The 130,135-nt window shown below is 37.7% G+C and overlaps 14 protein-coding genes and 3 pseudogenes across 15 annotated transcripts; 8 read left to right on the top strand and 9 right to left on the bottom strand.

Annotated features, from left to right (window-relative positions):
* Window positions 1-10,083: 10,083 nt before the first annotated feature.
* On the top strand, window positions 10,084-13,504 carry LOC137717709 (probable magnesium transporter NIPA9). Its single transcript, XM_068457160.1, has 9 exons — window positions 10,084-10,355; window positions 10,552-10,650; window positions 10,803-10,932; window positions 11,055-11,143; window positions 11,246-11,302; window positions 11,388-11,446; window positions 11,728-11,848; window positions 11,983-12,131; window positions 12,937-13,504. The coding sequence occupies exons 1-9, from the start codon at window positions 10,245-10,247 to the stop codon at window positions 13,142-13,144; spliced, it is 1,023 nt and encodes a 340-aa protein (XP_068313261.1). The 5' UTR covers window positions 10,084-10,244; the 3' UTR covers window positions 13,145-13,504.
* A 2,197-nt stretch (window positions 13,505-15,701) lies between these two features.
* On the bottom strand, window positions 15,702-18,030 carry LOC137717574 (cytokinin riboside 5'-monophosphate phosphoribohydrolase LOG8-like). Its single transcript, XM_068456983.1, has 8 exons — window positions 17,902-18,030; window positions 17,602-17,780; window positions 16,931-17,028; window positions 16,795-16,825; window positions 16,456-16,555; window positions 16,309-16,379; window positions 16,080-16,223; window positions 15,702-15,950 (listed from the first exon to the last, which is right to left on the bottom strand). Exons 2-8 carry the CDS (start codon window positions 17,710-17,712, stop codon window positions 15,828-15,830), a joined length of 678 nt encoding a protein of 225 aa, XP_068313084.1. The 5' UTR covers window positions 17,713-17,780; window positions 17,902-18,030; the 3' UTR covers window positions 15,702-15,827.
* A 4,646-nt stretch (window positions 18,031-22,676) lies between these two features.
* On the top strand, window positions 22,677-26,126 carry LOC137717573 (mitochondrial carrier protein CoAc1-like). Its single transcript, XM_068456982.1, has 8 exons — window positions 22,677-23,675; window positions 23,860-23,942; window positions 24,041-24,248; window positions 24,359-24,491; window positions 24,667-24,851; window positions 25,029-25,157; window positions 25,502-25,623; window positions 25,874-26,126. Exons 1-7 carry the CDS (start codon window positions 23,481-23,483, stop codon window positions 25,604-25,606), a joined length of 1,038 nt encoding a protein of 345 aa, XP_068313083.1. The 5' UTR covers window positions 22,677-23,480; the 3' UTR covers window positions 25,607-25,623; window positions 25,874-26,126.
* A 6,844-nt stretch (window positions 26,127-32,970) lies between these two features.
* On the bottom strand, window positions 32,971-35,061 carry LOC137718130 (IQ domain-containing protein IQM4-like; annotated as a pseudogene).
* Window positions 35,062-40,195: 5,134 nt separating this feature from the next.
* LOC137718553 (protein IQ-DOMAIN 6-like) lies at window positions 40,196-42,580 on the top strand. The gene is made up of 5 exons (XM_068458106.1): window positions 40,196-40,462; window positions 40,566-40,805; window positions 41,081-41,308; window positions 41,446-41,559; window positions 41,680-42,580. Exons 1-5 carry the CDS (start codon window positions 40,397-40,399, stop codon window positions 42,373-42,375), a joined length of 1,344 nt encoding a protein of 447 aa, XP_068314207.1. The 5' UTR covers window positions 40,196-40,396; the 3' UTR covers window positions 42,376-42,580.
* A 108-nt stretch (window positions 42,581-42,688) lies between these two features.
* Window positions 42,689-46,835, bottom strand: LOC137718552 (cytochrome P450 711A1-like). Its single transcript, XM_068458105.1, has 5 exons — window positions 45,972-46,835; window positions 44,515-44,667; window positions 43,518-44,310; window positions 43,342-43,437; window positions 42,689-43,231 (listed from the first exon to the last, which is right to left on the bottom strand). The coding sequence occupies exons 1-5, from the start codon at window positions 46,178-46,180 to the stop codon at window positions 42,902-42,904; spliced, it is 1,581 nt and encodes a 526-aa protein (XP_068314206.1). The 5' UTR covers window positions 46,181-46,835; the 3' UTR covers window positions 42,689-42,901.
* A 4,319-nt stretch (window positions 46,836-51,154) lies between these two features.
* On the bottom strand, window positions 51,155-53,162 carry LOC137718758 (heat shock factor protein HSF30-like). Its single transcript, XM_068458296.1, has 2 exons — window positions 52,740-53,162; window positions 51,155-52,457 (listed from the first exon to the last, which is right to left on the bottom strand). The coding sequence occupies exons 1-2, from the start codon at window positions 52,998-53,000 to the stop codon at window positions 51,618-51,620; spliced, it is 1,101 nt and encodes a 366-aa protein (XP_068314397.1). The 5' UTR covers window positions 53,001-53,162; the 3' UTR covers window positions 51,155-51,617.
* Window positions 53,163-65,025: 11,863 nt separating this feature from the next.
* LOC137718659 (glutaredoxin-C6-like) lies at window positions 65,026-66,125 on the top strand. Its single transcript, XM_068458211.1, has one exon. The coding sequence runs from the start codon at window positions 65,139-65,141 to the stop codon at window positions 65,574-65,576; it is 438 nt and encodes a 145-aa protein (XP_068314312.1). The 5' UTR covers window positions 65,026-65,138; the 3' UTR covers window positions 65,577-66,125.
* A 3,332-nt stretch (window positions 66,126-69,457) lies between these two features.
* On the bottom strand, window positions 69,458-72,359 carry LOC137718294 (probable ADP,ATP carrier protein At5g56450). The gene is made up of 2 exons (XM_068457812.1): window positions 71,892-72,359; window positions 69,458-70,348 (listed from the first exon to the last, which is right to left on the bottom strand). Exons 1-2 carry the CDS (start codon window positions 72,219-72,221, stop codon window positions 69,716-69,718), a joined length of 963 nt encoding a protein of 320 aa, XP_068313913.1. The 5' UTR covers window positions 72,222-72,359; the 3' UTR covers window positions 69,458-69,715.
* Window positions 72,360-80,478: 8,119 nt separating this feature from the next.
* Window positions 80,479-83,789, top strand: LOC137718403 (protein indeterminate-domain 7-like). Of its 2 annotated transcripts, none has more exons than XM_068457943.1 (4): window positions 80,479-80,757; window positions 80,891-81,412; window positions 81,668-82,064; window positions 82,547-83,789. In XM_068457943.1, the coding sequence occupies exons 2-4, from the start codon at window positions 81,199-81,201 to the stop codon at window positions 83,544-83,546; spliced, it is 1,611 nt and encodes a 536-aa protein (XP_068314044.1). In that variant the 5' UTR covers window positions 80,479-80,757; window positions 80,891-81,198; the 3' UTR covers window positions 83,547-83,789. The 2 variants fall into 2 exon arrangements, with proteins under 2 accessions (XP_068314044.1, XP_068314045.1); XM_068457944.1 differs by having other exon boundaries at window positions 80,480-80,757; window positions 80,891-81,388.
* Window positions 83,790-93,378: 9,589 nt separating this feature from the next.
* Window positions 93,379-94,292, bottom strand: LOC137718128 (UDP-sulfoquinovose synthase, chloroplastic-like; annotated as a pseudogene).
* A 3,751-nt stretch (window positions 94,293-98,043) lies between these two features.
* On the top strand, window positions 98,044-100,000 carry LOC137717266 (acyl-lipid (9-3)-desaturase-like). Its single transcript, XM_068456572.1, has one exon. It carries the CDS (start codon window positions 98,309-98,311, stop codon window positions 99,656-99,658), a length of 1,350 nt encoding a protein of 449 aa, XP_068312673.1. The 5' UTR covers window positions 98,044-98,308; the 3' UTR covers window positions 99,659-100,000.
* Window positions 100,001-101,588: 1,588 nt separating this feature from the next.
* On the top strand, window positions 101,589-102,110 carry LOC137718127 (LOB domain-containing protein 24-like). Its single transcript, XM_068457631.1, has one exon. The coding sequence runs from the start codon at window positions 101,589-101,591 to the stop codon at window positions 102,108-102,110; it is 522 nt and encodes a 173-aa protein (XP_068313732.1).
* Window positions 102,111-105,768: 3,658 nt separating this feature from the next.
* LOC137717265 (ATP-dependent zinc metalloprotease FTSH 4, mitochondrial-like) lies at window positions 105,769-110,641 on the top strand. The gene is made up of 7 exons (XM_068456571.1): window positions 105,769-105,994; window positions 106,788-106,878; window positions 107,081-107,344; window positions 107,667-107,903; window positions 108,006-108,130; window positions 108,504-108,980; window positions 109,363-110,641. The coding sequence occupies exons 1-7, from the start codon at window positions 105,968-105,970 to the stop codon at window positions 110,296-110,298; spliced, it is 2,157 nt and encodes a 718-aa protein (XP_068312672.1). The 5' UTR covers window positions 105,769-105,967; the 3' UTR covers window positions 110,299-110,641.
* Window positions 110,642-112,166: 1,525 nt separating this feature from the next.
* On the bottom strand, window positions 112,167-114,695 carry LOC137716817 (probable leucine-rich repeat receptor-like protein kinase At1g68400). Its single transcript, XM_068456189.1, has 2 exons — window positions 112,736-114,695; window positions 112,167-112,405 (listed from the first exon to the last, which is right to left on the bottom strand). Exons 1-2 carry the CDS (start codon window positions 114,618-114,620, stop codon window positions 112,323-112,325), a joined length of 1,968 nt encoding a protein of 655 aa, XP_068312290.1. The 5' UTR covers window positions 114,621-114,695; the 3' UTR covers window positions 112,167-112,322.
* A 5,722-nt stretch (window positions 114,696-120,417) lies between these two features.
* On the bottom strand, window positions 120,418-121,598 carry LOC137718627 (NDR1/HIN1-like protein 13). Its single transcript, XM_068458176.1, has one exon. It carries the CDS (start codon window positions 121,462-121,464, stop codon window positions 120,646-120,648), a length of 819 nt encoding a protein of 272 aa, XP_068314277.1. The 5' UTR covers window positions 121,465-121,598; the 3' UTR covers window positions 120,418-120,645.
* A 2,479-nt stretch (window positions 121,599-124,077) lies between these two features.
* Window positions 124,078-126,861, bottom strand: LOC137718283 (uncharacterized; annotated as a pseudogene).
* Between the last annotated feature and the right edge of the window lie 3,274 nt (window positions 126,862-130,135).

Below are 130,135 nucleotides of genomic sequence, written 5' to 3'. Positions count from 1 at the left end.
GAAATTGCTGCGGTACTTCGTTCCCGCGACACCTCAATCTCTTTTGAAAACCTGCATGACAAACTGGTTGAACATGAAGCTGCTCTCAAGCGTGATGATACAGTTGTTGCAGCCCCAGTGATCACTGCCAATGTCACTCAGATATCTCGTTTCCACACCTCAAACCGTGGCTACCGCTCTCACAACTCCAACTCCAACCGTGGGTCCTTTCTCTCTCGCAATCCTTCTCGTGGTTCCTTTGAGCACCCCTACACATCTTCCATTGCCGCCAATTCTCGTAGTTCCTACAAGCCCATCCAACAATCTTTCACCGACAATGGTCGCCGCTCTACCAACATGAATAACACCGGTTATCGTGGTTTCTGTCAATGGTGTGGCACTCAAGGTCATAGTGCCAAACGTTGCCCTCAACTCCAATCTGGACCTCCCAGTCCGCTCGTGGCCAATCCTACCACCCATGGCCGGTCCACCTCTTCTCCAACATGGTTGCTTGATTTTGGTGCCTCTCACCATGTTACCTCCAATGTCAACACTCTCTCTGGTGCCGCTATATATGATGGTCCTGATGAAATAATTATTGGTAATGGTTCAGGTTTGGGTATCACACATGTCGGTTCAACCACTTTACCCTCCTCATCCTCCCAATCTTTCAGCTTATCAAACGTTCTATGTGTTCCTTCTATGAAAAAAGACATTATTTCTATCTCTAAATTTAATAAACAAAATAATACCTCTATTGAACTTTTTCCTAATTTCTTTCATGTCAAGGATCTGAGCACGGGGGCGGTTCTTCTTCGAGGCCCGAATAAGGATGATGTGTACGAGTGGTCTCCCAAATCGTTTTATCAACCACAAGCTATGGTGGGTGTGGTGGTCTCTCCCAACCTCTGGCATTGTCATCTTGGTCACCTCAGCCATCAAACTCTCCAACAAGTCATTCGTATGTCTTCCATTAATGTGTCTTCCAAGTTGTTCAAGTCTGTTTGTCATTCATGTCTATGTAATAAAAGCCATCGTCTCCCGTTTGGTACTTCGTCTCTCACCAGTCATGGTGCATTAGACCTCCTTTATAGTGATGTTTGGGGCCCAGCTCCATATTCTTCTATTGATGGTTTTTCTTACTATGTTATCTTTGTTGACCATTTTACAAAATATATATGGCTCTACCCTCTCAAAAAGAAATCTGATGTGTTTTCCACTTTTGTCACCTTCAAAGCACTTGTCGAAAATTACTTCAAAAGAAAAATCACTAGATTATACACTGATGGTGGGGGCGAATTTATCAAACTCCAACATTTTCTCTCATCCAATGGCATCACCTATCTTCTTACACCACCTCACACTCCTCAACACAATGGAGTCGCCAAACGACGACATCATCATATTGTTGAAACTGGTCTCACACTTCTTCATCAAGCTTCTTTACCTCTCACCTATTGGTCTTATGCCTTTAAAATAGCTGCCTATCTTATCAACCGCATGCCCACTCCGATTCTTCATAATTTCTCCCCATTCACTCAACTCTTTGATGAACAACCCAACTACTCCCGTCTTCGTACATTTGGGTGCTTGTGTTTTCCTTGGTTACGTCCTTACAATTCTAATAAATTACTCCCTCGTTCCCGCCCATGTCTCTTCCTTGGTTACTCATCTAATCAAAGTTCTTTTCAGTGTCTTGATCTTTCCTCCAACAAACTTTTTATCTCTCGGCATGTTCAATTCGATGAGTCCACTTTTCCTCTTGCTAACCTCCCTTCCTCCACTCCCCATGTCACTACTGATAACTCTCACACTTGGGTCTCATCTCTTTCTCCAGTTACTCATGTTCCTGTACACTTACCCACCAGGCCTGTTGAGTCGGTTGTTTCTTCTTCGCTGCCACCGCACGTCACATCATCATCATCATCAAAATCTGCCCCTGTCTCAGAACCGTCACTATCCGTTACCCCGGCCCCTATTGCTGCTGCTATCACTCCTCTCTTACCGTCACCCAATCACCACGCATTGGCCCCTACCTCTACCGTACCTATATTCACCCCACCACATTCTCCAGCCCAAACTGATCAAGTCCAGCCACCTCCTCCCAACAACCTCGTTCGTACATACACTAGAAACCCTCATAGGACTGTTGTCACCTTTCCATCCTCTAACCCACACTCCCCCAACCCCCCCCCCCCCCCGTACCTCCTGTGCTCCCCGATCATTCCATGATCACCCGTGCCAAAGCAAGTATCCACAAACCCAATCCTCGGTATGCTATGACTGCTACTAAACATCCTATTCTCTCCTCAGTTGAACCGACATGTGTTTCCCAGGCCGTTAAGGATCCCCTTTGGCGACAAACAATGTCCAATGAGTTCAATGCGTTAATTCGCAATGGTACATGGGAGCTCGTTCCTTCCCTTCCCTCTCAAAATCTTATTGGTTGTAAGTGGGTGTTTCGTATCAAACGGCATCCTGATGGCAATATTGACAGGTACAAGGCACGTTTAGTTGCCAAGGGTTTTCACCAACATCCTGGTGTTAATTTTTCAGATACTTTCAGTCCGGTGATCAAACCTACTACCATACGCATTGTTTTGCATCTTGCCGTGACTCATGGGTGGCCAATTCGTCAGTTGGACGTTAACAATGCTTTCCTTCATGGCACATTCCGTGAAAATGTCTATATGGTCCAACCACCTGGTTTTGTTGACTCTAATCATCCATCTCATGTGTGTAAATTGAGGAAAGCCCTCTATGGCCTCAAACAGGCTCCCCGGGCATGGTACAAGGAATTACACTCATTTCTACTCTCCCATGGCTTTGTCAATGCCATCTCTGATGCCTCACTCTTTCTCTTGAAAAATGGGACTGCTGTAATTTATTTTTTGGTTTATGTTGATGATCTTCTTATTACAGGAAACGATTCCTCACTTGTAGCAAAGTTCATCCACCTGTTGGCAACTCGGTTCTCCGTCAAGGACCTAGGCTCCTTACATTACTTTCTTGGTGTTGAAGTCCTTCCCACAGCCACTGGCCTATTCCTCTCTCAACACAAGTACATTCATGATCTTCTTGTCAATGCCAAGATGAATGGTGCAAAGGCTATCAGTACGCCTCTCTCCACCACTAACTCACTCATGCTCCATGATGGCTCCTCCCCAACGGATGCCACTCCCTACCGTCGTCTTGTTGGTGGTCTTCAATACCTAAGCCTTACATGCCCTGACATCTCCTTCACAGTCAATAAGCTCTCTCAATTCATGCATTCTCCTTCCGAGACTCACTGGCAGGCACTCAAGCGTCTTCTTCGCTACTTGAAGGGTACCATTTCCTTTGGCCTTCATCTTTGTCGTCGCCCCTCTCATCGTCTCTATGCCTTTTCCGACGCTGACTGGGCTGGTGATCGTGATGATCGCAAATCTACGACTGGCTATGTTGTCTATCTCGGTGGAAATCTCATCTCTTGGAGCTCCCGAAAGCAGCGGTCTGTCTCACGCTCCTCCACCGAAGCCGAATATCGGGCCATTGCTGCCACCACTGCTGAACTCATATGGATTCAGTCCTTACTGCGTAAACTTGGCATTTCTCTCCCCACAACACCGGTTGTTTCTTGTGATAACATTGGAGCCATGTTTTATTGTGCTAATCCTGTCCTACATTCCCGTATGAAACATATCGATATTGATTTTCAGTTTGTACGGGATCGTGTCACTCGTGGTCTTCTTCAAGTATCTCATGTCTCCACTACTGATCAGCTTGCTGACGCTCTCACCAAATCCTTGCCACGTCCACGTTTCCATCTCCTTCATTCCAAGATCGGTGTCTCCGATGGTGCCACCATCTTGTGGGGGCGTGTTAAGGAATCTCCTACATCAAAGGAGATCAGTTCGTCAACAACACAATCTGCTCCATCAACTGCACAATTGGCTCCTTCGTATGAAAGTCAACTATGATATATGTTATGCTGTCTTTCCTATTCTATTTGATCAGGATTGATTCAGTCATTCAAGTATGATTGTATTTACCATATTAGGATTGTATTCAAAGTGTATATAATCACAGACCTGTACCTATAAAGAATTCAAGGAAATATATCAATTCTATACTTTGAATGTTTAGTCCTAGACTGCAAAATTTCTTTTCGTTTCGAAGCAACTAATATCAACGAAGATTGCAAAGTGCAAACAAGGCTTCTGCGATCATTTTCGTGTGTTGTGTTTCTAGGTTCTTTTCTGCTAATAGTTTCTATGAAAAATGACGTTTGTACTTTACAGAAAATTGACTGCATTGGATTTTAATTTCCTCAAGAAGCGCTGGAGTTGAAAGAGATCAGCGGAGATTATTTTGGGAACTTCTTTGAAACATATTTACCTTTTATTTTGTTAAATTTAATAGATTTTTGTTAGTATATGAGAAAAAATGTTGGGCCAGCACATGACACGTCATCACTTAACGAACTCAACTCAATCATCATAATTTTGTAACATAAGCCTTAACGGTACCAAATAGTTGATTGAGAACTAAGGTTGAATTTTAGATGGATCGGATCAAAAACAAGGCTTCTAGTTTCCATTTCAAAATTTACAGTTGCAAATTTTCGAACTTCCGAATTTACGGATTATTCAGAATCAGAACAATCTCAAATATTTTCGAAACATAATTTTCAGAATTCATATTATCTATTTCAAATACTGCACATCTGGCAGACTAGTTCATTTCACTAAGCTTAATTTGACAATGGCGCCCCAATAAAAAATAAATTATTGAACATGATTTTTTAATAAGATTTTGGAATCATTTGACCTTATTTGCGTGGGATGCAAGTTTGGCTTAATATTAAAAGGACAGCCGATGCCAGTATTACCAGCATCTCCTTCCTAAGTCAGACTAAAGTTTCTAGCACTATGGAGGAACTGGAAGCTAATTCTACACAAACAGCGCTGGTACTTGAAAGCGAACGAGACAAAGAGAACTTGTATGAAAATCGGAATCAGGGTTCACAAGTTGATGGACTTATAAATGATGCTGCTGATGAAGAGCCAAATTTAAAAGGCAGAATTCAAGAGGCTGAGAAGCTGGCTGCAAAGATCAGTCAAGAAAAACTTGAACTGATTGAAGATATCGCGCAAAGGAAGGTATGTTAAATGGTCTGCTAAATCTGCATAAATGTATGTGACTGTATTTCCTAACTGAATCATCAAACATGATCATGATTGAAAAATGTGTAACATCGTATACAAAACTATGTGGACAGTGTGATCGGAGCTGCGCCCTCTCTCGGTTGAAAAACCTGAATGATATTGAAATGGGACTCGCCTCCTCTTTGTCCTCGGAGAGGGAGATAATCAATATACTGCAACTATTTCTGCTTCGTTGTGCAAAAAAAGCACACCAAGGAAAACCAATGAAGCCCGTCTTGCCACGAGAAGAGATAGCTAAAAATGTAAGAGTTACTCATCACATATATGCACATGTGGCGGTATGTAAATGTTTCTTGACTATATTTTTTCCACCATGTCTTGAATTTTATGGAAATGTGGACATGGATTCTGCAGAAAATGAATTTCCGAATGGGACATGGAACAAACAGTCTGGCGGAGGAAAATAAGCTTTTAAAGGAGATGAATGCTAGACAGGAGGAGGGTGCTGGTTTATTTCCCTCATTGGGAAGGGATTTTTATACTCCGCGTTATGTGGATGTAAGATTAAACAAGAAATATTTTTCTCTTAGAATACCCTCTGTTTTTCTTTTATTTTTCGATTTGGTCTTACTTTTGGTTTTGGACTATCGAAACAGGTATGGTGGTTGCCCTTCAATGAGTGTATGTATGAGATGAATCAGAGTAGTATAATTCAACACCGACTAAGACAAATCGAGGAAATAAAATGGCAAAGCGCAAGACCTGGAATTCTGTTTCAAAGCCAATGGGATGAACCAGTTGGTCATGCAAGTGATAATGCTAATGCTGCTGCCAATGCTGTTGCTAATCCCAAGGGAAGGATTTGGGATTCTTTGCGTTCGAAAAAAGCGTTACAAAAACAAATCAAAGTAACATACATAATTCCAACTCATCAAATTTGTAGTTAAAATTTTGACTTTTGTTTCGTTTAACTTGCTGATTTAATTTCTTGACACAATATTGCAGGTAAGCCGTGAGAAGGTTGATGAATTAACGAAATCACTATTGGCCTTCCGGCGCAGGCCAATTTTTAAGGAAGTCGAGAGAGAATTGAAGGTCATTGAAAGAGATATAGAACGTTTGAAGGGGAAGTTGCCATTGATGGAACAGAGGAAATATGAAGCACAACAATGCATTCTTACATTGAGAAAACAACAGAGTGATGAGGTATGATGACTTTAAGTGGTCTGGTGTTTTAGCCTACTCTCAAGACGAGGAACTCCACGATGTACTAAACCAAGACAATGAGATGACAAGGTGTCTAAACTTTGTTGCTTATGCCAAGTCTCAAATAAGCATTTTCGTCAAAGATAAGCGGATAATGAATCTGTCTTAACATATAGTTCACCGAAACAACAAAATCTGGTTCCCTGGACACGCTCAACATATAAACGGATGATGTTATAGTTCTTCTGTTATTCATCAATTTCTTGCAATGTTTTTGCATTCATTGGTAATAACCTCTATGTATTAATTGGATCCTTTTATTATTACACTTGTGGTCACCCATTTCGAATACCTTAATCAAATTTCATCTTCCTCAGCACTGTAAGCAATAATCTTTCATGGTTACTAGTGTCATCGATTGCTGCAAATTGATTGGCTCAAACAAAGAAAATTATAACATGTTCGGTTTCTAATATTCACTCCCCTAAAGGGAAAAACTGCAAAAACCGTATTGGATCTTGTAATAAGGAAAACTTATTCTAAACGCCCGTTTCGATTGAAAGACTATGGTGTCACCATTGGATATCCCATCGTGCTACTCTCTCTCCTCACTTCATAAGTCACGTGAGGAGAGAGAGTAACATAATGGGGATATGCAACGGGAATAGGGAAGTTTGCCTTGTTTTTATTACGACTTTTACTTGCAAGTTGGAATTGAGACTCAATTCGTATTGCTTTGTTTATGTTTTTCAAATCCTGCTGATCTGCTACACACCATCTCCATCCCATTAGAAAAATAAATTATTGAAGAGGAATTGTTTGATAAGGTTTTGGAATCAGTTGACTAATTACTTTGCTTGGGGTTCAAGTGAAATTGTTTAATAAGGTGTTATGCATCCCATTAGTGTATACCAGTATTTATCAACATCTCCTTGCTAAGCCATCAAGAAAAGCCAACACTATGGAAAAACTGGAAGATAATTCGACACAAATACCGCCGGTGCTTGAAAGCGAAGGAGATGACATTCGCTTGCAAGAGAGCTTGTATGAGAATCGGAATCAGTGTCCAGAAGGTGATGAAGAGACAAATTTAAAAGCCAGAATTGAAGAGGCTGAGAAGGTGGTTGTAAAGACAAGTCGAGATAAACTTGAGCTGATCAAAAATATAAGCCGAAGGAAGGTATGTTAAAATGGTCCATCTGCAACTTGCATGAACGTATGCGACTCTGCATTTTCTTATGTAATGAAATGTGTGATGTGATATTATTGAAACTTCTTCAACAGTATGATCGGTATTGTGCCTGTTCACTGTTGGACTACTATCGGAATAGGCACAAAGCGAGGATCAGAGAGTGTCTGAACCTGGAGAGGGAGAAAATGAATATACTGCAACTATTTCTGCTACGTTGCGCAAATAAATCTCACCCCGGCTTGTCAGCAGAAGGCATAGCTAAGCATGTAAGAGTTACTCATTATATATAATATACGTACATTGTTTTCCAGTTGTTTCTTAGTTAAGCCTTTTGAGTTTGTTGGATTTATGGACATGGATTCAGAAACTGAGTTTCCGGATGGTACATGGAACAAACAACTTGGCCGAGGAAAAGCGGCTCTTGAAAGAGATCAATGTGAGCCAGAAGGAGGTATCTGCGGGTTCATTGTCCTCATTGGAAAACGACTATCGTATGCTTCCTGAAAATGTAAGAATAAACATTACATATTAATTGTATTAGAACTTGTCAATTCAATTATACCTGTGTTCTTTCTTATAATTTGGATTTGGATTTTTCTTTTGGACTATTGAAACAGACTTGGTGGTCGGATCACCAATTGCGGTATGCGCTTAATCAGAGAAAAATAGTTCATTACCGCCTAAGACAGATCCAAGAATTTAAATGCCAAATAGCATCGAGAACGGCAATTCTATTGCAACGAAAATGGGATGGAGCCATTTCTAATGCAAAAGGTAATGCTAATGTTGCTGCTGCTGCTATTTTCGAGGGGAAGTTTTGGGATGCTTTGCGTTCGAAAAAGTCCTTGCGGGAACAAATCAGAGTAACATACATATAATTCTAACACATCACAAAAAAAGTTGAAAAATATTAACTTTGTTTCTTTGCTGATTTATAGTTTCATTCATGCCATAATATTGTATGCTCGCAGCCTCGCACCCTTAAAGTTGAGTTCAAATTCCCCTTGATGTGGATTATACTAGTTTATAATACAATATCTTCTTGTCAAAGAAACCCGGTGAATCAATGCATTCTCAAACACGTCAAATAAAATGCAAAAGTGAGTTAAGTTAGTTAGCTAAAACAGTGTGCTCGCACCCTTAAAGTCGAGTTCAAATTCCCTTCCATGTGAGTTATACTAGTTTATAATACAATACTTCGAAACCTAGTGAATCAAATTACTGTGAAGTGAAAAGTAACAATAACAAATGGGTAATTGGAGGATTGAAGTTTGTGACTTCTTCATGGTTGGTTGAAGTGTCAAAAGCCAAACTCTTGTTGCTGACAATGACTGCAACAAGTAGAAGAAAGCTTTTATGAGAAAAAGACTTTGCTAGTTGGTGGGTGGGTTTGGGTTTAGTCCTTTTCTTAAGGAACTCCACCAAATACCAAACCAGAGATTCAGTCTCATGAAGAACATGATATGGCCAGAAAGTGCCTGTAATTAGCTGCTGCTTTTATCGTTGTCTCAAATAATTTGCTTAATTTGCAAAGGACTTGTAGTCATTTGAGGTTCCGCATTCCATTCCTTAGATGTACATAAAAAGGATTTTACTTAATGTAGTTTTCCGCTTAGTAATTATGATATACTGAATTATGCAGTTGCAAGTCGAACTCAAGACATGTTGACCTTTCGTTAGATCACACAAACATTAAATTACAAAGGGACCAACACTTTAATGTAATTTTAAATATGAACTAACTTTTAATTTAATGGTATTTCTATTACAACTAGTAAATGAAATCTCAAGTTTGAACCACTTGTCTCTATTAGTTTATTTTATTAAACCTCTACTAATTAATAAAACACTCATTGTCAACCAAAATCTTCTGAAATTACCAGTTTAACCCTTTAATTAAAACAGAATATGAATAAGAAATATAGGCATAAATGTAATTTCACAAAACCAAATTTTGCTTTTATGTTTTTTTTCAAAAGCATCACCCTACATGTAATTCTAACATATCTCTAACTAAAAACAAAAAACTTCCCACATTCTCTATCACTATCTTCCTCTCTCCTTCTATTTCAAAAACAAAAACAAAAAATTTTCTTCACACTTTGTGTGTGCCCCTATGCTAGTTTTATTAAAAAAAAAAAAAAAAACAAAATTGAATTCTACATATAACTCTTTATTTTTAACCATCAAATTAAATAAATCAAATAAAAATAACGTAACTAAAAAATTGTATGTACGAGAAAAATAATGTGTTTTTCGCATCCCTTTAAAAAAACGAAGGATTGTTGACTTGGGGTTTGGGTTTTCTATATGACAATTCATCCTAGGTTCTTTACTGAAAATATCCGAATCGTTCTAATTTTTTTTTATGAATGGCGCTATTCATACACTGCTTTTACTTTTTCACATACTTCTTTAATCTATGTTATTTAATCTCTTCAATTCATCCTATGTGATACGGTAACAAATACAAATTATTTACCCAATTAATTGTAAAACAGATAATTAGATAAAAATCTCCCTCTCTCCAGCGCACATGTTCAGTAATTTAATTCTTATTTCTTCAATCCCCTGGCGTTTGCCAGAACTGTATTGCTGTTATGTCCCAACTAATCTTTTCTTGTTTAAATCTAAACCCAAACCCAAAACAGTAACGACACAAAATCAAAGATTCAATTTTGACTGGTTTTAGAGAGAGAGAGAGAGAGAGAAAGAGAGGGATGTGGGAGTCGATCTTCCTAACGCTGGTGGCGACGGCCGGAAATAACATCGGCAAAATTCTTCAGAAGAAGGGCACCGTCATTCTTCCTCCTCTCTCTTTCAAGCTCAAGGTAGATAATCCCTCATTTTTTGCCTGCCCAATTTGCCCTTTCCGATTCCGTGATTGCTGTTCGAATCCCAATTTGTAATCTTGGAATTGGATTCCGGGATTTAATTTCCAAATGGGAATTGGGTTCGTTTCAAATTCCCGATTTTTCAGGATTTACAACAAAATTTCAAATTTTTTTATGTGTTGTGCGTTTGCAGGTGATCAGGGCTTATGCTTTGAACAAAGCATGGCTGATAGGTTTTCTGATGGATATATTTGGAGCTTTGCTAATGTTGAGAGCATTGTCCCTAGCACCTGTAAGTGCTTCAACTCGAAAGTTCCGATTTTTCGATAATTTTTTTTAGTTTCGGTTTTTAGGGTAATTTTTATTGTATTTTGTTCATCTATTTGGTGGTTGGAGTTAATGGAATGCCACATTTTGGTGAATGTTGGATGATGTAATTTTCAGGTGTCTGTCATACAACCAGTTTCCGGGTGTGGACTTGCGATTCTCTCGATCTTTTCCCATTTTTATCTGAAGGAAATGATGAATGCTGTTGACTGGATGGGGATTACATTAGCAGGCATTGGCACTATAGGTAACGTAAGTTCTTCATAATTCTTGGAAGTTCAATTGTCTTCGATGGGAACTGTTGCATTACTAGCTTTTGACCGTGTGTTTTGTTTTAAGAATGATCAGTGTTAGATTTTGTATTTGTAGGCGTTGGTGCCGGAGGTGAGGAGCAAAAGGCTTCCGCAATATCTGTGTTTCATCTACCATGGTTGGCAATTGTAGTCGCCTTCTTGTTTGTAGGTACCTAACCTTATGCCGTGCATCATCTAATGTTTATAGTTGAACACTTGGATTTATGCAATCTAATGATTCTAACCCTGCAAGGCATCTTTAAATAGGCCCTCCTTAATGGGTGGCTACGCATCTACAGACGTCAACGCAAAAAACAGGAGTTGGTAAGCTGATTACTTCTTTTTCGTCTGTCTTTAGTGTTTGAGTTGGTGCCCACTACCAGTTCACTGATATCTGCTTGTGGTACAGATGGAATATGAAGTTGTTGAAGAGATTATATGTGGCTTGGAATCTGGCATTTTGTTCGGGTATGATTCCATCCAGCACTAGTATGCATTAATATGTTTCTTATCATATATAGATTCATCTCTCTCATCCTTCAATTCTAGGAGGGAAATTATTAAAAAGCATGTAGAGTTATAGTTGTGCATGCTATTACATGTCAATGATGTGTTGAGCATGTCAGTTGGGTGTACTTTATGTCACAAACGATAGATAGTTTAAGTATTGTTGACTTAAATCATGAAGCTGCTGTTGTTGTCAAGCCACGTTTAAAATCATAATGTAATTATCACACATCTTATTGCAGGATGGCATCTGTAATATCGAAGATGGGATTTGTATTCTTGGAGCAGGGTTTCCACAGCATACTGGTTCCGATATGTGTCATAATCAGCATATGTTGTAGTGGTACAGGGTTTTATTATCAGGTGCGTTGAATACTTTACTCAGTTCATAGTTTCATATCAATGTGTTCTCGTAAACTGAAGTCGGTCCCATGAAATGCATTTGTAGTTTCATAAGTTAGTTATTGTCGTTGTTAATGAGTTATATCTTTTGACAGACTTGGGGCTTAAAGCATGGGAGGGCAATAGTAGTGTCTACATGTGCTGCTGTGGCATCAATTGTGACTGGTGTTCTTGCTGGAATGCTTGCTTTGGGTGAAAAATTGCCTTCAGCACCAACAGCTCGTCTTTCACTGATGCTTGGATGGTAAATTAAGATAGCCATACTGACTTATTTGCTCGCTTTTTTTATATTTAAAGCTTTCAAAATCTTAGTTTTGGGCCTGAGGACTCTTTAAGAGCAGTTCCATCGTGTGCTCCAGCCCGAGGGACAGGCGCAGGAACAGGGCCATATAGCCTGAGTGATGAAGCCCAACGTGTGCTGGCAAGCGAGCATGAGCGGGCTCGAGGGAGAGGCCCGGCGATTCGTGCCGGCCTAAGCGCCCGAAGGGGATGCCTGACGTCAGCCACAATATAAAATTAATAAAAATATAAAATATTAATACAAAATTAAAACCCAGTAGGCTTCGAACTCCGGCCGGAGTTCGTCCGAGGGTGATGATACACTCACAGACAAATGGCAGAGACTAAACCCAAGGGTTTCAACTCGAAACACATCAAAAACCAAAGAATAACTCAAGCAATTGAAGTAGGGCAATAACCTCATCTGGGTTTGAGCAATGGAAGCTCGGCTTCAATGGTGGATCACCCAAATGGTGCTCTGATGATGCATGCAAGGATATATTCGAGTTCCTCTCATTCAGGGGATTGAGATTTTTGAGTTTGTTAGGAAATCTATCAATTTCCCGACACTTCTTTTTTTATTTTGGTTGAATCCCTTTACGGTGTCCAGAGTTATTATATTGTTGGCTTGCATACATATTGCGTAGAATTTATACTGATTCTCCTCCTCATTCTCATTCTCAACTTGCAAAAACTCTGTTCACGTTGTTTGAGGTGCTGAAATATGGAATTTTTCTGTGAAGCTTACTCCAAATTATTTTCTACCACAGGTTACTCATAATTGTCGGTGTGATTTTGCTTGTGAGCTCAACACGGCTGATGCGACGCCTTCCTCGACCATTACGACAACTTTTACAGAGTGGCGTTGATCAGAGGAAATCCGGGACTATCCGTGTTAGGGATGGAAGCCCGAGCACTGTTGTTCAGGCAGCAACTCTGCATCATTTGATACCAACTGCTTCGAAAGAGAAGGCTTGATGTGATGGCATCGGAGAGGTTGTATATGCATAAAGTATCTCACATCGGCGGACTTGCAAGTTACGAGAAGCAACTCCCTTTGGTTTAGGCAAAAGCTGGTGTATAGTAGGGTATGCTTACTACACATCAGAGGGCATGAGTTTTTGACATCATTCCTCTTGGGATAAATCTTTACACCGTATTTCATGAACATTTGATGTCCAACTTTTTGCTCGGTTTGGTACACATATATCTCACTGTTTATCAATCGCTGTTCGTTTTCATGAAAACGGTGTACCTTTCATCGCCATATGATTTCTTCGCCCCCAAAGTATAAACATGAAATTTATACTTTGAAATGGAGAGAGAGATTCCACTAGACTAATAGTTAGTTGGTTCGAAGATAGCTCTCTGATTTTTGTAAGTTTTCGCCTCTTTTCGCCTTTTCAATTGCAATGCCTGCTTTTCTCTTGGGAAATACTCTCAAATACCATCCAATTTGTTGTCGATATTGTCCCCGCTACCGGGGGTTACCGGTACATCTTTAGCAAATAGTCTTATGTATTCTATGATATGACATAAATAAAGTATCAACGTGTCGTCTATACAAGCAATTTGCTACATTATTTGAGAGCTTTCGCTCCTTTTTGTTTCTATAAGAACATTATTGTGATATTTCTTGGAGGTACAGGCAAACACAATGATGATGACAAGGATAATAATGCCATAAACAAGACATGTCGGATCTCTTCCACTAAGATTACTGAATCAAGTGATCTGGACTTTTGAAAATTCATATAACGATAAAAAATTATTATAGTTTTTAAGGAATCAAAATAGATGGGTTGTTAGATGAAATTTCAAAAGCCGGATCACTTGATCAGGTGATTTTGGTGGAAGAGATCCGTTGAAGAATGAGCAGAGAGAAAAGGTTGCCGTAGGACCCAAGTAAATAGTTAGTTACCTCTGCAATCACTTCAGGGGACGACCCCTTACACCCACTTTTAAGGGTTTAGGACCTCTCTTATTGGGATCTAGCTTCTCTGCCCTTCCAGTTCTCATACACTTTCATCCCCTCCTATTTGTGCGATCATGGTTAAATCACGTCAACATTTTATATCACTATTGTTTTTTGTCTTATTATCTCTATAAAAAAAATCAATATAAAATATTGACATGACTTAACCGTGACTGTACAAATAAGAGAAGATAGAAGTGTATGGGAATTGAGAGAGCAGAGAAACCAGGTCCCTCTTATTGTACGACATAACCCTACACCTCTAGGGGCCCACCATTACTTGGACTTGTGCAATCAACAACTAGTGATATGAATGCATTATGCAAAACCCCAACACAACCAGGATGAGTAGGGCACAAGTGTCATGTTACCCACCATTTCTAGATGCCCTACTTTTCTATTTGTAGGGAAACTAATCAGAGCCAATCCCACATTCAAAATGTCACTGTGCGGTATCTTAGGCTGGTAAGGCATTGTCGTGACTCGTGTTTAGGGAAGTGATTTCTCGTGTTTAGGGAAGTGATTTCTGTACGCGTTTTTTTTCTCTCAGCATCACCCTTATTTCTAGCAACTGAGTTGAATAAATCAAAAGGGGTAAAAATAAACAATGAGGTGCAGAAGGAGAAAATAAGTGTACAAAAATCAGTTCTCTGTTATTAAATTTCTCCCATACCAGAACGTTTTTAGCTTGAGAAACTATCACAATAACGTTCAAGATGTAGGTGAATCGTTCTCCTGGCGATTTCCTGAGCATTGCATGTGAGTTGCCAACTTTTACATAAAAAGTTACATGAAGGGCTCTTCTAAAGTAGTAACGTGACAGATCATATGGTTTTTGCCCCCCATGACTGTACTACTCTGTTTTCTCTCTCTACAGGGCAAAGTTCAGTACCCAAAATGGCCAAACACAACGGAAGGAACGAAGAGAAAAACAGAGACCATGGTCCCAAGATGGGAAAGGGATCCTCTCTAGATCCCTTCCACCAAATCCTCCTCATCAAACAATCCGAACCATTGAAATTTAATTCAACGGCTAAAGTTATTATAACTTTTAAAGTGAGCCCCTGTTTGTAGCTGTTGGATCAAATTTTAAGGACTCAGATTAGTTGATGGGGAGGATTTGATGAAAAGGATCCAGAGAGGATCCCTTTCCCCCAAGATGGATAGCCACCGTCCCAAAAGCAGTTGATAACTTTGCAATACTTTTATTTTCTGACAACACGATAATTTACGGGCTAAACCGCATCTTCAAAATTGACAAGACATTTTTCTAACCAACTAGCCTAACCTGCATTTTCGAAATTGACAAGACAATAACTTTGGTATACTTTCAGTATTCAAATTATGACTTGTAGACCAATTAAGTCTAGCAAGAACCTCTTTGTGGGACCTTGCAGAACTCAATGACTTAAGACAGAAGCTATGATTTCTAAACTTAACTAAAAATATAAGCTGCAGAATAAAAGTTTTGGGATGCCTAAGTTCTGCACAATTTAGAACTGTAACAACTTCCTTCCGTTTCAATCGATCATGAACGAAAGTATGCAACGAAAGACGGAATAAATTCACTTGAAATCGAATTACCGCTGCGAAAAAGCACATGGAAAGGAGAGGTCCATGGCCTCATGGAAATAGTTTCTTCCACACAACTCAAGTATTGATGAATCACAGCAGGAAATAATTAGTCTAGGTGAAAGAATTATTGCCGGTAACAGTTTCACCTTGCGTGTTCTTGGCTTGACTTTTACCGAGTTGCTCCTTTTTCCAGCTTTCATGAGAAGCAACATGGTCATGGGAAGGAATGTATTGCTGCCAAAGCACACATTGTCAACTTTATCAAGGCTTCTGTTTTGTTTTGGAATTCAAAACCATTTCTTCGATTAATAAACGAGTAAGCTCACTCATCGACAGGATAGAAAAGTCGGGTTATCACTATACCTCCATCTTCTGAACAAGTTCTTTGGCTGTTGGAGCAGAGACAACTATATGCCGAGCACCTGGCTTGATGAATCCTTCTTCGACACCATTGTCAAATAGCGCAAGCAAGGTATTATAGTACCCATCTACATTAAGCAAACCAACCTGGACAGAGTAATATCTAAGTTACACATTCAAAATTAGTAGGAGTTTATCATAACATTTTCAAGAACGGAAATTGATGCATTACCGGCTTCATGTGAATCCCAAGTTGCGCCCATGTTATTATCTCCAACAGCTCTTCCATAGTTCCATATCCTCCTGAAACCGAAATTAACAATGTACTAAGCACGAGCATTTTTTTTAACTTTTTAGTGAGAATTTGCGATGTAATTACCAGGAAGAGCAATGAAGGCATCAGCCTCTTGAGCCATCAAAGCTTTGCGTTCATGCATGTTTGCAACTGTTCTTACTTCTCCAACGGATGGACCAGATATCTGTCAAAGTTATCCGTAACATATCTTTTAAAACCGAGATAATAAAAGACCATGAGCAATTTCTTCCCCGAATCCACTAAGAACGTGTACGATGACCCCGTTTAAAATTGAAAACTTCACATCAAACATTTTCAAGAATTGAGGGGGAAAAACAGCATGAAATCAATCAAGAACAGTGGAATTTACAAAATGACTAGCGAAGACGAGGATAATATCAGTATATAGATATATAGAGATACCTCAAGAGGCATGAGAGCTTTTGGAATGACCCTGCATGTAAAAAGCAGGTAAGATTTTACTGGAGCGACATTTTTATGATCAACAGAGACATTGTTTGCATTAGTAATTCAAAGCAAAAGTTTCATTTATATATACCCAAGAACATGGCAACCTCCTTCATACACTGTGTGCGATATCAAACCCATCAACCCGACACTTCCCCCGCCATACACCAAATCTATCTTCCTTTTCACCTGCAATATCCACCAACAAAAGTAAACAAGTAATTCCCAGATCATCTTCTAGGGGAAAATTAAGCATCGAAAACAAACGCGTATAAATTCCTTAGTCAATGCATCTGCATAAAGATATACACTTTGCAAAAGTGCTTAATATTCCTGACCAGAAATCACAGCACACGAATAGTCCCAGTGGTGATTAGCAAACAGAACAAACCCGGTTCGAGGAGAGAAACTTCCATGAAACATACTGAATATATCTTCCCCCCTCCCTCTCATCCGACTAGAGAGAGATAAAGAGAAAGGGGTATACAACACGTGATAGGCAAGTTTTTCGCCGTTTCAAGGCATTACAGAATACACAGCCATTTGACAACTCTAAACTAAACAAATCAACAAGAAGCTCTTTTGTGAAACCCATTATCCGTAAAAACACCAAAAACCCATCAAAAAGCAACTCAAGGTGGATTCAAACTCATCAAAGATTACATCTTTATACCAAAAAACGCTGCACTTAAACAGCAATAAACACGATTAAACAAAGATTAAGCAAAGAGAGTGTAAAAAGTTGAACAAAAGCAGTCATACCAGTTCATTACCCAACTCCAGAGTAGCATCGCTGAACACTTTTCTGCGGCCAGAGTTGCTTCCACAGAACACACAAATCCTCCTGAACTTGCTGCTTTTGCTCTCTTCCATTCACAAAGTCTGCAACTTTTTTTTTCACACTTTTTGGGGTCAATCCAGCATCATTTGTCAAAAAAGACCTGAAGGCAAGAAAAACCGAGGCAAATGGGTAAGTTTTATGCAGATTATATGTTATTTTAACGGCAAAAGCACGAAACTTTATGCAAAATCGATGGAGGAAGAGAGAGAGGGAGAGCATACGCGAGGGGTTCTTTGAAAGGACAAATGGGTTGATCCTAAAATTGGTATAAAATCAATCAAATTGGTGCGCTTGTTGGGTTTTATGTATCCGGTGAGTGAAGCACGGATAACCCACATGCTCCATTCCCTTTCTAACCCGACGTCATTTTGTCTGGAATTACAAACCGAACACTGTATATTATCATCGTAACGTTTATTTAATAATATAATGTTACGTGACTCGTTTTATTTAAGTTGTTCTCGTATTTATGAATTAATTAAAATTATAAATCAGCAAATAAAATAAACTTACAGTGGTGAATTGTTGCTATGAATAGAAGTTTTTTATTTATTTATTTCTCTGCGTCTCGAGTTCAAACCATCTACAAAAGCTTCGGTGTGTTATTTAATATTGAAATAGTTAATTTGAAAACTTATTTTTTACGTCAAATAAAATAAAATAATTAGAATTATATTCGTGAAGATTTGGGAGAAGACAGATTAGTGTAGACTCGGCAAATAGCTGGGACTGTTAATTATACTCCAAATATTGGCGGGCTTTGACTTCTACTTAACAATATTTTTATTGTTAATTAAATTAAACCCTTTTTTAATGGAGATTAATTTTGACAGCCGCGTGTTTTGTATTTGTTGTATGCCAATATTTTTGTAGCGACGTGAATGACATGTAAGCACAGTAACTTTAGTTTTAATTTATTTCGGCTTTTTAATCAAAATAGTTTCTGAGGTTGACATAATTCTTTACCTTAGTCTCTCTTATTTAAAATTGATAGAAGTTTATTCATTTGGTGGGCTTGTTGTGCAAAGTCCCCAGAAGACCTTCACATGTATAGTTTCCGGACTCGAGTGATGATGGGACCACCTTGGTCCCTATTTCCATCCAGCGTTGCTTGAGATTGTCCACGGGCAATCATTTTGGTCATTCCGTAAAAAATCTCAGTTAAATTGAGGGTATTTTTGTCTTATCAACCCCTTCACTTGTACGGGTGGTTCCTTCATTATAACAAAGATATTTCAAAATGAGCAAAATGATTGACGATGGACTACTTCTATTGAGTTTAAATCTCAAGACCAAATTGAGAAGTTATGGCAATCTCATGGACTATTTTAATTAAAAATAAGTTTTGATTACATACCAAAAAAATAACATTATGATCACATACAATATCACGTGAATACTAACTAACTTGACTCTTTTTTTTTTTTTTTTTATATTTGGAATTCATTAACTTGACTCGTTTGAGCAATACTTTTTACATACATAAAATTTTAATTTGACACATGTACAAAAGTAACTCGTTAAAATTACAAAACGAAATTACACGCATAAAGCGTTTCCGTCTCACAGTCCATACTTCATAGCAATAAAGAATAGTGGATGCACAATTTCAATTTGTCTTTTGTTCTGTTATGAATGCATGTGTGTCGACATGAATTATAAATCAAATGGAAGACAATCAAAGTTTAAAGTTAAGTTGATTGGTTGGCCTAAAAGGAAAAGGAAAAAAAAAAGTTGATTTGCTACCTTTGTTTGGTTGGTGCTTTGATGTCAAATCTTTCATACATGGTGAGTTATTAGGGTTAGCTCAAGTGGCAACTGGACGTGAAAACAAAATGAAATAAAGCGTTTTTGAGTTTAGTACCTTTTAAAGTAACAACAAAAATATCTTCGTTTTTATTTATAGTGTTTAAATTTGGACGGATTATTAAGAAGATAAGAATGTACAATTTTATATTTTCCGCCATCGCATTAAGCTTAAGGCTCATTTGAAAAATACGATCTCAGCATTTTCAAACATGGGAACAAAAATTTCTCATCCTCCCCCACTAGAAGTGAACATCAAACATTTGCCTACAATAAATTTACTCACAAAAAGGCCCTTCGAGATGTTTGTGTTGTTACTTTTCCTCTTATTTACAATGCATGGATATGGACACGGAGATATGACATGACATGAGAATATATTAAATTTATAAGAATAATTGTTGTATGACCACAAAAGAATACAACGCGACATGACACGGGAATACGAAGGGATACCACCGTGTCCATGCATTGTAACCTCTCATTTCCTAAACTCAAGCATTCTGTTTCGTATCCTTCTAATGACTTTCTTTCGGGAACTCCATTGTTGTTTTCTCAGGAAAGAAACATCAAACCATACAACATTGTGGAAAAGAAGGGACCCCTTTTGAATTCAAACCGAAGATTCAAACCAAAAGGGGCCTAAAAGCAGAAGATCAAACCACAGAAAAACATGGAAAGAACTTAAACATTTTGCAAATTTGCAACCATATTTCCCAATTTGTTTTTGATGTTTGAGTCCTCCTCATGGGAAGAAGAATTTCCACAGATGAGACAAACCTGCTAATCCATCCGTTGCTATCTTTGTCTTTCTTTGCTGCTGCCATGGCCGCCACCTTTGCCATAATCACGGCTCTTTGTAGTTTTCGAAGAAAATCTTCTCCGCCCCCTTCTGAATCCCCTGCTTCTAAGGAAGCAGAGGAATCCGATGCTTGCAATGTGCAAACATCGGAAGCTGCATTGGCGGAGACGGGGAACAAAACACCTCAACAAGATTTGGAAAGAGATCAAGAAAATGAGGATCCAATGATGAGTAAAGAGCTGCCTTTGCCTCCAAGAATGAAGAACTCAGGACAACTTTATTCAGGACAGCTTTATTCCGGCAACCTCGACATGAAACCTAAATTGAAAAAGTCTGCTTCCGAGCGAAGGCTCTTCTCGAATTTGAGCATTAAATTGCCACGAAGCTTGTCGATGGCACGAAAAGATAAGGTTAAGGAAGAATACAACAAGCGAAAGAACGGAAAGTTGAAGCCGGAAGACTCAATCTGGATGAAGACGATCATACTAGGTGAGAAATGTAAAGTACCTGATGAGGATGAAGCTGTGATATATGATGCTAAGGGGAGGAGGATTCCGGCTTATCGCCCAAAAAGTAGGCAATCCTCCTTCATTGATCCGAACGCATTACCGGACCAAAGAATGAAAAGAGTAGAAGTAGAAAACAAAATTAATCAAGAGGCCGAGCACAAACAAGAAAACAAACACCAAGAAAGTGATCAAGAACATAACGATGAGGATAATTAAGGTCAAATGTACATTTTTTATGTTAATTATTTGTTTATCTTGGAGTGTATAGTTTCATTTGTTTGTTTTGTTTTCGATTTGATTTTTTTTTTTTTTTTTTTTTTTTTTTGGTGATGATCGGCCGATTTGATATTATGTTAAGATTTCAGGCAGACAGTAAAAGATGAACTTACATAGTTGAACTTCCCAAGCCTCATTTAGAATTGATCCCAAAATTAATTAGAAAGTCTCATTGAAGGTGTGAAATTAAAAGCCATGGTATTCTCAAATTTTCTATTAGATTTGATCCCACACATTGGGATTGGGATCTTTGATGTTTGTATTATGCAAAGTTTTGATAATTTTGTCTTGGGTTTGATTTCTAGCATTGATGAATCACATGATGATGACCAATGTAATGCTGAAATGCCTTTGTCAATATTTTCGATCTCTAGAAAGTGACTAACATGGCAAAATCACCTGCAAGTCTCTTAAAAAAAAAAAAAAAAACAGTTACAATAATCATGTTGCCTCAGTATCAAACATGTCAACAAAACAGCTTAAGCCTCAATCTGCATTTCCAATAAAATTCTCAAGGCAGACAGGAATAACTTATATGAAATAGTTCACATAATATTCTGATTTAATAATATAATATCATGTGTTAAAACTTACTCATATTATTATCCTATCAAAATGAAACGACACGATAACTGACTTTGTTGAAAATCCAATTCCATATAAGTCATTATCCAAGAAGACAAGATATTGAGCATAAAGCATCATATTAACGTAGAACCTTATTATTTGTATGGATTCCCTTCCCAATAAAAAATATTAGCTGGCTTGATACATCTGCATGTATATATAATTTGAAGTAATATTTATCATTTTATTTATGAATTTAAATTTTAAAATTTATGTCTATTTACTAAACAGATTTCGAAATTTAAATTTATTTAACGGTAATAAATATAATGATAAACATCATCATCACTTGATCATAGTGAACAAAAATATTCCCTATATGATTTTCAACTTCAATCACTCAAGTCTAACACGTGGTGAGATTAGTTTCAATGTGAGTTTATATTCATTCACATCTGCAATTTGTATGTGTCACAAATTCCAAAGACTTATTCATTTGCACAACTAGGCTTGTTTGAGACTGCTTTTGTAAAAAACATTGCTTATTATAAGTAGAAAATAATTTATAAGAACAAGGATTGTCTGTCCTTTCACTTTCAATGCTTTCTTATTTTATGTGATCACGGTTAAGCTAAGTCAATATTTTATATTGTTGTTTTTTATATAGATAATAAGACAAAAATAAATAGTAATATAAAATATTGACGTGATTTAACCGTGACCACACAAACAAGAGGACATCAAAAGTGGAAATGCAGACAATCTTTGTCCTTCTTTTAAAAGCATTTAAAAATGCTTTTCGAATAAGCATATTACACGTGAATTTTCATTTACCTAAAAAAAAGAAAACTCTATTTTCAATTCAGCAGAGGGTACACCTAAAACTCCACGTGGACAAAGACTAGGGACGGATCAGTGTAGTCACATGTACACAATTCCCACCAATCACGCACTCCCTCCATTTTTCCTTATTTTCCCTTTAAATATTTAACGCTTGTTGGGAAGAAAGAGAAAGAAACAAAGGGGGGAGAGAGAGAGAGAGAGAGAGAGAGAGAGAAGTCAGGTTACCGTCGACAGAGGATTCTGAGAAAGTCCGAGGAAACCTCTCCGTCTCCTTTCTCCTCCCGAAAGGAGACGGGCACTTGATTCATTCATTTCCAACATCATAGGACCATCAAGAAAACATCATATATTTTTGCTAAATTCCAAATCATTCGTGCCCGCTCTTCTCTCTCACCCGAATCTTCTAATTCCAATATTCCTGGTAGGTTTCCAATTCCCTCTTGGATTCCTCCTCCTCCATTTCCTGTTTCAAACAAAACCCACAAATCCGATTCCTTTTTGCAAACCAAAAGGCTGCGTCTTTCGATTGGATTAAAGGGGTTTCGGTTGTTTGGAATTTTGGGTCTCTTACCGAAGGAGAGACCTTTGATGGGTTGCGTGTGATTTTCGATTTCGTTTATGTTTCATGAGTGTTTGATCTTAGGATTTTTCGATAGTTTTCGGTTCGGGGGTTTGTGATTGATTCAATTGGGAATTGCTGTAATAATTGAAGGGGAATTTTGAGTGTTTTGGTGGTGTGGTTGCCCGGTCAGATTTATATCCTTGAATGTATCTTGTCATCACTGCGGTGGAGGATCGGTTTCTGAGTGTGCCCGACTCGATTCGGGTTGTTCTCAGGCCATTTTACCTGCCCATTGAGCAAAAGGCCGTCTCGTTTTGTTTTCCGAGAGATAGATGGGATAAGGAGTTCTTCAAGTTGCAGGGCGGATAATAACTTACTTGTCGAATTTACGAAAGGTTCTGGCTTTGGTGGTTGTTTTGTTTCGAGGAATTTGAGATGGGTTCGACGCAAAGGTCTACCTTGCCTAGTAATGTGGCGGAATTGGTTGATGCTTCCCCATCAAACGGCCAAGAGGTTTCGTACATTGGTAGTATGCCGGTTTATGTTAGGGAGTTGATTGCCGGTGGCGCTGCTGGTGGATTCGCTAAAAGTGCGGTTGCGCCGCTGGAAAGGACCAAGATACTCTTGCAGGTGAGGCATTTAACAAGCTCCATGTTTTTCGAGGCTAATTAGTTTAGTATATAGTGAATGGATGTTTGAGGAGTTTTTTCATTGTGAATAATTCTGCTCGGATATGTTTCTATTGCCTTTTCTTCATGCTAGGCATCTCGTTGTTATCTGCTCAATTTCTGCATTTGTTTTCATGTACTTATAGACAAGAACAGAGTTCCGCTCTCTCGGAGTGTGGCAATCTCTGAAGAAGATATTCCAGCACGAAGGTGTTCGAGGATTCTACAAGTAAGTTAGACTTGAACAATTACTGTTTAAGTTTCGATATCAAACTTTATACATGTCGCCAGAACAATTATTTTCGAACTTTCTTATCTGTTTTTCAGAGGAAATGGAGCAAGTGTTGCTCGAATTATTCCTTATGCAGCCTTACATTACATGACATATGAGCAGTACAGGTGTTGGATCTTGAATAACTATTCTGCTTTAGGATCAGGGCCTCATATTGATCTTTTAGCCGGTGCAGCAGCCGGAGGGACAGCAGTTTTATGCACTTATCCCTTGGACCTAGCTCGCACCAAACTTGCTTATCAGGTCAGTGTCTTGCATATGTCTTATCTGTACCTTTTTCTTTTGTGTCAAAAACGATTTTTGTAATAGTTCATTGATTCATTGTTTAATCTATTTTTGTTATGGTTTTACAGGTTGTTAATACCCGAGGAAACATTAATTATGGCATGAAAGGCACCCACCATCAAATTGTTTATAAGGGCATAAGGGACGTGCTTTCAAGTGTTTACAAGGAGGGGGGCTTCCGTGGTCTCTATCGAGGTGTAGGTATGCATTTGCTTCTCTAATTATGATGTGGCAAAACCATTTGTCACCACATTCTGTGTATCTCATAGCTGAGTGTTCTGCTAAGACTTTACTGATTGGAGGTGCCGTTTATTCATACGTGATGCAATATAATGGACAAGCTAATATTAACTTGGAGCTTCTTTTACTTGATCAGGCCCAACACTCACCGGAATACTCCCCTATGCTGGTTTAAAGTTCTACATATATGAGGAACTTAAACTGCATGTTCCTGAAGAGTATGAAAAGTCCATTGTGATGCGTCTTTCTTGTGGAGCTTTGGCTGGGTTATTTGGGCAAACTCTAACATATCCATTGGATGTTGTTAGGAGGCAAATGCAGGTATCGCTTTGTCAATGTTATTTATAATTTTGCAAGTGTAGATTCGTTTTCTCCCTTCTGCCTTTTAAATTATTAGATGTTTGTTGTGAAATGAAGTTTGTTGCAATAAGGAGCACGGAGTCATAAGGTTATAAGACATTTAATTTGGATTTTCACATATATTGTGGGATGTTACAGGTCGAGAATCTGCATTCTTCAGATCAAGGTGGTGTTAGGTACAGAAACACGATGGACGGTCTTAAATATATTATCCGTAATCAAGGATGGAAAAAGTTGTTTTCTGGCCTAAGTGTTAACTATATCAAGGTGATTTCTTATTCTCTTTGTGTCAAATCAGTATACTTTGTCAGAATTTCAGATTTGATTGAGCGTGCTTTTGTGAGGATAAATTTGTGTTTTTGGTTCTCTGTTGATACTTCAATTAGGTATTTTTCTTTATGCTTTTCTTAAGGATAGATTCAATAGAGATTTTAGGGAAATAAAACGCCTACGTTTTCATTGGATTGTGATGCATCTTTCCCGTTATTCCATTGCATTTGAAGTAGAAAGTTAATAGCTTTAAGAGTTCACAGTTCATATTATAGCTCTGCTGGTTTCGAGCTTTGGCCATGATTTGTCTTGTTTATGAAAGATTTGTACTGTGTTGTCAGATTGTTCCTTCTGTGGCAATCGGTTTTACTGCGTATGACACGATGAAGGGTTGGCTCCACATTCCACCCCATCGGAAAGCCCAATCAATGACTAGTGCGGCATAGCCAGAAATTCAGAATGTGTAAGCTTACAAACTCCACCCAATACTTGGAATCTGGTGCTAATACAAATATTGCGAATTCAGATTCAACCTCTTTGATGAGTAGAAATTGTCAAATTGTACTGAAGTTATCACGGGCTTCTTTTTCGTCAATTCTGAACCGAGAGTATGTGTGTGTGTGTGTGTGTGCGTATATTCAAGCAAATTTCTGTCTGTCCAAGCAAATTTATATCTTGCTTACATCCTTCTCTTTTAACTTCCTTCAACCCAGTGGTCAATAGTCATCTACTGCACGGGAAGTACAAGGAAGAAGAGCAAGATGAGCGTGGATTCTAAAATTCATTTGGATTATTGATTTGCATGTAAAATTTAGCTTAACCTTGGTCATAATATTAATTACCATTTAATTACTGTATTTCAATCTCTGATGCTCTTGTAGCTATGTGGCCATTATGCTTGGATGGGTTGTATTTGATTCAAGTGTTTCCATGATACCTTATTTTGATAGCCGATATTTTAAACTACTTTAATCTTAAGGGTAAGGGGGCGGGGATACAACACACTGACCTACTGACCTAATCTACGCCTGCCTGTTTCCTTGATACCTAGCCTGCACTGAATCGTATGGTACTGGATGATCAATCATTCGCGAGACAGAGACTAAAATTCTTCAGTGATTGCAACATTCATGGATTGAGATACTAAAGACACAAGCTTTTTGGTTGAATGGGCACCACAGAAACACTTAGGGTGAAATCCATGAGCTTTAAAAAACAAGGAGAGACGATTTAGAAACTAATAGCAGCTCCAATGGCTTTATAAAGTTTAGGAAGTGTTATTGGCATTTCAAAAATCTCATTCTACATCCCTCATAAGTGTATTTTTCTTTCCTAATATATAAAGTTTGGAGTGTAGAATGAAATTTTTGAAATGCTAATAACAATTCTCTAAAATTTACATAGAAAGGCCAATAAGCTTCAAAATTTGGGTATCTACAGAATCAAAAATTGAAGCATCTGATTCAATATTTGAGAATTTGCTCGACGGCTCAAAATATTTACTTCATACGGCTATAAGATAAACTGAGAATCACCGTGATGGACACAGAGATTAGGACAAAGACCTATTTGTTCTACCAAGTTTCGGTTTCCAATTTCAATTTAGTTATACAAAATGTGTTATGCTTATGCTACAAGTGTGAATGGAAATTTGTTCTTTGATTATATATAACTAACAAGTGATTTGTTTTGTTAGAACCCTACTCTACATCTTTCACAATTGCACAGAGTGAGAGTAACAGAAGAACAATACAAACAATACAATTTCATTAACTCTCTTTCTTCTCTTACAATGTACTATTTATGCTAATACCCAACTCTAATTGTCACCACAAGATGATGCCATCTGGCATCCCAACATGTTCAAGCTCTAGATTAATGCTATTGTTTAAATAATGCAAATTTTCATCAATTAATGTAGATTATATTACCTACCCAAAAGATGGAATTGACTCAAGAAAGACAGCAGAAGTCATGAGTCAAATTTATTTAATCTCACATTAAGCTTAAGCCCGCCATTGAATATAGGTGCTTTTAACTTCCTTGAAACTCTGTGCGACGAACGTTGATTTTCAAACAATTATGCTTGCAGCCAGTCGGTCTGCTAGCATATATATGGACATGAACGTCTTCTACATATGTATGTATTGTCTTCAACCTTCGATTGGTTGAGTATTTGAAAGAGATAAAGGAAGAGCTAGGGCCTCTGAAGGTTATTTTGGTTTCGAGCCCTCGAATGGATGGAAATCATGAAACATATTCGGTTAGTGAGCTCGATGCTGCAGCAACTAAGCTTCAGAAAGTGTAAAGGGTTACAGGACTAGACGTAACCTTGCAGATGCAGCTGTTGTGGATGAGGAATTATGGTTTGTGATTGCTCCTCAAAAAACCCATGCCATGCTTTGTTACACTTTTGTTCCTTGGTGTACAAGAAATCCATTGTTTATTGTGTTTGTCGAGTTGTTGCAGGTGGAAGGCGATGGACTTTGCAGCTCTGAAACAAAGCTCAATATCTTTCTTCAACTCGGAGGAAAACGAAACTGCTGTGTCACGGTGGGCACGGTCTAGGACAAGGGCTGCCAAGGTATTTTTTGGTGTGCCACACACGTATATGTGTGTGTGTATATATACTGTTACACATATATATGAATCAGATTGCTAATTAAGATGTGTTTTGTGGAGGTTAATTCAAAATTAACTGCATAAGTTTTGTGTGTTCTGTAGATAGGGAAGGGTTTGTGCAAGGACGAGAAGACTCAGATACTAGCTCCTCAGTACTGGCTTGAAGCTGTGAGTCTATATATCTACCTTTAAATTTCTTGATCTTGTTTTGAAGTTTTTGATGCAATAATTTTTTATTGCTCCATCTTTTTATCAGATTGATCCATTGCATCGGTGTGGAGACCATTTTCTGCTGAGAAACATAGGTGTATTGATATTGTCAAAAATGCATTGATAAGTGATAACATGTCACTACCTTATGCTAGAGTTAATGATAAAAGCGCATTATTGTCTATTGCCAATCCGCTCTTTCGCTTTACGGGATTTTCATAAATACTGATTTTTATTTCTTCAACACTTCAATTATTTAGCTTAATTAAATTCCTTGTCTTGCAACTCTTCAGGCTATGTGGCCGGACAATGATCACTATTTCCCAACGGTAGACAATTTCAAAGAATTCATTAGCTTCTTGAAAGATCACAAAGTAGACCTAACCAATGTCAAGGTAATTAACTCGGAATTACATTCAACTCCCTTAATATTACAATGTTTAGTAGTATACGCCCAAAATTAAACTAAAATAACTCATTCTATAAAACAAGTTTATAGCTCAACTAGTTAAAAACATTTACTCGCGAGCAATTATATTGAATCCGCTCCCCTGATATCGCTCATGGAAACAACCACCAATAGCTAATGTTGGTATTCTATAGATGTGTGCAATAGATCATCGCTATGACTCCATTAGTCCGGCTGATCATCAGCGTGAGAGTGTGGGGCCCCATGCAACCAATGGAGAAGTGCCACCTGTACTTGACTTGTCTAAACATTTGTCTCCAAGTTGAGGAGGAATCTTACATTGGCCCATCTCACTGATGAAAGATGTCGTTTCTCTTAAAAAAAAATACTCCGAGACTTGTAAATGGATATTGTTTCCTTGACAAAAAAGCTAGTAGCCGCAAGGAACGCTAAACAAATAATAAAACGTATGTAAATTAGGTTTAATGTCTTTTTGTTTTATAATTGTTTATAAAATTTGTAACCGATTCTACTGGTGCGGGGAATAAATTATATATACTAAAACCCAATTTTGGATTAGTGTGGATCTATAGTGTGTGGACGGATTTGCCCTTCAATTGTTACCTGTTTTCATCTTTTTCCCTACACGGCGCAGTAAATTTACTAATTTGCCTCTTCGGTCCGCGGGTCAGCTGAGCGCTCTTCCTCTGCTTCTCTCGAGTTTTCTTTCTCAGAAAACTAAAACGTTGTTCTCGAGTGTTCTTAGTCACAAACGGAGAAATTCCAAGGTAATCCAGTGTCCCCACCTCAGGTTATCCATCTTCCGTACCATCAATCTCTTCCCCAAGGTTCAGTAACTTGTTTGTGCGCTTGCATTTTCTGATTGCTTTATGAAGAAAGATGAGAAAATTTTAAAACAGGGATTTGTTTTGGAATTAGGATTTTAGTTTGTTTATATAATGTTTGATGCAAAAGTTTAAAAGGGTATGTTTGATTGATTGAAAGGTAGCGAATAGAATGGAAAATTTGGGGTGAGTTTGTTGTGTTTTGGTTTAGTCTTTCGGGCATGTGGTGGGGTTACTTCAAAATTGAAATTGAATGGTAGTTTATTGGTATAAATTACGTTACTCTCAGTAATTTTTCTGCTGTTTTTTACAATGCCTTTTTTTTTGTTGTAGCTCAGCTTCGATAAAGATTGAGGCATTGAATTGAGAGTAAGCTTAATTATTGTTATGTTTATTCAGTTTGGTGCATTTATGGTCTTTGTGGCTAACGGAACTCCGTCGCCTCTGAATTCGCAGGTGAGGATTGCAAGGTTTTTTTCGTTTCTCTGGTATTTTGAGTCATCAAGTTTGCATGTGGCTGAAAATGGTGTTTCAGTTGTGAGGAACAACACATTTACCAAGTATATTCAAGAATGTGTGGTCGGTTGATTCTGATGTTATTTTGTTATCAATTTAATATATATATATATATATATATATATATATATATATATAAAACTAGATTTTTAATCCTTAAATAAGATGAAGTTTAGAAAAATATCTTATACAAGATTAAAAATTTATTTTAGTGCCAGCAAATGTATTCAATGTTTCTTTTTTTATTTATAATTTTATGAATTTAAATTTTATGAAAATATTATAAATTTTAATTCTCATTATGGTAGGCATTATAAGAAAATATTTTTGTAAAGATTTTTCGGTATACTTATGTTTTTGCATATTTTCTTATCTACCACTAATTCATAAAAATATATTTAGGTACGAACATTTTGGTACAATGGGTTAGTATAATATGTTTAGGTATAGACATTTCGGTACACTAGTTTAGTATAATATATTTAGGTACCGACATTTCGGTACACTAGTTTTGTATCATATAGTTAGGTACAGAATTTTGGTACACTTATGTTTTTACATATTTTCTTATCTGTCACTAATTCACTATAATATATTTAGGTACGGGCATTTCGGTACGCTAATTTAGTAAAATATATTATGATATGGATGTTTAGGTACACTAATTGGAGAAAGTTTAATAAAATTGTATAATAATAAATTTAAAATTTAATGTAATAACATTAAATAAGTTATCTATTAAATATAAAAACTTTGACAAAAAAAAAATTCTATTAAATATAAAAACAAAAATATAATATGAATTTGAATTAAGTACGCATTAAGGGTCTAAAATCAATAATCAATCTAACACCATGTTTTTTTTTTAATTTTAATCTTCTTGAAGAGTTTAATGTATCGATTGTACTCGAATGGTGATCAGGGTTATCAAGGTGAACAGGAATCCCATAATCGATCTCAAGGCCTCATGCGAGGGAATGAAATGAGTCGGAATCAGGGCAGGGAGGAGAGTTGGTGACCACCAATGTTCCATTGAAGCTCTGGAGGCAGAGCACCCAATAGTCGAATTCAACTTCCAAATGAACACGAAGTCGTCTTCTCAGGTCAGCATCTTTGCATTGCAATAGTATACTTTATATATGTGTGTGTGTATATCTGCAACATTTTTTCTTTCTTTCGCTGTGCTAAATTTTTCAGTAGATCCAATCATCAGGTGTAAAGTCTTGAGTGTGATGTTTTTATTAGTTGTACTGGGATTTTTGGAATTTGATTGGTTAATTGTGTCTAAGAACTTTTGAGGTTTTATTGGGCTTTTAGTTTTTGGTTACTTCTTTTGAGCGATTTAGATTTTTGTTTCCCTTTTGCCAATTTATGATGCTAATTTAATTTTTGTAGAGAACTAAACTTAATTTATAAGTGTCGGACTTGAGTTCCTTTTGCACAATGTGGTTAGATCAGGTTGTATTTACATCTCTGCTTTATTATGAGCTTGCATCTATTGTGCTGCAAATGAACATTAGCATACTACAACCACAAAAATTATGCTTTCGCAATTGATATATAGATCTTTGTACAAAATTCCCATATTGACGGTTCATTGATCTCTTTGTAATGACCATATATTAACCATGTGTTCTAGAGAACTAAACATTGAACCATAAATAGTCAACATAATCAATAAACAATCAATATATACGAGGACATTATCTTATCATGCTTCTTGAAAAATTAGTGTCTAATTTGAAAAACTGAGGATGAATTTTTTCTTTTGAGCAAAGCCCATCTACTAAAATGTTTAGATTTCTCAATTGATTGAAGGAAACATATGGTAGACACTCTATACTCTAGGCCAAATACATTTTTGAATCACTTTTCTCTTCAGGGATGCAATGAAAGATGATGTGAGGACTTGTGATGATGGAGTTGTATAGCTATTTTGTTGCGTATATAGGGATGTGAGATCACAAACTATTGTATTCGGGTCAATTTTTTGAAATGTTGATTGATCAGCCAATCTAATGTACATGGAAAAATATGGATGAGCCACTATACATTATTTTGGTTGTAGCATACCAGGGTATGTGAGCCCAAATGCATTTAAGATTTTCTACATTTACACACACATTTATATTTTGTGATCTCCAAAAACACTTTAGATGACTTTTAGATTATATTGTGGATGTAAATAGATTTCAATATATTTCATACATATAACATAGTTTTACAACCCACGGCATCGTGCGGGCTCAAATGCTAGTCTAAACTATAGTGGAAAGTGACACCTTCATTATTGAGATGATGATTGATGACCATGGCATGCAGCCAAAATTTACAACATAAAATTGCTTTAGGAAACTGTTTGGACCCGATTTTGCACCTTCAGCTCGTTTAATTGAGGCAGTTCAATTTTAATACTTTTTTTTCTAAAATATTATGAGAAATGTTATTGTCATTCCAAAAATTTAATTTTGCACTTCTCACTAATGTATTTTCTTTTCAAATATAGAAAGTTGGGAATGAAAAATGATTATTTTGAAGTGCAAATAACAATCCCAGTATTATTATTGAATTATAGTAGTAATTATCTTGTGAAAATATTTTGATGAACTTGAAGATTCCAGATTGAAATCAAGGATTCACGGATCTGTTAGGGATTTTCCCTGTGGTTGAAGATTACTCTCCCTGCAATTCATGCACGTGGGGATCTCTAGAGTCCAACTTGAGAAAGACGACGTGAGTTATGGATAATTTTCAACGAGATAGGCCTGCACGTGAACAGGGCTGATCAAATCAAAATGGAGACAAAGCTGAGATGATCATCAATTGAATTTGAATTTAATTAAAGTTGGATTCAATTGGAACCTTATTGCCCGTGGTATTGGTTGCATGAAATCCACCTGGGCTTATTCTCAGCGAAGTATTTCAAATTGGATGCTAAATGTATGAGCACGTACTGTTTAAAATACAAGTACGGGTAGAAATATCAATATGCAAACTTGTGAAAATATTTACGGATATATCAAAATATCGATATTGATATTTATTGCTTTCGATAGAAATGATACAAATTTAAAATGAAACTTTAGATATTGTCGAACATTGAATTGTCTCCCCCCCCCTTTTCTTTCTCTAAATTTTTAGATATTTCCATGATAATATCGACCGTATCAAAGAAATTTTACATACATACAAGTGAATAATTGTGTGGCTAAGGATGGTGAATACTTGTCGTGCAGAGTTTGTGATAACTATTACAATTACTCATGTGCAACATGATTTCGGCTAAGGATGGTGATGAATATATATGATTATGTTTGGTCGTAGCCCCTTCAGAAACATAGCTTGAGTGCTGAAAAGTTCCTTCTTTTTATGGCCTACATATACAGATCTTGATGTGCTGAGCACAAAAATCCACTTTGACTCTTCAACTGTGTCAACAAGCATTCCACTCTGCGTGTGGGCAAGCTTCCCATTCTCCACAATCACTTCATATGCCTCCCTCTCTTTCTGCAATACAAAATTAAAAAAATTAAAAAAAGTAAAAATTTATTAGCGACGGATTTTGTAACGGTAATGTCTATGCTTCTATGAATAATATCAGTACATTTTCTATTGGTATGCTATATGTCCATGTTATCGACAAGCTGCCATTCAGTAAAGAACAAACGTCATGTTCAAAGAAGAACTGTTGCTTTAAGTATATGAGTACGCAGTTGTAAGTCCTTACTGGTCCAAGGTATTGAATGAACTGACGTTGTAAACCAGGACTTCTTGGGCACTTGTCGAGGTTTGTGCATTTGCCATCGCCAACATCCAGCCTTCATGTTGCAGGGGAGGTAAAAAGAAAAGGTTAATATAATATATAGTGTTGGTGGTAAATAGTAAAAAGGTAATATTATATAAACTGTATCATAGGAAAAGTTTTTCCTCATGAGGCAAACTAACCAGTTACCAATTAGACTACACATCGTGGTAGAAAATGCAAATTGTGTCCGTACCGATGGCGAGGATCAATCTGAGAAAATAATGATGCAAATCCATCACGGTTAGCTTGAGTGTTATCGCAAAAATGGATTAGGATTAGATTAGGTCAAATGTTCGATTCTCCTTCAAATGTAACAATTATTAGGATTGAAGTGTGATACCCACCTGCTTGTGCATGAACTGCATGAACAACCGGTTGATTTAAATATTAGTGGGCGGTTTGGTTGGGTTTTGATAGTAAAAGATTTCATACAGTCTGACTAATGACTATAATAAATTTGGATTCTTTGAACAGTGCTGATGAACAAAATTGAATAAGAAGTGGATAGATTGACACGTCCTCATCCCGACGTCGACATCGGGATCGTGGCGTGTCATAGATATACTCACAGCTTCAAGCCAGTGCTGCAGAGCTTAGTTTCTGAGCCTTCTCATCCTTGCACAAACCCTTCCCTACCTACAAACACAAATCAAACATTTTCCGTTAATTTTTATTTCTCCATAAAAACACATTTCATCAGATATCTGATTCATATGTCACTAAAATGTGTACCTATTGGCAGCCCTTGTGTCCTAGCCCGTGACCACTGCGATTGGCACTGTCATGTTTCTCAATGTTGTAGAAGGACACCGAGCTTCGTTTCAGAGCTGCAAAATCCAAAGTCCGCCACCTTCAAAGGTTAAACAAACAAGAAGAAAAAAAAAAAGATTGATTGAGCACCAAGCTACAAAGTGTACCAAAAAAAATTACAACATAGTATTTTAAGGTAGAGTTGCAAACCACAGTTCCTCAACCAAAGCAGCACAATCTGCAAGGTCTCTTCTAGTCCTGTACTCTTCTACACTTTCTGAACCTTGGTTGCCGCAGCATCGAGCTCGCTCACCGGCGGCGGAGTAAACAACACAGCCGATTCAAGAAGCAAAATAGTGGGCTTCTTTATCTGCAATGTCACATGATTATGCCCTTTGAATGATCAGATGCTTCAAGTTTTGGTTGTGTAAATTCCCAATAATTGAAGCTTAGAGTAATGCTAGGAGACTAAATTTGTAAACTAAATGATATGGAAGTTGATGATTAGATTTTACTTAAACGTTGATAAGGGTACTTATTTTCTATTGGTGACACATCATTTAGTTTGCAAATTTAATCTATAAATTTAGTCTCTCTAGCATTACTCTTGAAGCTTATTGACCTTTCTAACCCTTTTCTCAAGTCTTCTAACTCCCCTTGTTTGGTGCCCATTGAATCGAAAAACTAGTGGTTAACTACTATCACAGTCCATGCTGATAAGAGTAGAGAAAGAGAGAAAACCATCAGTTTTAATTACTCAAAAATGATCGAACCTGAAACCCAACTGGGAATTGGGAAAAGCACTTAAATTAAAATCATGCATATCCAAAATTACAAGCACAACCCCACTCAATGGGAAGTAATTTTCGCACTCGCTTTTCTTTCGCCGTTTCTTTTATGAATTAAACATATAAAAGAAAATAAAGAGACAGAAATAAGGGAAGGGATACAAAAGGAGAAATAAGGGAAACGTGAAAATGAAAAACAGGGAAGACGCTCAAGACGAGCAACGACTGCAGCCGGAAGATTAGTTGCTCAAGATGGGGTTCTTGAGGTAATTAAATATATTTAGGGTCATTTGATAACTATTTCGTTTATGGGTTCTTTTTGACTAAAAACTTGTTTGGTTAATGTTTTCAACCAAAGACTAAAACCTCAAACTCAAAACAGAAAGTTACTTTTTGAGTTTTCAAAATTTAGTTTTCAATTAAAAAAAATAAAATGGTTATAAAATGATCCTTCAATTCTTTTAAAGTACAATTTTTTAGGCAGTGAGCTAAAATCTTCATGTCCTTTAACTTGTTCAAGGTTGTTTGGCCATACAGTGGTCATTGTCTCCCAACTGTGAGGATAATTTCAAGGAATTCATTATCTTCCTGAAGGAGCACCAAGTAGACAACCAATGTCAAGATAAAATTACTGAACCGACATTCATTTTTTAATATAAAAAAAACTGACGATATAGATAATAAAGTGTAAATCTCTTTGTCGTTAACAAAACATAACAACAATTTTACCTGTACATTCTAAAATAATATTCATGAACACAAAATAAACGTCATACACAAAGAATTTCCTAAGAAAAATGGCTAATTAGTTATCTCCTCTTTTTTTGGTGGTTCTTTAAGGTATCGTTTGGTATGCAGACAGGACGGGACAGAACGGAATGGGACGGGACGGGACAGGACGGAACGGAACGGAGCGGGAGCAAAGATGCCCTCGGATGGAAACAAGGAGGCAGAAGAAGGAGACGGAGAGGTTATAATTTTGTGTTCCACGGATGTGGAACAAGTCGTTCCAGGGGGTGAGGTGGAACGAAAATTCATCCAAAACTCGTCCCGTGGAACAGCTCGTTCTACCCGTTTTAGGCGCACCAAACGTGGGACGGAACGCCTTATCCCACTCTGTTCCATCCTGTCTCACGTACCAAACGGTACCTAAAGGTGTGTGCAACGGATGATGACAAAGGATCATTCAAATTTCCTTACGAGGAATCCAGTCCAGAGATTAATGCTGCCAATCTGATGGGCCAAAAATCAACGGTTCCGATGGCTCCATTCCCACTGATCATCAAATGAGCAATACAGGCAATGCAGACGGACCAGTATTCAACCTGTTCAGGCGTCTGTCTTGCAAGTGCGCACGTGGGTTTGGGCCACGTATTGGGTGAGTGAGGGACTATCCAGTTAACCTACAACGCAAAGCACTTGAACAAGTCAACCTATCACCAAAGATAGAAGCTCTGCTCCAATCCCTTCCCCTAGACCAAGCCCAAAGATCGGGGTCTCCCATAGACTTGCATACATGGAACTGCCTAGCCCGACGGTATTGGTTTGCGCTAATTCGGCCATATGGTTGTATATAATCAATGATACACAAGTTTTCTCGAGTTAGACAACTTGATGGCGTATGCATCGATCTTGTGCACAAGTTGAGTTTAGTCACATGGCATTAAGTTCGACCTTAAACACGTAACTGTTGGTCTCGTCTATCAGTTGAATTTGGTTGAGCCTAAAAGGCTTTGACTAGGACTTAAGTAGAAAGTAGTTGATCATATGCTACTATGACATACTAGATCAATATCGCATTTTGAATCCCTATCCCAATTCTCCCATGAGCCTAATTACTGATTTGATATTAAGGTGCTTTTGAAAAAAGTAGGTATCAAAAAAAGCTAGGAGCTTTTTTGTGTTTGGTAAACTTTCAACTTCAGTTTTTTTTCACAGTCTTGGGTGAAAAAAAAAAGCCAAAAAACAGAAGCATCAAAAGCTAGCTTTGAAAAACTGACTTTTTTTGCTTCCACTACTTCTGCGTAAACCTAATTTGCAAGAAGCGCTGAGTCCTTTAATGAAACTTTCAAATACCAAAAATGGCCTTAAACAATTAAATAAAGTACACATAATACCAACTAGAAGACATTGCTGACTTCAATTGGGAGATCGTCCTCATCGACTCCACCACAACACCGTTCACTCCCAGCTTCAACAATCACCATTATTGAGCTTGGATTCCATACCTTACAGCATCGTTTCTATCTATGTCATTTCACCCATCTCTCGTTCGTCCTCTCTCACTCCCACGCCGACAAAATCGCGCCGAGAAACATGACCATCTTTTCCGGCAATAACTAGACTTGGATTTAGATTCGGTTTTGGCATTGCGGACTTGCCAAAATTTTCCAGATTGCACCGCTTATAGGAGACTGATCTTCGTATTTCTGCAAATTAGGAGATCCCAGATTGCTCAGACAGAGAAAATGAGGAAGAAAAATGTAATGAGACAGGTGAGAGAGATTGAGGAACAACCCATCAAAGATGGCATAGTCACGGCGTTGGCGCCTTTGGAATCCATGGAGATGAAAATAAAAAAGAAGAAGACGGAGCATAAAAAATAAAAACTGAGAAAATTGGGGTAGTGGGGGAGACTTCTAGAGAGATTTTTTTGATTTTTAGAAAAGTCTAGTCGATGTATAAGGAGAAAATAAAGGAGGAAGACTCTAGAGAAAGTATTAATAAATAAAATTATTATTCTTTATTTTTTGTCAAATATAAATAAAATTATTCTTATTTTACATTTAATATCATACTCATTTTTGTCATTTGACATAGTCACAGCAGCTTTATATAGAAGCTTATCAAATACCCTTACACTTAAAAGTACTTTTATAAAAAAAAAAAGTTTACCAAATATTCAACTGCTTTATTTTACAGCTGTTTATTTTTACAGTACAGTAGAAGCAGTTTTTTTTTTTAAAACACAGCAATACCAAGTTAGCCCTAAGTTTGTTATTCTTTGCCCTAAGGATGGGATAGCCTACCCTCCTAAACTTTTTATCTGCGGCTGAATTTATCATTATTTGAATCCCAATATCACTAGGATTTTCAATCTTTTTAGTGTTGTTTAGCTAAGGTTTTCTGTCTAAGAAGCTATAAATATACTCACGTACAGACATTTGTTTTAGTATAACTTGAACACAAGTAGATACATCACGTGTCATAATACAAGTGGAGAAACATTAAAAAAATATATATATACCATAGCTCTACTAAGTTATATGATACATAACGTACAAATTTATAATTTTGGTACCAATAATGCCATGTCGTTACGATGTTTCCCCCTCACACTGTATTTATGAATTATGAGAAAACAGATTCCTCAGCTCTCTCTTCTCTGAGTTTTATGTGGTAGATATCTGATTTCTCTGAGAAAACAGAGATGACTCACTTTCCCGCTTATTTATTTGGATGAGAAATACAGAAGACAAAGTATTAGGTAGATGACCATATTCATACTTTAACTCCATCTCCATGTATTTATTCCAAAAGCAGAAAAAAAGCAGATTTATTCGAGAAAGAAATAAGGAATTGTCTGAAAAGTTTTAAAACAGAAAAGAAGGAATCCAATGTGGAATTTTCCTTTTGAAGAACAAGAAAGGAGATTATTATTATTTTTATTTTTTTGAAAAATTAATGAAAATGATTTGAAAATTTTGAATTTTAACGAAAATGACAAAATAAATTGTAAAGTGAATAGTATCATGATTGACTTTTTAGTATAAAAATGTGATTTTTCGTTAAAATAAACAGTATCGAAAATTTTTCGTTAAAGGGTTTTTTTTTTTTTTTTTCTTTCTCTTTCCGCTTAATTTATTCAGAAAATTAAGAAAAAAACTGGAAATTTGAAATCTTGGTGGGAAGAAGGAAGGGGAGACAAGAGTGTGGAACCTCGATGTCAACGACTGACAAAAACATAAACGGTCCGGTTGGCATTTGTCTGGTTGGGAAACCTCCAGGTCGAAATCGGTTAATAAAATGGATGACAAAGGAAAAGCACTTTTCTCTAAATAAATGCTTCTTTCTTTCCCAAAAGCACTTCACTGTACCTGCCCAGATTCAAATACAGTTGATGAGATGACCTTAACGTAAAAAAGCGTTTTCTGGCATTTAGAAGCGTTATTGATTATACACAACACTAATGCTCATTTAATGTTGAATTTCTTCTCATGAAAAAGTAATATGTGACTCGTCTTTTAAATTAGTTCGGGTGATGAAAGAGTGTGAGGTGCTAAGTTAAAATTAAGATAAATTCGTAATTCGATTCCTATAATAAAATAAAAGTACATGTAACATGTCGTTTCAAGCTTTAAAGTAAATCATTTCATATGATATATCAAGCTTCCAATGCATCCGAAACCTACTTGTGACATGCCGTTTATATTTCAGAACATTTTAAAAACAGGGCTTCAAACAAAAGTCATCAAATTGAATCATTGTTTATGTCTATCTTGTCACATTAAATTCAAAATTTTAAGCAACGGAGAATGTGACAACTCAAACATCTTTTTCTGAAAGCACCCCTAAAGCTTCCAAACATTTCAAATGACTCCATCAAAGCTGGTCTCATCTTTTTAGCAGTAAATCATTAAATCTTCACTTTGATCGTCCATTTTTGGTTCTTGGATTTTGTTGGTGAAAACCACAAAACCAAATATGATTCATCAAAACACGCGGTCACATTCCACGTGGCCAAATCCCATTAGCCACAGGTGGTCCCACAAACACAATTAACCATCTGACTGCGACAGAAGACCATCCAATCCAGGAGGATCTTCTGTCGGTTTGCTTTTCGTACTTTTCGTAACTTTTAATGTACTGACAAAACGGGGTCGTGCCGTCGTGGCCTCCGGTCGTTTTTCCCCAGAAAAAGCAGTGGCCCTAGTGGGGGTTCAATTTCGTAAATTCCTCCCCCCACGGGGGCAAAAGCTGCACCTTCCCCCAAAGAGTCGAGCGCCATTTGCTTCCCAATTTGTCCCTTATTGTTTTGAATTTCAAATATCAAATATCGAAACGGCTCTGTTTTTTGGGACCAAAAAATAAGCCCTACAAAACAAAGCAAATCACCCACGTCCCAAAAGCTTTGAGTTTCATAAATCCACCCGGAAGTTTCACTAATCCACCCGGTAGTTTCATTAATCCATCAGGAAGTTTCATAAATCCACCTTGAAGTTTTATAAATCCACGCTGCAAACCTCTGTTTTTGCTTGTTTTTCTGCTGAAGCAAATTTTTTTTCGCTCAAATGGGTGCTTCTGGTAAATGGGTCAAGGCTCTGATCGGGATGAAAAAACCCGACAAGGACGACCCGGTAAAGCTTCGATCTTTACCATATTTCCATTTTTTTTTTTAATTATTTGTGCTGGGTTTATGAATTTCTGAACTTTTTTTTTCTGGGTTTGATTTGTTTGAAGGTGAGTGGGAAGAGCAAGAAATGGAAGCTGTGGAGGAGTTCTTCAGGGGATTTAGGGTCTACTTGGAAGGGTTTCAAAGGTAATTACAGGGCGGGATCGGAGGGGTCGGATTCTCCGAGAGGGGCGGATGTTTATAATGCAGCAGTGGCTGCGGTGGTTCGAGCACCGCCGAAGGATTTCAGGGTTGTGAGGCAGGAATGGGCTGCTATCAGAATCCAAACTGCTTTCCGAGGCTTCTTGGTAGGAAAAAAATCACTTTCTCTCAATATTTATTTAATTTGTTTTTTAAATGTCTTAATTTGAACAACCTGCTTGTTGATGTAAGAAAGTGCTTTTCTGTTATAATTGTAGCTTTTGATTGGCAGAGCTTTTGAAATAAGCACATAGTTAGTGTTGAAGTTGCTCAATACAGTCTGTTTGATAAAATGCCTAGCTGCCTATTGGGCTTAATTTTTAAGGATTTGGCTGCTATTGATGAAAGTTGAAGCTTTTTGTATGGGGAAACTGATTTGCAGGCGAGAAGGGCTTTGAAGGCCTTGAGAGGAATAGTGAGGCTGCAAGCTCTGGTTCGGGGCCGGCAAGTGAGGAAGCAGGCTGCTGTGACACTGAGGTGCATGCAAGCTCTTGTTCGAGTTCAGGCTCGTGTGAGAGCTCGTCGCGTGCGAATGTCCATGGAGGGACAAGCTGTGCAGAACATGATCAATGAACGTCGCACCCAGGCCGATCTCTTAAAAGAAGCTGAGGTAACTTGAGCTTTTAAAGTTCTTTGCTGTCATTTGAATATCGTCACAGAAGAAAATATTCTTGGTTTGAACTTTGAAGCGGCTTTTTCGAACTTATGTTTTTGTAATAAGTATTAAAAATAGACAAATAATTGCAGGAAGGGTGGTGTGATAGCAAGGGAACAATAGATGATGTTAAAGCAAAGATTCAAATGAGGCAAGAAGGAGCATTCAAGAGGGAGAGAGCAATTGCTTATGCTCTTGCTCAGAAGGTAATAAAACATGGAAATTGACTTCGTCGGGAACCTCCTTGTAGTTTGTCTGTTAAACTAAGTGCCTTTCTCTTCACATTACTGATATAAGCAAGATTGTGTTTCTTTTTGTCTTCTCAGCAATGGAAATCAACCCCAGATTCGAATTCGAATTCTCGTACCAGGTCCTCAGTGTACTCTCTCAGTAAGAACAATGAATTTGACAAGAACAGTTGGGGATGGAGTTGGTTAGAACGTTGGATGTCAGCGAAGCCGTGGGAGACTAGGCTGATGGAAGAGTCACACAATGACTCTTCTGAGATCACACCGCCTCCAAAGAGCTGTGCAGACCCTTTCGTGGGAAAACAACATTCGAAATCTTCAGAACCATGCTCCGTTAAAGTCAGGAAGAACAATGTCACCACTAGGATTTCTGCAAAGCCTCCTCACGTAGGGCAAGCTACTCGCTCTTCTTCGAGCCCAAGTTCCGAATTCCGGTATGATGAGAGCTCTGCTTCATCTTCACTGTGCACATCCACGCCGCCAGTTTCTGGGAACACCGGATTGGCATCAGATAGAACAGATGACGGCTGCAACTATAAGCCGAGTTACATGAACCTGACTGAGTCAACGAAGTTGAAGCAGAAACCACAGAGTTATCTGTCTCAAAGAACTCAAAGGCAATCCATGGACGAGTTTCAATTCCTCAAGAGGTCTGGGGCATTCTCTAATGGGGATTCAAAAAGTAGTGCTGGTTCTGAGCCATTTTCAGCCAACTTCTCCAAGCCGCTCGGCATGCCAACGCGGTTGGATAAGAACTCTATGAAACTGAGGTGAAAGGGGCACCTCGATCATACAATCAGCTGGGTTAAGTTCATTTTGATTGAGAAGATCAACAGCTAGTTGTTCCCTGTTCCCTATTTTTTAGAATGTGTAATTTTAAGTGTGTGCTAGGAATAGAAGAGTTCAGTTTTCATTTGAACATAGTTAATTTATGAATATGTGGAATCGAATATTTACTTAATTCAAATGCGATGGATCATTGAACTCATTGCGGGCTTTCTTGCAATGCATTGGTCTCTAGCAAATTTATATTCAAATTGATGATTTATATCACATAATATACATCGAAGATGGCTAATACATTCTGTATATCTAATGCGATGGATCATTGAACTCATCGTGGGCTTTCTTGCAATGCATTGGTCTCTAGCAAATTTAGATACAAATTGATGATTTATATCACATAATCTACATCGAAGATGGCTAATACATTCTGTATATCTAATCTTTCAGTTGCCTTCTTAAGTGAGTGATAAGTATTATAAGGTCTGATCGGGCGAGTGGAAGAATGATTCTTGCATCATGTCCGCTTTATGACTCGAAGCTTGACGCCATTCTTGAACTTGAAAACAATGCCGTATTCAAGCTGCAGAGGTACCTCCATAAATGGAGAGTGCCGGAACACATACTTCCGGTATAAGTGAATCAGTGCAAGCTTTATTTCTTGCACGGCAAATTTCTGACCAATGCAGGTTCGAGGCCCGAGTCCAAACGGTAAAAAGGCATATGGATGCCTTTGTTTCTCTTCTTTGCAACTTGGATCAAACCTCTCTGGCCTGAACTTTTCTGGCTCTGGGAAGTTCTTTTGATCTTTCGCTAAAACTCCGAGGGCTAACCAAACCCAAGTCCCCTGCTCCTCAAAAACAAGACGAATTAATCCAACATATACACAAACCACTTTCAAATCACAGACAAAAAGACATTTCTTCAAAGAGGTCCTTAGCAGAAGCAGAGCAATACCTTCGGTAGAAGATAACCGCCTATTTCAATTTCTTTAGATGTTTCTCTTGCAACTAATGGGGAAACCATGTAAAACCTCATTGCCTCTTTAACAACCTGCATTCGAAAAACCAACATGTAAACCAACTAATGAGGAAGCTTCCTCAAATGCAACATTGAAATTTGAGAAGCCTTGCCTGATCAAGATAAGGAAAGTTGTGTTGGAGATCACTAGCAGTTGGCATCTGATCTGGCTGTCCAAATCCATCGATCTCTGCCAGCAACTTTTTTTCAACTTCGGGATGTCCAGCAACCAAGTAGACAACTGAAGACAATGTGAATGCTGTGGTGGTCGACCCGGCAAGGAGATGCTCATAAGCAAGTGCACTAATGTAATCCTGTGCGAAAATATTTTTCGAAACCCTCCCCGACTCCCTTGCATTCAGTATAAGTGACAAGAAGTCTTTTGAACCTCGTCCGCTGTCTTTCATTCTCTTTTCCACAACCGCATCAAGCCGGCTAGTCAAATGCCAGTTACTACGTTCGATTTTTCTGTCCATAGTGCCAGGAATTCTCTTCAACATCTGCCAAAACGGCCACTGGAGTATGGGGACAAGTAGTCCTAGTATGATCGATAAGGAACCCGAAAAGTCCAGCTTAAGTTGTGCTGTGGAATATATGTGTTGGTTGATGAAGTCCGAGACTTCATTGTCATTGTTGTATTTTCCATCAATCTTTTCCATTGACTTGCCGATGGATTGTGGTTTAGAAAGGCCAAAGTTGACACCAAATGCAGTTTGTCCTATTACATCCGTAGCCAATTGAAGGGAGATGTCGGAAAAGGTAATATCTTCTTCTACTTCCGCTGTGGAGGCAAGTTTTTGAGTTGCACATTCAACAAATGACTGCATTGTAGGCACAAGACTGGCTAAGTGTGATGGTTGATACATTGACAATATAGTGTTTCGCATCGTAGCCCATCTTGCATCCCTGCAGCATGCTCAAATTCCATCAGATGTTCTTTAATCTTCATTACTATAATCAATATGAAGAGAGATTCGAACTTAAACGTAAAAGAAGTGAACCCAATGTCTTGACTAATTGACCTAATACACGTCTACTATAACTTTAACCGTGGTCCGTGGGTAGATGTTCCAATTCATTTTATAACAATATAACATACAAAAAATATACCTGGTTAAAAAGAGACCCTTCTGATGGAGAGGGGAAGCTGCAAGGGGAGATGGAATGCTTCTGTTCTTAATGTCTTTGAATTTCTTTATTCCAACTTCCCTACAAAGCTCTGCATCTGCTACAATTACGAGTGGTTGTCTACCTATATGAAACCTGCCAGGATGTGTTACCAAAAACTTAAGAGATGAGTTACGCGCATACATAAGTGACTTACCTTAGCATATTATAAATCAAGGTAACACATAATTGCAACGTTAGATTTATCACCAGATCTAATTTTTAACTAAGGTCCTTCATTTCAACCATACTGGTATCGTTTGGTATGCAGACGGGACGAGACGGAACGGAATGGGACGGGACATGGCGGAACGGAATGGAGCAGGAGCAAAGATGCCCTTGGATGGAAACAAGGAGGAAGAAGAAGGAGACGGAGAGGTTATAATTTTGTGTTCCACGGATGTGGTGGAACGAGTCGTTCCAGGGGGATGAGGTGGAACGAAAATTCACCCAAAACTCGTCCCGTGAAACAACTCGTTCCACCCGTTTTAGGCGCACCAAACGTGGGACGGAACGCCTTGTCCCATTCTGTTCCGTCCCATCCCACGTTCCAAATGGTACCACCCGTGGAACGAGTCGTTCCAGGGGGATGAGGTGGAACGAAAATTCACCCAAAACTCGTCCCGTGGAACAGCTCGTTTCATCCGTTTTAGGCGCACCAAACGTGGGACGGAACGCCTTATCCCACTATGTTCCGTCCCGTCCCACGTTCCAAACACCTTACCGTTTGGAACGTGGGACGGGATGGAACATAGTGGGATAAGACGTTCCGTCCCACGTTTGGTGCGCCTAAAACGGATGGAACGAGCTGTTCCACGGGACGAGTTTTGGATGAATTTTCGTTCCACCTCACCCCCTGGAACGACTCGTTCCACGTCCGTGGAACACAAAATTATAACCTCTCCGTCTCCTTCTTCCTCCTTGTTTCCATCCGAGGGCATCTTTGCTCCCGCTCCGTTCCGTTCCGTCTTGTCCCGTCCCGTCCCGTCCCATTCCGTTCCGTCCCGTCCCGTCTGCATACCAAACGATACCTAGGCACACAAAAAAGGAAGCAAAAAAGTAACTTTTGCACAATCTACTGTCCAGATGAAAAAATGTCACAAACAGTTAGTAAGCTTATAATTTAGAAAACAGTGGATCAAATGTAGCATGACCTATATGGCACTAATTTGAAGTCTCGTTTCTTTTTAACAAAATGATATTATATTATAAACTACTCTATTAATTTATGAATAGTGGGGATTTGAACTTGAGTACAAGGGATTTGACATACTGTCCTGGACAACTGACCTAATCTTGTATGCAATCTCGCACTTGTTGTCAAATTTCTTTGGAAAAAATTCGGGGAAAAACAGACAAATTATGCATAATCAAACATATACACGCATAACGCTACTAACCTGAAAATAGGGCCATACTCTTTGGCAAGAACCGAGAATACATCAGGACCATACTTTGCCATCAAGGGAATGTGTCCTACCAGAGGGATAGTAGGTGGGCCAGGTAGCCTTCTCATTCCCCAGTAGGGCCAGTACAAATACCCCAAAACTCCTACCAGTATTGCCAACACCATGAAGATGGTAAACAACAGTTCAATGCTTCCTATCATTCTCTCAGTCTCTTGAATCTAATTCTTCAAGGGAGCTGAGCTCAGGTTGGTTTAATATATAGACTGGTGATGGAATATTCGGGGGGTCCCACTACTAACCTGAAGCAACTGCTACGCCGTTAATAGTTGATCCTTATCGCAATCAAGATGATTGTTTTTCTGTCGTGCCTTACAAATTATTACATTCCTGAAAACTGAGAACCAATAGTGGAAGGGATTCCGTACCTCTCTTCGCAATGCCACGGGCGACGTTGAGATTCCTCTCTGATTCGTTTTCACAGAACTAGCAATATTTGTATATTCTCTGCATACAGATCGTTGCTGTCATGTCATCAAAACTTTCATAGTGGATGGTGATCTCAAAAGTTCCAAGTCCCCAACTTTCAAATAAGTTCGTTCATTTGAATGTCTTTCACCCAATCATCGATGGAAGACTTGAAGAAATCTATAAGTGCACCCATGACTTTCCAAAGATCCCCATACGCAAGGTAAGCGACAGCAGAAATTCATATGGTCACCCACAGGGCCACACGTACCCTACTCTACCGAAAGCACTAGAGGCTCCTCCACTGACAGAAGCAGCCATCCTTCTATGCCTCCCACCCAAAGTTTGAGGTTGAAGAGCCGAAAAAGTCTGAAGCATCCCCACCCAGAATGACACTGAGAATTGAAACATCTAAAGTCGTATAATTTTAGAAAGAAAATTTGGAAGGAAAGAAGTCTTTGCGAGCTCTTCGGTCTTGTTGGCTGACTAACAAGTGGTACGTTCGTTGGTTTTCACTGAATCATTGCCCGCGGTGAGCTGCCGCACACAATTGTCTTTTTTCGTGAAGGAGGCAGATTGTCTCCTCCTGTTTGGGTACCCTTTCCATCCCCTCTTACTTTGTGCGGTTACGGTTAAGTCACGTTAATATTTTATATAGATTTTTTTTATAGAGATAATAAGACAAAAAACAATAGGAATATAAAATGTTGACGTGGCTTAACCGTGACCGCACAAATAAAAGAGAATGGGAAGGGCACCCAAACAGGAGGGCAGACAATCTGATTCCTGTAGTGAAAGCCTGCTCTCCAATCTAAGCCTGACACTATTTTCTGACATTAAGAACATTGCCATGTATTTTTTTATGCTTTTTTCTTGTATTATTAAGTGACACACCCTAACCCGGAATGTCCACTTGGACTTTGAATTGAGTTGTGTTGGCCGACATATGGAGGGTGACGAAACCATAAAGTGTAGTGTAGTGGGGAAAAGGATGTGAATAATTTTAAATCTAAAAGTTCCTAAACTAAAGAGTACACGGGTGAGCAGGATTGAACCCAATTCACACGTGATATCAGAGTATAAGATAGTATAGAAAATAGAATAAGGGTTATACCACTAAAGATAACCATCTCCTGAGATTTGCCAGAATCCTCGTTTACAAGTAAGCATAGCTACTAAACCTAGAGGGGCAAAAAACAAAGTTGACTGGGTTAGCAAAACAACGTTTTTAAGAAAACCTTTATTTTCGAACATAGTAACCCCTCGTTGTAAAATAAGTATAATTTCCTTAAAACATACTACGTAAGTATGTAAACAACAATTCAATAACAATATAACCAGAAATATGCCAAGTCATGATATATCAATGCCACGGTAATATAATTATGTGATAATCAAGTATAACTAAGTGCTCATCCATCTAAGCTGACACATAAGTTCGAACAGATAATCTCTGACACGAACATGACTGGGTGTAATCAATACGCTCTAATACTACGATTACATGAAGGCTCATGCAGAAGCACGTCACATACGAGTCGCAATTGCCTAATGCAAATTGTATGATGGGACTGGCACCTAACTTGAATCCAAGGCGAGCGAACGGTATGATGTGAACATACATGTGAAAGAATGGTCCTGGCCCTGGGGAGAGTACAACACCGGTGCAGCAAGATGAGCATGTACAGATATGTATGAATGTCATAACAGTAATATCTCAACCATATAGCAGCATTTATCACATTTAATATCACAATAACGATACTTGGCAATATAAGCGTAAAATGAAGTAAATACGCATTTAGGGAAACTATCAATAAGTATAGGTAGAAAGCAAATTGCCCACTCACATATACTTGTGAAGTTTCAACCATTCAAGCTAGGAAGCTGAAATCTCCAATAATAATTGCACCTAAGCACATAAAAGGGTACAATTAATAAAACTTTACTCAGACGATTGAATTTCTAAAAACAGACATCATAAATGGATACAGGACTTCGAAAATAGCCTAGGAGGGGTCTCGAACGAAAACCCGAAAAGTCAAAGTCAACGGTCAACGGTCGGACGGGGTTGGGTCGATCAAACGGGTCGGGTCAACTAGGTCAAACCGAGTTTGGGTTGGACCGGGTCAATAGGCTGGAGGCCCTAAGTTCTTGGACTTGGGTTCTAAGGCCCAAAGGGTTTAGTGGGTTTGAAGCCCGTTAGGTTTAGGGTTTAAAACTCAAGTTTAGGGTTTAGTGGGCTTGAGGCCCGACCCAGGTCCTTTTTAAAAAGCCACGGGTTAGGCTTGGCTTCTAGATGGATTAGGTTTAGGGCTTAAGTCTAATGGGCTTGGGTTTAATAGCCCAGCCAAGTATTGGACCAAGGGCCCGAGTCACCAACGATCTGAAGGCTTGATCTGCTTGTGATTGCTGGAGAAAGAGGCCGAAGTCTTCCATGCTCCAATCAACGCCTAAGCGTCACCTTAGGCTCCGATCTAGGTATCAAAATAAAGGCGGAGGTGAGAAAAAGAAAGTGGTACCTGTGGTTTGCCGTGGAACGACAGTAGCTGGCCAGATCTTGGATTGAGAGCCTCGACACTCGCTGAGATCATTTCTTGGGGCTTTTTGCACCGAGACGAGGAATGGTGGAGGAAAGTTTGCGAAGGTGGTGATGATGCAGCACTGTCGCCGAGGTGTCACGGTGGGAGTGTCTGGGTATGGGTATCACTGGGAAAGAGAGTCCTAGAGAGAGTTGAGAATTGCAAGAAATTGACGAAAGGAAGAGAGAGGGAAAGAGAGCTAAGTGTGTGAGATCCAGGGGAGAGAGTGTGTGTTAGTGATGAGGTAGGGTGGTGCCACGTGGCAACCCTAGAGTGGTCCACTTTGTAAAAATATCTCAAACGTAAGAAATTTACTAAAATGTCCCTATTGTTCCGTGTTCCGTAAAATCTTCGTTTTAGCTCCAAATTGAAATTTGCTTGCTCCTACAGGTTCGTATCGCCGAGTACTTCAAGAATACATCAAAAGAGTGAGTCATACGTCTCCCTAACCGAATGTCAGTGAAAGTCAAAATCCTTGCCTCAAGGGCATTTTTGTAAAACCACGTGTCTAAAATTTATAAAATTGCAAATGTAGGGACGAGTTATCACATTAAGTTTTTTTTTTTTTTTTTTTTTTGGTTAAACGATAAATTTTGTTAGATTAGATGTTAAATTAGTCACCAACGAAATTCGAACCCACCATCTGTTTTTTATCCTTTTTTCTTGTATTATTAAGAGTTAAGTTTATGTATCCTGATTAGGTGTACATTTTTTTTTTCAATATCAATAAAATTCCTCAGGGAAATTGAAAAAAATAACCAAATTTCGGACCCTAAATATAAGTATAACCAAAAGGTGATATGAAAATACTAATACACCCTTAAAATAAAGTTTTCTAAACACAAAAAAAAAAAAAAAAAAAAAAAAAGAAGGCTCGGCTATCTTTTACCGCCATCTTTGTCCTTTCTAGACGATAATCCAAAACCACATAAACCTAACTCAAGCACAGCCAGCCATGGCGTGCAGCACGATCCCTCTCTCTTCCTCCTCTTCTTCCTCTTTTATACTCTCACACACAACTTTTGTTTAGTTTCGAACCCCCAAAATATTTTTGACCTCCTCCACATGAAGACAACTCTCAGTCTCAGTCTCAGTTAGCTTCCTCCTCTGCTTTCCAATTTCTGATTTTCAATTACGACGATGTAATCCTTGAGTTCGAGCACTTGCACCACCAAGCTTACAACAAGGCCTTCGCTCACTTCAGTGTCCGCTGCCCTTCCTTAACATCTTAGCCCCTCAATTGGGACCTCCACCTCTAAGATCAGCTCCAGAACCAAATTGTTGGTGAAAAGCTGAAAATAAGATGTTCCCTACCTCTTTTTCTTTCATTTTCTCCAAAGGTTGAACTTTGGATTTTGTTTTCGTCTATGATTGAATTGGGGTTTTGGGTTGTTTAAGGAACTTCAAGGAGCACGGGTGGCTTCGAACTTATTCAATTCTACTTCGAATCTCCTGATTTTAATTGAATCTTGCTTTGTTTAATTTCCATGGATGACATTTTTTTTTTTTTTTTTGGTTTTTTTGAGAAAATTTTATTTGAGGTGTGTATTAGTACTTTCATATCAACTCAACTTTTGGTTATAATTATCATAAATTTAAAATGGTGGCTAGAATTCTATTTAGGGTCCAAAATTTGATTAGTTTTCCAAATTTCCCAATTCCTCTCGTATCATCGAGGTTTTCTAGAAGTATAAAAAAAAACAACAAATGGCGTTCAAAAAAAAAAACAACAAAGAAACGGAGGTTTCTCCACATTAATTAGTGAGAGTTTTCTTTTGTTCAAAATCAGTGAGTGTTTTTCTTCCTGTGAGGAATATTATTTCTACCAATGCATCCGAAAGGCCCCATGTCCAAACAATATAAACGTACAAGGATGTCGTTGTGTGGTAATGAAACTTGAAGTTCCAAGTTCCATCCTAAAACAACACACAAACCACTCGAATTACATAAAACGTGTATGATTTCACATATGAGATATACATAAGGTAATCAGTGAAAACACAGTTCGTCATAATTTCATAAATACTAGTTCATATAGAAAAACAAAGCATTACATTAGACTAAACAACAAAATTAAAAGGAAACAAATTAACGCTAATCATCCATCAACAAAATTAAGTTGATAACTGCTAACTGCTATCTACACAGGCTACATCGATCTAAAGCTGCATCAAATTAAAGCATAAGCTTCAAGGATCGAAACCCTTCACCAGTCTCCGATGACTCCTCCGCCTGCAATGCAGGAAAGAATAAACAGAAAATCAAGACCATTGGATACAAAGAAACACACATTCAAAAAGTACAAGCAGGAAGCAACAATCATTCAAATTAAGCAAAATCATTCAAAGGATACAAAGAAACAGCAGCATTCGTGTTGGGCCCTCAGCAACATTCACCATTCCCTTCTGCACGTCACGGATCGTTGCATTATTTATCGCTTACAGCAAATCAACAAACATACATACCAATTAGTTAATGAAAAGCCAAGTTCTTGAATCAATATACCAACATATAGATATAGGAACGGAGTTGTAGGGGACAACCAGCACACGTTGCACTTCATCATCATCAGACACTTTTGTTATCGTCGTCACGGCTTGGGTTGGGTCTGATAACCCATTTCATCAAGAAGGTCTTGCAAGTCCTTACTCCAATCAGCCGGCTCTGCAACCAAATCATCCACCTCAACGTCGATTTCTGATTCGTCGCCCACCACGACAACTTCCTCCTCCGGGTTGCCACCAATGAGTTCATCACTCCACAGCTCCTCCCATATAGTCTCACTGACAGAATCCAAGTGGCCTCCAGTAGTACTTGTGGGTACTAAACTCGGATTAGGGTCCTTTATACCACTGCTCGATTTGTTGTCCAATGCAGCAGTTGAGAGGAAGTTCTCAATATCCGGCTCCATATTTGCCAACTCTCCCTGATCCTGGTTTGCCGAGTAGTCTTCGACATCGATTATAGGCGCTTCTTGCAGATTCTCAAGACTGGGACAAGCAGCCAGTCTGCGTTTTCGACCAATTTCAATACCGTGCAACTTTCTATTCTTAGCATTCTTCTCAACAAGGTGCTGGAGAAAAGATGGACTATTGAGTGCTTTGGCAAGGAAAGTGGTCATCTGCTGCTGTTTTTTCTCCGTGGCCAGCAACCGGCCTTCCATTACCATGACTTGCTCCCTTGAATTATGTTGCTGCTGCCTCAACTTCACAAGCTCCGTCATCAAAACGTTTCGGTCTCTTTTCAGTCTTTCAAGCTCGGTTTCTACTCCGTACTGCCCCAATTCAACACAATCTCCTCCTCCAACTTCTTGTTGCATACTCTGTGAGACATGTCTCCTCCTCTTGATGGTCTTCAGCAAATGCCTCTGCCCTCCTAGAAACCCTTTGTTGGCGAATTCCCATCGGTCCGAATCAACCTTTTTGAAGCCCTGCATGCATTCAGTTGATGAGCAAGCCTTGATATTTCCCGGATAAGGATGTAAAGTAATCCAACAAAGGAACAATTTGAGTAATTCTTACACTAAACCAAAAAAATTGTTAAGAAAATTAGCAGGCAGACAATTTTTTTAGAAAATATGAGATGGAATTTGAACAAATTTCCAACCATGCAGAGAACACTCATGAGAATCCACAGGAAGTTGAACAAGTAATTGAATACGAAGAACCTATGAAGAACAATGCAAGAAAAATCAAGTTTCTAAAGTACTTACGTAAGTATTGAGCTGACGAATGAAGCTGGAGAAGTTACTGTGCTTGAAGTAGCGAGTAAGGAGAGTGGTGGAGAACTTGTGAGAGTCCCACACAACGAAGCTGTTGCGAGCTCTGGTCCAGGAAACAATGGCGTCCGTGGAAGGATCCTCCACCATTTCAAACGTCTTAGTGAGAAACGGCGGCGGACCCACCTCGTGCAGCCCCTCTACTGGTTGCGGCGGGAAGCTTGTCTCCTCCTCTTTCACCACCACTCCATCCATGGTTAACGGTTCCCACAAATTATTAGTAACCTCAGTACCAAAAGACAGGATTTTTACTTTTGGAAGAGGATTTTGAGAATTGGGTTTTCGGATTTGATGCGATTTCTGGAATTTGGGTTGCCGAATTCGAGCTTTGTAGTGAAATTTGTGAGCTTTATGAGGGAAAGGGATGCTCTCCGAATCCCAAAATATTTTTGTGTGTACTTTCTTTGTGATGTGGAGGAGAGAGAACGAGTTATATTTAAGGCCGTGGAAAGGAACTTTCTAGAGAGAACTGGGGCCTGCTGTCTCGTTTCTCAAATTTGTAAGAACTTTCTTCTCCCACTTGTCAATATTATATTGTATTTAGCCTTAAATTATCACATAAATATGATAATTCATTCTTTTATTATTCGTATCAGTAGTTATTATCTTGTTTGCTTTATAAACTTTATAATTTAATAAAATTTGAAAGTATTATAATAATAAAGTGATCCAGCAAAGCAATTCTTAGTGGAAGATTATTTTATTAAGATCTAGAAAGATGCAAGACTTTATTAACATATTTCAAGCGGGGAAAAATCCAGATTTCTTCCGTCAAAACCATCAAGTCCACTCATTCAGATTTTTGAAATTTGATCCAACTGCTAAAATTATTATAACTTTTAAGGATCACATGTTTGTAACTGTTAGATCAAATTTTAATGATTCAAATAAGTGAACTTGGTGGTTTTGATGAGAGAGATCCGAAGATGATCTCTTCTCATTTCACACAAGAAGCAAAAATTAATTATTTTATTTTGTTTATCTCAAAGCTCTAGAACCTTCTAAATGTTTTGGGTTGTGTTGAGGAATAACTATTTCAAAGCTTACTTAATTAGGTTAATTGATAAGGGCAATGTTTCTTTTTTACGGTACTTGTTTATCAAGAAATAAAACTTAACTATTTTAAACTTTCCTCATTGGGGATAAGAATACAAAGTTTAAGATTTATACTTATGTCTGAAATGTTTTTCTGTTCAATCTATATAACTTAATCAAGTAGTCAATTTTAAAATTCAAAACGCGTAACTTTTATTTAGACAATTTTAAATTGTTGACACGGAAAAAAGTGATCATTGAACTTTCCACATATACAAATTTCGTCTGATACCAAATACGAAATTTGAAATTACATACTAAAATCTATAAAATAACAGAAGTAGCCCAACTTCTTAATTATTTAATGCGAAACTTTAACTAAAAAGAACTCTGCGTGAGGACAATGAAGAGACTTCATGTGGTATCCAGATGGACCAAACCAGTTGGATAAGATTTTAGAATATGCTTTGGCTTCGAATATTTATCCAATATTCAGATTTAAAAATAATATAAAAGAAGATATATGAGATAGGAACAAATTTCTTTCATTCTTCAGCCCAAAAATATTATATGAAATGAGCTCTTGTAGTTCAGCTTTTTTTATTTTATCTTTAATAACCTCGTCGAGGAAGTTTTATTGATATGAAAAACAAATATTACATTGACACATTTCAATCTGGAATGTCCACTAAGACTCCGAATCAAGTTGTGTTGGCCGACACCTGGTAGGTGACAAAGCCATAAAGAGTAATGATGTGGAAAATGTGAATAAATTTAAACCTAAAAGTACCTAAATGCAAGAGTGCGCAATGAGCAGGAATGAACCCATTTCACATGTGATGATAGAGCAAAGTACAGTACAGTAAAATATGATGAGAATTATACCATCAATGGTAATCGTCCACCCCAAGATTTGTCAATAATCCTCGTCAGTACGAAAACTCTACTACTAGAACCTGGAGAGGCGAAAAATAAGGGTGAGTGAGCCTAAAAATAAAGTTTTATAAAAAACTTTTCTAAAAACATTGTAACCCCTCGCTGTAAAACAAGCATGATTTTTCAAAAATCATCCTACATATAAGTATGAAATCCAATGCATGCCAACAATAAATCCAAAAATATGCCACAACAAAATATCTCAACGGCAATATGAATATAATCATAAGCTCAACAATATGTACTAGCAGGCAAGTCGGAGTCACCTAATGTGACATATACGACTGCATCTATTGCTCATCAATCTATGCTAACACACGAGTCAGAGTCACCTAATGTGACATGTACGACAGGCTAGGTGTAATAATATACGCTTTAATGCTTTGATCACGTGAAGGCTAGCGCTATGCGCTGATCACCTACAAGTCGAAGTAGCCTAATGCGACCTGTACGACATGCTAGCACCTAACTTGGATCCAAGGTGAGCGTACGGTGCGGGAGGTGAACAATCACGTGAAGGCTAGCTCTGGACCAGGGTGGGAGCACTAACACCGGGGTGCAGCAATGATGAGTGAACTATATGAGTATAAGCATGCCATAGTAATGCAATAATTCTAATCAACATAATAAACTTACCTAAACTTACTTGCGCATCTCGTAAGATCATCTTGATATTTCACAACAGGGCAACATTTCTCATAACATAATTTAATCATGGCATGAAGTACATGAATCAATTCAAAGCATTTGTGGAAACTATCAATCATATTAGCATTTGCCTACACACTTTGTGTGTATGAACATATTTTTTTAGAAAATAAGGAAAGGGGAAGAGAGAGAGAGAGAACGTGGGGGAGTGGGTGGTTTTTTCTTTTAATTTTAAATATTAGAGATATTTTAACATCACTTGCAGGTGAGGTTTCAATAAAAAGAGTAAAATTTGGACTTGTGAAATTACATTATTGTCCATTATTTTTTTTGTGTGATAGAAAACTAAGTTATATTTTCACTCTCTTTTGGTCGACAAAGAGAGTTTCATTAATTAATAGAGATACATATACTATAAAAAGGAAAAGACCCACTCACAAATCATGACGTCGAGTCGAACCCGTTCAAACTAAGAAAGCTGGAGTCACCAATACTAATCGCACAATAGCATAAATATTAGGACCCATTAGTAAAACTCCACTAAAACAATTAAATTTAGGATAACGAAGTGTGAATTTGGAATCAAAGCGTCGAAATACACTAAGGAAGGTCCCCGTCATATTTTACAAAAAGTCTACGGTTAATCCTAAAAGTCAATCAAGCCGCCCCGTCGATCAACTACATTAAAACTTTATAATTTCATTAAATGGGTGTCAAAATGGACTGTCAAAACGGACTCAGAAAGTCAAAATTAGTCTATAAGGGTTTTTGAGAAATTTCCGAAAAGTCAATATAAAGAATATTTTTTGTGAGCCCATTTCTGGAATGGACCGGCTGGAGTAGTGGCCTAAAGGTTGGGGCTTATGATTTAGGTTGAGTTTGGACTTAAGCCCACCACCCCTTCTTTTTTTTTTTTTCCCTCTCTCTTTCTTCTTCTTCAAATTTTCAAAATTTGGGCAACTTTGAATCCTCCATTCAGACCCAAATCTCAACCAAAACTAGTCATTCAATATACCAAATTGAAGCCCAAAGAACAAGGAGTCCGAATATACCTTTGGTTTCCTCGACCATGGCTGGAGTTTGCCGAAAAATGGTCTGAAAGGCACGGGTTCGCCAGAAAACTGAACAAACTTTAAACGTCCATAACTTTGTCAATACTCAGCGAAATCGAGTGATTCAAACACAAAAATCGTAGTTCTCAATGAGAGGAAGAGAATGATACCTTGTATGACAGCTAACTCGGCGTGATTTGACCGAAAGACGACTCAGAATTCTCGGAGGTCGCCAGAAACTAGGTAAACTTTAAATCTTTATAACTTTCTCATTTCTTCACCAATTTAGACAATCCAAACATGAAAATTCATCTACTCAACGAGAGGAATTGATTTATACCTATTTTGAGTTCAAAAGATGGTTGGAAATTGTCTGAATCTCGCCTAGAAGTCTCGGCCCAAAACCTTGTTCCTCGAACTCGCGTTTTGGGTTCGTTTTCAATGAAACAATACTCAAAATTGAGTTTATGGTGGTGAGGTCATGCAGATAATGATGGTTTTGGTGGTGTGCAGCGGTGGTGAGCTTACAGAGAGGGAGAGTTGACAAAAGTGAGGGAACGAGAGAGTACAGAGAGGGAGAAAGCTGAGGGGAGAGAGACAAGATGAGGGGGCAACAAGGTATACGCCCCCAAAATCTGGAAGGGGACACAAGAATAAGGGAAGAGTGGGGTGTGGGCCCCATGTGGCTCACAAAACAAGACATGAAATATCTTCCCAATATGAAATTATGAAATCGCCCTTCACGTTCGTAAGTCTGTAAAATCTTTATTGTAGCTTCATATTCGATTCTGCTTGCGCCTACGCGTTCGTAGTGACGAGCATTACGGGGGTATGCTAAAAATATCTTTCATACGTCTCCTAATACTCTGGTCAACGAAAGTCAATACCCTCGCCTCTAGGGCATTTTCATCAAATTACTCTTTTAAAAATAATAAAAATATAAAATTAGGGACGGGTTGTCACACATTTAATCAAAGGGATATAAACCTTACACCTTATAAAGCGAGAAAAACAAAATACAAAAAAAGAGAAAAATAAATATAAGAAAAAAGAGAGGATATAAACATTACCCTTTCTTGAAAAACCAAATACAAAGAAAAAAGGAGAAGACAAACATTACCCCTCTAGGAAAAAAAGGCTCATTTTTATCTATGCCCCTTGGAACTCGATTTTAATTTCACTTTGCTCCCGATTTTTATCTAAAGTCGCAACTTTACTCCTTGAAACTCAAAATTCGCTTCACTTTGCCCCTTGAAACTTAATTTTTACCATAATTTACCCCTGAAACTTGAAAGTTGTCTCTATAAAACTCAAAATTCTCTTGACATTGTCTTAGATCCGTTAGTTTCTTATGTGGATTTGATTTGGGTGAGCTAGGCTTTTATTTTTTTCATCTATTCAATTTCTTTTAAACTTATTATTCTCTAATTGTTTAATGTTCACACATAATGGAGATTTATAATCAAAAATTTAACACATGTGGCATAATCTTACTGGGGGTTGGGTTACATATATGTTTCAGGAAACTACCTATAAGTTTCAAGAAAAATAGAGAGTTCATAAGTCAAAGTGAAACGAATTTTGAGTTTTAAGGAGTAAAGTGGTGATTTTTAAGTTACAGAGAGAAAGTGAGATTAAAATGGAACTCAATGAGGCATAGCTAAAAATAAGACGAAACAAATACATAAAAAAAAAAAGAAAAAAAAAGGCAACATAGGACCAAACCCCTCTACAAAAACCTAAAAAGTAAAAACTTGTAAGATAGGCTGCAAAACAAAAACAAAAAAGCATACGTTTATTAAGTAGAAGGTCTTGAATTTAATTCTCGAGAGCATTATTTATATCCAGCCCAAAAAAAGAAGTTTATTTCATTATCTCACCCCAAAGAGCAACATATGTGACAGGCCCACCATATAGATAGTGGATCACCATACTCTCAAATACCATGTCTTTTGAAAATTGGGCTTTGATAAGTCTTGAGCATAATAGTACACTTAATTAATGGCATGGTAACAATGCTTATGTTCAGTATATATTACATCGATATATGGTAAACATTCTTGATACGTTGATATTGATATTTGGTTGCTATATCGTGGTATATGTCATCCACATCGTTTAATCGGGTCAAGCGCAGTCTATGAAGTGTGCACAACCCACATGTGCGCAGGAGAAATCCCCTATATGTTAACATTGTTATATTCAATAACAATGTTTTAGGAGGTAAACGAATCACTTTAACATATGTTGTAGTACTTTTTTTTTTTTGAAAAATCGGCCATAGGCCTGTGCTGGAGGTAGGACCTCAAGTACCAAACCCACCAAAATTTATTAGAAAGGAAAAGATAAGAGTACAAACGAGGGGGACACGTAGCAAAACCTCGGATGAAAAACTGTAAAATAAAGATTGAAACCTATATGAAACGATAGTTTGGCATGCCCAATCTATCAGGATGACAAAAATTGATTACTTTTTGTATATGTGATAAACTGTATGATATAAGAAACGAAAAATTATTGTATAACAAATTAGATACTTCATAAAAATATGGCGATAAGGGGTGGAAAATAAGGAATGACAACACAAATTCTTTAATCTCTTTCTTAGCAATGACTAACGAGGTTCAGGTGCGGAGTCTTCCTCTGTGGACCGAGACTACACAAAGGTAGAACACCATAAAAAATTCGATGACTTTATCATAAATCTCAATTTCGCTATGCTAATTAAGAATCCAGAGTAGTAAAAATGGGTTCCTGTTCCGCTTCAAAAGGAAGGTCTTTGCCCAGGTGGAAAACCCCTCTTCTGGCTGCCTTGCAGTCAGATGGTTGAAGATTTAGTACTTTTGAGAGGACGAATCCAAAAGAAATAATCCAAACAATGACCCAAAACATTACATGTACATCGCGTGCACATTAGGACTAAATTAACAAGGCTCAATGGTGCTGGCATCAATGGCAGAGCTAGAAATTTTTCACTAGGTTGGCTAGCTTAAAGATTTAAATCTTTATAAACAAATAAACTTGATATTATATTTTTTACAGTATCAGTTAGCTTAAGAAAATTTTCACAAGATGAGCCAAGAACTTTCATTATTCAAATAAATTCAAACATGTACACAAGAAGCGATGAGAAAAAAGATGTGAGAAAAATAGATGGTTTGTAAACTGTATTATATAATTAAACCGAGAGAATTCGAATCAGTGACTAAATATATGGTAAGTTACATTCGAAAATTAATAAAAATTACATGTAAAATTTTATTTTCTACCGAAAGCTACCTGGACTACAGCCCAGCATAGCCCTTAATGTGGCTCTGCCGGTGGCTGGCATATGACACTTGCAGTTCCAACATCCAAGTTCCCACCTTTGCTTTCTTTAATAATAAACTAATTAATTGATTAATTAGTGGTAAGCATGATCAAATTAAGCAATTGTGTTTTGGATGGTAAACAAAGATGGAAGAGTAAAGTAAAAGACGACGTATGCACACACACCCACATATATGCATGCATGAATGAACGAATGAATTATATGCCGCTAATAGTGATTAATAGCATCATTAACAATATGAAACAAACCAACCAGTACGTATTTAATTGGTTAAGAAGACGAGCTTTTCTACTCCTTTTGAAGGAGCCCACCGATGGTGTCAACTTGTCGACGCTCAACACTTCCATCTCCATCTGAGAGAGAGAGAGAGAGAGAGAGAGAGAGAGAGAGAGAGAGAGAGAGAGAGATGCGTGCGTCGTCATGGCTTTTCTAATACCACACCACCAAGGTAATGAAGGTGGCGATCACATTTTGTTGTCCACTATTAGTAATATTCTACACGATTTCTAGGTCCCCAACAATGCTTTTCTTTGTTTTTCCATCTTTTCCTACTAACTACTTTGGACTCTTAAATAATACGATAAGTAATTATAACAACCCATCAATTGCTAATGCGAGTGAATTTTATAACATATTATTAACAGTTGACAACTCCATGCTTGTGTGTGCAAGTGAATCACACAACATATCAATAGTTGATAACCGCATGAATCATATGCATGGATGTCCAAAACTATGACTATAGAACAGTTTGTAGGGAAAAAGAAAAATGCTTTCAGTTGTTTAAACAGGTGTTTAGCGATACATTAATCCGAAACCACTTGCCTATTTAATTATCATAATGAAATTTCAATGTTTCTCAGAGAACAAAGTATTTATCAATTTCTTTGAACTCAATTAGATATTTTAAATATTTCCAGTTTGACTAATATTTTACATGAATGATCTACGAAGTGCAACTCGATGTTTATATATATACACAACTAGTTTTTTTTATTTTTTATTTTTTTGCTCTGTAAAAATAAGAATTATGCATGCCATGAATTGACTAATTGTTAAAGAGAAAAACTGATAGGCAAGGAAGCTTTGCCCTTCGCTCTTTGCTCTTTGCCTTAGGTCATCAGCCTCTGCTATACGTATCAGTTTTTGCTGGTTCTGTTCCCATCAATTTGCACCGAAAACTTTACTTTTTCTTGGACATTTTGGAGACCAATCGAACCATCTGTCTCTCTGGAAAATGGATTTAAGATTTGGTTCATTATTGACACTTAATTTTTCAGATCGATCCCTCTGATCTGATGAACATGTCTGAATTGCTAATGGTGAGGATGACGACTTCAACTTATGTATTGGAGATGGGAGGGATCGAGTTCAAAGCTGATGTGCTCGTTTTTCATCTGCTAACCCTGTGACAAGTCTACTTGTTTGACATCTCTATTCGATTATCCTGAAAGAGTAGTATCATCCACACATTAATTTTTACTTCTCACACACCTTATTTCTCAATTTTTTAGTCGTCGGATTGAATGAATATATAAAGATCCATGACATGAAATTAACAAAGATGTGTAAAAAATAAAAATAAATGTGTGAATAGCACTATCCATCCTAAAAAGCAATAAACGACCCGTCCACTAGCTACATTACGTAGCTTCAATTCCCATTGCACTGCAAAATATTATTGCATCTTTGTGATTTGTGAAATCCTCAGTAGTTTCAAACGAGTAAGCAATGAACCGTGAAATTTTAGTAAACAAGACGAGTAAAATATTAGTAGAAGATGAGAGATTCTACCATGAAACTGTTGTTACAACTGTTTTCTCCATCTCGCTTATCACATTTCTAGCTACATAGTAGACCTAACGTTGTTAATTGTAAAACATTTTCATCATCTCACTCATGCCGTGACTGAAAAGATATATCCCTGACTACACAGTGCACCTGAAATTTTAACCTAGAGGAGACATATATTGAGGCCAATGGGAGCATGCATGCCTTATTAATTTGTTACCCAATATATATATATATATGTGTGTGTGTGTATGCGCTTCATTTTCATACCTACAAAGTAATACATAAGATCTTCTATGTCACGATCAAAAGAAATATTTTCGTATATACGGGACTCATGGATTGCTGACACAGGAGCATCTCATTGTATGAGTCCCACTGTCAGTGCTTACTAAGGCAGGTCCTTATGAAGGAGATGAAATGGTAAAAATTTACAAGTCAAACACATTGGTTTTGCTTCTGCTGCATTGAGAAGCAATTCTCACGCTTTGTTTCTGAAAATCAATTTGCACGTTCTTTCTTAATTAATTAGATTTTGAATGATAATATATAAACCACCAAAGCTATCAAACCGTTAGATGATGGTTGTACTGGAAACATATAAGTATTGTAGTTATTTCTGTAATTTTGATGTTAATATGGCACTATTTATATGATTAATTACAAGAAATCCGTTGTTTTCTATAAATAAAACCTTACGACGGATGAAAACAGAAATAGAATTTCGTGTTGTATCTTGTCTCTTAAAGTGATTTGATGTTCACCAAATTGAGATGAAGTCCGTTTCACAAACCTGCAAGTTTACAATGCGTTTAATTATATTTAATCTATAGCTAATCACTTTAATATTCTATTTTTGTCACAAATCATGCCATAAAAGTCGAATCTTCTTGCTGTAACTTGCGTTTAGGGTTTAAGAAAAGAGAGAGACAAAGAGAGTGGGGCCCATTCCAACTTGTGATGCAATCCCTCAGCTCATCTCGAAAACCATATGGCAGACACCATTGTTACCACCACCATCAACGGTGTACCTTTCACAACTCCAAGATCTCACAATTCATTGATGGGTGGGTCCCCCATTCCACAACATACGTTACGTCAGCGCTAGCGTCGGACAAACACGTGGATCCCCACTATTCGCCGGGGTCTTGTAGGACCCATAATAGCGTGGGCCCTGGCCATCAATCTCAACAAAGCCCACAATCTCCGTGCCTGAAGGAAAGTAAAAGACGACGCCACGTGTCTGCACGGGAATGTCATGATGATGAGAGATTTTTTCAGTGTGACTGAAACATAGGATGGTACACCACATGTCATTTGGTGGGATATGTCTGCTAAAAAGTTAGTAACTTAAAAAATAAAATTTTCCACCACACCTATTAAAACAAGTGATGCATCACTTGTGTTCCTGTTACAACTAAAAATTTCTCCAAGATGACGAGAAATTTTTCATTGTAATCGGAACATGAATGGTACACCACTTATTTTTATATAAGTGGTGAGAAATTTTATTTTTTAAGCTATTAAGTTTTTAACACACATATCCCATCATTCGTATAGTGACACATGGTATAGCACTACCACTCTGTGTTTCAATCACACTGAAAAATCTCTTCATGATGACTAGAAATTTTTCACCGTGACTGAAATACAGAGGGTACATCACGTGTTTTTATATAAGTGGTGAAAAATTTTATTGTTTAAATTATTAACTTTTTAACACATATCTCACAATTTTTATAGTGACACGTAGTGTACCATCCTATGTACCGGTTATACTGAAAATTTTCTCCATGATAACAAGGAAAGTATGGTCTGGCTCCGATGATTATGTCATTGGGTATTGGGTCCCGCTCCATCACCCTCTCGTGCATAATAGTCCACGTCAGAAGATCCGGTCTTTATTTTTATGGTAAACTAATAAAAATGATTTATAAATTTTAAGTTTTAATAAAAATGATAAAATAAAGAATAATGTAAATGATGTTATAATTAATTTTTTAATATAAAAATATGAATTTTCGTTAAAATAAACTGTACTAAAAAAATTTCGTTAAAATTCACTCATTTTTCCTAGGATGGGGGCCTGGCAGGAAGGGGAGGGGCTTTGGCTTTATGTTACGTCAAGGTTCAATCTTTACGGTCCCACGTCGAAGTCCATGTGACGTCACCGTCATTTACTACGACGACCATCTGATCACTCCCCCCATGTGACCGGCAAATATCCAGTATTTCCGACCCACCGTATTTCGTATTAAACGATTCCCACGCGCTTGCTTACCTCGTGCACGAAAGCCTCCGAATCATTCATAAATTTTCACTCGAGCATTATTGGCTTATGTTCAAGCTATGTCTCAATTGTATCTCTTTCAAGCCCAACTCAACAAGAGATTTTTCGTCGTGACTGGAACACGAGTTGTAAATTATGTATTTTTATATAAGTGATAAAAAATTTTAATATTTGAGTTATCAACTTTTTAACACATATATCTCACCACCTGTATAATAATATGTAATGTACCATTCCGTATTCTGATCGCATTAAAAAATCTCTCCAACTCAATGATAATTCTTCAACATAGGTCGGTACGGATTTCCATTTGGATTCTTCAAATTAGAGGTCATAAATAGCAACAATTCCTCCTATTAAAGCTCTGGGCCTCTCCCACAATTGGAGATTACAGTTTGCTATCCATCCAATAAGGTTGTTTCGTATCCCTTGGCAATCAATAAAAGAAAACAAATATATGAACATCATGATCAATCGTGGCAAGTATAACAAAACAATGTCAAAATGCTTCGTCACTTAGGTACTATACTTAGAAGTAGTCTTGAAGAATGAACCTGACAAACATTCTTCAATGACTTAATTCATTAGGTGACGGAATTTATAAGCTACAATTTCAGTTGATACTTATTACTTTCAACAATAAAACGTTACATTTATTCTCTGGATTATGAGCATGCACATACTATGAGCAAATGCCAAGTAATAAATTAGGTTATGATGATAAGATTTTTGTTCGATTTTGACATTATAACCTAAAGTTTCTTCTCTAGAAAACCAATTCTTAAACTATGAAGGGAAAAATTAAGACTTAACAAATGACAGATTATATTTATACACCTCAAATTACTTCTTTCATACCATTTTAATTTTTTTTTAATATTTTTTATACATCACTAACATTTTATAAAAAAAAATTAAAAAAATTAAAAAAATATAAAAGAAATAATTTAAGATGTGTGAATATAATATTTCTTAACAAATTAGTAGCATATATGAGCGCGTGGGAGTGAAAATGTTCACAACCTCCGACCCCAAAAAAAACTAATGTAAACACAGTACATTGTGACATAAGCAAGCACACCTCCTCCCCCTTCTCTCCTTTTTATATTTATACACACCTCCCCCAACCCCATTCTCTCTCACACCCACCACTTATTTTCTCTTTGCCCCCCGTCGACGTCATTTCCCCACCACCTCTCTCCGTTTCTCCCTCAATTCACCACCACGCAACTCCTCTGGCTTTCCCGGCGATGCAAGGCCTACGGCGTTGCTCCAACGACGCCGTCCACCTCGGCCTCTCACCCGCCCCGACCTCGCCGTCCCCACCCGCTCCCACAAACAAGTCTTCCTCAACTCTCTCCATCGACGTCGCCGAGTCCGCCGAGACCCGCATCCGCCGCCTCATCTCCGAGCACCCCGTCATCATATTCAGCAAAAGCTCCTGCTACATGTGTCACGTCATGAAGAAGCTCCTCGCCACCGTTGGCGTCCACCCCACCGTCATCGAATTGGACAATCATGAGATCGCTGCTCTCCCCTACGACGACCAACAACAACAGTCTTGTAATACTCCGCCAGCCGTTTTCATCGGCGGCACTTGTGTCGGCGGCCTCGAGTCCCTCGTCGCCCTCCACCTCAGCGGCCACCTCGTCCCTAAACTCGTCCAAGTCGGTGCCCTCTGCGTATGACTCTTCCCAGTACATAAAAAAAATTTAAAATCTCCATCTCTATCAATCTCTATATTATTATTATTATTATTATTATCATCAATATTTTTCCTCAACTCGGAACAATAGGGATATTGTTTCCGAGATTTGTAGTAAAATGGACAACGAGATGATGTTGTAGCGGTATTTAATTTTAAATACCGTGACATAACCATCCGTCGTCGGAAGGAAGTCCATGCAGTTGCGCTTTCAGTGTCGTACACGGGGAGGTGCTTGCTGAATCAAGTACATCGATCGCTTCTGATCCACGTCCAACGACTTCGATCTAGATTCTCAAAACAGCCTCTCTCTGTCTGTCTGTCACTCTCTCTCTCCCCTCAGTGTACGGGTCCCTCGGTGTGTGGTCTTTGATGATAAATTAGCAATTATTGGAGCATCGGGACCGTCCGATGTGTGGACTTCCTGCTAGGTATGTAGCTCTCTTTATCTCTCTAGCTCTCTGAAGTCTGGGTTTCTGGCAATGGAACGTGATTGTATATTTCTGTCGTTTTTATTATTAAAGATTGTAAATTTGTCGTTTTTTTACTTTAGATAAAAAAAAAGTTTGATTAATTGTTGTTAATTTTTGGGTATAAATGGTTAAACGATGAGTGTATTATATTATTTGTGGGTCCTCACTTGTAATTATTGAGCAATCAAGGCCGTTAAATTTAGTATATTCTTTTGTTCCCAAGTGAAAAAGTTTGTTCTAGACGACTGGTCGTAGAAGTAGTAGTTGTTTTGGGGCATCAATGTCAAGATCTTAGTTAGCCAAAAAAATTTATCCTACTTGTTGAGTGTGACGACATATATGCTCTAATGACAGATTTTTCCTGATGGACACACGGCATAATACATTAAGTGTAATAATATAATTAGTTAAAAATTAAATTTTTTTTTGTCCCAACAATTAGTATTTTAAAATTATAATTTTACAAAAGCTTGTGTGCTTTTTTCCAAGTAATAGGATGGTTACGGAAAATTCACCTAAATTATGACAAAGAGATTCGAACTCAAGTAAAATGATGGTTACATAAGGTAGAACATTGTTCTAGCTAAAGACTAAACTCACATATACTTACGGAAGTTAATGTTAATTTTGACAAAATACGTAAAAGAAATAGCTCTTTAACCGGAAAAAAATAACGTCAAAATGCATTGCAATGAATTGGTTAAGAATATTTAACCTTTAATTGATATTATAGTTTAATTTTTTCACTCTTAGTATATCGCTTGTATCAAAAAAAAAAAAAAAAAAAAAAAAGACAGGTAGATTCACCTGAAATCGAAGGCAAGGACAAATGAGAATTTGTCACCATGCATGAGACAGGGTTCAATTTGGTGGTGTCGTATGGCGTGGCTGCTTCTTCAACCACTCGACAACCCATTTCATCATCATTGCACATCGTGACAAGTACCTATTTACTTCAATCACCATTTTTAACATTATGGTACCAACCCAATTTCTTGGAAGCATTATAAGAGATTAAGATGAGCAAACTCGTCGATCTAGCAGCTACATCTGTAATTTGATACAATAAAAATACGCATTGTTAGCAAAATTGTTAGTTTGTGTTTTGCTGAATTAGCACACAATGAGATAAAATTATAATGCATATTCTCAGAGTATTTTCTTTTCAATTAGAATTATCTAAAGCAAAACGAAAAGGATCATAAAAATGCATACGATTTGGACAAAATGAGATTTTATCTCTCCTTACGAGGTAAAGAGAAAGACTTTTACACTACAAAAATATTACTGTGATAATATTTCAAATCAACCATACATTTGTCATGTTAAAACGAAGACAGCACATGATCAATTTATGTACTACTCCATTAGCCATTATTAACATTTTGATGATGCACCAACACTTGCTTTTAATCATTAAAAAACACGTCAACACGAGAAAATGTTACCAAAAAGTGCGTGTGATCAACAATGTTGGCTTCAAATCTTCTAATCTTTTGCACCGAAAACTTCTGTGCCAAAAATGTATCAACTTCTAATGTTATGACATGTGGACACTTACGCAACAACCACTCAACACCAAAATACTTATGCAGCATAATTGAATCCAATTTGATGATGAGTTTATGGTTGCCAATTAAGGAAAGAATTATGATATGTTGAATGGTGATAATTAAGGGTTAAAAACACAACTCCAAGTCACATCAACCCATGTGGGACCCAAATTTTCCTTTGTCTTTGGAAAAGACAAGCTGGTTAGTGACTGTGATGAGAGCAAAACCATTAGCTACCCACACAACCCACAATTGCCCACAGTCCAAGAGTGCGTGTCCGCCTTTAATCCTTCTTTTAATCTTTTGATATTACGTGGCAGACATGCAGTGCGTTTGATTGACTCCATGGGCATGATGGACCCCCACCTAGAATCTTACGATAAATTTTTAATATGCTTGGAACACGAGTAATATATTACGTGTCATTATATAAAAAGAACGAAATTTTATTTTTTAAGTTGTTGATTTTTAACACGGGAGCATTTTCATCATCATCGTAAACTTTTGTGTATATTTATCATAAACCTAATCATCTGACACATTTTTTCACTTAACTTTGTTTTTTTTAAAATTAAAAAATTAACATTTAATGTGAAAGCTAATTATAGTTAAATTAATATTTAATAAGCATTAATAGAGTATTGGGCAACCCATACATGATAGTTCCTTAATGGTGGAAAGAGATCATCTCCAGATCTCTTCCTCCAAATGCGACGAATCAAGTGATCTGGATTTTTTAAATTTGATCTAACAATAAAAAATTATTATAATTTTTAAAAGTTTTTACTAACTTCTCTGTTTTTAACCATCAGATCAAATTTTAAGGATCCAGATCACTTGATCTGTGGATTATGAAGAAAGAGATTTGCAGAAGATCTCTTTCCCTTAATAGTAGGGTTTTAGGTTACACTTTGCCCAGTTTAAAGTGGCAAAAGTCATTTTAGTGCAACACCTTAGTTTTATAATTCATTTCTCTTTGATGTCATTCTTGCTTGGGCTCCATTTCTTCTGTTTCTTTATTAAACTAAAAAAAATTTCATTACGTCTTTTATTAATATAATTGACGATAATTTGTTACAAACTTTAAGCATCTCCAGCCAAAGAGTTATAAGTCAGATTTAGCTTTACAATTAACAAAATAAAAAGAAATTGACCTAAAAAATCAGGCTAAGTTTGCCATATATTACTATACAAATGGTGGGATATATGTGTTAAAAAGTTAATAACTTTAAAAATACAATTTTCCAATACTTATATAAAAGTACGTGGTATACATTTTGTGTTCCAGTCACAAAGAAAAATTTATTCTGCCCATCAACGAGGTCTAGTGCCTTTATATTTCTTGGTTTTAAAAATATGAAATATATTAATTAATTCTAATAGAAGTTAAAGGTGCAATAAAATAGGGAACTGTTATTAGCACTCCAAAAATCTCATTCTACATTCCTCATAAGTGTAATTTTCTTTATAATTATAGAAAGTTTGAAATGCAAAATGTGATTTTTGAAGTGCGAATAACAATTTTTATAAAATAATATCAAAAGAAACAGAAAATCTGTTTTAAGAGGCCCACTGCGGCTTCACACTGTAGTCACAGGTGAAGCCTCCCCTGGATTGTTTAGTGAGTGGTGACGCCAACATCAGGGCACTACCGCAAGTAGAGCATATGATGATTGTTTTTATGTACAAAAACAACCAAACCTTATCCCATTCAGTGAAGTTAACTGTATGAATCTTAAACCGCCAATGCGCTTAGTTTTACGCCAATCTTCTGTACTTAGCTCAATTGTCTTTATGTGATTAGCAATAAAAATGTAAGAAGGCAGCACATAGAAAAGTTGATACTATCAAACCCTTCAATTTAGTTTTTGCCAACATTCACTGCCTGTTACAAAAAAAATCAGTGAATAAATTGCCGGAGCCTCAAAAAGCTTTAGGTGGCAAAGATGAATGTCATCGCTGCGTGTTACTAAATTACAATGTCGAACCCATCTGCCTTTACAAAATATTTCCTGCTGTAATTCCCATTTTTCTGTCGTTCTAGTCCTAAATCTCTAATCTTTTGTTAAGATAAAGCGACGGGGAATGATTTCGTGCTATAATCCACCCCAATTCATGAACTTCTTGACTTCGTCGTACAAAACCAAGATGGCAGCAGCGCCGGCACTCCTAAACACGTTTGAAACTGCACCGCGATAAAATGAAACCACTCCTTCTCTCCTATATATCTTCCTCCAGCAGTCCAATGTGTTATCGTACATCCGCTGTTCCAATCCAGACTGCATCATCATCCGCCTCCGAACTGTATCAAGTGGATACGACAACAACCCGGCAGAGGTTGTGACTGCCTGAGCCACTACCCAACGCTGCCACAATGGCAAATCACGTTTAGAATCTTCTGATAAAATTTCCTTCATTGTATCAAAACCTCCAAAGTATAGTCCCCGGTGAATGACCATTCCCTGTAAAGAAGCTGGAAGCCCTCTGTAAACTCCTTTAATCCCGTCCTTTTGGCGAATGGTAGACAAGAAATGGTATATGCCTCGAAATTGACGGACTTCGGTTCTTCCAATGTCAGCAGCCAGGCGGGTATGTGCAATATCAAGTGGGTATATTATTATCAATGTTGTACAGCCAGCAGCAGCTCCAGCAATGAAATTGGCAGACGGACCAGCCAAAAAATGACCATCTTGAGAGTGTCCACTTCTTAACAGGTTCCTATAAAGATCCTGTTAAAGAACATTTATAAGGATAATGCAATAAATGATATGATTATGAAATCTTCATCTACCATTAATAACTATTCCATCAATCTTCATCTACCATTAAGAACTATTCCATCAACCGCCACAGCAAAAAACAACTAAATCGGCAGACCTCAACTGCGCTGTGTTAAAATCAAAATGGTATTAGGAGCTTTATTCATCAATTTAGAATTAAACAAACTCATTTAAATGAAAATTTGAATTAGTTTGAACACGTAGGTACTGACTGACTAATCCAAAGATAACCACATCTTCTGTATCAACTGATGCTACTTACATACCATCTGATTAGGGCTAATGCTTATCTATGCAACTCTCCTAATCAGTTTATTTCTGCTCTATGCCACTGGGGACGCAAGAAATCCAGACAGATGGGTTTAGTGTTGTTAAACTTCTAAACTTCATGATCCCCTATGGTTACATTTCAAACATATTTTTTCTTTTCTAATTTCCTTTTTCAGGCTAAACAAGAAAAGGTACCCTCCCACCCAAGATCACAGCACTTACGGTGACGGAAGTTGAGATCACTCCCTTAGGAAAGTTTGCTTGAATTCTTTACTGCATGAAAGAGAATCCCACATTTTTAGGCTTTCTACTGTAAGTCTTGGTTAGTGTTCACAACGCTTTCCAGACACTTACAAGAACTTACTGTTTAGTCAATGACATGATAAACTTTTAACATTTCTAGAAGGGAAACTTTCCTCTTGCAATACAACAAAACCATCTTCCCTTGGAGCATCCATGCTTAGTGAACCAAATCCCTCGTCTACACTATGCTTATTCTGTACCACATATCTCCACTTCTCCAGATATTATCACGTAAAAACAATTGAAAACCACGGGTGATCATTGGACCATACAAAACGTCCCTTAGTAATGGTGGAATGCAGATTGGCTACAAATTTGTAACAGTCAATGAATCAAGTTCTCCCCTTTTCTCTCTCCACTAAAAAGTTCTACCTAACAGCTAGCAACCGAGTACGCAAAGGACGCACTGCAAGAAGTTGAATTCTTTGAGAAAAAAACGTACATTTGAATCCTGCGCTTCCTAACAAGCTCTATCACTCAACTAATGAGCTTCCTAAATAAGATCTTGTTTCCTATAACTGCAAAGAAGGCCTATTCAAGTTCATACCACATCAAAACAGGCTGCATTGCCGGCCATCATGACATATCAACGAATTTTCTCGAGTCCATCGTAACATACTATTGAATGGAGCAAGTCAAGCTAACATAATCTTGCATACAGAACTTTAAAAAGCTCAAATAAGAACACTATTTCATCTTTACTTTTCTTTTCGGTTTTTCGTATTACACCTGTGTTAGAATCTAATCAATCCAAAGGTAAATCAAACCCATTTTTTGCAACAAACAATTCCCCACCAATTCAGAGAAAAATCCAACCTTTTAAGAGAACAATTGAACAGGACTAAAACCCAGAACATACAACCATCCAAATCTTGAAAACAAAGAAGCAGAAGAATTCAAGAACTCAAAGAACATTTACCTTGAGGGAAAAATTGAGAGCGACGGAAGGGTAGTAGCGAAGGACGCTGCTGCCATTGCCTCTCCAAAGAGACAGGATGCCTTCTTCTCTGACCGTCCGGGCGATGCAATCGACCATGCCCTTGAACTTCGTCCGTCCACTGCCGAGAATGGCCAGGTTGCTCTCCTGGGTCTGCAACAAAAGCTTGGCCCTCTCAACTGGGGCCACAATCGTGTGCACCACGCCGCCCATCACCGCCCCAGCCATCAGATCGCGGTGGAAGTTTGTCAGCCAATCCGGCGGCTGTGATTTCGATGCTTTCGCCTCTGGGTCGTCGTCATCTTTGCTCATTCTCTACGGGGAAACCCCTCTTCTCTCTCTCTATCTCTGCGGAAAATGGAAGAAGCTGGAAATGGTGGGAGATTGAGTGGGCCGATTACCCATTTAATACATATTCATTAACGAAATTAAATTAAACCCACATCCCAATTTCCCCCAAAGATCACAGCTTTATTGTTGATTAAACTGATTAATCAGATAATTAATTAAATATTGCTTCTTTGTTCCTGCTTCGTTTAGCTGCAGGAGAAAACGGAATACGCGCTTCACCTTCCGAAGAATCGAAGAGGGCTTTTGGAGGGAGGATAAATGCACCTCAGGATGGATGGATAAGTGTGAATTTTGTCTTGCCACGTATGCTCGAGAAAGTCCCAATGTCCAAAGCTCAGTCAGAGCTGCAAATTACAGACTAAATTTGAATTCAAGAGCGAGGTTTACACGAGACAGAGATATTATTATAAATTCTGTCTTCAATAGAAGAGGAGTACAAATTTATGTGATTTTAAAGTTTGATAGGGTATTTGGTTCAATGTCTTAATGAATAGAGTATTAAGTTTTATCAATACGTCCGGATTCAAAATAATCGTCTTTTCAAAGTTATTGTAATTTGAAACTCTCTCTTGTTGAAACAAAAAACGAACTTTGATATGTATTTCCAATTAAGAACAAGAATAGTCAAAAGGTGTAAGAGGTGGTGAATGATTTGAACGAATGTCATTTGCGTGGAAGAAAATGCAAGTAGGCAGATTAATTTTTCAAATACGAATATTTTTTAGCGTGGAATAACAATGAATGACATATTGTGAATGCACTCATGTTATAACCCATGTATTTATTTATTTATTAGTATTATATTGTAAATTTATAAAATAGGTTAAATTATAATGAAAGTCTCTGATCTATACTACGAGTTTAGTTTTCGTTCTTGGATTATACTAATAGTTTCTCACATCCTCGAATTATGTCATTCGTTACATTAGTAAACTTTTTCGTTAGCTATCAACTTTTCCGTTAAATTGAAGACAAAGTAGAAATTCATCAAAAAATAAGATTTTTTTTTTTTTTAAAGATAATGACTTGGCTCCTAAAGGAACGGGGAGGAACTCCTCCATAAAATACCTCGTGACTTATTTACAGAAATTCGTGCTTATGACCAGTGCTCCTTAAAGATTGATTAAGTGATCTTAATTTTAATTTATTTTCTGCAGAGATGATGTTTACATATAATTTATAACATAAACAGTTATGATCAACACAAAATTCTGCTACAGAGTATTTTGAGAAGGAATTCCTCCTTTACCTTAAGAAACCAAGCTCTTCTCTTTTTATAATAAATTAGATTTTTTTTTAATGAAAAAACCACTATACCCTTAAACTTGATGGAATGACCATTTATGCAATGCAGTGTTAAGTTAGAGAACAAGAGAAATTAATATGAAAGTTCATAAACTAAATGAGATAAAGTTCAAGAACCTTGTATTTTTTTTTTATCCACCCTAGCCGGGTGACTTGTTTTCAAATATTTGTTTTATAAGCTATTACACTTGAATTAATAACACTGAAGTTTTTTTTTTTTTTTTTTTTTTTGAATGTGAAGTAGTAACACTGCGACCAATAACTGATACTCAAATTTGCAATCACACAATTCAACAGTACAAGCCTAAATCCAACACAAAGACAATATTAGCCCAAGCATAACCTAAACCATGACAAAAAAAAGCCCATTTAAATTCATTACATTCTTTGACTTTTTACATGGATGTAAAAATGAAAGGTTCATCAAGACAAAACAAGAGCAGTCGGAATTGTCTTTTGCACCAAGTTGTGGCTGAGATCCAACCCAACCCAACCCATATGATTATGGTTTAAATCCCAATTTTCCCCCATTTTCCATCGGAAAAACAGTAAAATCCGAGGCACGTTTTTTGTCTGAACTGCAACCGGCAGGAGGAAGAAGATTATATCTAGTGAATCTTGCACTAGTACCCATTTTATTGGGCTACCAAAAAGTGAACAGTGAAGTTGCATATGACAAATGAAAGTAGGAGTGGGCATAAAATCCGTCAAACTGCATCGAACCGTAAGAAAAAAAACCGAAAAAAACCGTGTTGACCGAAAAAGTCAACTTTGAGTGAAAAATCGAACCGAACCGTTCAAACCGGTTCCGGTTTTGGTTTCGAATGACCAAGAACCGGTCGAACCGAACCGAACCGTTTTATTAATAATAAATAAATAAATTATATATACATACACATGTCATGGTATAATAGATTGAAAAATTGGTTTCACTAAATTGCAAAGCAGAGGATCCTATCCCAATTAGGGTTCATTTTCACTCACACACACGGCTTCACCTTCATGAATCACACCGCACACACCCCATTCCTGAATCCTGATTCCCCCATTTCAGATTTCACACAGACACAGTCGACCCCGGCGACCCCCACTCACGACCTCTCATCCTTAACTGCGACGGCCCTCATCATCCTTCCTCCACGACAGCTTACGACACTTCGTCCTCCGTCCTCCCTCCTTGGTATTTTCTCTATCTATATCTAACTGTACATGCTTAAAATACTTGGTGAAATTGCAAAGATCATGTGTGTTTCTGGGTCATATGTGCATATGTTGGTTTATGGTTAATCGAGTTTGCGATTTGCAGCCCAATATAGAGATTTTTTTTTTCTCTTACATTACATGCCCACATGCGAATGTGTAACCTGTCGTATCCTATGAGCTAATGTTTGTTGACGATGTTACATTTGCATTTGGAAGAGAGTGTTGTTACGTAATTTGGTATCGTATATAATATAAACCATCAAATCCAGTTATTGCTGCCTGCCGCGAGAGACACAAGGTCGAAGAAAGGCTTTCGTGTTACTGCTATTTGAGATGTGGTCCTGTGGATTCTTTGTCTATAGTAATGGTAGTTTCTTTTGCTAGCTTTCTATGTGACTATTTAGGCGAAGATTCTACATTTATGGTATTCTGGTTGTGAACTGTTGATGCTCTCTGCTTGTAATGTGTAATCTTTTTTTTTGTCAAATGAATTAGAATATGATGCTTCTGTAGAGTGGTAATTGCTCCTCGTTAATGATTCTCTCCTTGTATCCTCCCCTCTGTCTCAAACATGTTAGTTATTGTTCACTTAGTTGATGTCTTCTATGTTGAAAATTAGTAATATCTTGACAAGCCAGAAAGGAATTTGATGCATTTGACGAACATGAACCAACTAACCAAGTGTAGAAGAAAAACTTAAGGATAATGTTAGACATACTTCTACTTGAGCTTGCTGACAGATAATTGACTTTGTATGTGCAACTTATCAATGGCTTGGGCTCGTATTTTCTTTTGAATTGCTTCTTGACGTCTTTACTGCTAAATAGGAGGTTTTGTGAAGAACTTTATTCACTGAATTTGTGAACATGCATTGAATTTCAGGGTAACAGATATAGGTATAGTGTACCTGGTGAAGAACTGCAAACACATAGTTGATTTAAACGTAAGTGGCTGTAAGGTACTTGTCACTTGGTCCCATCCTATTTTAGTGCTTTGTGAGTTGCAAACTATACACTTTGAAACATATATGCATAATCTGTATAATTTCTATTCAAACTTATCTCGGCAAAAGATAGGTTTTTATTGTCCTGAAGTAGGTTGTGGTATGCTTTAGATGTATCCCTTATTTAAGTAAGTACCGTAGGTGACTGACTGATATGTTATATTGGCTACTCAACCTTTAAGTTTTAATAATTATTTATTAAGAATTTCTTTCAATTGTTTATTTTGATGTGGAAATCACAGAACCTTTCAGACAAACAAAAGTTTGCAATTAATTATTAAAGACAAGGTAATAGATTTGAAGGTCTAGCAATAATAGAGTCTGATTGCATTGCATGAACATTCAAATTGCTTAGACATGTATTTTTTGCTTATACATACATGTATGTTTTTGTTGATGCTTAAGTTTAACAGTAGCATTTTTATTTTTTTCTATTTTAGGGATGACGAACCAATCAACATCACATGGTTTTTGTTCTTCTGTTGCATCTGTTTCTTCATCATCGCCTTCGTCATTACCGGGTCCAACACCATCACCACCAAGTGAAACCCAATACCAACCACCAACTCCACCACAATCACCAACTCAAGCACAATCACCAACTCAACCGAGTGGTATTCCTCCATTACCTCCTCTTGGCTACAATAGGCGTAGGTCAACAGTGTAGGAGCATTTTGTGGAATACGATGACATAGAAAACATTGTGAAGCCGGATGGGACCAAAGAAACAATAATTAGAAGGAGAGCTAGATGTAAGTACTGTTCTACTACCTTTGCAGCTAACCCTTCTGGAAATGGTACTTCAACCGTTAGAAAACATATTGAGGGAGGAAGATGTAAGAGTTACCCAGGAAAAAATCTAGATAAAAGGCAAAAGACTTTGTCTTTTGATGATGGTGTTGGTACTCTTATGGCTAGGGGGAATACGAAAGAGGATTGCATAAAGGCATTGGTACAAATGGTTGTCTTAGATGAGTTACCGTTTACAAATGTTGAAGGGAGAGGGTCTAGGTTTTTCTGTAGTGTTGTTTGCCCTCATTTTTATCCACCATCTCGTAGGACACTTGCGAGACATTTTGTCCTCATGTCTGATGAAATGAAAGCAAAATTGAAAACAGAGTTAGCCTTACATAGAGTTAGCCTCACAATCGACACTTGGACAAGTCTTCAAAAGGTAAACTACATGGTGATAACTGCACATTTCATAGATAGTAATTGGAAGTTGCACAAAAGAATACTAAACTTTTGTGTCATAGCTAATCATAAAGGGAACTCCATTGGAAAACTTCTTGTTTGCTAGAATGGGGTTTGGAGAATGTTCTAACCATCACGGTTGATAACGCTTCTTCAAACAAGGTGGCAGTAGAGTATTTGAAGACAAAGATGTGTCATTGGCAAAATTCACGAATGATACTTAAGGGAAAGCACATGCATGTTAGGTGTTGTTCTCATATTGTTAACTTGATAGTTCAAGATGGTTTGAGGATGTTAGATAAATCCATCTTAGCTATTAGGAATGCGTTGGTGTATGTAACGTCTTCTCCACAAAGGGTGTAAGCTTTTAGGAGTTGTGTTAAGAAGGAAAAAATTGAATGCAAGGGTCTTGTTTTTTTAGATGTGCCAACTAGGTGGAATTCCACCTATTTGATGTTAACGAATGCTTTGAAATTTGAAAAAGCTTTTGTGAGAATGGGAGATGATGAGATTGCATACTTGTCATGGTTTGGTGAAGATTTGCCGGAAGAAGAAGAACGGGTGGGTGAACCTTCCAATGGTAAAAAGAGGTATGGGCCACCAAATATGGAAGATTGGAGTAATGCTGCTATTTTTGTCAATTTTTTTAAAGTGTTCTATTAAATGACATTGAAGATGAGCGTTACTTTGCATCCGGTTTGTCATAATACTTTTTCTGATTTGCTTGCAATTGATGAAGAGATAGTTGATTTGTTCATCGAAGAAGATGTGTTATTGACTCAAACCTACACTAGCTTGATATTGCATGAAATGACACGAAGCATGAAGGTAAAATTTGATAAGTATTGGGGTGATCTTGTTAAAGTGAATCTTTTTCTATTTGTCGGACTTGTGCTTGATCCAAGATATAAACTGGGCTATGTGCCACATATTTTGAAGCGTCGTCGGTGTAGTATTGATGAAGCCATAGCTAAAAAGGATGAGATAAAAAGCCTAATCTTCAAACTATATGATGAATATGTTCCTTCTTCCAACCAACCAAGTGGTTCTAGTGCTAGTAGTTGTTCTAATACTACTAGTACTATAACTACTATTGGTGGGGCTAATCCAACTCAACATGGAAGGGGGAAAAAACGAGCTGAAATGGATGAAAGTTGGATAAAAGAAGTTGAAGCAAGTAATGCCATGCTCTCGGACCATGAGTTTGATAGGTACTTGTTAGATCGCAATGAAAAAGTGGAAGTAAGTCAAGATTTTGATATTTTAAATTGGTGGAAATTGAATGGTGTTAAATACCTAGTGTTGGCACTAATTGCAAAGGAAGTTCTTGCAATTCCGATCTCAACGGTAGCTTCAGAATCTGCCTTTAGCACGGGAGGAATGATTGTGAACTCATATCGTACTTCATTGACTTCTCTAATGGTAGAGAGGTTAATTTGTACTCAAAATTGGTTGATGTCATATAACATCTCAATTTTAGACGATGAGACAATCTTGAAAGATATAGAGTTTTATGAAGCACTTGAAACATGTATGAATATTTATTTTTCATTACTTTGTTTTTGTTTTTTCTCTTCTTTTATTGCATGTTTACTTTCTTATTTGCTAATGAGTTCTTAATTTTTATATGTTCTAGAAAAAAGGAATGGTGGCACATCTAGCATTGTGGATTCATAAACTATTCAATCCTAACTTATCACATTTTACTAGTGATGGTATGTATGTAACTTTAATTTTTTTAGCACCTTCCTTATCACCTTTTCTCCTTAATCTTTCACTTTTATATGTTCCCTTTTGTTACTATTGATAATTAGTGGAATTTATAATTTACTCTTTCAATCAGTGGCAGTCAAAATGCATACTTTAAACCTGTAGATGGCAGTCAAAATGCATAAGATTTTGTTTAAATTTGTGTGTGGCAGCAAGTTGAAATTTGTCAGCATATTCTGTTTAAATATGTGGCAGCAAGTTGAAATTTAAGTGGAACCGCACCGAACCGAACCGTTAATATATTTCGGTTCCGGTTCTAGTTTAGGGGTGGAACTGCACCGAACCGCACCGTGCTCACCCCTAAATGAAAGCAAACAAAAATAGCATCTTAGTTTGGTCTACAAATCCAAATTTGGATGTTCCCTCATGAGATGAAATGAAGCAAGAATGATCATAATAAGTTGTACGCAATGATCCTAGAACTTCTTATACTGTAAATTATAGAGCATAGTAATAACATATGTGTTATTCACGTTTGTGAAACTAACAAAGTATGAACAATTGGAATCAATCAACATCTGTGCGCAATGATATTGTAGATTGTAGAACATAATATAATACTAATGTTTGTACTATATTTCACCAATTCCAAAACTACCGAGCATCTGCCAAATTTATACTTTTGAAGGGTTCATGCTAAGACACCTCTGCCGAAACACATGAGTTTCTCTCCAACCATAAGAGCAATCATAATGTGACAAGTGTCAACATCAAAATAAAACTCCCACATCCACCGTGGACGAGAACAAAGGACTCTAAATTATTAATGACCAACATCAATCCATATTTATGCGCTCCGTAATCCTTGACTGAAATCAGTCCATGTTGTGCTCAGTAATCCTTTTCCTATCACCCGTAATATTGTAGACTGTAGAACCTAATACTAACGTAGGAGTCGTCTGACTAGCTAACTGCATGTATATTACTGAGATAGCTTCTCACACACACACAAAATAAACTATTAAACGATGGTGGGTTGTGTTTTACAAGCACTTGGGACCGCCCAACATATATCTTAATCTGTTGCCCTATTCATTTTGCAGGCCAAGAAAATGTCAGAATAAAACAAGATAGCTATAAGCTATGAATAATGTTTTAATATTGGAGTTTGATTACAAAAATAATAATAGTATGAGAATGAGGACTGTTTTCCCATAAAAGCATGTCTCTGCTGGATTAATGAATATACCAATCATGCTTATATATTTAAATGACGGGGCTGCGGATGCACAGATCAAAGTTAAAAAGGTTTTTGCATTATTTTTCCTTTCTCTTTTACTCATGATGTTAAAAGGGAATAATCAACTTCTTATCATATTCTATCCTCTCTCTCTCTCTCTCTCGATCTATATATATCTAGTGTGCTGTGTGAAATCTTGCTGTATTTTCACCTGGTTGCTTTATTTCTACTTTTTATGACAAGGGAAAGGTGGGGTGATTTGAATAAAAAGGAAACTTAAAAAGCTTATACAATAGAATTAAATTTGCAACGATGATGCTATTTAGACACACAAGACTGACAAATTAGCTAGCTAGTTGGCAGCTTGACACATTTTCTAATACACAGATAAACCTTACATATAATGACCACATATATAATATATTAAAAAAATTGTTATCAAGCATGTCAATTTTGTATGTTGAAATATTGAATATGAAAAGATGAATAAAATTATTTAACAAGTAATTTGAGGGACTGGGAAGAGAACAAAGGAAAAGACAGAAAGTGCACGTCAGAACGAGCCTGTTGGTTGGGCTGTGGTGGTGGATGGGTGTAGAGCTCCAAAGGGAATCCGTTCTCATCCATATCTCGCTTTCTCTCTCTCTCTCTCTCTATTTTTCTCTTTCTCTCTCTCTCATGCAAGACATACACATGTCTTATAATTAGTCTTTCTGTTTATGACACAAAATTACCTGGTTTAAATTATATGAAGGTTTTTCCTTGAATTTTTCTTGGTGTTTGTCTGCAACTCCACTCACCAGCAAGTGGCTCTTGCAGACATAAATTTAATCAAGAGAAAGGTTGGTGCTACTCTATGCTAGCTAGCTACTTGAAAAGTTCATGATTCTTATTTTTCTTTAGACTTAATTATATATAGCTCCTTTTTTTTCTTGTTAATTCTCTCTTTTCATTACTGGTTGAATTTTCTTGAAGGGTTTGAAGGTAGAGAGAAGATAAATCATGAGGAAGAATAGCTAGAGGAGAAAGGAATTAATGGGATTTGTGTGAAGCTGAATTCATCTGTTCATATTCTTTTTTACATATAATTATTTTCTGAATTAGGGTTTGCAGTCAGATCTAAATCCTGTCACGTACAGATATGAAAGTTTAGATCTGTTGCTCAATTAATCTTTCATGAAACTGTCTACAAATAATTGGTGTCATCCTATCCTATAAATACAAAAGTATAGCAAGTCCTGTAATTTATAGTAAAGGGTGTTTTAATCATCAATAAAGGTTTGATGGTGGATGAGAATATGTCAAATTTGACTTGTGCTTCTGGTGATTTAAGTGCTTCTAACTCAAGCATCAGAAATGAGTCATCATCTGCTGGCACAGTCTACCCTCAGCATTCCTCATCCTCAACACAAATTCAGCAGCAACAAGCACCGCCACCGCCAAAGAAGAAGAGAAATCTCCCAGGCAACCCAGGTCTCACCAAATCAAAATTAATTAGTAATTAACCAACTTTGATACAGAGAAATGACTTCTGCACATCTACTTTCTCCTTCTGCATATTCTGTTTATTCTCCGTTGATTTATTTAAGGCTTTTATTCAATTCCAAAGTCATATATAAACATGAGTGTACATGAGGATTAAAGGGTCCGGCAAAATCACATCCTTTTATTTATATACATCTCATGCATGTTAATTTAACTGTTTTTTTTTTAGTTTTGGTTTTATATATTAAAAATTGAAATTTTGAGCAGACCCGGATGCTGAAGTAATAGCCTTGTCTCCAAAATCACTGATGGCAACGAATAGATTCGTGTGTGAGATCTGCAACAAAGGGTTTCAAAGAGAGCAAAACCTTCAGCTTCACAGAAGAGGGCACAATCTGCCATGGAAGCTAAAGCAAAGGACGGGGAAGGAGGTGAGGAAGAAAGTGTATCTGTGCCCGGAACCGACATGCGTCCACCATGACCCGTCGAGGGCTCTTGGGGACTTGACAGGGATCAAGAAGCACTTCTCTAGAAAGCACGGTGAGAAGAAGTGGAAGTGTGAGAAATGCTCAAAGCGTTATGCGGTTCAGTCAGATTGGAAAGCGCACTCCAAAGTCTGTGGCACAAGGGAGTATCGATGTGATTGTGGAACCCTTTTCTCTAGGTAAGAGCATTATAGGTAACTAATTATTAAAATAGCACTAACAGAGAAAGATTATCACTAAATTAGTTTTTAAGAAGCAACAACTTATGATTAATTTCTATAGAACTAATATCTATACGAGAGTGATTAACTAGTTTTCAAGAGTATCAAATACTGCAAATTAATAGCGGGTATCAAGGGATAACCTTGATAATACAACCTTTGTGAAATGAGAGGGAGAGAATCAAGCTAATTAGCTTTTGAGTTGTGATGGGTAACATATATAAAGTGATTAGTGTATGAACCTTTAATGTGTTACACACATACACACATCTGCTATTCTTTTTTGTCCTAAAAAACAAAAAGAACGAAAATACGAAAAAGTCCATACGTGAGAGAGAGAGGACAACACTGTTTAAGTTACTTTTCGATGGTTGTTTTTTGCTTGCTCTTTTTGTTTTCTTGTGATTTGTTTTTTGATGATGGGGTAACTCTGCACACAGGAGGGACAGTTTTATCACACACAGAGCCTTTTGCGATGCTTTAGCACAAGAGAACAATACAAGCACTGCAGCTGCCAGATCAGCAATGCCAGCCTCAATCAACCCTCTTCTCTCCTCACTCCCCCAAATCCATAGCCATGGCCTCCTAGCTCTATCAGCTGTCAAGAGAGAACAAGATCAGCATCAGCACCAGCAGCACCAGCACCCGCAGCACCTTCCACCGTGGCTTTCTTGCTTGCCGGAAGGTGGCGAAGCCGCCAGCCTCCCTACTATGAACCTCTCTGCCTCGCCATTATTCTCCACCTCTTCACTCCAGCAATATTATTCTTTTGGCCAAAACCCTAACCCTAGCAGCTCTTCTACTACCCTACTCCCCGATAACTTCCAAGTTCAACAAACCCCCGCTCCCCCTCACATGTCAGCCACCGCCTTGCTTCAGAAGGCATCAGAAATGGGAGCCACCATCAGCAAACCCTCCCCTTCCCCATATTTTCTCAAACCACCCACCCACCAATCCCACCAAGCTCACATGTCCAACGAAACTTCGCGTGACCAAGCAATTCTATTGGATGATGGGTTTGGAAACAATGAGAACAAATCTTCACTCCTGCATGATATGATGATGATGAGTGGCTCTCAGGGTTTTCATCATGATCGTCATCAAGTCTTATCGTCATCGTTCGGAGATCACCCTCAGCAGCAGCAGGCTTTCAATGGAATTATGGTCGACGGTAATTTCGTCGAGATTAATAATAATAATCCTCCACAGAATTATAATAAACCAAGAAGTACTGACAACAACAACGAGGGTTTGACAAGAGATTTCCTGGGACTTAGAGCGCCATTTTCATCAGCAGCATCACATGGCGGCCATGGAGATTTTTTCAATATTAATATGGCAGGGCTGGATCATCACCATGTGAGTACTTCTTCTTCTCCAGCTACTTATAACAACAATTGCCCGCAGAATGATCAGAACCAAACATCGTGGCAAGGTTAGTTTGGTCATTTTAAGCATGCAGTCATTACTGTTCCTTCTCTGTAGAGAGAGAGAAAGAGGCCAGTTACAAACTTACCCTGTCTGAGGAATTCTTGAATCTTCTGGTAATAGGCTGTTTGAATGGTGCTCCAATCTTGCACTATTCGTTCTTTTTTTCCTTGCTTAATTATTTTAAACATTTGGTTCTTTTTATAATAATTTTCTGCTTACTCTGCAATCAGTGTGGTTGCAAGCCACCGACAATGATATATCCCAACTTCGAGCAAATAATATTAAAATCAAACAATTGGTTGTAGTGTGACGTGGTGCTCTATAATGGATGCATAAAACTATTTTTTGATTAGATGATGTGAATAAGTTGTTTGGAAGTGCTTTTAAAAACGCATATACTTATGTTTGTAAAGAAAATTAAAAACGCCTGTGAGTTAAAAAAATATTAAAAACGTGCTCAACATAATTTCACCACTATATTAATAGAGTTCTATTAATTTTGAGTTTGACTCATTCAAATCAAATGTCTCTTAACTACACTCCTTCGCTTCAAGGAGAAACCTTTTGATTCTAATTGAAAAGAGAGGGTGGGTTAATTTGATTTTGCGGCTGCACTAAAATAAAAAAAAAGTCATGATTGTCTATGTATCCAATGTTGAAAATAAGTCTCACATTGACGAGATGATGGATCTTGCATGGGCTTATAAGAAGGTTTGACTATTCCTTGTATTACCAATTGGTGGAACCAAGCTGCTCGTAGTTTTTAGAAAATTTAGGTTGAAGTGTTTTCAGTGAATTTGGCTCGGAATAAACCTAGAATTCGACTTGGTTTTGGAGTTTGAGTTTGCTTCTAAGATTTCATACTAAATTGCCTACGCACCCACGTAGTTCGTAAATTGGGTTTATTTGCTTGGTCCTTGGAAGTTAATGAAAGTGTTCTTTTAATTAATTTTTTTTTCCTTGACTTTGCAATGTTGGTGCCGTGGAAGAGGATCCCACTTTGGGATTTAGACTTCATTCCAAGGACTGAACAGCACAATAGTGGTCTCCTGACGGTTTGGAGGTCGCGGCGCCATGAGAAACACTTGTGTACTTCTTCTCTTATTGGACCACAAAAATATGGATTTGCATATGTGCTTCTTTGGTTTGTGTTTCGACAGGAAGCAATAAGAGTAGGACCTTTCTTGCTTTCAAATTTCTTTGCTTTGCTAAATCATAAGCCTTGTCTTCATGAAGGAAATTGTTTTCTTTCTTTTTGTTGTGTAGCAACGGCCCCACTCCTTTCTGGCATCAAAACTTCACTCACAGTAGCACTCTCTCTCAAGCCCTTGTTTTCCTTTTTTTTTTTTTTTTAAATTTTCTTTCCCTGACATTGCATCTTGCTCTTTATTTTGTTGGCTGACTCTTCATGTCAAATACAACCGAAAAAAAAAAAACCGATCTTCCCCTTTCCTATGACCATTTTCTTCTTTTTTGTCGCCTTTTTTCTTTTTCTTTTTCCAATAGATTTTGTTAAATTAGATGTTAGATTAGCATCTGACTAGTTTGAACCCACACCGTCATACAAGGGTTCAACACATTTCCACCACTGTAGTAAAGTGTCACTTGCTTTTGTGGTTGAGCAAATGCGCAGAGACAACGGAAATAACAGAGACGTTAAGCACCTCTCTTCTGCCTCTTCTGCCTCTAACGCACCCGGAACGGAAGGACCTGTGCCACTTCTTCATCACTCGCAAGTCTGCCAATTGATTGCTTCATTGCTTTGGTTTCATCCTCTCCTATTGATAACTGCAGGATCGAAAAGAGAATAAAATTTGGACGAAACTTGTACCTGCAACGTTAGAGGAAATTCCTCGTCGATTCCCTGGGGTATCGAACAAGGGGATCGGAGGACAATAATATGATACATGATTTCTCTGTCTTCATTTCCTTTTCGGAAGAGGGGAAACAACCGGAGAACAGCACCCTCAAAGAGTTTATAAGAAACGTAAGCCAAGTGTTTTACATAAAGAGGAGTTTGTACCTTGAATTTGCTGCTGTGGAGCTTTGATTATATCGACTCTTGTCGTAGCACTTGCACTTACGATCACGGATTGCACTTTAGATCTCCTACATTGGACCACGTCGGATCTTAACCCCATCCACTATTGGGCTACAATGCCATGATTTTTTTTATGCTTCAACACTTTAATTTACTGGTAGATGAATTCAAATTTGAGCGCAATAGTTGTCAAAGTAACCAAATCCAGATCTCTCTACATTAATCTATTAAGTAGATAACTTTTAATTTATGTTTCAGATTACTGGTAACAAAACCTAAATTACTATTAAGACAATATGCATTCCCGATCTGAAAGATCAACTTGTATATGGCACATACCGCCACAGTAGCATCCCATGTCAATCATACATGGTCACATGAAGAGAAACTAGTCAACGATACATGGTCACTTTAAGAGAAACTTACACATGATTTTGTATTATTGGAATGAGACATCATATTAGTGATATACTGCTATTAAGTTATTCTCCCCAAAAAAGAAAATGCACATATCCCACCCTGATAACAAGCTTTATATGAAGTTGTTTCAGAATTTGTGATGTATCCAGATTATTAAAGGAACTATAATACAATTAGTGACCAGACCAAATACAGGACTGAGAAAGATTCGAGAGTAGAGCACTGCAGTACTGAACATTGATGTGTTCATATCATATACATGTAAGCTTTTTTTTCTTTCTGGAATATGATGTATCTCATTTACATGTGCATGTTCAACGCAAAAAGTAGATGCCCGTGCAGTGCGCAGCTGCTCCATAGCTCTCGTGTTAGTTTCAATCCCGAGGCTGTGAAAATATAAAAGCAATGTACAAACCCCACCGAGTTAGCATCTCCTTTGGAAACCGATCATGTTCATACTGCGACTTGTACTTGTGACTACGTTTAGTAAAAAAACAGGTTTAACAACGCTTATACATTGTAAAAGTGTTTGTTGAATAAACACTTATTCATGAAGTACTTCTCAAGTTTTTCCTAAGGAACGCTTGACTTTTTAATACAAATTTCAACAATTTACTATAAAAGTACTGATAAAATACTTCGTACATAAACATCTCAAACAAATCCTAAGAGCTTGATACTAGAAATAAGTCATAATACAATAGAGACAGAAAAATGCCATTGTGGAATTTTTCTTTCTTTTCCCACCCCTTGGGCCTTGGCAACTGGTTACTTGATGACTAAGGATTTGAATTCGGCCGAGGCAATGGTCTCATTTATATTGGGTTGTTGGTTCAATCACTTCATGAGATAATATGTAGTGTCAATCACAATCACAGGTCCCAGCAATAACCTTATGAAGATTGGCCGGTGAAATTTGCATCACATTCTAGATTCTAGACTCCCGTTTCCCCACCTTGTTTAATAGACTGTTTTTATTTCATTTACTTTTCGTTTTTGATTAAGAACCAAGGCAATGATGTAAACTTTATTAATTTTAACTTTTGACGAAAGATAATGACGAAGAAGAATCGAATACACGATATCGAGATTAAAAGTAAATATGCTTTACTATTTTAGCTACATATTCTAAGCTTGTTATGCATATTTGCTCAAGAATAAAATGATATGTCTATCGAACCCACTAGTACTATTTGAGCTACACATGATTTGTTTGTTAACTTGGGAGGCCTTAAATTCGACTATTATGAATGACGAGTTTAATGTCTAATTATAATGACTGACTTATTTTGTTACTCAACCCAAATCTCTATCCTTGGTTTCGTTTGTAGACAATGCTTGTGTAGGAATACTTTCCATACCTCCAACTCCAAAGTTAGCAATATGTCCATCAATAACAATTAACAAAACCCCAACAAAAATAAATAAAGGGGTCTTTGAACATTAGTCCTTGTAAAAGATTAAAATTAAAAATAAAAAAAAACTTGGTGCTAGATTACATATTCAATTTAATCCCTTGAGTGTACTTTTATCAAAATTTGCATTCAATTTTTGTTATTTAATGTGTATTTTTATTTAATCTCTCCACATTAAATTTTTATTTTTATTAATATGCACATATTTAGTTTTTTAATTATAAATGAATGTAAATGGGAAAATATTAAAAGAAATTTGTGATACAAAAATATATAAATACATAAGTATACAGAAATGATTGTGCCGAAATATATAATTGACTTTTTTGTACCGAAATATTTGTACTACATGATTGTACCGAAATATATTATAATGAACCTAAATGTATTATATTAAATTAATGTACCTAAATGTCAATACCGAAATGTATGTACGTATGAAATGTATATATCTAAATGTCAATACCAAAATGTATGTACCTAAATGTCAATACCAAAATATATGTACCAAAATGTACGTACCTAAATGTATGTAACGAAATAAAATATATTGAATTAATGTACCTAAAAGCCAATACTCAAATGTGTGTACCAAAATGTACGTGATGAAATGCATTATATTGAATCAATGTAATTATATGTTTGTACCGATGGATATACCTAAATATTCAAATGTATTAATGTACCTAAATGAAGAACATAAAAAATTGTTATCGGAATATATATTATAAAAAAATTAGTTCCCTAAATGTAGACATTAAAAAATATTATGATGAATGAAATAAAAATTAAATTTAAATGTAATTAATACATTAAAATAAAAATAAAAAGATAAATAAAACATCAAAATATAACTAATAGATGATATAATTAAATGTACTAGGGACTAAGAATTTTAATCTTACACGAGGTTATAGTCTAAAACTCATCTTTTTTAAGAATTAAAATGAAGTTTTCCAATAAATAAATAAGCGGACGATGAATTTCAGGCAAAAGAAGGGTCGGTGTACATCCATGGAACCCACAAAATATCCATCCCTTCAAGGGCAATGTGGAACTCCAAATTTCCCCTCCTCCGGGATAAAATGGCGCTAATTAAATATCCATCCTCGAGGCTAGTATGGAAATTTCCCCTCTAATCACGCTACTCCGAGGCTCGGACCCTAGTATCTCTCTCCTCAAACCTCCTCCTTTCAAAAGCTCCGCTCTTTCCCCATTTTCCTTCTCATTTTCTCGCCGTCGAAACACCACCGCCAGCTTCTAAACCGACCCATCAACGCCTCCGGAGTTGAGTTAGAGAGAGAAACATATTGGAAACTTTACAATTAGCAAGAACCCTAGATCATAAATGTAAGCACATGTATCTGAGATTAGTGTGTGACCTGGAGCAGCCATGTCGAGAATAACACCAAGAAAAGGAACTTTCTCCTAAATACTCTACTAGTGATAGTGCTAGTTTTCTGGATAGAGCTTATATTATGTGAGCTGGGACGCCTTTTTTATAGACACAAACCCTAACGAACTCCCACTTATCATGCATGCGGTTTGCCATGCTTCCATGTCTTTTATTATCATGCATGCGGTTTGCCATGCTTCCATGTCTTTTATCCAGGTTCGAAATGTGAATGGGGTTTGCCATGTTTCCATGTCGTTTATCAGAGGGGGCGTTGAGAGGGAGCGAAAGATGCAATCGCATAGGGTTCCAAATTTGAAAGGATCCTCAAAATTTTTGTCATCTAATATTTATATGTAATAATGTTCCAAATTTAAAAATTGCTTTTGTTATGTAATAATGTTCTATATTTAAAAATTATTTGTGTTAGCACTTTAAATTTGCATTCCTTATAAGCGTAATTTTTTTCCTTTAAGTATAAAAATTGGAGTATAATGAGATATTTTCAGTGCCAATAATAACACCTTAAAAATGATTTTTTTTTTCTTTTCAATTTTATCATATAATAATGTTATGTATTCAAGTGAAACTTCAAAGTTAGAGCTTTTGAAGTTTTTTTTTTTTTTTTTTTTTTTTTTGGTTTAAGATTGAATTGGTTTTGATTATTTAGTGAACGTTATGTTTGTAACACTTTATACTTATTATTAAAGACATTTTTAAACTTGCAATCAGTGACTGTTAAACTTTGTTTTGATTTAAGTGATTGTTTTCTAGTGTCAATACATTGTCCTACCTTTTTTTTTAAACTAACATAAGAAATGACCCTTTTATAAATTTCGCACACAACCCCTAAAATCTCTGAGATGGCCTTGTCTTTTATCACGTTAACCTAAATGTCCTCAAAATATGGGTTGGGTTGTCATTTATTTTCATAATAACTCTTACTAATTCTTCTTATCTCAGTGTATAAGTCCAAATAGGTTCCAACATAACAATCATGCATTTTCGGTCTTCAAGCAAGAGGTGGCTTTGAGGCGCCTGATCACTCAGGTAGATTCAATCTCTCAGCGGGGGCTCCCAAATCTATAGATTTTATGCAATTGTCAACTTTTTATATGCGATAGAGTTGTTTTCCCAATGACATAGTATGTTTCTTTTAGCTGATCTCGGAAACCCTAATTCCTGTATTTTGATTGTTTAGGAGTTTGGTAATTAGGTTAATTTCTGCACCCATTTTGTTCATATTTACGGTGTTGCAGTACACGGGTTTGTTTCGGCTTGAGTCTTGTGGGTCTACAATAACGAGAACGTTGGAAATTTGTAATTTAAAAATGTTAAAATCTGTACCAATTGGGAACCCAATAGGAGATGGACTCGTTACGAAAATCGGATGTTATCTGAATTTTCCTCTTCTCTTAGCTTGTTTCTATCTATCAGCAAATGAAGGAAGAGTTTGTTGTCAACTCCTTTTAGGTGGTATAAAGGCCGATTATGATCGGTTGGGGTTGGTTGCTCCTTGGAATAGGAGTTTGTGTAGTCATATTTTAAGGGTCGGGTCACCTCTTTTGATCTTAAAAAACTGAAGAGGATTGACATATTTGTTGGGAGGAAAATGAGTATACTATCATCCAAATCCCTCCTTTTCCATCATTGAGAACTTGCAGTTTTTTTTTTTCTTTTCACAGAGAACTTGCAGTTAATATTGCCTTAATGAATGCTGTGCTCGAGGGTGGTTTTCCAATAGATGGAACCATTTAATTGTCTTCTTAGACATACTTCTGTTGTTTCTTCGGGCTCTTTTTAACTCTATGCTCTTTCGCTAACAGGTTTCAAGGCATCAATCGGAGTTGGGACAACTGACAAAAGTGGTTGCCTGAACTTATTTCCCTGCCAACAGGGTAGGAGGAGGTGCCGGAGGTATGACATATTCAAAACGTTTTGATTGGCAAATTTCTTTTGTCATTCATTTTAAACTTGTAAAGAATTATGTTTCTTGTTTACTATCTTGTCAATTTTGTTCCTTTAAAGCATCTTCAAAGGAGATGTCAAAATGTTTACATAAGCTATAATAGTAAAAAAAGACAGCCACTAATGTTTCCAACCGAAATGCCATATCCTATGTGACATGACATAGAATGGCAGCAGCTTCCAATATTTTTTAATTAGTTTAATGGCAGTCTGTTCGTATCCTGCCTCTTTCTTTCTTTTTTTAATCAATGATAGAGTTGCGATAGAGATTAGAGGACGAAGGCCTCCTGTGATCAGCCTTCACATCCATCCACGGTCGTCGTCCCCGAGCAGCTTTCTCCATGGCAGAGTCAATTCTCGAGCAGCTAAGGAATGGAATTGCTCCGTTCGAGCTCGCCGCCTTCCCCGTCCTTTCAATTTCAACTTCCAATTCTCCGGTGAACCCAACGGCGTCGTTCGGGGACCACAGCCACCGGTTCTTCGCTAGAATTGGACCGCCACTGTTAATTTCCCACTCTATTTTTTAGCATGTCGTCGTTTTTAGATTTTCGTTTAATTTTGTTTGACTTCATAAGAATTAAACTCTATAGTTCGTACCTTTTCATTTTTACAGAGGCGGAGGATCGTCGGCGATGAAGAGAGTTGAACGTTTTTCGGTTCAGAAATTAAGAACACAAAAAATGTAATAAAATAATTGTTTAATTTGACATATCGGGTGGAAAGCGAACGACAGAACACTCTTCTCTATTATCTTCACTTACAGAAATGATCGCTGTCTTTTAAACTTATGCAGGGAATAAGTTTTTAAGTACTCAAGAAATGGTCAAGTCGAGTTATATTGGCAATTTTGCTCGTAGAGTACGCGATACCGATGAAGCTAGTGAATTTCCTATCTAAAAGAACTCCACCATTGGAGGGATTATGAAGCAGTGATAAGAGCATTTTAAAGTCAACCATCATATTACGTTCCAACTCTTCAGCAGTTTCTGACTATGTGAAAGCATTAGTAAGAGTTGGCAGGCTGGATGAGATGAGTTACTCACGACATTGCAGAAAGATGGGTAATTAACGGGACATGGTTATGTTTCCTTTTTAATTGTTTCTACCAAAATTATACCCTAGTTAGTCTTTATCTTGTAGACTTGTCTGAAATTGTGCTAAGCTTATGGATGAAGTAGGGTTTATATAGTTTTAAATGGATGACGGTTTTGTAGTACCTTGGTTTTTTAGAATTAAATTCCCTTTTTCTTGTGTTAATTTACAATGATCTGAACTTCTGTTGAATTTTCTGTGCGAACAATGTTACGCTTAGCACATTTTTATTAGAGTTTTTTCACCTTGACCTGGCTTATAAATTTAGCCCCTCGTCTATATCAGTTCTCAGGAACGTTGGAAAATCAACAGAAGAAGGTATTCTTGGAACTGCAAGTGATCCTATTCATGTGGTGGCTACAAAAGGAGGTCAGTTTAAAGAGATGCTGTGGCGTACAATTCGCACTACCGCAGTGGCCTTTCTTTTGATATTTGGCATAAGAGAGTACACTGAGGATGGAGAAAAAGGTATTACCATCTCTTGCTGCTTTAGGCTCTTCTGCCGATTGATTAAGATGGAATTTTAAAATGATGAAAGATTTTCCTTTTAATTTCCCCTTTCTACATTTCAGCACTCGGACTAGATATGAAGTTCAACCTAGCATGGAATCAAACACAAAATTTTGCGATGTAAGGGTGTTGATGAGGCTAAATCTGAGTTAGAGGAAATCGTTTGCTATCTTCGACATCCTAAGGTAAATGCATCAACATTATGTACAGAAGAATATGTAAGAAGACCTTTTAGTATCACTCCAAGTCTCCTGACTTCTGGGGTGGGGCAATATCATTGCTATTTCATCCGATATAAGATGATGATTTTGGAAGTGACCTATTGGGGCAAAGGGCTTGAAATGGTCTCGATTCACTCGATAAAAATTCCCCTCATTTGCGCTGTGTTTCATAAAATCAATTCAAGAGTACAATCTTAAAAAACATTGATCTTGTGGAGAAGATGATACGCCAAATCCATCTTGATTGGTGCCATTCGTTTCCAATGCTTGCACTGTATTTATCTTTTTTGTACTGTAGGGCGTGCTCCTTAATCATTTCCCTTGTTGCAGCGTTTCACTCGTCTAGGTGGCAAGCTCCCAAAAGGTATTTTGCTCGTTGGTCCACCTGGTACTGGAAAAACCATGTTAGCAAGATTTTTTAATGTGACTAGCACATAAGATGGTACATCACATGTCACTATACAAATGATGGTATATGTATAATAAAAGGTTAATAACTTAAAAAGTAAAATTTCTTACCACTTACATAAAAATACATAGTATACTACTCGTGTTCCGGTCACAAAAGGCTCTTGCTAATGAGAAAATTTTCATTGTGACCGGAACACGGGTGGTACACCATGTGTTTTTATGTAAGTGGTGGGAAATTTTATTTTTTACATTATTAACTTTTTAACACACATATCCCACAATTTGTATAGTAACACGTGATGTACCACCTCGTGTGACGGTCATACTAAAAAATCTCTCCATTGCTGGAGAAGCAAGGGTACCTTTCTTTTCATGTAGCGGCAGAGAGTTTCAAGAGATTTATGTTGGAAGTGGCTCTAATCCCCTAAGCTTTGCAAGTGAAGGCTATATTATTCGACTCATGAACCTTTCTCAAATGGTAGAAAGAGCTCGCTTGCTTCGGGTAGGGCAAAGAGATATTCTCCCATTATGTGTAATTGTAATGAAACCCTCCTCATGTCAATATTTGGAGTCCCGTATTCTCCCACGGTCCCGAGCATCATGAGATGGCACTCCTCTCTGAACTCTTTTATAGCAAAGAGAACGTTCAGAGTTCCAATCACGTAGTTATTCTGCGTGAATACTGCTCTTGACCGATCAATCATGAAGGGGCAGATCGCTGTTCCTCGAAATGGACAACGGAACCAGGCTCAAATGACTTGAAGGCTTCTGACAAGAAGTCGAAATCACAAACATCACCAATGTAGAGTTCAATGGACTTTCCAGTGAGAGCTTTCCAACAACGGATACGATCATGGATGGAGGCGATTGGAGTCAGGGAACCAAGACCAAGCTGATGGTCAAACAGACGGCGTACAAGGCTATCAACAATGGCAACCTCGTAACCCTTCTTGGATAGGTGAAGGGCTGTGGCCCAACCACAGTAGCCATCCCCACCAAAGACCATTACTCAGCTGTGATTTAAAGCTCCACCGGAGCTCTCATTGGCGCCATAGCTGGGTTCATTTGGGACTTCCCTACTTGGAGAGAGTGTGGTTGCACGCACCGTGCAAGTACCACTTTGTGACCTCTCTTCTTGCAGGATGATCCTCCCAAATGGGCCTTGGAAGTCTGAAAAGTTAAGGAGGTAGGAAATGCTTCCGAGTCTTGGATCAACGGTTTGATGTAGTGTTTACCACCAGAGGAGAAATTTAGAGAGCAGGAAGTTGAAAGCAAATGCGCCATCAATGTGTTTGCTTCCTCTTACTTTACTGGTGTTCACATATACCTGCAAGGCATTATCCAAACTGTTAAAATCCTTCATTTGTTTCTTTGACAAGACCATATATATTCTAAACTATTCTAATATACAGTCAAAGGATTCGAACTTGGGTTCAAACCGCGATAATCGAAAATCCATCTGTTTAAGTCCTAATAAGTTTCATGTAGTGATTTCATGACAGCATAACAAAGAAAGTATATATTTCCAATGCAGCAAACACCCAATAATCTTTTGCACAGAAATATTCACACATAAAGCATAATTCTTTAGACACCCAATACATTTCTATCAAATTTACACTCTTTTGCTCTCTCTTCAATTTAAGGTTAGCAGACATGGACCTAACGCCTAGGTGTTAAGTGGGAAACCTAGACGGTTTTTTAAATTTAGAAAAATTTATTACATGACATAGAAAGAAATGCCTATTTATATCTTTAAAAATATATAATTATATTAGAATACATAAAATGCAAAATAGAAGTTACCTATTGGCTATTGTCATCACCTAGGCGGTTTATCTTATTTTTCAAACATCTAGAGATTAATTATGCCGTCTAACTCCTAAGCAAGACCTAAATGGAACATTGGCGGGGCCTAGACAAGAATTTGTAGAACAATGCTTCAATTAAAGAACATAACTAAACTAGCTTGAAATTCATGGAACAAAAGCAGAAGAAATAAAAAACTTAATTGAGAAGATAAGTATTAGAGTGAGTTCTTACTGCGACAGGATCAGCAGAGATTGCGGGAAATAAGTGTGATGAAGGGATGATTTTCTGTTTGGTGTGTTGAGGGACTTAGAGGAGGATGGAGAAGAATCGAAAGCACTAGGCAGAGGTTAAACAATCTAAAGTTTCTGAAAAATGATTTCTGCACTTTTTTTTATTACGCAATTCACCTTTCATCTTAATTATGTGTATTATTTCTTTTTTCATTTGTTTTATTTAGGGGTTGTTGGATAATCATTTTTTTTAGTTTTCATTTTTTTTATTTTTAAGTTTCAGTTTTTAATGGTTTTCAGGTTTTACTTTTTTTTAAAACTAAAATTTTATTTCGTAACAACTTTCATTTTTTAGTTTAAAAAAATTAAAAAACTTAAAACCAAAATAGTGAAAATTCAAGATCAAACTTTGAAACTCATTTAAGTAGTTTTTAGTTTTTGGTTTTCATTTTGTTTCAAAAGTTGAAAACTGAAAGTAGTTTCAAAATAAGTTTTTCAGTTTTCAAAAAGATAAAAACAAAAACAAACATCTGAGAAGGAAATAATAACCAAAGTCCCTTAGTGATTCAGAAAAACAAACATAATAGTGCAAAAGATGAAAGGAGAAGTGTAGAAATCACCCCTTTCAATGAATCATCAGCTTTCTACGGAGATTTTTTTCGATGTTATAGTCAAACCATCCCATGTTATAATAGGAGTCAACACAACACCGCTATTAATATTATGGATTCGTAATATATATAAGATTTCACACATCATTTTTACCTTTCACGTACCTTTTGTTATTTTTTAGCATTGATCTTTTTCAATTCATTCGTTCTAACGGCCAAAAGTTAAGCAGTGTGTGAGAAATAAAAATGATTGTGTGAATAGCACTACCCTATTGTCACACCCCCGCCTAGGACCGCATCACATCCCCGGCTCAACTCCACCGTAGCACGATATTATCCGCTTTGGACCCCGACCACGCCCTCACGGTTTTGTTTATGGGAACTCACATGAGAACTTTCTAGTGGGTCACCCATTTTGGGATTACTCTCGTGCGAACTCGCTTAACTTCGGAGTTCCTACAGAACCTGAAGCCAGTAAACTCCCAAAAGGTCTTGTGCTAGGTAGAGATGAGAATATACATATAAGGCTTACATGATCCACTCCCCTAGGCAATGTGGGATGTTACACCTATAATATGTAAGCTTAGTTTTAGCTACGGTCTCTGAAACTGGATTTTAATATCATTTTGTCTCATGTAACTCAAAAGTTGTCATTTTACTCCCTGAAACTCAAAATTTGCCCAACTTTCTTGGAACTCGATTTTGATTCCATGTTAACCTTGAAACTAAAAAATTATCATTTTACTATATAAAATACAAAATTCACTGCACATTGGCTTAATTCTGTTAATTCAGTTATGTGGATTTGATTTGGGTGCATCAAGCTAATAAATTTCTTTTCTATTTTTTTCATCTCTTGAATTTCTTTTACTTAATGTTTTATGATTGTTGAATGTTAATAGATATTGGAGATTTATAATCACATTTATTGGTACAAATGACGTAGTTTTATTGGGTTGTGGGTCTCACGTATGTTCTAGAGGGTGACTTTTGAGTTTCAAAAAGAAAAAAGAGTCTACAAGTCAAAGTGAAACGAATTTTAATTTCATGAAATAAAACTGTGAATTTTAAGATCAAAATCGAATCGAGTATCAAATAGGGTAACTAAAAATAAATTATATGCATATGAACAAGATTCAATATAAAGTGTGCCCGTGAGTTGCAAAACTATTTCATGGGTAATGATTGTGCCAATGGGGGATGAAGATATTTTCTCATATACTTGGCGTATCCATGTAGCATATTCTTATTTTAATTTTTGGTCGGGCAAGTGGGTATATTCCAACTTCATAAAGATATTTTGATAGTTTCCCGAAAAATAAAAAAAATATTTTGATTGGTAACACAGAGATACAAAATTTATCATTTTTATTCAGAATATAAAAAATAAAAATAAAAATTCGAACACATAATTTCGAATGTAATATTGTACACCACATGATTAGTTTTGGCATTCATGGAAATGCCGTATTTAGCATGAAAAAGCTACATTTTTTTGCCTTGTCGGGATTCACCAAATGGTCCAAATCTACGTGTTTCAATTCTTAACGTAGAGAGATTTTTTTAGTGTGATCGGTACATGAGGTGATACATCACGTGTCATTATACAAATGGTGTGATATATGTGTTAAAAAATTTATTAACTTACAAAATAAAATTTCTCACCACTTACATAAAAACATATGATGTACCATTCGTGTTTCTGTCATAATAAAAAATTTCTCCTTAACGTGGTGGGTGGCAGCATTGAGAAGTAAGTGTAGGGACCTTTTGACGACAAGGTCCACTGAATTCCGCCTTACACGAAACAAGATGTCAATGTCGCACTGCCTCAAACTATTTACCTGTTTTAATTATCTCAGGTAAGTTTGCAACGTTACACATTTTACTGTTTTACGTTAACTTATGTAAAGCGATATGATTATTTAAAAAAAAAAAATTAATGAAAATAATTTGAAAGTTTTGAGTTTTAATTTAAAAGATAAAAATGTATAGTAAGTAAATATGATAAGGAGTGACTTTTTAGAGTAAAAATATCATTTTCGTTAAAAATGAACCGTACATGAATGTGTTAAAACTCCTTTATTTTAAGCCACTGGCAAACTCCGAAAAGCAGATGATTTTTCTTTTTTTAAACAAATGATATTATTTACAAAATAAAAAAAATGGACTTAACCTCGTAGTGGAGTAACGGAAACTTTAACGAAAAGCTCTTAGTACTGTTTATTTTAACAAAAATCATATTTTTACTTTAAAAAATTAATCGATACTATTTATTTTATTATTTTCGTTAAAATTCCAAATTTTTAAGCTTTTCTTATTAGTTTTTCAAAAGATTAACACTTGTAAAGAGTTGCAAAAACAATACAACTCTGCGGTGCCTGTTCAATTCCAATACCCCCACCAATTGCGCAAATCGTATCCCCTTCAAAAACTACAAAACAGCATCAGAAGCCCAAAAACAGAGAAAGCAGAGTGAGCTCGAAAAATTCAAAAAAAAAAAGAAAAAAAAAGCCTCCGAATTCAAATCCTTTCCTCCCCAACATGCAATAATTATCAATCCACAGAAAAGTCTCTTCCTTTTGGAAAACCCAGAGAGGAAGAGTTCAGTTGGGAATCGAAAGCTTTTTCCTCCCAGATCTGTTCAATGGCGGAAGAGTCAAAGAAGTACATTTCCCAGGAAAAACTCAGCACCCACAACAAGCCTGGAGATCTATGGATCTCGATACAGGGCAAGATCTACAACGTCTCCGATTGGGCCAACCACCATCCCGGCGGCGAGCTGCCGTTGCTCAGCCTCGCCGGCCAAGACGTCACGGACGCGTTCGTCGCCTACCACCCCGGCTCCGCCTGGCAGCACCTCGACCAGTTCTTCACCGGATTCCATCTCGAAGACTATTCTGTTTCCGAAGTTTCCAAAGATTACAGGAAGCTCGTCAACGAGTTTACGAAAATGGGGCTTTTCGAAAACAGTGGACACAGCGTCCATTTCTATCTGTTTCTGGTGGCAATGCTGTTTACTCTGAGCATCTACGGCGTCTTGTGCTCCGACAGTGGCTGGGTTCATCTGGGTTCCGGCGTATTGATGGGTTTTCTCTGGATTCAAAGCGGGTGGCTCGGCCACGATTCGGGTCACTACCAGATCATCAGAAGCAAAAGGGTGAACAGATTCGCCCAGATCCTCACCGGAAACTGCCTCGCCGGCATCAGTATTGCGTGGTGGAAGCGCAACCATAACGCCCACCATATTGCCGTCAACAGCCTCGAATTCGATCCGGATCTCCAGCACATGCCTTTTTTCGCGGTGAATTCGAAACTGTTCAACTCCCTCGCCTCTTATTACTACGACAGGAAGATGAATTTCGATGCTTTTACTAGGTTCATGGTTAGTTACCAGCACTGGACTTTTTACCCTGTCATGTGTCTTGCTAGGATTAACCTTTTTGCTCAGTCATTTTTACTGCTGTCATCCAAAAGATTGAGGGTAAAAAATAGGATCCAAGAAATCTTCGGGCTTTTGGTGTTTTGGATTTGGTATCCTCTTCTGGTTTCTTACCTCCCCAATTGGGGTGAAAGAGTAATGTTCGTTGTGGCAAGCTTTTCCGTCACTGGAATCCAACATGTGCAGTTCTGCTTGAACCATTTCTCTTCAAGTGTTTATGTCGGAACCCCTACAGGGAACGATTGGTGCGAAAATCAGACGAAAGGATCGCTCGATATAATCTGCCACCCGTGGATGGACTGGTTCCACGGCGGATTGCAGTTCCAGATCGAGCACCATTTGTTTCCGCGGTTGCCTAGAGGCAACCTCAGGAAAGTTGCCCCCCTTGTCAAGGAACTCTGCAAGAAGCACAAGCTGCTTTACACAAGTGTGTCATTCTACAAGGCCAATGAACTCACCGTTGGGATGCTGCGCAAGGCAGCGCTGCAGGCTCGCGATCTTGCCAGCCCGGTTCCAAAGAATTTAGTTTGGGAAGCTGTACACTCCGTTGGTTGAGACCAGATGAAGAACGTTTGAATGTGAAGCTTTTTGTGAGATTTTGGATGGTGTGGTTATTTGTGCCTAAGGACAATAATGTTATTGTTGTTGGAGGGGTATGGTAACTTAATTTTGATTGATATCTTTGAGGGTGGTGAGAGCCTTGATTTCAATTGGAACAAAATAATAATCATCTTTTAGGATTGCTTCCAAAATTCTTGTTTATATATAGACTTATTGTGCGAGTTTGTAGTAGGAGAGTTAACCAGTGTTGTTCACGGTTAATTTGAGGCGTTGTTCACGGTTTGTAGAACGAATAATTGGAGATTAATTTGTGTGTGTGTTTCATGTGTTGAGAAGAATCATCCGTTGATCGCTCAAACTTCAATTTTATTGCTGCCGTTTCTCTTTGTTTAGTTGTTACTTTCAGTTTTCAATTTAAGTTCAATTCATTCAAATCCCTCGTTGAAGTTAGTTTTTAGTATTTGTTTAGTTTGTGCTAATTAGCAATCCTTCTAATCCTCGAAATAAAACGATCCTTGCTTCTTTGTACTATAATTACATCTTTAGTAGGGTTAAGTTTATGTGTTAGTTTCTACCACATCAAATTTTAGCGCACATCTGCTAATGTGATTAGTTTGTTTCTAATAGCTCAGTTTGCTATTTCATTGGTGCTTTTGCCCTCTCCCTCTCCCTCTCCCTTTCACTGTTCCTTTTTGTGCTAGTTGGGATTAGTTGATGTCAACTTTGATGGCATTGGTTCAGATCCAATTCCAAAACAAACCCTATGTCTTGACGAGGGCTTTATTTTCATGCAACGTAATAGTTCAATTGTTAAAAATACACTATAAGAACAATACCAACAAATAATTGAAACAATACAAAATTACTATCAAAACACGACGACAACAAACAAATAAACTCTCAAAATGACAAGTTTCAAGGTGCAATACGAAATTTATGTGAAGCATATCGCATCAACTCATTTTCAATTCCCTCTAATTTTTACAGTGCATTCCAAAAAAGTAGAGTCTTAGTTCCATGGAACTTAAAATTCCCTCGTCCAAATGCAAGGTAAGTTCCCACTTGAATGTTGTGTCATCTATTGAAATTCTTCGAGTTGATAATATAAATAAAATGCTACTCTTATTATATTTTTTTAAGAAAAATTAATAAAAAAAATTGAAAACTTTTAGTTTTAATAATAATAAAAAAATAAAAGGTAAAGTGAATAGTACCAGGATTGACTTTTTAATGTAAAAACGTAGTCTTTCGTTAAAGTGAATAGTACCGTGAGCTTTTCGTTAAAGTTTCCTATTTTTTAACCACATTTGTATCGCATCTTTAATAGAGATGAGAGTGAGACCCACATATGTCTGTGACTTTACCTCTATAAAAGAAATGGTACATGGTAAGAGAACATTTTTGGACTAAAAAAATTTAAAAATAAAATGTGAAAAACAATTAAGTAAACGACCGAAAAGCGAAATCCTGCTCAGCAGGTGGACTAATGAGCACCATGGTATTGACACATTTGGGTTTGTAAGGAAGTGATTTGGTGATTATGATCTTTTACTTCAACCTATTATGTTCTAGTTTCAAATCATACTTTTTTTCATTGCAAAAAAATGTGCAATATCGCAACGCAAATTTTAGACCAGACTTGCACACTATATGATTTGTACATTAATCGACATTTAATCTCATTACCAACAACAACATCATATAATTTACAAAAAATTAATTTCTCTAGCGTTACTGTTTTATCGTTAGGGCCTAATTTTCAAATTTCTTAAATGGTACAACGACGTGAACTATAACAAACACCTGTGTCCCCGACTTTTCTCCCAATACCAACAAAAACTACTCTCTACTGGAATCTCTCTGCCCTGCCTCAAAATTTTCCGATCATTTCTCAAACCGATAAAAATAGCCTACAAAAATCTCGATGACGAACCCCCAAAGTTGCGCCGCTTGTAAACACCAGCGAAAAAAATGCACAGTGGATTGCCACTTGGCCCCCTACTTCCCCTCCAGCTACCCCACAAACTCTCACAACGCACACAAACTGTTCGGCGTCAGTAGAGTCGTAGACTCGACAAACTCGTCACCGCCCTCCCTCCCCACCCCCGCCATGTCCACCATCTTCGTCGAGGCCGACCACCGGCCCAAAGACCCTGTTGGCGGCTGCCACGCCGTCGTCCGGTCGCCGCTCTGGTCCATCAACCGGCACCAGGCGGAACTCGACAGCGTGCGCTACCAGCTCGAACTGCTCCTCAGCGGCGGCAATGTTATGGTGATAGCGCAGACGTTGGAGGACTTTAAGGACAATGTGGGTACGTGGAATGTGTATGATCATATGCAATTTCATCAGGTGCAGAAGAACTGTTCTCAAGAGCAAGAAGAACAAGGCAATATTAGTGGAGGAGTTGCTCCGCAGCCTCAGGAAGAACAGGCCAATGTGTTTTGATATTTCTCAGTTTTTTGAGTTTTAAGCCATTCAAATTGGTTTGTTAAGTAGGAATAAAAGTACAAGTAACTAAAGATTAGTAAGTTGTTCGAGAACTGATTACTAACCAAATCCACATCTGCCTACATTAATCCATTAAGCAGGTAACTTTCAATTTATTTTTCAAATTAATGGTAACAAAACCTAAATTACTATTAAGACGATACTTCCATTCCCCAACTGGAAGATCAACTTGTATGTAGGACACAATGAACACCGTCATGATAGCGTCCCGTGCTGATGATACAGGGTCACATAGAGAGAAACTAACAAATGTCTAGTACTATTGGGAGCTGGACGCCACATTAGTGGTGTACCGTGTACCTGTTCCATACAGTCATCCGCTTGAGCCTCCAAAGATAAAGGTACATAAACAACCATTTGATTACCATCAAAAGTCTGCATTGAATCCCATCCAAACTAATGGATGTAAACAAATAGCATGTCCTTCTACTAAAGGGGTTGGAACGCCTGTATGCCTAATCTATGCAGAGTAGGCACCCTATTCAGTAATACGGGATGCTCTTTATAACTTCCTCAAGTATCTCCCATACATACAGCTATTTTCTTCCGAATTTTACTCTTAGCAACTCCTATATTGGAAGCAAATTGTTGTCTAATGAAACCACGGATTGCACATACCAATTTGTTTCAGAGTTTGTAATGGATCCAGATTATTGAAGGAACTAATAAATTTAGTCAGCAGACCAAGTACAGTACCGGGAAAGACTCGAGAGTAGAGTACTGCAGTACTGAATATCGATGTGTTCATATCATATGTACATGAAAGCTTTTTTGTTTCTGGAATATACTATATATGATTTACATGTGCATGTTCAACGCAGAAAGTATATGCCTGTGCAGTGCGCAGCTGCTCCATAGCTCACCCAATTGGAGGAGGATTAACTCCCCTCCTAATTTATCTCCCCTTCCCTTTCCTCTTACTTAAACAGTTACAACTAAGCCACGTCAACATCTATATTGATTTTTTTAATAGAAACAATAAGACAAAAACAATGTATGAGAGAAGGGGATGTAAATAAAATGGGAGAGAATCCTACTACCATTCAGTTAGCCTTTTCTTTTGAAACTAATCATGTTCATACTCCAACTTGTACTTGTGACTACATTTAGTAAAAACACTTAACACTGCTGATACGTTGTAATAATGATTTTTGAAGAAACACTTATTCATCATAAAGTACTTCCCAAGTTTTTTTTTCTAAGAAACACTTGACTTTTTAATACAAACTTCAACATATTTATTATAAAACTTCTAAAATACTTCGTACATAAACAGTCTTAAACGAATTCTAAGAGTTTGATAATAGTATGTCATTCTTGATTGAGAAAAATAAAATGAATCCCTCCAAGAAAAAAGCAGTTCTTACCTTCATGTACGAGTAGTGAAGAACCATAGAAAACCTTCCTGTATTTCAGGGATGGTTACGAGGAGGAGTCTCTGGCATGGATTTCTTAGTCGAGTTATATTCGGATATGTTTAGCAATCTTGAAAGCTCCTCTGAATACTCAAGGGAGGCAAAAGGCAAGGGAAGAAAGCTTAAGATTCATTGTATGGCTTTTCCGGGAAAGGCTCGGCTTCAAAAATGTATAAGGAGCTTCTTCCTCATACGGCTTCTCTAGGGATGGAGGTAAGCCCAATCAGAAGAGATTTTTCAGTATGATCGATACACGAGATGGTACATCACGTGTCATTATACAAATGGCAGGATACGTGTGCTAAAAAGTTAATAACTTAAAAAATAAAATTTCTCACCACTCTTATTAAAACACATGATGTACCACTTGTGTTCCCGTCACGACTAAAAATTTCTCCAACCCAAGCTTCTGCGGTTAAGAATTTTGTACACGAGCTCGTCTTTATTATGGACGCTTTATTCTGGCCCCACTTTTGAAAGGACAAACCGATACAATCTGCAAGGTGAAGAGCTTTGCTTGGAGATAAGCTCTCCTGAAGAAAGAGGTAAGATGCATGTAGCTTCGATCAGAAATTAGAAGAGTCTTGATCTAGAAGAGAAATATTTTAGTGTGCTCGTAATACGGAATGATAAATCACATATCATTATATAAATAGAAGAAAATATTATTTTTTAAATATCTTTTCACTTGTATAAAGAAATATGACGCATTATCCATCATTCGGACGCACTAAAATATCTCTTGATCGAGGGAGACAGAAAAATGCCATTGTTGTGGGGTTTGTTTTTCTTCCTTTTCCTACCCTTGGGCCTTGGCAGCCGGTTGGTTGTCGACTAAGGATTTAGGTTGGGCCAAGGCAATTGTCTTATTTATATTCGGCTGTTGGTTCAATCAATCTATGACAACAATAACCATATGAAAGACTGGCTGGTGAAGGTTGCACCACATTCTAGATTCTACACTCCCATTTAATTGACTGTTTTTATTTTTATTTATTTTTCATTTTTTTATTTAGGAGGGGAACTTGTTATCTTTTTCATTCATTTTTAGGAACCAAGGCAATGATATAACCTTACCAGTTTTAACTTTTGAGACAGAAGATAAGACTTTTAATTCAAAAGGATCCCTTTTATTGGTATAACTTTCTATTTTGATTTATGAGATTTAAAATCGATAGAGATGGTCTTTGAGTTGTCCACCGTCAATTATTTTGATCATTCCATGAAAAATCTCCGTTAAAATAAGAAAAAAAATTGAGGGTAAGAATTCACCATGATACATTAGATCCATGCATAATATTATGAAAAATAGAAATTATATATTTTCTCACCATCCCTACAATTACGTTTATACCATATATGTCTTTTTCATTCCGTCGGAGATGACAAAATTACCTTAATTTTTGTCAAATCGGTTTGATCTACTATCTATTATACTGAGAGCATATTTGTTCTTTTGGTATTTATTTAACTAAGATTTTTCACGAAAAAATCAAAATAATTGATGGTAGATAAACTCAAGGACTACTTTTATCAATTTCAAATCTCATGGATCAAAGTAAAGAGTTATGCCAATCTCAGAGACTATTTTAGCTAAAAAAACTCAAAACAATGATGGAGGAAAGAAACGAACACATGACCCGAAGACTAAAGGTTACTATTTGAGCTACAAATTCTAAGCTCATTATGCATGCGTGTGCAAGAATAAAATGATCTAGGAACCCACTCGCAATACTCAAGCTACACATGCCTTGTTTGCTAAGTCAGGAAACGTCACATTCGACTTTTATGAATAACGAATTTCATACATGATTATAATATGTGACTTAATACGAATCTCTATCCTCCATGTCGTTTGTAGCTAATGCTTTTGTACGAATACTTTCCATACCACGAACCCCAAAGTTAGGAAAAGCAAAATGTCTATCAATAGCAATGAACAAAACCCTAAAAAAATTAGCGGACGATGAATTTCAGGCAAAAGGAAGGTCGGTGTACATCCATGGAACTCAAAAAATATCCATCCCTCCAAGGGCAACGTGGAATTCCAAATATCCACGCCTCCAAGGGTAGAATGGGGCTCTAAATATCCATCCCCCGAGGGCAACATGGACATTTCAGATCTAATTATGCTATATGGACCCTAAAATCTCCCTCTCCTCCCCTCCCCCCCCCCTCCTCCCCCACCCCCAAAAACCTTTTTATCTTCCAAAGCTCCGGTCTTTCCCCCGTTTTCCTTCTCATTTTCTCGCCATCCAAACACCACCGCCAGCTTCTGAACCGACCCATCAACGCCACCGGAGTTTTGATTTGGAGAGAGAAAGGCCCGGTGAATCTAGAGAGAGAAGCAATCGGACATTTTTGGTCTTCAAGCAAGAGATGACTTTGAGGCGCCTGATCACTCAGGTCGGTTGAATCTCGCAGCTGGAGGTTCCCAAATCTATAAAATTTATGCAATTTTCAGCTTTTTATATGCAATAGAATTGTTTTCCCAATGAAATAGCTTGTTTCTGTTAGTTGATCTCGGAAACCCTAATTCCTGTATTTTGATTGTTCAGTAGTTTAGGAGTTTGGTATTAGGTTAATTTCTGCACCCGTTTTGTTCATGTTTACGGTATGGCGGTGTACGGGTTTGTTTCGATTTTGAGTAAGGAGATGCTTACATTGTGGAGACGTTGGAATTTTGTAATTTAGATGTTGATATCTGTACCTATCGGGAACCCAAAATGAGATGGACCTTTTGGACTCGTTACGAAAATCGGGTGTTATCTGAATTTTCCTTTTCTCTTAGCTTTTTTTGTATCTACCAGCAAATGAAGGAAGAGTTAGTTGATAACTCCTTTTAGGTGGTTTAAGGGCATATTATGATCGGTTGAGGTTGCGTTGTTCCTCTGAATAGGAGTTTGTGTTGTCATATTTTAAAATCGGGTCACCTCTTTTGATCTTAAAAGAATGAAGCGGATTGATATATTTCTTGGAAGGAGGAAAATGAGTATACTATCATCCAAATCCCTCCCCTTCCATCGTTGAGAACTTGCAATTAATGCCTTAATGAATGCTGTGCTCGAGGGTGTTTTTCCAATTAAGTTTTAATTTTCTATCTCAACGAGCAAAAGGATGGAACCATTTAATTGCCTTCTTAGGCATACTTCTGTTGTTTCTTCGGGCTCTTTTTAATTCTATGTTCTTTCGTTAACAGGTTTCAAGGCATCGATCAGAGTTGGGACAGCTGACAAAAGTGGTTCCCAGAACTTATTTTCCTGCCAACAGGTTAGGAGGAGGTGCCGGAGGTATGACATATTCAAAATATTTTGATTGGTATATTTCTTTTGTCATTCATTTTAAACTTGCAAAGAATTATGTTTCTTGTTCATTATCTTGTCAATTTGTTCCTTTTCGTACTTCATTGTGAGGCTTTAAGTGAAAGACAGAATACTCTTCTCCATTATCTTCACTTATAAAAATGATCTCTTTCTTTTAAACCTTATGCAGGGAATAAGTTTTTAAGTACTCACGAAAGCTTCAAGTCCAGTTATGTTGGCAATTTTGGTCGTAGAGTACGCAATACCGATGAAGCTAGTGAAATTTCCTATCTAAAAGAACTTTACCATCGGGGTGATCATGAAGCAGTGATAAGAGCATTTGAAAGTCAGCCATCATTACATTCTAACCCTTCAGCACTTTCTGATTATGTGAAGGCATTAGTAAGAGTTGGCAGGCTGGATGAGAGTGAGTTACTCAAGACATTGCAGAGAGGTGGGTAATGGAATACGGTTATGTTTCCTTTTTAATTTCTACCAAAATTATACCCTAGTTTGTCTTTATCTTGTAGACTTGTCTGGAAGTGTGCTAAGCTTATGGATGAAGTAGAGTTTAGTAAAGTTTAGTTGGATGGCAGATTTTTAGTATTCTGCTTTTATACAATTAAATTCCCTTTTTCTTGCGTTAATTTTACAGGGATCCTAACCTTCTGTTGAATTTTCTGTGCGAACAATGTTATGCTTATCACATACTTTTTTAGAGTTTTTTCACCTTGACCTGGCTTATAAATTTGACTCCTCGTCTACAAATTTTGTAGGCGTCACCAACTCTGCAAGGGAGGAAGAAAGCTTTGCTGGCTTCTCAGTTCTCAGTAATGTCGGAAAATCAACAAAAGAAGGTATTCTTGGAACTGCAAGTGCTCCTATTCATATGGTGGCTAGAGAAGGAGGTCAGTTTAAGGAGCAGCTGTGGCGTACGGTTCGCACCATCGCACTGGCCTTTCTTTTGATATCTGGTGTAGGAGCACTCATTGAGGATAGAGGAATAAGCAAAGGTATTACCATCTCTTGGTGCTTTAGGCTCTTCTGCCAATTGATTAAGATGCATTTTGAAAATGGTGAAAGTTTCCTTTTAATTTTCCATTTCCACATTTCAGGTCTCGGACTAAATGAGGAGGTTCAACCTAGCCTGGAATCAAACACAAAATTTAGTGATGTAAAGGGTGTTGATGAAGCTAAATCCGAGTTAGAGGAAATTGTTCACTATCTTCGAGATCCCAAGGTAAATGAATCAACATTATGTATAGAAGAATATGTAACATGAAGACCTTTCAGTCATCACCCTATGTCTCCTAGTTTCTGGGATGGGGGCAATATCATTGCTATTTCATCCAACATAAGGTGGTGATTTTGGAAGTGACCTATTAGAGCAAAGGGCTTGAAATGTTCTCGATTCACTCGATAAAATTTCCTCTCATTTGCATTGTGGTTCTTAAATCAATTCAAGAGTACAATCTTAAAAAACCTTGATCTTGTGGAGAAGATGATACGCCAAATCCATCTTAATTGGTGCCATTTGTTTCCAATGCTTGCAGTGTATTTATCTTTTTTGTAACTGTAGAGCGTACCCCTTAATGAGATTTCCCTTGTTGCAGCGTTTTACTCGTCTAGGTGGCAAGCTCCCAAAAGGTGTTTTGCTTGTTGGTCCACCTGGCACTGGAAAAACCATGTTAGCAAGAGCCATTGCTGGAGAAGCAGGGGTGCCTTTCTTTTCATGCAGCGGCAGCGAGTTTGAAGAGATGTTTGTTGGTGTTGGGGCTCGAAGGGTGAGGGATCTTTTCTCGGCTGCAAAGAAACGGTCACCTTGTATTATATTCATTGATGAGATAGACGCAATAGGAGGAAGCCGGAACCCAAAGGATCAGCAGTACATGAAGATGACCCTTAATCAGTTACTTGTTGAACTTGATGGTTTTAAACAAAATGAAGGGATTATTGTCATTGCTGCTACTAATTTCCCAGAGTCTCTGGACAAGGCATTGGTGAGACCTGGACGGTTTGACCGGCACATTGTTGTCCCTAATCCTGATGTTGAAGGGCGAAGGCAGATTATGGAAGCCCACATGTCGAAGGTAATCCTTTTATGATGGTTTTGATAGACTCTGCCTAGGATTTGAAAGGTCTTTGGTTACAAACATCGTCTGCAATAGTCTCATCCATTACACATTGGAATGAAACATAATATGTTTGAGCATTATGGTTTATGGGCATATTTTGGTTGTCATTGTTTTCATTATATGACTCAGTATTTTAGATTGATTGAAAGAACTTTAGGTTCATAAAACCAATTGGCAATATGGGAAGTAGCCTAATCTCTTATAAGCGCTTGCAAAGTTTCTACTTTCAGTGTTTCACTGATGTGGGACTCTTTTACCTTCACATCCTCACATTGGTGCAGCAGATTCTTTAGAACTAGAAGTCACTCCATGACTAATCAAGATGTTATTTTGACAGGTTCTGAAGGCCAATGACGTCGATTTGAGTATTATTGCTAGAGGAACTCCGGGGTTCTCCGGAGCTGATCTCGCGAACTTGATCAACATTGCTGCTCTGAAGGCTGCCATGGACGGTGCTAAAGCAGTGAACATGGCTGACCTTGAATATGCAAAAGACAAGATTATGATGGGAAGTGAACGCAAGTCGGCTGTTATATCTGATGAGTCGAGAAAGCTAACAGCTTTTCATGAGGGTGGCCATGCACTTGTAGCTATCCACACCGATGGTGCTCATCCAGTTCACAAGGCAACAATAGTTCCTAGGGGTATGTCGCTTGGCATGGTTGCCCAGCTACCTGAAAAGGACGAGACAAGTGTCTCCCGGAAACAGATGCTTGCACGGCTCGACGTTTGCATGGGGGGGCGTGTTGCAGAAGAGCTCATCTTTGGAGAAAGTGAAGTTACTTCCGGTGCATCAGATGATCTGCGGCAAGCTACTTCGCTTGCTAGAGCAATGGTTACAAAGTATGGTATGAGCAAACAAGTTGGGCTCGTCAGTCACAATTACGATGACAATGGTAAGAGCATGAGCACAGAAACTAGGCTGCTCATTGAAGAAGAAGTGAAGAACCTCTTGGAAAGGGCATACAACAATGCCAAAACCATCCTCACCGAACACAGCAAGGAACTCTACGCCCTCGCTAATGCTTTACTAGAGGAGGAAACACTAACCGGAACTCAGATCAAGTCCTTGCTCGCGCAAGTAAACTCCCAGCAACAACAGCAGCAGCAACCGCACCAGCAAGTAGTTGCAGCAAAGAGTAACTCGCAGTCTAAGCCAGTGCCACCCTCCACACCCAACGCGGCTGCATCTGCTGCTGCTGCTGCAGCCGCAGCTGCAGCTGCCGCAACTTCTGCGGCCAAGTCAACAGGCATTGCTCCTGCCGGATCTTAGCACGGGCCAGGTTGATGAGTTGCGGGCATCTATTCATCCGTGTTAATGTGCATATAGTTAAATTTTATTCTCACCAGCCTATCTGTTCGGTGTACCGTATTACGCTGCTGCCGCTGAGGTATATTTTGTGCATCTCCGTAGCCAGAATGACTGGGAATGTAGACGAGTTGAATTGCGATCAGTGAGTGTAGGAGTTACAAATTCTAATTAAGGCACTGGATAACATCCCCTGTCTATTTTTGATTCTTCATATTTCGGCCTCTCTGATGGTTTTATTTATACAATAAAAAGTACTGGATTCTGAATTTTGGTCAAATTTTTTATTTTCCCTTTGCACTTTTCATTCCCCCTACAAGAAATTGTTCCGACGAATTCTGGTGTTCAAAACTGAACGGTTTGGTCATTTATAAGCAAATTGCATTCAGTTCTGCCATTTATTGTGTTACACGAAGTGTATCCCAGATCATTGCGCCTTTCCTGCTGGTCGGAACTTAGCGGACAAGGAATTTCCCTATCTTTGGATCATATGGCCGTCGTTCACCAGAGCTTCTGTCACCGGCTCCCTTGTCATCAGATGATCAACTTTCTTGACCTTCTGGCACTGGACATGTTTTTATTTATTTTTTTATTTATTTTTAATTTTTTTATGGTAAAAGTACTGGACAGGTGTTGGTCCCTATAAAATAGACTTAAAAAAATAGGAAAACTAATGAAAAGAGTTTGAAAATTTTGAGTTTTAACGATCAAAGCAAAATAAAGGGTGAAATGAATAGTACCAGGATTGACTTTTTAGTGTAAAAATATGATTTTTCGTTAAAGTGAACAGTACTGGAAGTTTTTTTGTTAAAGCTCCCTAAAAAAATCCCAATGACGAAGCCCCAAAATTGAGCAGCTTGCAAAGACCAGCGCAAAAAATGCACAGGGGACTGCCCCTGGCCCCCTACTTCCCCTCCAACTACCCCACCAACTCTCACAACGCACACGAACTGTTCGACGTCGGAAGACTCGAACAACTCGTCATCGCCCTCCCTCTCCACCTCCGAAACCCAGCCATGTCTACCATCTTTGTTGAGGCCGACCAGCACGCCAAAAACTCTGTTGGAGCTGCCACGCTGCCCGGTCGCTGCTCTGGTCCATCAACCAGCACCAGACGGAACTCGACCGCGTGCGCTACCAGCTCGAATTGCGCCGCGGCGGCAGCAATGTTATGGCTACAATGTGCGTACCGGGATTGTGTGTGATCATATACAATTTCATCAAGTGCACAACTTATTTCAAGAACAAGAAAAACAAGGCAGTGTTGGTGCAGAATTGACGAAAAATAAAGTCTCTTTTCTGAATTGAAACAAATGAACTCGTTCAATACATACTTTGGCTAAACTCAGCTATGTATTTGACAAACTCTACTTTGTTGTGCTGCTGACATGAGGAGCAATCTGATGTGGAGGCAGGTACACTGTCAAGAACCCGGTCGAGCTTCGCCTCTGATCGGCGACGATGGGGGAAGTAAGGGGCTCATGGTTAAGCTCATTTTATCTCCTTCTGGTAAATCATTGATTCGATAAAATTTCTTCAAGCAACCATAAGTATGCCTTAATTTGTAACAAAATCGTAGCTAATGGTGAACTTAAACACTATAGTGACAATATATTCGTCGCTATAGACGAAGGAAAGGAAGCCATTAAGTGATGGGCAAGACATTCCATCATGCGCCTTTTTATAGTGTTCTCCGGCCGGCGAATTCGGCGTGTATTTAGAAACGTGATTAAAACGTATCCACGGAGAAGATATTGTCATTAACGTTTCGCATCTACGAAGGTTTGAAATTTATTTTCATAACTAATTATCATAATGTCAGTCATCTTGTAACTCATTGACTTTGTGATACAACTTAAGGTCAGCAGGTCTTAGGTTCGACTCGTCTTATCGCAATTTAAAACAATAAGAACTCTCTTTATTCAATGATTCTTACAAAACATTTAACACACTATGCATTAAATTAGGCACAATGAAGCTTTTGGGAATCATGAAGTTCTTGCAGAATGTGAAGATGAAGAAGAACCAGAAGTGAGCTCATCTAAAATAAACTTAGCCCCATCTTCTTGTTAAATGAGATCAGTATGCACTGAGATCAGTATGCACATGCAGTGCAGAATCCTAGTTGGCAAGCATGGGTTGAGATCAGTATGCACATGCAGTGCAGATTCCTATTCGTTATGCACTGAGATCAGTATGCACATGCAGTGCAGAATTCTATTCGTGCTATTGCATCTGAGTGCTATTGTGTGCTGTGACTGTGCTGCTGCATGTGTGGCGTGCAGTCACTTGCATTTTTAAATTGTAAAGATTGTATGTTGAAGTGTATATAAAAAGCCTTCCCGTAAGGCCTTGGAAGGTGGATTAATATTGAATATCAGAAAGTATAACACTTCTCTAACACCCGTGTTCGGAATGCCGTCGATCATCCGATGCACAACGCCGATCGTCGGGCGATCTTTAGGCAACGGAGTCAGGCAGAGCAGGGCCACCTCCAAAAGAGCCCAAATTTCGCCCTCCATTGCTCTGTCCTCCAACAGCTCAAGATCCAATAGTTCCCATGTATTGCACTCTTTCTGCACCGCCGTCTTAACCCACCCCACCAAATTCGTCTCACCTTCTTCCACCGCCATCCTCCCCGTCAAAATCTCCAGCAGAACCACCCCAAAGCTATAAACATCGCATTTCTGCGTAAACTTTCTCGGAGTTTTATTATTGGACACCATCAGTTCAGGAGCTCTGTATGCACTTGTTGATGAAAACGGAGCAGGGAGGAGCTGCTGGAGGCCTATGTCGGCAAGGCAGGCGTTCCCCATTCGATCTACCAATATGTTCGACGAAGTGAGGTTTCCGTGCAAGAGCTTGGATTTGCTGCAGCCATGGAGGAAGGCCAGTCCCTCTGCAGACCCGGCAGCGAGCTTCAACCTTGCGGCCCAGGCAAGCGGCGTTCTTCCAGGTCCTCGGTTTCCGTGCAGCGCGGAATGCAAGCTTCCGCCCGGGAAGAAATCGTAGACCAAAAGCAGCTCGTGGCTCGAATTGTGGTAGGCTCCGAGGGCGGCGATGTTGGGGTGCCTCAGCCCGCCAATCTGCCTCAAAAACCCATCGATTTCCTTCCCGCCATTTCTCCTCTCCCTCACCCTCTTCACCACCACCGTATCTCCGCCGTCCATCACCACCTTGAAAGTGGCCCCCACGCTCCCCTTGCCCAGCATCTCCGCCAACGCCTTCAGCAGATCCCCCACCTTGTCGACGCCCCTGCACCCTTCCAACACCGCCATGTCTTCGCTTTCTTTGGGCCCACCACCAGGCCCATTTCCATTAGACTGGACCCACTGGGCCAATTGGGCCCCACTTTTACTCTTCTGTCTCGCGAACTCTCCTGGCCCGTAATGCTTGCTCACGTAACCGTATCCGTTGGCTGTCTCCCTGTGGGCCCCGCGATTTTTAGTGCGACAGTACCACGTGGCGGCCAACAGTACCACTAAAAGCGTAATAGCTGCGCCGACGATACCGATCGCGAGCAGCGCAGCGTTGCTGAAAACGCTGTCGTGTCGGTTCCGGGATTGTACGGCCAATTTAGCGGCCGTTGGATCGGAGCATTTGTTCGGCAATGGGTTGCCGCAGAGATTCTCGTTTCCGGCGAACGACGTCGCTGGGAATCTGGACAGCCACGGCGGAATTTCGCCCGTGATGTTGTTGTGCGAAACATTGAAGTCCGAAATCGATGGAGAAATCGAGTCCGCTGAGGCGAGGATGCCGGTGAACGAGTTGGACTCGAGGCGGAGAGTTAGCAAGTGAGGCAGCTGAGCGAACTCGTCCAGTGGGATTTCGCCGGAGAATTGGTTGTGCGATAGGTCGAGGCGCCGGAGGTGGCGTTGGCGGGAGATTCCGGCTGGAAGGGCTCCGTCGAAGCGGTTGTGGGAGAGGTACAGGTGGTTGAGGTTGTGCCACGCGGAAAAGTTGAGGGAGGAGGATAAGCGGTTGCGGTTGAGGCTGAGGAGCTTGAGATGGGAGAGTTGGGTGAGCTGCTGAGCCGAACCGGTCAGGTTGAGATTCTTGAGAACGATTCGGGTGACTCGGCGGGTCGCCGGGTCGCAAGCGACACCAAACGAAGAGCCGGAGCAGGGGTCGGAGGAGGCGACCCAGGAGGAGAGTGAATTGAAGGGGTCGGCGGAGGATTTGAATGCCAGCAGGGCGGTGGTTTCTGGGTTTGAGAGAGAAAGAGAGAAGAAGGAGAAGAAGAAGAAGAGTGAGAAAAAATGAAAACTCTTCTGCTTCTGCAACATTTTCCTGATGATTTTGCTTCAGATTCTCAGGAAAGTTGGGGAAGAAAGGGAAGGAAGAGGGAAACAAAAGGAGAAATTTTTGTTAGTTACCGGAAAACTGATAATATACCATGTATTTTAATATAAATAGTGAAAACTTTTATTTTTTAAATTATTAATATTTTAATACATTTATTTTATCATTTATACACTAGTACGTAATATAATACCCGTATTTTAATCACAATAAAAATTCCCTAAAACAAAAAAGGTCAGCTACAAGATTGGTAAATTACCGTCAGCAACTAGCCGTTGAGACGGGAAAAAAGAGACGTTGGGGTAAACGATAAGTGGTTGAGTCCACTTGTCAATTTCTCATGACTCCAAAGACTGTTCCAAAACTGCGGGAGAGTGTATAGATGAGATATTCGATAGGTCTGTCTGCCTAGAAGTAGAACCTGTAATACAAACGTACAAGAAGTAAAAGCAGACCTTTAAATAGTACACCTTCTTCTCTCGTGCAAAATTAAAAGTCGTTAATAATACCTGTATTGAAACAATCTTGTACTGTTCCTATTAAAATCAATGTAAGAAAATGATACACAATTCCCAGTGATGCTAAGTATTAAGATTTAATTAAAGTTTCGATCCAAAACCGATTAGAACAAGTTTAAACTCTTCAACAAGACCTTTACATATCAATTTAAAACGTTACAGCCAGTTTCTAGCATTCTCAATCATACTCATATTCTAACAAAACAACTATCAAAGAAAGCGTCGTGTGAAATTGATGTACATGATAGTCCTACATTCTTATGCGAAAGCAACGAAACATTCAGATAACATGATTAGACACCGCTACATAAGTTTTTTCCTAATATGTGAGTGGGGTAAAGTATGTATAATAAATAAGGGTTCATTTGTCGGTGGGGCTTTTTGTTGTTGCAATAAACACGTTTTGGGAGGTCGACTCTGAGGTGGTAGGCAGGGTGGTGGCCACTGCCAGTAAGTATTGAAGGAGACTCATTTGTTTTGATTTTCATTACTTTAATTGTCTGCTTATTACAACTATGAGTGTCCATGGTGCCTTTTGCATTATTAATCTTTATTTATTTTTTTTGTCAAACAATATATTTTGTTAGATTAGTGATCGATGAAGTTTGAACTCACGTGTCATGCAAGGGCTCAACACCTTTCAACCATTGTAGCAAAGGGTCACTTCCATAGTTCAATATATATCCCAATCAAAAGGAAAGGAGGCAAACAAATGGATCATTGAATATAGTCATTTCAAATGTACCACATCTCATTGTTTCAAATGCACTTGGTAGTATGATTTCGAGTTTTAGAAGCAAACTTTGCTTTATTGTCAAAACCAAAATCATTTATTGTAAAATGTAATGTTAATTAGACACATAAAATTAATCACTACTAACGCATCATTCAGTTGTACAAATAATTTCACATGTTATTTCTGTACTAAAATCCAAACTCAGGTGCACTATTTATGAACAATGTGCGAACGAAAATGCTCCTTAAATTGGTTTTTCCCGCGCCTTTTTTTTCTGCTTCTTGCACAGTAAAATGGCTATTTTGCCCTCGCTGGCCACGCATTCTTCATCGCTCTGCCCTTCGTTTTGCTTCTCTCTCCCGCCATTATCTGCAATTGCGTTTTTTTTTTTCTGCCTCGCGTGTACACTTGTTGGTCATCGCGGAAAGGAAAGCAGTGGAAAAAGCCCATTTGCTAATCTGAGGAAGGGGCATCCCTCCATTCACCGTTCTCGGGTTCTCTCGGTGGCGTCTTCCCTACCCTGCCTTCCCCGGTTTGCTCCAGTGCAGCTTTTGTGCTTTCTTCCACCCCGTAGAACCCACTTTATTTAGATTGTCCGGGTCCTGCGATTTTGTGATAATCTTCCATGGGAAATGACTTTTGTTTGTTTTGGTTGGTCTGAGTTCAAATTGTTTGTTTTGGCTTGCTGTACATGATATGATCTTCAATTGAGATAATTTATGCGTGTTAATACTTTATGCAGGTACTTCTTATGTTCTGGGTGAGTCTCAACCTCACAGTTTTAACCTTGTTCCAATGGTGTCCCTGGATCGCATAATATATGCACTGTTTTTTTTTTTTTTTAATTTCTTCCTTATCCCTTCTCTCTCTTTCCTCTCGCAGTTCTCCCGGGACTCAGGAGAGTCCTAACAACAAGATTCGAGCTTTGCATGTTCAAATTTGCCCCTCTATCGAAGAGTACAATAAGCCCAGCTTGCGGTGGGTTTTCCAAATGAAGATGCATGCGAGTTTTTTCTGGCCAATTTCAGACATTTCCCACCTTTTTTTGGGTCCGGCGAAGGTAATAGGCATACAGCAGATTTTTTTTACTTACTTACAATATTATTTTATAAGTAATTTTTGTATCTATGAATTGCTTGATTCAAATGTTATATCTCATCTGCATGTTGAGGTTTTTTGGGATAAAGGTTCCCCACTCCACAATATTGATATAGGGCTAGAGATTGATGACGTAGGACTTACTAAACAATCTAATTTGTCTAATGGACTGCATAGCTGTTGGCCAGAATGCTTGAAGTGGAACCATGTAATATATCCTACAAACATGGGAAGAGAACGATGCTCCATATCGAGTTTTAAGAGATCACTTAATTTTTGTTATTTCTGGTGTTGTTTCGAATTTTTGATTTTTGATTTTTGATTTTTATCCGATGTATATATGTGTAGGCACTCAAATTAGAGCTTTCTGTTCTTATTTTGAAGAAGGAAAACTATGGAAAGATAGGAGTCCTATAAGATTTCGAGTTTTTGTAGGTTTTCAAGTTTTTCCTTGGCTTCAATTTTGGTTCTTGAATCTGTCTGTAATGTTTGCATTGACCATTTCTTCGTTTTCGATTCCTAGAAAAATAGCAGTTGTCAGTCTGGATCCTGCCAACGATGCATTGCCGTATCCTTTTCGTTTTTTTCGTGTTTTGTTGTTCGTAATCTTTGTTGTGTGAGCAGTATAAGGAAGCTCCTATAAGACTTTGGTTTTTTGTATCTGTAATGTTTGCGTTGACCATTTCATTGTTTTCGGCTCGCAGGAAAATTACAGTCGTCAATTTGGATGGTGGCGACGATGCATTACCGTATCCTTTTTTTTTTTTTTGGTGTTTTGTTGTTTGTAATTTGTAATGTTGCATTGTATTCCAACGTAGAATGTTGAGCCTCTAAATGGAGTAAAAGGTTCTAAGTCAACGACTGCATCATTTCATAAGGGGATTTTATGTCAAATGATGAGTTTACAAACTTAATAATATTGTAGGGGTGAATGGTAGTCTTTGTGTTGGAAGTATCTAATTTTATTGTTGATTAGGGTACCAGTTGATCCACTTGAGTGCCAGATCTCGCAGGACATTGCTAATATCGTTGTTGCATGGTTAGCCAATACCTTAGGAGCAGCTGAGTATGTATGGAACTGTAAATTTGAATTTCGAAATCGGTTTTCTGTGCAAATTTCGTTTTTCTGATTTTGTTTGTTTTGTTTTCAGGCTTGAACACCATTGTTTTCAGACGCCCTATGTACTCAAGGTAAGCAATTTATATTTTTGGTGGATTTAGAGTTTTGTTTAAGTTTTATTATATTGGAGTTAGATTTGGTTGTTCCTTGGAGTTGATTTTGTTTAAGTTTATATTGAAGACGAATTTGGTTGCTCCTTGGGGTTTATTTTTTTTCAAGTTTTGGTGCATTTAAATTTTGTTTAAATCTTTTTGGTTTTTTTTTTTTTTAATCTATTTCCTTTTGTGATGATACATGCATGCAAAAGGAAATAATGTATGTGCAATCCTGTAATAATATATTTAGACACCACCATGAGTGGGCTAATCACGTTTTTACTTGCAAATCAAGTCTACTTACCAAAATGTAATCCAATTATCATTCTTATTATTACCCACAAAAAGAAAAAAGGGTGAGTTCTTCTCTTTCACGATCGTATCTTGAAAAAACATCAAGTATGTTTTTAGAGAGGCAAACTTTCTAACAGATGCTATTATTATTCTCATTGCTACCAAACAAAGAAGAGCAAACAATAGCCTAGCAAATCAAATTTGTCATATGGAACTTCAGTATACAACATATGAGCGTAATATGATAGCGGACCACAAAATAGTTATCATTTTGTCACTAGAGTGAGCGCACAAGTAGTGAGAAGACTCATAAGAATGAGGAAATGTCTTAAGATTACAAATAGGTTTAAAGTTCGACATTCTAATGTAACAAAAAGATAACTGTCATATGCCCTCTTGTAAGTGTAATTTATCCGTTATGAATATGTCATTTGAATCCACAAGATCTTGCTCAACATGTTCCCTAATTCGTATGTTTATTGAAAAAATGCTGATTAAGATCAATCATGCACACAAATGTGAACTAATCTAGCCATACATGCATGTGAAACTCACAAAATATAAACGACCATAATCAGCTCACGCCCGAAGACGCCACGTCACCTAGTACCCCTTGTCCTTATTTATTTGAAGGTAGTAGAAAATGAGGACATTGGATTTGGAGCACTCGAGCACGATGTGCTATGTTAATCAGCAACCCTCGTCTTCATTAAACAAAGACACATTTGCTGGTAAACAATAATATCCTTTTTACCGAAAGAATATAGGGAATATGAGAGTTGACCGGAGGGCCATTAAATCCATTAAGGTCACCCAAAGAAGTGGGTACCCCTTGGATTTCTAGTACCTTAAAAACCAGTGAGTCAGTGAGAGTGGCGTGAGCTTATTGAATGCCAAAAACAATTAGGGTTTTATTATATATTCTCGGGCAGTACTAAAAATATTTTTTACACATTCTTATTAATTTTTAATTTTATTAAATTTATTTGATCTGATAATAAAAAATTAAAAATTATATAAAAAAACAAAAATAAATATGTAAATATCACTATTTTATTAATGTGAACCTGAAAAACTCACAGCTATCAAGTCAGAGAGACTCGAAAAAGGTCAATGTATCTATCTGTGAGACTCTGTAAAAAGTCCATCGTAATTAGTAACGACAGCCACTAAAATCCACCGCCCCTCTTTTTTCATCTGATCACTAGATTTCTGCAGGGTTTGTGCTATTCCTTTGAATGATGTTATCTACACATTATTTTGTATCTTTTACACATTCAACCGAGTAAATAAATAAATTAAAAAAAATCAAATAACAAAAATTAACATGTATGAAATATAAAAAGAGTCGCGTGCATGAATAGCACTGCCCTTTACTTTTTCCACCTAAATGCATAGACCAGTATTTTACCCAATAAAAGCATTTTTCTAGAAAATTTGTTCTCTAAGATGATTTGATGGGATACACGAATACAAGCAAAGTGATTTCGTACTCATTATTCTTCTTCTTCTGCACTTATTCTTTTGTTTCTAGCATCAAGATTCCAAATCAAAGAACATGCGAGAGATGCGTAAACAAATTATCGCTCCAAAACAAAACGAAGAGTGCAAAAGAAGAATCATATTACCATAAAAACAGCTTAAAAGCAAAGCAAAACAGCTTGCATTTTCGGTTCTGTTTTCCTTGAATGCACAATTACGCGTAATTACGAGAAATGCAACCGAGCTATCTAATTAGGAGAGATTCTACCGTGCAACCAAATGTTTTGTTCTGATTAGGGCATTTTAGTGATGCTCAGTTCATCGGCCTTCACTGAAAAGTATGCACTTATTACACTCAGCCAAATGCCACACATTTGGAAGACAAAATTACACAGAGAAACAAAGCAACAATACTAATAATAATGTAGCATGAAATAGAAAATAATATGAAAATTAATTGCCATAAAAAAGCCAAATTCATCACTTACAATCCCCACAAAGTATTAAAAAGAAAAAAGAAGAGATGGATTCTAATTTGAATCCCAAATCCTACTTAATTTTTCTTGTGATCACCATTTTGTTTTATCTTTTTAATCCTCCTTCTCAAAAGTTTACAAATCCCCCCTCGAAAAACCCACGATTTAAGTAATAAAGAAAATAAAGTAATTAAAAGGTCCATTTCCAGATCTTGATCCGAAGATCAACGTTGCACTTGGCGTTGGAAACGGAAGCCACCGACGGTGTCTTACCTTTTGGTACAACCCCTTTAATTCCTTCACACGTAACCCTAATCCCCACCTTCTTGCTCCTCAGCTTCCCCATCGACACCTTCACTTCGGTGTCCACCTGCAGCTTCAGCGCCACCCCGCTCTGCTTCCTCAGATCCGATCTCAGCGACTTCACCGACTCGACGTCGAGATCCTGCGACGTCGACAGTACGGAGCGGAAGAAGGTGCTGTTCTTCGTGGCGCTCGTGAACGCCGGGATCGACCCGTTTGCGACTTGGACGTCTCTGGTGGTGGAGAGGACGAGATTGAAGGGATCGTAGGAGAAGGTGAGGTGGTTGTTGGGGTTTTCGGAGGTGAGGGTGAGGTTGAAGAGGGTGGTGAGGTGGGAGGTCGAGAAGTCGGCGGTGGTGGTGAGGTTGAACTTCGCAATGCGGACGGACGTGAGGGTGAACTCGGGGCGGTGGGGGCGGTAGAGGATGTAGACCGCGGCTCCAGCTATGGCGGCGAGGAGGGCGAGGGCTATGAGGATGAGGAAGGACCAGAAGCAGCAGCAACAGCATAAATTGCGGCTGCTCCGGCGGTGGCGACGGTTGTGGTACTGGGGTTTCGGGCGGTATGGCTGTCTGGGTTGGGGTTTGGTACTTGGTGGGTTGGCTGTGGTACCGGCAGTGGTTGCGGCGGCGGGTGAGGCGGCGGGTGCGGCGGCGGCGCCGCCATTAGCGGTGGGTTTGGAAGATGGGTAAACTCGGTCTGTCATGGCGAGAAATGGGTTGGATTTGGATTTGAGAGAGAGGGTCTGGATTGGTGTTGAAATTGTGAGGTTTTGGAGAGAGAAGAAGATGGCGGAGTGTGAAGGATGAGAAGGGAAAGAGAATGGAGGAACCAAAAAAATAGGGGGATGATGCTTCCACCTCACACAATGTTAAGATGGATCTTTCCTGTAAATTTCTACACCTGTAAATATTACTAAGCACTAATCACTAATTACTAATCACTGTTACTAAGCTTATCAGAAAGGGATTCTCTCTCGATCCCTTCTACCTCCTTGAAATTTGATCCAACGGTTAAAAACATAGGCCTACTTTAAAAGTTACAATAATTTTAGCTGTTAGATCAAATTTTAAGGATCCAAATTATTTAATGAAGATGATAAGATGAAATGGATTAGGAGAGAATTCCTTCCAAGCTTACCAACTAAAGCCTCCAATAATTAATTTTCAATAAAAATAATACAAACGAGAAGACAAATAAATCCTCCTATGTTTGAGTTCGAGATGTGATCTAGTTTGTATGGTCCAGATGTGATGGAGTGAATTGTCAGAAATGCGGGGTCCAATCTCTTCTGCATAATTTCCATGTTGTTGATGGATTTCTATTTTTACTTCAAATGTTGATGCCTAACCTTCCATTTTATTTTACCTCAAAAAAAAAAAAAAAAAAAAAAAAAACCTTTCATTTTATTTTTTATTTTTTTGGGTCAGAGCCTAACCTTCCTTAAAAATTGACATAATGGCAATTCTTATATTAAGAGCAGTGCTATCCACACAATTATTTTTTATTTTTTTTCATATCTCTTTTAAATTTCGATTGTCAGATTGAATGAATTAAAAATGATTAAACAATAGAAATTAACATGAGATCAGTAGCCTGTAGAAGCTAAAATAATGCGTGTGGATAACATCACCTTTATTTTATATATTTTTATGAATATACTTAGGGTAGGTAGGTGGTAAGAAACCAGATCATGCTTTAATGAGCATCGAGTATTTGTTACGCGCATAATTTGATTTGTAATCGGACATTAAGAAAAGAACGTGATATGAATATTAAATGGTGAAGTATTAGGAGTACGACCGTGTGAGTTGATCTTGACAATTCATACTTGTGAGGATAATTCCAAGTAGTTGGTAGGTTTAAAAGCAGAAGCTAGAGCTCGAGTAGAAGCACGAATGAAGCATCTGATTCACCACCCCACGGAGCAGGTGCTAAAGCAGCAACTCGAGAATCTGCAAACACAAAAGCTCTATCTTCATTGACATGCATGGATGACCAAAGTCAGCCTAAATGCCCATAAGCAACTTAAATTTAATAAAAATAATTTTTAGACACTCATTTTCTCTTCATATACACACCAGTTTAATTTTTACCTTTAAATCAAACGTGTGCATGCTATGATTGAACCGAAAGGCTACTTAGTATTACGGTCTATTAATATTCCTCTTTTATTTGTATGTGAGAGGTCATAGGTTCGATTTTCGTCAAAGACAAATTTGAGTCACATTATTGCTGGTCCATTGTGAGCCCTAGCTCACTCCCCACTCCCTCACCCTCTTAATGTAGATAATATCTTTTGATTAAAAAAATTAAAAAAAAATTCTGACGTGTGCATAAAAAGAAAGTTATGGTGTAGAAATGATTTATTTATTTATTTTAAACATTGTATTACGACATTAAATTGGACCCATTTAGCATTTTGGTTGGTGAATGATCAATTTTATTTTTATTTTTTAAATTGGGAAATATGTAAAATGTTATTCATAGTAAGGGAAACGAGAGAAGAGACAAGGAAGCAAGGTCCATAAAAGCAAATAGTACCCCCACCGACGACCGTAGGTGGCAGGTTAACAATAATTTAATCATGACTTTAACTCAGGCTCCACAGTAATTAGTTAACTAATCACACTCAGTGTGGCTCAGTGGTTGCATTTAACTTTACTCCTAAGTCTTGAACACAATTAACAAAATTATCTCCTAATCTCATTGTTAATATGAGTGTGACAATAATGGGATACTAAGCCTTGTGCCCACCAAATTTTGTTGGTAAAGTTTCTATGGAAATTCTCTTCGTATTGTAAAGTTTCTTATCGCTTTTGGAACCAGCTGTGTGTCAATTAACTGGCGGAGTTTGAACCTAAGACAATCCACCAGTTGCACAAAATTTTCATTTAAAACGGTCGAAGTTGATTTCAATTAACCCTAATTTCACTTTGATCAAGCAACAAAATGGTGGAAGGAAATGCCAGATGCAGGTTATGGCAGTTGATTAAGACACTGTCTCGACTCTCTTATACCCTAGTTTGGATCTCATTTCCCGTAAATTAGAGTAGATTACAATATCGGTTCACTTTGAGGTGTATAATCGTCATCCTTCTTTTCTCAGTTTGGGCTTTGCCAAGGGAAAGAGAAGTTTCATGGTGATGGGTCCACCAACTTTGGATTCTGGATTGAAATGGGAATGTGTTGGTTTGGGCTGCTTTCCTCCAGTCCACAAAATATAATTATTACATTATATGAGTATTTACTTTTAATACATAATATTCTAAAAAATAAATGTTCATATAAATTCTAAAACAATGCTGACATCACATGATACAAAAACATGCCTTTGTTCCTTTGTGCACATGTATACATGTGAAGGAATTTTGTGCCAATGCCATACATGTGCTCCAAAGGTGATATGTGTAATTTCAATTATTCCCTCAGAAGCTTTACGACAACCACAATATCAAAGTCTTATTTCGCTAAGCGAGGTCGGTTGCCCTCGCGCAGACCATATCAATACTCAAATTTAGGGTTTGACACAATTACAGTAACTACAGTTACAAAACTTTGGCCTTTGAACCTCTTTCACTTTCCCCTGCGCTGTGGCGGCCAATGGGCAGTCACCACGTCACAGCTGCGGAGAGAGAGAGCCGTTCATTAGAGGGGAAGGGACATGCTTCACTAAATTGATGTTTGTTTTGCACTTGGATAATAATTTATTCAACCCAAAATTGATTAATCTAATTGCTCAATGGCAAAGACACATGTTTGACAAAAACTGGAGAGTACTACAGATTAGTCTTTACCTCCAATGACTCCTCATTTACAGAAAGTTTTCGAGCATCTGATAGCCGCTGCGCAGAAAACGCCATCATCTCTTCATTGCCTCTATCACAAGCGTTCTTTAAAGGCGTCTATTCTGTTATCAAGACCATTATGTAAGAGGAAGATGTACTTTCCCGAATTTCCCCAAGTTTCAGCCGATAAATTCAATCACATCAGTAAAAAACGGAAACATGGGATAGCCATTTTAAACCAACAAGAAAAGGCAAACAATTTAACCTTTCATATCATACAGATCATGATATAGTGAGAAAAGTACAAACGAAATACAAAACTATCGCACCTTTGACATTTAATGTTTCTATTCATGAGCATAATACTGAGCAGAACAGGGACCATCACTAAACACAAATGCTCCAACGAGTGTCCGCTGATAATGAAATGATTTGCATGGTAGATTTTGTTGTCAGCAACAGATTCAAATTTGGAGAGAAGGTAAACCCCTGTAAAGAATTTCCTTTTTTTTTCACTGAAGAAAGCATTGCTTCTATACTTTGTAGTAATCAACCATTCTCATTGGATCGGAATGATCCTTGGTGTAATATAGATATTATAATAAGCTACACTCACAAACGAAAAGGTTTACAACGGACTAATAAAAATACCATTTCTGTACTTGTGCAGGGAGCGGTAAATGGACTGATTAACAAATCATACTATTTTTACTCAAGAAAATAAAGATTAAAGAACATGGCCTACCTGCGGCCCAAAGCCAAAATCTTGAGTGAGTATATTTTGGTGGGAACACAGATGACATTGTTGGAATTGCTATACACGGAATCAACTGGAACATCGTGTACAACCTGATATCATTACACGTTCTGCAAAGAAACTCATCCATACCTCCATTAAGAGTTTAGCACAAGACCACAGCGGAGGTAATACATAACTTAAAGTACAACACTGACCTGTCATATGCAATGCTCAGAAAAGCAATGAAAAGAAGTGCAAACAGACAGCTTAAACCGATCCGTTCTCCCACTCTCACCACCATAAAACTAGAGAAAAGGGAGGAGTATGCAATCATCATCTGCAATTCAGAATCTACTTCAACAATGAAAATAAACAGAGAGAAACGGATTGTGCATGACTAGGATCCAGATACTTGGTTAACAACAAAATCACGGACCTCAACAATTGATTACTTTCGTTCACTCATGCTCTTTCTAGGAACCTCCCGTGGTAAACAATTGCACCACAACACATTCATATTTCCCTTCTGAGTGAAAATTTGATTAATCGTTAAGTACACACTTCTAATTTTGAAATTAACGGAAGGATCAACGGTGCAACAGAAGTTCGAGACTAAAGACAACAGAATCTACTTTCGAATTCATGTACAAAACTGCAACTCGGGTATATTTCAGGAATTGTTTCTCAATTAGTCATCATCAACTAATGGATATTTTTAGAGCAAGTGTCACTAATAACTCTCTCAAGCATCTCAACGAAAACGAAAACAAATGAACAAACAAACAACCAGAGCAAGTGTCACTAACAACAGCTAAAACCGAGTGATCCTAAGACTGATTGAAATACCAACCGGCAAGGTGTCCCACGCTACTATACTATCGTCAGGCTTCAAATGATAATAAGCGGACCCAAATGCAACCCCTGCTGTTCCAGCATAGAATAGCGCCCAACCCCAAACCTCGCCTGGCAAACTAAAACCATTTTCCAAACAACACCAACCAAAAAAATATATATATATCAAAACTCCATTGAAATCAATGCAACAAACAAAATCACCGCATGAAGTAATACATAATCCAGAAAGTGCAAAACCTGATGTTGAAAAGCCCCCCTTGCACGCAGAGCACAAAACCCAGAACGCCAACAACCAAAAAGGGAAATTTGTGATCACGTTCAAGGTATTAGGCACTCCTGTGAAAAACCCAGATCATAAAATCAATCAAAAACATAAATTTCAGATGAAGGAAAAAAGAGAGAAAATGAAAACATTTACCCAGAAAATTGCGCATGTCGGCGTACAGATAGTGTTTGGGGGAGTGAGGAATCTTGGGAGTGACCAGCATTAACAAAACCCAACACAGAAACGTTCCTCCCCATATCCGCCGTCTCTTCCCTCTGATTGCAAGCTGCTGAGTTGCCATCCACACCATCCCTCTCTCTCTCTAAAAGCCACTCACTCACTGCGCTTCTTTCCTCTTTCTACTAATGATTCGAATATGTTCGACGAAGTGCCAACTTTCTTTTCGAAAAAAATTACTGACTGGTTGGTGACATGAAAATTCGGCACCTTCGCGGTGGTGGTGGAAAAAGCCCCTTTCGGAATGGACTCGTCGAGTCGTTTGTTTTGTTGTTTTGGTTTGGCTAAAGGTCCGACGTGTCAGGATCATAAAATTTCCCACGTGGGACTGATGTTGGTAATCGAAGGTGTAAAATTGTCTGTGATATAGCAATAGATGACAGTCGGTTGAAGTCAAAAGGCAGTCGCGCCGCTTCTTATCCAACCCCTTTTTTACGAGAGGTTTTTCAGTATGATCGTCACACGAGATGATACACTACATGTTGCTATATAAATGGTGGGATATGTGTGTTAAAAAGTTAATAACTTAAAAGATAAAATTTCTCATCACTTACATAAAAACACGTGGTGTACCATTCGTATTTCCGTCACAATTAAAAATTTATCCTTCTTTGGCAATAAATGAGTCACGTACGGTAATAATTCACGGGTACTGTTTGTTTTTTCGTTATTAGCACGTTTTTTTTTTTTTTTTTTTTTGAGGTAGAGTCACCAACGTGGTATAGAGCTTTCTTTGTGTTTTATCTCTCATTCTCATTACATGCAAGAAGACATATAGTCGGTGACACGTTGAAGTTAAATGCCTTTATTTTTGCGTAAAAGATTTAACTCAAGTGATATAAGATTAATAAAATTAATGTTAGATTTTAATTAGTTTAAAAATTTTACTAAAAATGGGCACAGTTTGGTTCAGTGCGGTTTTGAGTGAAATCAAAACCGAAACTGAAACTTTTTGCAATTTGGTTCGGTGCAATTTTGAAGCCAAAACAGAAATAAAACCAAACCATTTGGTTCGGTTCGGTTCGATTTTTAAGAAAGAAATGTACATTTTAAAATATACACCTATATACGTATAAGACGGTCTCATTTTCTACACATATACGTTAATTAATGAATGCATGTTTTGATAATCTATTTCTGTTTAAAATTAGGACAATGTACGCACAAACAAACGTACAACAAGCAAACTTGATGCAAGCAAACATGCAATAAATGATGAATGATGATATTCTAGTGCAGTTGAGTAGATACTAAATGTATGGAACTTTAACAAACAACTAATTAAAACATGACATCTCATATGGACATCTAATTAAATGTTTATTAGTATTTGCAATGCGGTTCGGTTTCGGTGCTGTTTTCAAAAGCCAAAACCAAAACCAAACCACTCCCTACAATGTTGTTCGGTTTCAAAACCGTAAAACCAAATCGTTCAGTGCGGTCCAATTTGGTTCGTGTTTCGGTTTTGGTTTTCGGTTCCAAGTGCCCACCCCTAAATTTTACACATATTGCTCTGAAATTTTCTACCAAAAATTAAGATTTTAAGACAAATCATATGACAATATGTGAAAAATTAGAACACGTAGCCTCGAATTATTAGTTTAGAATATATGATCTTTCCGTGAATGAAAGTTTAGATGGAGGAGAGGCTGCCCCATCATAGGGCCAGTGTATACCACAAACCTTTTTGAGGATTTGCAGAGAAGTCTGTGTCCCCTTTTTTGGTTTTATAAGATCGGCCACTAACACAAAATTGTTAGCAACGAAACTCAAACCTTCGTAGAGTGACATACAAGACAACAACCTTACCAATTAAACCAACTCAAAATATACGTTTGATAATAGTATTTGTGTGCATGTACACCAAGAGTAGAGCATCTCCAATGTGAGTCTCTATTTAAGGACTCCAATCACTACTTTTGAGTACTCATTTAAAGACTTCAAAGGAATATATATGTCCTTAAAAGAATATTGCCTTCAATGGGATAGTCCTTATAATCTAATCCCTAAATTTGAGGCTTTTAAGTGACTAGGATTCACACTTGCTTTTCCACTTAAATTGTCCTATTGAATCCACTATTTCAATTTCTATAAAGTTCTTATATGTGGATACATATATTAAGTATCTGACTAATCTCTATACTTTAAGGACTATTTTTTAATACATTGAAGATTCATTGTCTCTATTAATTTTATAGGATAGATGTCCTTACACAGAGACTCCACTTATAAGATGCTCAAGGGGTGAGAAGCCACATATTTGTGGAAGTGTGTCAATTTCCATCCAAAATCCTACACATTTACGTTACAATGAAAATCCGACACTGCCATCAGACTCACTGCAGAAACTAATCATTTCCAATCAAGAGGCATTCAATCAGGCAGAATATGCATAAAATATTCCCACAACTTTTGCTTAATCTGCCCATTGAAATTGTTTTTTAAAAAAAAATTTAGATTTCAAAAGCAATTGAAAACTTTTTATAAAGCTTTTATCAAATATTTCAAGTACTTTTTCATGACTCATTGTTTTTTGTGTAAAAGAAAGTTTGAGGGAAGGGAAAGCTATCCTATTCCAAAGCTAGGTCATATCATAAGCCTCGTTGAGGACTTACATAGAAGTATGTGCCTTTTTTTGTTGGTTTGTAAAGATTGCCCATCAATACAAGATTGCTGAGAGTGAGACTTGAACTTTAGTAGGGCAAAACACAATACATAGACCTTACCAACATAACCAACTTGTGCTGACTTTTCAGGATTTATTTTCATTTTTACTACATAATTGTTTTTAAAACATTTTCAGCAAAAAAGTTTTTAGTTATTTTTAAAGCACTCCCAAACAAGTTCTTAAGCTTCGATTCTATACAACTTCCCAAGTACATTTTTTTTTTTTGCTTTTTATTTATATTTACATTTTTTATTATTTATTTTTATGGTTTTGATTAAGTATTTAAACAACTTGGTTATTTAATTAAATAATAATCATCAAGTTGAGCATCTTAGTAGACCCATCCATAAAACTACTGGTAAAAGTTGTTAAAGTTTGTGAAACTCAAAGGTATCTCTGTGTGTGTTCCAAAATTACAATTAATCAATTATTGTATTAAGCCATAAGACCTACAAACGACAATGCTTTGCTTCCACAAAAATTAGTGCATCTCATCCTTTTAATTTGTTTAATTCCCAAGCATCAAACTTCACAATCTCATCACAAACCCCAACGTCTAACTATAAAACTTTCATAATCTAGTTGTTGAAACTTTTCTCGGGGAAGGTGATTTCGAGTTCGACCATACAGGTTCGAGAATGATATACGTTTGTTATGAATTCGATACCTAGTTGTTAACCTCACCGCAATTTTATTGTGAGTGCATTATTATACCAGTACATCTCAAACAATTACCTAATGATCAACGATAGAAATTAATAGTAATGATGGAGATTAAAAAGGATAATTTAGACCCGTTGTCGCTAAAAGTGCTTAAGTTCCAGA

The sequence above is a fragment of the Pyrus communis genome, chromosome 15 (assembly GCF_963583255.1).
Source record: "Pyrus communis chromosome 15, drPyrComm1.1, whole genome shotgun sequence".
Taxonomy (NCBI): Eukaryota; Viridiplantae; Streptophyta; class Magnoliopsida; order Rosales; family Rosaceae; genus Pyrus; species Pyrus communis.
This window is presented reverse-complemented; position numbering and strand designations above follow the sequence as displayed.

Coding starts and splice junctions, on each gene's coding strand:
- LOC137717709 (XM_068457160.1), top strand. CDS start 10,245: ATGTGGGAGTCGATCTTCCTAACGCTGGTGGCGACGGCCGGAAATAAC. Junction 10,356..10,551: donor CTCTCTCTTTCAAGCTCAAG/GTAGATAATCCC, acceptor GTGCGTTTGCAG/GTGATCAGGGCTTATGCTTT. Junction 11,303..11,387: donor AACGCAAAAAACAGGAGTTG/GTAAGCTGATTA, acceptor CTTGTGGTACAG/ATGGAATATGAAGTTGTTGA.
- LOC137717574 (XM_068456983.1), bottom strand. CDS start 17,712: ATGGAAGAGAGCAAAAGCAGCAAGTTCAGGAGGATTTGTGTGTTCTGT. Junction 16,556..16,794: donor AAGCTCTCATGCCTCTTGAG/GTATCTCTATAT, acceptor TAACTTTGACAG/ATATCTGGTCCATCCGTTGG. Junction 16,380..16,455: donor TGCCTTCATTGCTCTTCCTG/GTAATTACATCG, acceptor TTTCGGTTTCAG/GAGGATATGGAACTATGGAA.
- LOC137717573 (XM_068456982.1), top strand. CDS start 23,481: ATGGGTTCGACGCAAAGGTCTACCTTGCCTAGTAATGTGGCGGAATTG. Junction 23,676..23,859: donor GGACCAAGATACTCTTGCAG/GTGAGGCATTTA, acceptor ATGTACTTATAG/ACAAGAACAGAGTTCCGCTC. Junction 24,852..25,028: donor TTGTTAGGAGGCAAATGCAG/GTATCGCTTTGT, acceptor GGGATGTTACAG/GTCGAGAATCTGCATTCTTC.
- LOC137718553 (XM_068458106.1), top strand. CDS start 40,397: ATGGGTGCTTCTGGTAAATGGGTCAAGGCTCTGATCGGGATGAAAAAA. Junction 40,463..40,565: donor AACCCGACAAGGACGACCCG/GTAAAGCTTCGA, acceptor ATTTGTTTGAAG/GTGAGTGGGAAGAGCAAGAA. Junction 41,309..41,445: donor ATCTCTTAAAAGAAGCTGAG/GTAACTTGAGCT, acceptor AAATAATTGCAG/GAAGGGTGGTGTGATAGCAA.
- LOC137718552 (XM_068458105.1), bottom strand. CDS start 46,180: ATGATAGGAAGCATTGAACTGTTGTTTACCATCTTCATGGTGTTGGCA. Junction 44,668..45,971: donor GAGTATGGCCCTATTTTCAG/GTTAGTAGCGTT, acceptor ACATCCTGGCAG/GTTTCATATAGGTAGACAAC. Junction 43,232..43,341: donor GCGGTTATCTTCTACCGAAG/GTATTGCTCTGC, acceptor TTTGAGGAGCAG/GGGACTTGGGTTTGGTTAGC.
- LOC137718758 (XM_068458296.1), bottom strand. CDS start 53,000: ATGGATGGAGTGGTGGTGAAAGAGGAGGAGACAAGCTTCCCGCCGCAA. Junction 52,458..52,739: donor TTCGTCAGCTCAATACTTAC/GTAAGTACTTTA, acceptor GAATGCATGCAG/GGCTTCAAAAAGGTTGATTC.
- LOC137718659 (XM_068458211.1), top strand. CDS start 65,139: ATGCAAGGCCTACGGCGTTGCTCCAACGACGCCGTCCACCTCGGCCTC.
- LOC137718294 (XM_068457812.1), bottom strand. CDS start 72,221: ATGAGCAAAGATGACGACGACCCAGAGGCGAAAGCATCGAAATCACAG. Junction 70,349..71,891: donor CTCTCAATTTTTCCCTCAAG/GTAAATGTTCTT, acceptor GTTCTTTAACAG/GATCTTTATAGGAACCTGTT.
- LOC137718403 (XM_068457943.1), top strand. CDS start 81,199: ATGGTGGATGAGAATATGTCAAATTTGACTTGTGCTTCTGGTGATTTA. Junction 81,413..81,667: donor CACCAAATCAAAATTAATTA/GTAATTAACCAA, acceptor AATTTTGAGCAG/ACCCGGATGCTGAAGTAATA. Junction 82,065..82,546: donor TGTGGAACCCTTTTCTCTAG/GTAAGAGCATTA, acceptor CTCTGCACACAG/GAGGGACAGTTTTATCACAC.
- LOC137717266 (XM_068456572.1), top strand. CDS start 98,309: ATGGCGGAAGAGTCAAAGAAGTACATTTCCCAGGAAAAACTCAGCACC.
- LOC137718127 (XM_068457631.1), top strand. CDS start 101,589: ATGACGAACCCCCAAAGTTGCGCCGCTTGTAAACACCAGCGAAAAAAA.
- LOC137717265 (XM_068456571.1), top strand. CDS start 105,968: ATGACTTTGAGGCGCCTGATCACTCAG. Junction 106,879..107,080: donor GTTAGGAGGAGGTGCCGGAG/GTATGACATATT, acceptor AACCTTATGCAG/GGAATAAGTTTTTAAGTACT. Junction 108,981..109,362: donor TGGAAGCCCACATGTCGAAG/GTAATCCTTTTA, acceptor TTATTTTGACAG/GTTCTGAAGGCCAATGACGT.
- LOC137716817 (XM_068456189.1), bottom strand. CDS start 114,620: ATGTTGCAGAAGCAGAAGAGTTTTCATTTTTTCTCACTCTTCTTCTTC. Junction 112,406..112,735: donor CGGCATTCCGAACACGGGTG/TTAGAGAAGTGT, acceptor CTGATCTCATTT/AACAAGAAGATGGGGCTAAG.
- LOC137718627 (XM_068458176.1), bottom strand. CDS start 121,464: ATGACAGACCGAGTTTACCCATCTTCCAAACCCACCGCTAATGGCGGC.